The following is a 121,896-nucleotide window of genomic DNA, read 5'->3' on the forward strand; positions in this document are numbered from 1 at the left end:
ACGTGCCCCCTTTCAATGCAGTGACCAGCGTACATGCCCCCTTTCAATGCAGTGACCAGCATACATGCCCCATTTCAATGCAGTGACCAGTATACATGGCCCTATTAATGCAGTGACAAACAGTCCTCCCGCTCCCGCCTCCTCCTCGGCCAATGGCATGGGGTTTGCCTTGCGGCCAATTAGGATGCGTGTATCGGACGCGCTTCCTGATTGGCCAGGAGGAGGATCGGTGTGACAATAGCGCATTTTCATTCGCTATTGTCACACAAAGGGTGGGCTCTGGGCGCACTGCTCTGCTCCCCGGCTCCATGCTTTGCATCACCCTATTTTACACATCGCCCCTTTTACACTTTTGCGACCTCAAAGTCACGCAATTTTTTTTTGTAACTCCCCCAACGCAGTGTTATTTTTCCCTTCACATCACCCCCTCCCCCACTGTAGTGTCCTCTGCCCCCACATCCCTCCACAGTACTGTCCTGTCCTAACACCCCCCCCCCACTATTGTAGTGTCCTCAACCCCCCTCACAGTAGTGTTCTGTAACCACCCCAATGCAGTGTCCTCTGCCCCTTCACATTACCCCCCCTATAGTGTCCTCTGCCCCTCAAAGTAGTGTCCTTTACCCCCAATGCTGTGTCCTTTGCCCCCTTCACATCACCCTCCCCCCACAGTTGTGTCCTCTGTCCCCTTCCTCCCCCCAGTAGTGTCCTGTACCCACCCAAAATAGTGTCACCTGACCCCCTTTACATCAAGCCCCCCCTCCGTAGTGTCCTCTGTCCCCCCTCAAACAGTATACCCCCCCTCCCAACGAACACACAGCACTGTGTAGGTAGCACTTACCTGCCAGAGTGTGTTCATCAGAGCGGAAATCAGGAGACAGCATAGTGCTGGCTGATAACCCCTGATGTAGAGGCTCTAGAGAAGTCCTGGAGAGAAGTATGGGAGGAGACAAGGGAACTAGAGATCAGGAGGTCTTGTGAGGAGTGGGGAGAAAAGTTTGGTTGATATTTTGAGAAAAGATTGGTGATGTAGCTTGGGGCAGAGTTTTAAATCACTTTGTTAGTATTTTGAATCAATGCCATCTTAAGAGCATTAAAGGGCCCTGCAATGCAGTGTACTGAGGCCCTGCCTACACAATCACCCCTGAGAATAAAAATGCAAATTATTGATAAGGCGATATTTATTGGTACAGCAGTGCCAGGCTAATGACAGCTTCCAAGTTGGGCAGCTGGGTCCAGTGAACACACACACATACTGGAGTCAGACTCGACTGTCCTGTGTGTGCCGGTTCCCATGGAGGCGGACAGGCATTGCTGCAGTTGTGGGCTCCCCCTCCACGGCCCAAGTGGCCTGACAGCAGTGCAAGGGCAACAGGCGCTTGCCACCTGCTAAGCTTGGCGGCGGGAGGCACATGAGAATTGGGAGTAATGTTTGGCTGGGTCGCTGGGCAGGTGGGGTCCCCCGGGCAAGTGGGGCCCCCGGGCAACATCTTGCCCATTCGGTAAGATGGCCCTGTTTTGAATTATATTCATTGGGCAAGCCAAAACTAGTAGGGGGATTGGCAGAGAGTGGTGGTGTACACTGAATGACTGGTTAAAAAAGAAGAACGAAGACTATAAAGACTCACACATATTTAACCATTACATAAATTGGCCATCCTTCCCCAGGAAAAATAATAAGCCTATTAAAAAACTAAAATAACAAAACCAGTTTTGGCTGCAAAATTTACTTTAATATTCAGGGAATTCCCCTACAGTACTTGTTTTGTACCCCTAGATGTGCTCAGTGTGATGAACACCATCATAAAACCCACTTCTTCTGTGCCCAGGTCATCCTGGACTGGATAGTAAAAGGAGAAACATCACATTGATGAGATCATCTCTCTGACACTTTGTTCTCTCCTCCTATCATCATGCTTCTTGTCAGTACATTAACTAATTGGCTCTTTTTGCTGCTTCTTCCTCTCAAACTCCAGCTCTGCTGTACAGTGACTGAAAGAGGCTGATACGATACTAGTTCAAATTCATATAATTACATTGCTTTAAAAATGCATTTAATTGTGTATTAAATGCAAGCAGTCTAAGGACCTGTGATGACAGGCTTTTGTTCAAGTCAGACAGGTTTTGCATTTCCATACAAATCTATGGGAAAGCAAACCATGCTTAAAGTAAGTCAAATATAGGTCAGGGGGAGATACCCTACAAGTCAAATGCACCTGGCAATAAATTCTGAATGGTATCAGAAGAATATTAAACTGATGTCATTGACACAAGGCCAAAATTCTGTCGACACGGGCCATAAGAAAACCTTATATGTGTGAAAAGCGTTGTAAGAATTTTCAGGAAGTGAAAATGGGAACTATGCTATTTAAAGGTTTTAAGCTTGCAGCCCCAAAAAAATTTACAGTGAGTAATACAAAATTGCAAAAGAGAAAGTGCAAGCAACAAATGAAATTTTCTAATGATTTCCCTGAAACGCTGCAACTGCGCTGAAAGTTCATAAATCAACTTTCTAAAGAAGTTCTATAGAATCGCCCACAGCCAGTTTGCACATCCCATGTGGGGTGTATGGGTTTAGTTCCCTGCCATCTGCGCAACTTCATCCCTCCCAACTTGGTGTATCATCAATTAGAAGGAGAATTTCAATTCAGATCTGAATTAGACTTGGTGTGGATGAGGAATGCCTTAGTACTGATGCTTCATACATCTGGAATTCTGTATATAAGAGACAAAACATAGCTGACAGTGGGTGTGTTTGGAAATGCCTTTCTTGCATTACAAGTATGTAAATAGGAGTAGTTTCAGGAAAGTCAGTTTAATGACCCGAGGGAGTGAAAGTGCACCAAAAACTCAGCTTGACATGGGTGACCTACTGAAGTCCAGAACAGTTAGATTGTTTTCTGTATGCAGTCCAATAGTTCATTTTTATTTTTGGCAGTAAAATACTTTTAACCTCATGAGTTCTTACAACGTGTCTAGTACATGCAGAGGCTGAAGAGGCTAAAACAAGCTCCAGTAGCTTCAGCACTTTTCAGTAAAAGTGATCTGGGGGTGGCTATAGAGGAGCAACCTGGTCACTTTTAGGGTACTCATGGGTGGTGCCCCCACTGGACCCCCCTTCTCCATGGTTCCCTGGCTCTCCCACTCCTCCTAGAAGCCAAGGACCACAACAATGTCAGGATGGTGAGTAACCGACATCAAGGAAGGATCTTCCCTAAGGATTGTGAACTAGGCACTCAGCTGTCAAAATTGTGGCTGAAAAAACAGGTAAATGATGGAAAAAGAACAGTCCTGTGCCTGCTTCTCTGGAATAGGAGGAAGGGCAAACATTATGGCACATGTGTCAAACACATGGCCCGCGGGCCGAATTTGGCCCTCCAGGCCATTTAATGTGGCCCCTTGCACCTCTCCTAGAGCTGCAGTAGAGCTCCAGCCCTCCTTTGGGCCTCCTCCAGACCCTGCACTTTCTGATTCTTAACTCCTCCCCCAGCTTCTTTCCAGCAGCAACACAAGGTAAGAGGGTGCACTTTGATGTAAGGGAGGGTAGGGGGGGGGACTCTTGACATCTGATGTGGGATACTCTGGACATCTAGTATTATAGATACAACCGGCCCTTTGAGGCCCTTTGAGGGCAATTATAATGCTGATGTGGCCCTCAATAAAGTTCAGTTTGACACCCCTTCATTATGGAATGCCTGACACCTTGTTAGCCCCCTTGGAGTTAAAAGAAAAACAATGTTAAATATGAAAAAATATAACAAAAATAAAAATGTAAAAGCGACCCTTTGCCATACACACTTACCTGCGAGTTCATAGGGCGCATATGTGTATGTAAACAATTGCACAACCCATATTGTGTATTGCCATGCACGCTGGAGTGGGAGAAATGATTCTATGTTCCTCATTCAGCCCTCATACACATTGGAGTGACTTGTCACACGATTTGACAGGCCAAATCGCGTGACAAGTTGCATCCCATTGCTGGCAATGCACTGTTTAAATCCGTTCGAGCAGAACATGCACTACTTTTGGCAATTTTGGGTGTGACATGAATAGGCATCTGTGCATGAAGCCACACAAATGTCTTCAAAGTCTCACCTGAAGTCGCACCGAGATGCTGCTTTTTTTTTCAAATTCTTTATTAGGCAGAACAATGAGATGCGGCTTTGAAATCGTGCAATTTCAGATAAAGCCGCACAATTTCAAAGCAGTCCATGTGAACGGGGGCTTATGGTTGGCCCCAAACAATATATAAACTTTTACAAAGTTGCATCCAAATAGCACTACATATTCACACTGAACGTCAGATCAAAATCATATTGCAGCAGAGTGAACCTGGCCTAAAAGCATCAAATCTAGACATGTGTAATTCAATTCATCCCGAATCGAAATTCAGAGGAAATTTGAATGATTTGGAGATGTACTTAACCAACTCAATACATGATATTTTCATCCCCTTCATTCCCAGGCCAATTTTCAGCCTTCAGCGCTGTCAAACTTTGAATGACAATTAGTCTTGCAACACTCTACCCAAAATAATTATTTATAATTTTTTTGAGACAGAAAGAGCTTTCTTTTGGTGATATTTTATTCAACACTGGGTTATTTGTTTGCTTCATAAACAAAAAATACCACATTTTATGTTTTAAAACTTTGCAAATAAATAATCTTTCTTCATAAATTTAGGCCAAAATGTATTCTGCTACATTTCTTTGGTGAAAATTACCCAAATCAGTGTATAATATTTAGTCTGTAGGAAAGTTATAGAGTTCACAAACTATGCTACATACTGTATATTTGAAAATTTAACAATCCTGATGTACTGATGGCCTATCTCATTTCTTATGGCGACAGTACAAATATCTCTCAAATGACCCCTTTTTGGAAAGTAAACAGCCCAAGGTAAGAGGCATGGCAAGTTTTTTTGTAGTTGTAGTTTTTTTTTTTTTCGCAATTTTTTTAGAAAATAAATAAATAAAAAAAAAAAAAGTCACATTATTTTTTTTAAGTATAGATAGGGACAATGAACCAATGCGCTAACCAGTGAGTGAGTAGATAAAATATAAATGACTGAGACTTTGATTTTTTTTTTTACATACTTTACCCAGAGCAGTACAGTGTTACCACAATGATGCTGACTGTATTACTCTGGGGAGGTAATGAGGATTTTTTTATCTTTACACACTATGATTGCTTATAAGCAATCATTTTTTTATGGATGGCACCAATTCATCCAGTGTGTACTGCTAAGAAGCTGTGATTGGCCACAGCTATTACATGGCACAGATGCACTGTGATTGTCCCTGTCTGTACCATGTGATCACTGTGACCAATCACAGAAATCAACACAATAGTATGCAATGAATGGCTATAAATAAAAGCTATTCATTGTGTGCAACCGTCCGCTGTCAGAACACTGACTTGTCATCTGCTGTGTCTGGTGGACACAGTGGGTGACAGATTGCGCTGACCCTGGTAGGATGTCATAGCCTCCCACCTCCTGATGACACCTTGCTAGGCTCACCCCCTCCATCTTTACTGAATGAAATACTTTGCCTCCTGGGATATGTGATATGCATATCCCAGGAGGCAAAAGGGAGGTTAGTGCATGTAATTCGCCTAAGAGGTGAATGACCTATACAGGGGGGGGGGGGGGCTGAAAATGTATTTAAAAAAACAATAGGTAAATAAAGAAAAAAAAAAAGAGTGCAATCTGTGCAGCAGCGGAGGGGGGTGGAGAGGAGGAATCATGTTTTAGAGGGTGAAGATCTGCTTTGAATTGTGTTTGTGTGCACTGATAATTTATTTTAGTAAAAATATAGATTTGACTAACAGATGCTAAGTTATTGTGGGACATAAAAAATTGCAACTACCATCTTTTTATTCTAAAGTACCTCTACATTCAGAAAGTGATCCAAGTGTTTGAAGTAATTTTATAGCCAAAAAAAATGCTAATTTTAACATGTGTGTAAAAAATGAAAAAAAAAAAAATAGCTCCAGAGGGGAAATGGTTAATTTAATCAGATTTTTATGTGTGCATATACTGCACCATGGTGGCCACTCTGCGCTGGATCACGTAGTACGTGATCCAACACTTCAGTTTCTGTGGCGCGCATGCGCGTCGCTGGCAACCCGCTTTGGCTGTGATTAGACACAGCGGGAGCTGATCTGCTGGTATCACTGGCTCGTTGTCCGCCAGCACCTGCTGATCATTAGGCAGAGAGCCAGAACAAACAAACAACGCAGATTGCTGTTCTGTCAGTAGGGAAAGTGTTGATCCTGTGTTCCTGCAAAGCAGGAATATGGATCAAAGCCTTCCCCTAGTCAAAGCACCTCCCACACAGTGAAAAAGCACAGGCAAGGCACACAGTTAACCCTTGATTGCTTCTGATGTTAACCCCCTCCCAGCCAGTGTCATTAGTACAGTGACAGTACATATTTTTTAACATCGATCACTGTATTAGTGTCACTGGCCCCCAAAAAGTGTCAAAGGTGTCCCATTTGTCCACCGCAATATTGCAGTCCCGCTATAAGTCACCATTACTAGTAAAAAAAAAAAAAAAATATCCCATAGTTTGTGGATACTATAACATTTGTGCAAACCAATAAATATGCGCTTATTAGTATTTTTTTTTACCAAAAATATGTAGCAGAATACATATTGGCCTAAATTGATGAAGAAATTTAATTTTTTCAGTTTTTTTTTATTGGATATGTTTTATAGCAGAAAGTAAAAAATATTGTTTTTTTTTTTTTTTAAATTGTTGTTTTTTCTTTTTTTTGTTCAAAGAGCAAAAATTAAAAACCGCAGTGGTGATTAAATACCACCAATAAGAAAGCTCTATTTGTGGGGAAAAAAAAGGCATAAAGTTTGTTTGGGTACAGCGTCACACAACCGCGTAATTGTCAATTAAAGTTACACAGTGCCTATTGCAAAAAATGGCCTGGTCATGAAGAAAGGGGAGTAAATCTTTCAGAGGGCAAGTGGTTAACAGAGAAGTACCGGTTTCTTTTTTTATTTTTTTTTTATTTATACTTACCTAGGTGGATGCAGCACCTGTCCCTCGGTGCCTCTACACTGAGATCCGAGCAATCGAACACCACCGATTGCTCGGTTCTGACAGCTACACGAGCAGAGAGCTGCTGACTGTCCCCTCCTCGCTCATTGGAGCACTGAGCTGTGGAGGGGTGGGGAGCGGCCGGCTCAGGCTTTCAGCGGCATGCTGAGAGACTGACATTCGGTGCTCCAGCTGCTCTGCAATGCTGGCTGCTAGGGGGCAGTGTGATACACAATTCATCGCACTGCTCTCTTTTTTTTTTTATTTTGTACAAGCTTAACCGCTTGCCGACTGCTCACAGTATATTTACTGCGGCAGTCAGCCCCTCACAGGCAGAGCGACGTAGGTCTACGTCGCTAGCCTGTGAGGCTCTGGGGAGCGAGCGCGCGCCCGCGGAGGCGCGCTCCCGCGAGCGCGCGGTCACGGACCCCCCTGCGCGTGTGACCGGCGGACCCGATGTCCGCCGGTCACTCGGCGATCGGCGGGGGAGAGGGAGAAAGTCAGGCAGCTTGTGTAAACAAGCTGCCTGTCATTATCCTCGGTGTAAAAACACTGATCACACGGTTCTACTATGTAGAACCGTTGATCAGTGTCCCTACAGCTCAACAGACAGCCAATCACAGTAAGAATCACGCCCCTAGGGACACACACAGCCCCTCCCTCTCAAATAAAGTTAACCCCTTCACTACCAGTGTCATTTTTACAGTAACAGTGCATATGTATAGCACTGATTACTGTAGAAATGTCACTGGTAACCCCAAAAGTGTCAAAAATTTCAGTCAAGGGTCCGATCTGTCTGCCGCAATGTCGCAGTACCGCAAAAAAAAATCGCAGATCGCCGCCATTACACGTTAAAAAAAAACAACAAAAAGGACAAAAATCTTTCCCTTTGTCAGTAACTGCGATAACTTTTGCGCAAACCAATAAAAATACGTTTTTTGCGATTTTTTTTACCAACCATAGGTAGCATAAAACAAATTGGCCGAAAATGTTAAAAAATTTTGATTTTTACATTTTTTTGGGGGGAATTTCATATAAAAAAATGTGAAAAATATTGTTATTTTTGCAAAATTGATGCTCTTTTTTTGTTTATAGCGCGTGATTAAAAAATCGCACAGGTGATCAAATACCACCAAAAGAAAGCTCTGTTTGTGGGAAAAAAAGGACGTCAAATTCGTTTAGGTACAGCGTCGCAAGACCGCGCAATTGTCCGTTAAAGTCTCGCAGTGCCGAATCGCAAAATACCCCCTGGTCGTTTAGCAGCCAAATCCTCCGGGGCTTAAGTGGTTAAAGCGGAGTTCCACCCTAAAAACAAACTGAAAACCTGAAAAAGAATTGGATAATTAATTTTTTTTTTTTCCACTTACCTTGTTTTTAATGAACATTAACTTACCTTCCTTCCTCTTCCTTCTTATGCAGCCGCGGCCCCCGACATCACTTCCTCCTTTGCATTCCGTCCTGGGAGATGAGCGTCATCAATCCCAGAATGCAATGGCAATGGCCGGCATGCGCGAGATTGCGATCGGCATTCTGGGTAGCTGAAACCAGGAAGAAGGACACAGCGGGTGACACAGCGGGTGACACAGCGGCTTCAGACGCCCACCTCATTCCTTTAAAACTGAACACATATTAATTACACAAGTTCTGGGGCCAATTTAATGCAGATAAGGCACTAAATTCATTTAATTACCACCTGAATAAGTCACAGAACCTGTGCAACTAATATGTGTTTGGTTTTAAAGGGATGACAATTGTTTCATGTGTGTCCCTGCGACGACAAACATTTTAGAATGCTGTAAAATGTTTGTGACCGCACATAGTGAGAATTGCCCTAGCTAGGACTGAACTAACTATCACTAAACTGAGGGGGAAGACAGAGAAAGAGACCATTTCACGTAAATAAACAAGTTTTAGTGGCCCTAAACCACCGTTAGATGTCAGCATACAAAAGAACAATAACCAGATGCAATTCAAAAACAACACATAAAAAATACATATACAGGTAAGTGGGGCAGAACACATGACTTTGTTTTTAAAAGCACTGCATCTAAAATGCACATAGAACACACAGGTGTGAATAGAGCCTTACAAACTGTGTCTACAGGCTTTTTGTTCTCTTCATTCAGGTTTCCCATTCCTATAGATGTCTATAGGGATGCAGGACCTGCTTGAAGCAGGTTAAATACAGATCAGGTCAAATTCAACCATCAATGAATTCTGAATGATCTCAGAAGCCTCTCATAATGATATCGACAGCGACATAAGCCCAAAGCTTGTAAAACAAAACCCTAACATGGACACAGAAACAAAAAACAAAAGCACATTTTTAGTAGAGTGAGGATGGATTTAAACTTTTCAAAGCTGTCTAAGTTCACAAAAATGTTCCTGCCAGGATAAAGGGCTTTATTCTGAGCCATGAGTCTGTAAATTATAAAATGTCATTGGACTCAGCTGAAAATAACTGTCACTTTTTTTGAAAATAAAGGTACCGTACTCTGTCTGAAGGCAAAGAAAAATGGCTGGGGCTAGGACTGATGAATACTGCAAGGCTCCTTTCACACATATGCAGCCACGGTTCACAGCATGGGGTCTGGTGCATTCCAGTTCACCAATTTAGGTGCAAATCAGGTCAGAGTTTTGCCTGAATTTGCATCTGAATTGGACCAGAAGACGCACAGGACTCTTTCTTAATGCGGACTGCGGCTGCCCTGGAGCTGTGTGAACCGACTGCATTGAGGGCTGGTCACAGTCTACTGTCATGCGAATTGGATGCGGGGAAACCCACATCCAATTCCCCTATGTGTGAAAGGAAATATAAAAAGTAAAAAAATCCTGCGCTTATCCCGTCACCATTCAGTGATAAAATAAACCTGTGATGCAGTTTAAAATAAAGCAATGGAATGTGAACAAATCCTAAAAAGCTGCAACCAATATAGTCCAAACACAAGGACCCTAAAATAATGGATATAAGAAATATGGGAGTGCTAATCATATAAGATTTAATAGCAGTGTATAAAACAAATTGATCATTTCAAACACTCAATAAACAATTATAGTGTCCATTAAAAAATTCAAAAAGTAAAAGTTCTTCAAGTGATTTATCCTCTTCAATAGTGGAAAAACATGAATCCGTGTTCAAAAAGGAATCCATAGGAAACGGTACACAAAACAGATCCCTTCACCACACATACACACCGCTTACCAGAAATGGTGGATCTCGGATTATAGAGATCACATACACCTTAATCACTCCCAACAGACTCAGCAGCCAAGCTGAAGAAGGATAATGATTCCATTGGTATTCATAAGGAAAATCCCAAAGGTTCCAATGGTAAGGCAATCAGCTGGTAATAACTCCCCATGTGTATAGATAAAAGAGAGAAACCTCGTAGTGTAATATGGTAAAACAGCATTTACTAACAAGACATAAGTTACACTTATGAGAACGAAGATACAAATCAGCGATGTCTATACATTAGTATCAAACACAGCGGCAGTCAGCACCAGCCCGCTCCTACGGAATGACATCACAATATGTCTCTGCCATCTGTTTTGAGCTCCGTTTTGTTTGAATTTTGTTTGGATTCCTCTGTGCACATGCATACATGTTTTTCTACTATTGAAGAGGATAAATCACTTCAAGAACTTTTATTTTTTTAATGTTTTAACCACTAGATGACTGCATGCCGCAGATATACTGCGGCAGGCAGCCAATCCTGAGCGAAACCCGTACATGTACGTCGCTCGCTTTGGAGAGTCTAGGGCACAGGTGTCAAACACAAGGCCCGCAGACCGAATGCGGCCCCCCAGGCCATTTCATGTGGCCCTCGCACCTCTCCTGCAGCTGTGTTACCCCCCTTGTCTCTGTAGTCGGCAGCAGAGGACATAACTCCTTTGCCAGATCCTGCACTCCTCTGTGCAGCACCCCCCCCCTTCTCAGCAGTCCACATCAGAGAGGAGGGCAGAACTCCTCCTACAGATCCTGCACCTCTCTGTGCAGCCACACCACCACCTTGCCTTTGCCTCCCCTGGTCTCAGCATTTAGCAGACTCTGGAAGCTGACTCCAGCCCTCTTCTGGTTCTCCTCCAGACCCTGCACTTCTTCCCAGGCCCACCTAAATCTTTTTCCTGGCAGCAGCACAAGGTAAGGGGGTGCATTGTGATGTAAGGAAAGGTGGGTGTCTCTTGACTTCTGATGGTGGGGGGCTCTTGACATCTCATGTAAGGGTGAAAGGGTAAAAGGGGACGTGGGGTGCTCTGAAAATCTAATCTTACAGATATAACCAGCCCTTTGAGGGGAACTATAATGCTGATGCGGCCCTCTATTAAATTGAGTTTGACACCCCTAGTCTAGGGGAAGAGTGCGCGGGGAAGCTGGCTGCACCGGCGATCTCTCCCCGCTGACAGAGAAGGACTGACGGCTGATGTAAACACAGCCGTCCATCCTTCTGCCTGCAATGATCACAGAGACCATGTGATCCTGCTATATAGGATCGCATGTCTCTATGATCATTTCGCAAGCCAAACCCCCCCACAGTTAAAAATCACTCCCCCAGGCTTACACTTAACCCAGTGATCACCAACAGTATTAACCCCTTCCCTGCCAGTGTCATTATTACAGTAACAGTGCATATTTTTAGCACTGATTACTGTAGTAATGTCACTGGTACAGTTAAAAGGGTCAAAAATGTCAGATAGGTATCCGATCTGTCCGCCGCAATGTCGCAGTCCTGCAAAAAATCGTAGATCAAAGCCATTACTAGTAAAAAACAAAAAACAATAAAAATGACATAATTTTTTCCCGTAGTTAGTAAACAAATAACTTTTGCGCAAACCAATCAAAAAATGCTTATTGTGATTTTTTTTACCAAAAATATGTAGCAGAAAACAAATTGGCTTAAAATGTTCAAAAATTTTGATTTTTAATTTTTTTTTTGGGAATGTTATATGGCAGAATGTGAAAAACATTGTTTTTTTTTTTTTTTTTCAAAATTGTCGCTCTTTTTTTTTTCTTTATAGCGCAAAAAATAAAAATCACACAGGTGATCAAATACCCCCAAAAGAAAGCTCTATTTGTGGGAAAAAAAAGGACGTCAATTTATTTTAGGTTCAGCATCGTATAACCGCGCAATTGTCCGTTAAAATAACACAGTGCCGAATCGCAAAATAGGGCCTGGTCATTAAGGGGGAAAATCCTCCGGTCTGAAAGTAGTTAATGCAAACTTGAAAATGGATGTTTGTTTATTTGAGTGTTTGAAAAAATCAATTGGCTTCTACACTGCTATCTTATGATGATTAGCACATGATGAATATATGATTAGCACACCCATTTTTCTTATATCCACTATGTGTGAACGGAGCCTTAGGCCCCTTTCACACACTCCGTCCGTCAGACGGATTCCGTTTTTCTCAGCGGGGGATCGATCCACCGATGCCCCGCTGAGCAGGAGGAGGACAGCTTTGTCTCCACGCTGTGTGCAGAGACACAGCTGTCAGGTCCCCATGCATCTCTATGGGGAAAATCGGATAGGAACGGACCGTCGGTCCGTTCTCATCCGATCCCATCCGATCTGATCCGCTGGACGGATGGAAAATAGGGTTTCCATCCGTCCAGATTTGACGGATCGGATGTCAGCAGACATGTCTCCGCTGACATCCGATGCCCCATGGGGATGCATGGGGGGACCGTTCAGATCCGCCAAAAAAACGGACCGCCTGTGTGAAAGAGCCCTTAAAGAGGAATGGGTTTTACAACAATCAACTTTGAGGCAACATAAGCACTGAACCAGCACAATACATTCCTGGAAGGGTTTTTGGCAAATATAAGGCATCTAGTTAAAGTTATTATTTTGCAGCACTCACAATGACACTTTTAGGCTTGCAAAGGCTGTCCTTAAACATCCATTCAGAATAAAAATTGCTGATTAACTTGCATAACCATAGACACTGAGTGTGTCAGCTATGCCTGTGCACACCCTAATCATCCCATGCGCATTGGCATTATCACTCTGTGTGGCGGTGGGGAGATGGGAAAAATCTCCTTTTTACCAGCTCTACCATAACAGAAGTGCGTATTTCTCCTTTACTGTGCCAGCAGGGAGATCAATGTCCTGGGGACATGTATATGTAGACACACACCCACATGCATGCGTATTTGAGCTTTGGGGTGCGCACCCTAGTGCAATGTGCTGTGCACACCTATGTACATATGTGCACCTTTCTTTGTGAGTTGCAGAATAACCTTCACCTTTTCTCTGCAGAGTTCACATTTCCATTCAAAGCATTTTGTGATTTTATCATACTGCATTGGTGTAATGGCTAGTTTATGTCCATGCCACTGCAGCGCATCTCATGCAGACTGTATGCGGGGCATTACTTTTTCTAAACAAATGATGCATCAGTAAAATTAGGGTAATGCATTTGCCTAGAGCTCAAGGTATAGCCACTCTAGGAATAACTCAGAGAAGAAAATATGAGAAATATCTTCTTTTTTTTTTCAGAATGTTTCCTGGTGCTAAATAACAAGATTGTCTGGTCTGCTCAGCTCTGTATGCCACTGTATGATTGTGCAACTTAAGCCATAAAGATAACATCTACAAATTCCCTTAGAACTAGTGCAGCACCATACAAACTGCTGATGCTTTATAAAGAATGATATTAATTATTATTAATTATAATTGATCTGATCCATTGCAGAAGTCCTGCAGAAAAAAAAGAGGTGAAGAACAGAGATTTAAAATCCCTGGAGAGCTACAATGGCTGGGTGGGTAGTGGCAGCTCATCACCCACAAAATTAAGTACAGCAGGGACCAGAGACCAGGGAGGTTGGGGGGGGGGGGTGTTTAGTGTTAGTCCATCATTTAATTTTCTCATCAAGTGGTTTTAAAGGCTCGAGATTTTTTTTTACCTCTACGCATCATTCTATGCATGCAGGTAAAAAACCTTCTATGTGCAGACAGGGCCCCTGAGCCTCCTCTTGATCCAGCAATGTTCATGACAGCTGAGCTTCTCACGGGTCTCTCATTTCTCATTGGCTTGGACAGCAGGGGGAGCTAACTGCTAGTGTTACTACTGTTATTCACAGCTAGAGAGCCAATGAAGACAGGGCTGGGAGTGTGTCTTATGAACGCATAGAGCAGGGCTCGAGAGCGAGCACGCACCGGTACCCCCTGAGCATGCAGCTTGCTCTTGGGGGCACTGGCTAAAGAGGAGCCAGGAGCGCCGGTGGGGAGCACGAGAAGAGAAGGTTTGTGGCTGTTCTGTGCAAAACCATTACACAGAGCAGGTAAGTATGACAAGTTTTTTTTTTAAATGAATCTTTAATGTCACTTTATTTCCCCAGGTATGCCTTTGGCTGCATTCACACCACTGCAGTAGCGTATGAATGTGTGCAAAATCCTTTGTCACATGTAGGACAGCTCATTCATTGATGCCCTATGCATTAACCAATTGCCGACCCTACACTGTAGCTTTACTACTGCAGCTTAGATATTAATGGCGGTGTGTTGAGTTATTTTGAGGGGACAGTAAATTTACACTGTAATACAAGCTGTACACTCACTAATTTACATTGTAGCAAAGTGTCATTCCTTAAGGCTACGTTCACATTTGATCCGGAAATCATTGCAAATTGCGGGACGCCTGTGCGTTGCCCGTGATTTGCAATAGCACCCCAAAAGCTGCGCGATGTTGCCGCGATTTGCGCCTGCCGAATCGCGGTAACATTGCGCAAAAAAAATCGCGGGATGCATAACGCCCCAAAGAAGCTCTTGTACCTTTTTTGGGCGTCATGCGTCCCGCGATTTTTTATGCGCGATGTTACCGCGATTTGGCAAGCGCAAATCGCGGCAACATCGCACAGCGTTTGGGGTGCTATTGCAAATCACGGGCAACGCACAGGCGTCCCGCGATTTGCAATGATTTCCGGATCGCGGGCAGAATCGCGGTGATTCTACCCGCGATCGCTACGCTGACATGTGAATGAAGCCTCAGTGTTGTCACATGAAAAGATATAATAAAATATTTTCAAAAATGTGAGGGGTGTACTCACTTTTGTGAGATACTGTATGTACATGATTCTGCTCTTCTGGGTAGCGCGCACAAGCGATCAACAGGTGTCGGCAAATTGATGACCACCGGTACCCACTGATCGGCGAACAGGAAGACAGGACAGAGCTCTGCCTATGTTAATAAAGCAGAGCTCCGTCCTGTCAGCAGGGATGTGCTGGATTTTGTTTCCCTGCGAAGCAGGGAATAAAATCCATCACATCCCTTAGTGAAAGCACCTCACAGTACACACATAAATACTGGTTAGGCACACATTTAACCCTTTGATCGCTCTAGATGTTTAACCCCTACCAGTGCCATTAGTATTATTATATTATTATTATTATTATTATTATGCAGGATTTATATAGTGCCAACAGTTTGCGCAGCGCTTAACAAAATGAAGGCAGACATTACAGTTACATTACAATTTGGAACAAGAGAAATCAGAGGGCCCTGCTCGTTAAAGCTTACAATCTAAAAGGGAGAGTCAATTGATACAAAAGGCAATAGCTGTGGGGGATGAGCTGATGGAGAAGGTGAAACGGTGTATTAGTTAGTAGACGGATAGACTTCTTTCAAGAGAAGGGTTTTCAGGGATCGTCTAAAGATGGATAGATTAGGGGACAGTCGGACAGATTGGGGTAGAGAGTTCCAAAGAATGGGAGAAGCTCTGGAGAAATCCTGGAGGCGAGCATGGGAAGAGGTGACAAGGGAGCTAGAGAGCAGGAGGTCTTGGGAGGACCGAAGAGAGCGGCTTGGTTGATATTTTGAGATCAGGTTAGTGATGTAGCTGGGGGCAGAGTTGTGGATGGCATTGTAAACTATTGTTAGCACTTTGAATTAGTACAGTGTATATTTTTAGCACTGATCACTGTATTAGTGTCACTGGTTCCCAAAAAGCTTAAAAAGTGTCAGTTAGTGTGATATTGTCTGCCGTAATATCGCAGTCCCGCTAAAGGTCGCTGATCGCCGCCATTTCTAGTATAAAAAAGAAATAAATAAAAATTCAAATATACAGTGCCTTGCGAAAGTATTCGGCCCCCTTGAACTTTTCGACCTTTTGCCACATTTCAGGCTTCAAACATAAAGATATAAAACTGTAATTTTTTGTGAAGAATCAACAACAAGTGGGACACAATCATGAAGTGGAACGAAATTTATTGGATATTTCAAACTTTTTTAACAAATAAAAAACTGAAAAATTGGGCGTGCAAAATTATTCAGCCCCATTAAGTTAATACTTTGTAACGTCACCTTTTGCTGCGATTACAGCTGTAAGTCGCTTGGGGTATGTCTCTATCAGTTTTGCACATCGAGAGACTGAAGTTATTGCCCATTCCTCCTTGCAAAACAGCTCGAGCTCAGTGAGGTTGGATGGAGAGCGTTTGTGAACAGCAGTTTTCAGTTCTTTCCACAGATTCTCGATTGGATTCAGGTCTGGAATTTGACTTGGCCATTCTAACACCTGGATATGTTTATTTGTGAACCATTCCATTGTAGATTTTGCTTTATGTTTTGGATCATTGTCTTGTTGGAAGACAAATCTCCATCCCAGTCTCAGGTCTTTTGCAGACTCCATCAGGTTTTCTTCCAGAATGGTCCTGTATTTGGCTCCATCCATCTTCCCATCAATTTTAACCATCTTCCCTGTCCCTGCTGAAGAAAAGCAGGCCCAAACCATAATGCTGCCACCACCATGTTTAACAGTGGGGATGGTGTGTTCAGGGTGATGAGCTGTGTTGCATTTACGCCAAACATAACGTTTTGCATTGTTGCAAAAAAGTTTGATTTTGGTTTCATCTGACCAGAGCACCTTCTTCCACATGTTTGGTGTGTCTCCCAGGTGGCTTGTGGCAAACTTTAAACAACACTTTTTATGGATATCTTTAAGAAATGGCTTTCTTCTTGCCACTCTTCCATAAAGGCCAGATTTGTGCAGTATACGACTGATTGTCATCCTATGGACAGAGTCTCCCACCTCAGCTGTAGATCTCTGCAGTTCATCCAGAGTGATCATGGGCCTCTTGGCTGCATCTCTGATCAGTCTTCTCCTTGTATGAGCTGAAAGTTTAGAGGGACGGCCAGGTATTCTTAGATTTGCAGTGGTCTGATACTCCATTTCAATATTTCGCTTGCACAGTGCTCCTTGGGATGTTTAAAGCTTGGGAAATCTTTTTGTATGCAAATCCGGCTTTAAACTTCTCCACAACAGCATCTCGGACCTGCCTGGTGTGTTCCTTGTTCTTCATGATGCTCTCTGCGCTTTAAATGGACCTCTGAGACTATCACAGTGCAGGTGCATTTATACGGAGACTTGATTACACACAGGTGGATTCTATTTATCATCATTAGTCATTTAGGTCAACATTGGATCATTCAGAGCCCATTCACACTAGCACGACTTGTGAGGCGACTTGTGTAGCCACAGGTTGCCCCAGGTGGCTTGACATAACAAAAGCAATGTTAATCAATTAGTGCTGTCTTAATTGGCACTACTGAAGTCGCTCCGACTTCAGAAAAGGGTCCTGTACTACTTTGAGGCGACCTGTGATCCGACTTGTCCCATATACTTCAATGGGAGTCGCCTCCTTATCTTAATAGAAGCGACTTGTTATCAGACTTTCCAGGAAGAAGAAAGAGATTAGCCAGGCATTCCCCACATTGCACTCACACAGACCAAGCAGAGATAATGGAATATATATAATATTATACCAAAATAAAGCTCTATTTGTGGGACAAAATTATATAAATTTAATTTATGTACAGCATTGTATGACTGCGCAATTGTCTGTTAAAATAATGCAGCGCCGTATAGCAAAAAATGGCCTGGTCATGAAGGGGGGTAAATCTTTCGGAGGTCGAGTGGTTAAGTACAACAACACACATAAAAAATGAGCATATGCATAAATGGGGGTCTATTGTCCTTGTGCTAGTCAGGGCTGGCCCAAATAACATGAGTCAACTTGTCTTGAAAATACTGTGAGAAGATGTTTTGAAAACATATACAATGCTCCAGAGTTGTTACACACAACACATTCTTTTGTTCACAAAATAGAAACCACAGAACATGGGAGACAGGAGGGCGTGTTAACATTTTTAAAATGATGCGCAATATAAAAGGTATCCCCCTTAAAGCCTGGGTCTAATGTTTGGTGCTTTTTCTTGTACCATCAAATTGTAAAAAGAAAAGCACTGAATTTCAGTTTAGAACCTTCTTATTAAAGGGAGAACTTGTATTAGGTTTATGATTTAAACTTTTTTACTATGTAAATAAAAATTGTATTTTCAAATAATACATACATAATAAATAAAACTACAGGGTACACCTATCACATTGATGTGCCACAGCGTTATGGGTTTTCTTAGTACAGAAGCTGTTTACCTTCAGGCTCTCTTTTCCAGACTGAAAAGTGTACAGCCCAGTCTGGACAGAACAGACTAGGCCAGGGATAGGGGGGAGGAGTTACTGCTCTGACTCACTCAGTTGTTTGTGTTAATATGTGCTTTGAGCCATAGACCTCTGTAAACAGGAGTTGTTTTTTTTTTTTTTCAAGAGAGACGCTAGGAACAGATAAGAAAACATGTGAAAAGGAAGATAGAGCTCCACCTGCAGGTTGCAGGACAAATTCAACGCCTATGTATTACACGTAGTGGCAATTTCCTTTGTACTACACACCGTGCATTGTGCCTTTTTATCACATGCACTGCCTTATGACTCTCTTCTACATGCTCTGCTTCATGCCTTTCTTATACACACAGTTCCTTATGCCTTTGTATTACAACATTGCGCTACAGTGTATTATTTATCTCTAGTACATGCAGTGCCTCATGCCTCTCTGTTCCACACACTGCCTCTATGTCTTCTTTATTTGCAATGCTAATGCCTTGTTTATATGTATTGCTTTATGCCTCGCTACATAAAGGGTAGTATGTACTGCTTCATGCCTCTCTACATAAAGAGTAGTATGTATTGGTTCATGCCTCTCTACATAAATGGTAGTATGTATTGCTTCATGCCTCTCTACATAAAGAGTAGTATGTATTGCTTCATGCCTCTCTACATAAAGAGTAGTATGTACTGCTTCATGCCTCTCTACATAAAGGGTAGTATGTACTGCTTCATGCCTCTCTACATAAAGGGTAGTATGTACTGCTTCATGCCTCTCTATATAAAGAGTAGTATGTACTGCTTCATGCCTCTCTACATAAAGGGTAGTATGTATTGCTTCATGCCTCTCTATATAAAGAGTAGTATGTACTGCTTCATGCCTCTCTACATAAAGGGTAGTATGTATTGCTTCATGCCTCTCTATATAAAGAGTAGTATGTACTGCTTCATGCCTCTCTACATAAAGGGTAGTATGTACTGATTCATGCCTCTCTACATAAAGGGTAGTATGTACTGCTTCATGCCTCTCTACATAAAGGGTAGTATGTACTGCTTCATGCCTCTCTACATAAAGGGTAGTATGTATTGCTTCATGCCTCTCTACATAAAGAGTAGTATGTACTGCTTCATGCCTCTCTACATAAAGGGTAGTATGTACTGCTTAATGCCTCTCTACATAAAGGGTAGTATGTATTGCTTCATGCCTCTCTACATAAAGGGTAGTATGTATTGCTTCATGCCTCTCTACATAAAGGGTAGTATGTATTGCTTCATGCCTCTCTACATAAAGGGTAGTATGTATTGCTTCATGCCTCTCTACATAAAGAGTAGTATGTACTGCTTAATGCCTCTCTACATAAAGGGTAGTATGTATTGCTTCATGCCTCTCTACATAAAGGGTAGTATGTATTGCTTCATGCCTCTCTACATAAAGGGTAGTATGTATTGCTTCATGCCTCTCTACATAAAGAGTAGTATGTACTGCTTCATGCCTCTCTACATAAAGGGTAGTATGTATTGCTTCATGCCTCTCTACATAAAGGGTAGTATGTATTGCTTCATGCCTCTCTACATAAAGAGTAGTATGTACTGCTTCATGCCTCTCTACATAAAGGGTAGTATGTATTGCTTCATGCCTCTCTACATAAAGGGTAGTATGCATTGCTTCATGCCTCTCTACATAAAGGGTAGTATGTATTGCTTCATGCCTCTCTACATAAAGGGTAGTATGTATTGCTTCATGCCTCTCTACATAAAGAGTAGTATGTACTGCTTCATGCCTCTCTACATAAAGGGTAGTATGTATTGCTTCATGCCTCTCTACATAAAGGGTAGTATGTATTGCTTCATGCCTCTCTACATAAAGGGTAGTATGTATTGCTTCATGCCTCTCTACATAAAGAGTAGTATGTATTGCTTCATGCCTCTCTACATAAAGAGTAGTATGAACTGCTTAATGCCTCTCTACATAAAGGGTAGTATGTACTGCTTCATGCCTCTCTACATAAAGGGTAGTATGTACTGCTTCATGCCTCTCTACATAAAGGGTAGTATGTATTGCTTCATGCCTCTCTATATAAAGAGTAGTATGTACTGCTTCATGCCTCTCTACATAAAGGGTAGTATGTACTGATTCATGCCTCTCTACATAAAGGGTAGTATGTATTGCTTCATGCCTCTCTACATAAAGAGTAGTATGTACTGCTTCATGCCTCTCTACATAAAGGGTAGTATGTATTGCTTCATGCCTCTCTACATAAAGAGTAGTATGTATTGCTTCATGCCTCTCTACATAAAGGGTAGTATGTATTGCTTCATGCCTCTCTACATAAAGAGTAGTATGTACTGCTTCATGCCTCTCTACATAAAGGGTAGTATGTATTGCTTCATGCCTCTCTACATAAAGGGTAGTATGTATTGCTTCATGCCTCTCTACATAAAGAGTAGTATGTACTGCTTCATGCCTCTCTACATAAAGGGTAGTATGTATTGCTTCATGCCTCTCTACATAAAGGGTAGTATGTATTGCTTCATGCCTCTCTACATAAAGGGTAGTATGTATTGCTTCATGCCTCTCTACATAAAGAGTAGTATGTATTGCTTCATGCCTCTCTACATAAAGAGTAGTATGTACTGCTTAATGCCTCTCTACATAAAGGGTAGTATGTACTGCTTCATGCCTCTCTACATAAAGGGTAGTATGTACTGCTTCATGCCTCTCTACATAAAGGGTAGTATGTATTGCTTCATGCCTCTCTATATAAAGAGTAGTATGTACTGCTTCATGCCTCTCTACATAAAGGGTAGTATGTACTGATTCATGCCTCTCTACATAAAGGGTAGTATGTACTGCTTCATGCCTCTCTACATAAAGGGTAGTATGTACTGCTTCATGCCTCTCTACATAAAGGGTAGTATGTATTGCTTCATGCCTCTCTACATAAAGGGTAGTATGTATTGCTTCATGCCTCTCTACATAAAGGGTAGTATGTACTGCTTCATGCCTCTCTACATAAAGGGTAGTATGTACTGCTTCATGCCTCTCTACATAAAGGGTAGTATGTATTGCTTCATGCCTCTCTACATAAAGGGTAGTATGTATTGCTTCATGCCTCTCTACATAAAGTGTAGTATGTATTGCTTCATGCCTCTCTACATAAAGAGTAGTATGTACTGCTTCATGCCTCTCTACATAAAGGGTAGTATGTATTGCTTCATGCCTCTCTACATAAAGGGTAGTATGTATTGCTTCATGCCTCTTTACATAAAGAGTAGTATGTACTGCTTCATGCCTCTCTACATAAAGGGTAGTATGTATTGCTTCATGCCTCTCTACATAAAGAGTAGTATGTACTGCTTCATGCCTCTCTACATAAAGGGTAGTATGTATTGCTTCATGCCTCTCTACATAAAGGGTAGTATGTATTGCTTCATGCCTCTCTACATAAAGGGTAGTATGTATTGTTTCATGCCTCTCTACATAAAGGGTAGTATGTATTGCTTCATGCCTCTCTACATAAAGAGTAGTATGTATTGCTTCATGCCTCTCTACATAAAGAGTAGTATGTACTGCTTAATGCCTCTCTACATAAAGGGTAGTATGTACTGCTTCATGCCTCTCTACATAAAGGGTAGTATGTACTGCTTCATGCCTCTCTACATAAAGGGTAGTATGTATTGCTTCATGCCTCTCTATATAAAGAGTAGTATGTACTGCTTCATGCCTCTCTACATAAAGGGTAGTATGTACTGATTCATGCCTCTCTACATAAAGGGTAGTATGTACTGCTTCATGCCTCTCTACATAAAGGGTAGTATGTACTGCTTCATGCCTCTCTACATAAAGGGTAGTATGTATTGCTTCATGCCTCTCTACATAAAGGGTAGTATGTACTGCTTCATGCCTCTCTACATAAAGGGTAGTATGTATTGCTTCATGCCTCTCTACATAAAGGGTAGTATGTATTGCTTCATGCCTCTCTACATAAAGGGTAGTATGTATTGCTTCATGCCTCTCTACATAAAGGGTAGTATGTATTGCTTCATGCCTCTCTACATAAAGAGTAGTATGTACTGCTTCATGCCTCTCTACATAAAGGGTAGTATGTATTGCTTCATGCCTCTCTACATAAAGGGTAGTATGTATTGCTTCATACCTCTCTTCATACACAGTGGATAAAACTGTTGCATACAACTTTGGTATCAGTCCCTAGTGTAAATGTTGAAATCCACAAAGAGGAAAAAAATGTAAAGATGGGACTTTGTGATACCCTCAAATTATGAACATCTACACAAAATATAAAATCATATCTTTATTGAAATATAATTAAAAACAATCCCATTTTGATAAAGGGATTGATAAAAAGGTATGTCACAACATACCATATCACTTCATCACTTGTGACAGTGGAAACATGTCATGAAGACATGGGGTGTCCTTTACAAGATCCAGAGTGCTGACGCGTTTCGAATGATTAGGTCTTCCTCAGAGGGATGACAGTCTTTAATGATCATTAGGATATACATAAAGATCAGTATATCAGATAGAGGTAAGCCAACATGTCATAAAATTGAAAATGTAATAATTAGAACATATATTGTAAAGGTAATTAACCACTTGCCGACCGCTCCCTGTATATTTACTGCGGCACGCAGCCGCTTACAGGCAAAGTGACGTAGTACTACGTCGCTTGCCAAAGAGCCTGTAGGGGCGAGCACGTGCCGCCGGAGGCGCGCTTCTGCCCCCGCTCGTTCCCTGCCTAGCCAGCGCGTGTGACCGGCGGCTCCGATGGCCGCCGGCCAATCGCGTTCTCCCGCAGGAGAGGGAGAAAGACAGACGACTGATGTAAACACAGCCGTCTGTCATTCTCCCTGATGTAATGACAGAGGCTGTGCGATCCTTCTATATAGGATCGCATGTCTCTGTGGTTACTTTACTAGCCTTGCCCCCTAACAGTTAGAATCACGCCCCTAGGGACACACTTAACCCCTTGATCACCAATAAAGTTAGCCCCTTGCCTGCCAGTGTCATTTTTACAGTAACAGTGCATATGTATAGCACTGATCACTGTAGTAATGTCACTGGTACCCCCAAAAGTGTCAAAAATGTCAGTCAGGGGTCCGATCTGTCCGCCGCAATGTCGTATTCCCGGAAAAAAAATTGCAGATCCCCGCCATTACTAGTTAAAAAAAAAAACAATAAAAATAACATAAATCTTTCCCGTAGTTAGTAAACACAATAACTTTTGCACAAGCCAATCAAAATACGCTTATTGCAATTTTTTTTTACCAAAAATACATAGCAGAAAACAAAGTGGCCTAAAATGTTAAAAAAATCAGATTTTTACATTTTTTTTTTGAGAATTTCATATAAAAAAATTTGAAAAATATTGTTATTATTTCAAAATTGTCGCTCTTTTTTTGTTTATAGCGCAAAAAATAAAAATTGCACAGGTGATCAAATACCACCAAAAGAAAGCTCTATTTGTAGGGAAAATAAAGAAGTCAATTTAATCTGGGTACAGTGTCGCACAACGGCGCAATTGTCCATTAAAATCACACAGTGCCGGATTGGCAAAATAGGCCCTGGTCTTTGAGCAGCCAAATCTTCTGGGGCTGAAGTGGTTAAAAACACTTACATAATACATTTCACTATGTCGGATGAACATGGAGATAAAAAAATATGGATATAAACATATTCTGTGTTTACATTTAAAGGATATTAAAGCTGCTAATAGTTTAAAGTTTTACCCCAGCAGAGGTGGGACTGACAATGTTAAACGTTTATTCTGGTTTTCCTGTGCCTTCCAATTCTGGTTAATTATTAAGAAAGTAAATAAATGAAACTGCTAGACAACTGGCTTTTTTAGAAAGTCTGAAATGGCCAGAATAGGTTTCCTTTAAGTGTATTCTGGAACACTTTCATTTCTGTTTTGCCGTGTAAGCTGCAGCATAGTGACTGACTCAGCCTTGAAACAAACACCATCTGAAAACAATGAACTTGACCTGGGAACTCAACAATCTGGTTTTACTGCTTTACAAAGTACTCTAATGAAAAACATTCAGCTTCAGAAATGGTACAGTACTTGGAAATCCTAGGTTCATTGGTATTAAAGATAGTTTAATATGTAAGATTCACTGTTTCTGAATAACATCTGACTGAACAAATCTATGCATTCATGCTCCCATGAGTTCCTTTTTGAAATATGTAACCCCATGTACACAACACATGTAAAAATCAGGATAAAGGGAAAAGTATATCATGGGCTTAGAACCAGTGCTGTCAATCAATCTAAGGGATCTCAGCAACTGCCCTAACTTTGATTAGTCACTCCATGGAACCTGTGTAGAAATAATCCTGCGGTCACAGCCCTGTTCTATATAATTACCTGTCCCTCAATATCACCAAGCAATATCACGAGTAAAAGCATTGCTGGCAGAAAGGTGTAGGAAGGAGCTTTACCCATTGAGAAGAGAGGTTAGGAAGCAGCTTCACCCCTTGAGCATAAAGGTCTCAAAGGAGCTTCACCCCTTGAACAGAAAGGTCCTGAATGAGCTTCATACTCTGAGCAGAGAGTTCCCAAAGAAGCTTCACCCCTTGGGCAAACAAATCCTGAAGGAGGTTCACCTCTTCAGCTGAGAGTTCCTGAAGGAGCTTTACCCCTTGAGAAGACAGGTCTGAAAGGAGCATTACCCCTTGAGTAGACAGGTCTCAAAGGAGCTTCCCTCCTTAAGCGGACAGGTCCAGAAGGAGCTTCACCTCCTGATCAGACAGGTCCAGAAGAAGCTTCACCCCTTGATCAGACAGATCCTGAAGGAGCTTCACCCCTTAAGCAGGCAGATCCTGAAGGAGCTTCACCCCTTGAGCAGAGACTTCCCGAATTAGCTTCTACCTTTGGGAGACAGGTCCTGAAAGAGATTTACCTCTTGAACAGACAGGTCCCAAGGGAACTTTACCCATTGAGCACACAAGTCCAAAAGCAGCTTCACCCTTTGAACAAACAGGTCCTAAAGAAGCTGCAATTCTTAAAGATACATCAGTTCCACCAATGTCATAACTGTCGGCATGGCAGACTTTGCTACTGCTATATGACCCAGCAAAACAGGGAAACTCAGTGCCTACATAAGCATTTACATTGTCTATGAAAACAGGTAGAGTGCTGCGGTTTTAGAAAAACATAGGTTTCAATTAATTGATGCTTTAGTTCAGGAGGTTGTAGGGCCCTACAATAATTTGTTCTGGGCTGTTATCATCGACAGTTAAGCCTTTTTTACAAAATTAGAATACATCCTAGACCAGGGGCCTCCAAACATTCCGAACAAAGGTCCAGTTTACTATTCTTCAGACTTTTAGGGGACCAGACTGTGGCTATTGGGTAGAACAGGTCCCGATGTCAGTGGGAAAAAAAGAATGCCCCATCGTTTGCTTCAGTGGGAGTAATTGCATCCCATCATTGGTGTCAGTGGGAGGAATTATACCCCATCATGAAAGTCATTGGGCCCCATTATTAATGACATTGAGAGAAACGATGCCCCAACAATGCTGTCATTCGGATGAATTGTGCCTAATCATTGATGTCATTGGGCCCATTCTTGATGTCATTGGGAGGTATTGTGCACCATCATTGGTCTCATTGAGGAATTGCGTATCTTCATTGGTGTCAGTGGGTGGGAATTATGCTCAAATGTTGGTATCAGTGGATGAAATAGTGCCCCAAGATAAAAGCAGCAAAGGGCCGCATCTGGCAGCAGTTTGGAGACCACTGTTCTAGACTATGTATGTAGGCAATTGCAATAAATAACAAATAAACAATAACCAAAACTGCACCAAATGGTAGCAGACGGTGAGCAATCAGAAATATTATCTTTCTTATTTCCCACTGTTTTTCTTTTATTCTCTCCCTTGCTCTATTTTTACATCTCTCTTGCTGTTTCTCTCTTAAAGTCTCTGTCTCTTGCTCTCTTTCTTTCCATCTCTATTTGTTATTTTCCTACCCTCTTTCTTTTATTCTTGTTCCTTCCTCTCTAACTTTTCATCTCTTTTGTCTCTATCTCTCTCCCTCTCTCTCTCTTTCTTTCTTGCTCTTTCTCTTTCCCAGGCACCAAAGGCCATTCAGTCGAGGTGGCCTTGACAAGCAGAAAATGAAAAGCACATTTCTTGTTATGTTGAAAAGTAAGTCAGCTTTTAGGAACAGGGAAGGGCAGTAAAGATGGCTATAAAATGTCTAGCGCATTGTATAATAAGGAACAGGTGAAGGGTCTACTCTGACTTCCTTTGTAACCACCTTTATGTGTATTTTCTTTGGCTTGTACTCCTTGAGATCTGTAATTAGAACCTAACTTCTCAAGCCCAGCAGATCTGGACATTAATCTCTTGGTTTCCTTATTGGGGCATCTGTAAGCTCGGCTCCTTTTTAGCCAGGCTGCGGCCTGAAGGAATTTACTGCGCTGATGTCACTCTGGAGGATGGAGGTCTGCTGATTTACAGCTCTGCGGATGACCTCTTGGAAAAATGAAACCTGGGTGAGATTGGTTGCTGTTCTTTCCAGAGTATAAATGAAGTGGTAAGCCGGGACCAGCATCAGGTGGCAAAGGAAATTAGAACAGAGAAAAAAAGGGGACTTCAAACAGGATTTGGGGGTGAGTAACATCACTCATGTATAAATCTTCAGTAACATAAAAATGGGATAATTTTTTCCTTAGAGTCATTAGACCTCATTGGAGTCTGTACACTAAAGAAGAACTCCACCTTAAACCCAATGTGTCATTATATCCTATCTATAGGTTCTGTTCTTCCTACCTTTTCCAAAAGCAACTCTGTCACATTTTAGATAAGATTGAATAAAGCCATCACTGCAAACAAAGCAAATAAAGTACAACTATAGGCAAAAAAATGTTTTTTTCATTTTGGATAGAGTAATGGGCCATACACACTATAAGATTTACTGAAGACTTTTTCCTTTAGATTTACCAAAACCATATAATATGAGGTCAAACCTAAACACTTTCAATTTGTATGCAATCTGGCAGGCCCTTGTACTACATAGAAAAGGTAAATCTGAAGGAAAAAGTCTTCAGAAAATCGTATAGTGTGTATGGCCCTTTAGGGAGGAGTAGAACCCCTGTCAGATTTTTTTTTTCACCATCTGTGTCCCATTAGGGATATTTGGGGACCCATAGCCAAACAAGAAGTTAGAGGAAATCCCTGCAAATTAGGGGAATTTCTTAGGGACCCCTAGGTCACCAGAACTTGTGTCCCAATTGGAAGATGTCCCCTCTATTACATTTCTGGGGACAACCCAACATTTGGGATCTTCTTTTACTTGCTACTTCAATAATAAAAGTAGACAGGACAAATAGAGAGGGTGAATCTCCCTAACGGGGGTATAGACAGCAATAAAAACTGACAGGTGTTCTAATCCCTCTCCACTCTATCCAAAAATTAAAAAAAGTTTTTCCTTTAGTTATACTTTAATATTAAATTGTCCCACTGCCTACATCACAAAACTTTGTTGCGTTGGAGATCTAAGGTTGCTGAAAAATCTATTTGAAACTTCTGGGGGTGTTAAATGCTGTCATCATCCACTGCACTCTGGGGTATTCTCTGGCAGCTCTTATGTCAATTCAGGACGCAGTAGTCACGTGGAGGTCAGCCAGAGGAACTAAAGAGCATGGGCTGGACTAGGCATCCCACATACCCAATAGCTATCTTTATTGTGGGGATTTACCTGCAGTGTCTGGAAATAGTAAAGTAGGTCTTGCCGGTACTTTCCAAATCTGACTGCTATATGGGGTATGGGAGGGTCTTCCTTTATTCTAATCAGGCTCAGTATTGTAATAAGGAAAGGTGTTGCCTCATTCTTCCTATAGAGTATTAGAGTCATCCATAATAATCGTTTTAAAAAAAGTCTGAGAGCATGTTCCACATGTTTCTGCTCCATACCAGACATCAGACACTGTCCTGTAAAATCTTGATCCAAGGGTATGGGTCTTATGGCCCTGGTGTCTGGTATGCACTGCATCAGTTCTCTCCATTATACCCTGCCATGTGAATTATGAAAAGAGGGATGGGGCATAATGCTGATGACTAGCACTTGCTAGATGGAACCCCTAGATGCCAAATGGAACCCCTAGATGCTAGATGGAAGGAACCTCTGCTCTGAAGAAGAATCAGTGTGAAACTTGGTGTATTATTTGCAAAATTATTTTGGCTCTTCCTGGCATCATGTCAGATGTCTGTATTGTTTATCACAAGCCATAAACATTGACTTGCAGTGTTTCATCATCCTTATACAATTTCTACTCAGGCACAACTTAGGAATGATGTTTGTGGTGTCCCTAAATCCCAAAATATTAGTTTCTACACTCCATGTGCTACAGTGGAGAAAATAATTTGATCCCAGGCAGATTTTGTAAATTTGCCCACTTACAAAGAAATTAAGGGTCTATCATTTTTTTCATAGGTGTATTTTTAAATGATAGAGACAGAATATCAACCAAAAATCCAGAAAAAACACATGATACAAATGTTATAAATTGAGTTGCAGTTCAGTGAGTAAAATAAGTATTCGATCCCCAAGCAAAACATTACTTAGTACTTGGTGGAGAAACCCTTGTTGGCAAGCGCAGAGGTAAGATGTTTCTTGTAGTTAGTGACCAGGTTTGCACACATCTCAGGTGATTTTGGTTCTCTTTTTTTTACAGTTCTTCTCTAAATCCAGCGATGTATAGTAACGAAGTAGAACTACTTCACTACTGTACTTAAGTACTAAAAGGTGGTATCTGTACTTTACTGTAGTATAATTTTTTTTCTCCTACTTCCACTTTTACTTCAGTACATATTTTCGATGAGTTTAATACTTTTACTCCGATATTTTTTTATGTGCTGCACCGTTACTCGTTACAATTATAAAAATGTTACGAATCATTCCATTCCAAACCTGCACCGCCTCTGACTTTTTTTACTCGAGTCTCACTGTCTCTGAGACTCACAAGTCACGACCAATCCCCGGCCCGATGCGATGGCTCAGGGGCAGAGCCTCGCCGCCTCTGCCCTTCCTCGGCTCGGCCCGAGTCCCGCCTCCTGCTCAGCTCTCAAGTGAAGTGGTGGTGGCGAGAGAGGAGAGACACATGCCTGCGGAGTGATCTCTCTGGGCCCTGGCTGGGGGAGGGTCTGTGAGTTACTAGAGTCTAGACTACTAGACTGTTTCTGGGCACTGTGCAGCGCGGCCGCCCAGCGCGGGAGAACTGGATGGAGGTAGGAATATATTCTTCTTTCAGCGGGGGGGGACTGGACTGGGGACTGTGGAGAGAGAGGCTGGAGGACTCGAGACAGCCTAAGGTAGGAGAAGTAAGAACTGTCTTGAAGTCAAGTCACTCACTAAGGGGATCGGATCTGTTCAATGGGGGGAGGGACCTGCCCTACTCTAAGGGGGATCTATAATGGGAGGGGGACCCTGGCCTGCTCTAAGGGAAATCTATAATGGGAGGGGGACACTGGCCTGCTCTAAGGGGAATCTATAATGGGAGGGGGGCACTGGCCTGCTCTAAGGGGAATCTATAATGGGAGGGGGACACTGGTCTGCTCTAAGGGGAATCTATAATGGGAAGGGGACCCTGGCCTGCTTTAAGGGGGCTCTATAATGGGAGGGGTACCCTGGCCTGCTCTAAGGAGAATCTATAAACGGAGGGGGACCCTGGCCTGCTCTAAGGGGAATCTATAATGGGAGGGGGACCCTAGCCTGCTCTAAGAGGGATCTATAATCGGAGAGGGACCTTGGCCTGCTCTAAGGGGGATCTATAATGGAAGAGGGACCCTGGCCTGCTCTAAGCGGGATCTATAATGGGAGGGGGACCCTGGCCTGCTCTAAGTGGGATCTATAATGGGAGGGGGGCCTGGCCTGCTCTAAGGGGGATTTATAATGGGAGGGGGACCCTGGCCTGCTCTAAGGGGATCTATAATGGGAGGGGGACCCTGGCCTACTCTAAGGGGAATCTGTAATGGGAGGGGGACCCTGGCCTGCTCTAAGGGGATCTATAATGGGAGGGGGACCCTGGCCTGCTCTAAGGGGGATCTAAAATGGGAGGGGGGCCCTGGCCTTTTGACTACTTTCTTTAATAACTACATAACACAATACTTGTATTTTTAATTCAGTACTTGTACTTGAATAGTAACAGTAACAGTACTTGAATAGTAAATGTTAAAATAAACTACTTGCAATACTGTAATATGTAATAATGTACAAAACAGTACAAAAAATGTTGAATACTTTGGTACTTCTACTTAAGTGTGGTGCTTAAAGAGCACTTCAACTTCTACTCAAGTCACTTTTTTGATAGAGCACTTGTACTTTTACTCAAGTCTGGGTCTCTAGTACTTTATACATCTCTGTCTAAATCCTTAAAGATTCTTGGCTGTCGCTTGGCAACTCGAAGTTCCAGTTACCTCCATAAATTTTCTATAGGATTAAGGTCTGCAGACTGACTGGGCCACTCCATGACCTTAAAGCATTTGTAAAGTCTCATTTTTTTCCCTATAAAAATAACAAACATGTTATGCTTACCTGCCCTGTTGCAGTGGATTTGCACAGAGCAGCCTGGATCTTCCTCTTCTTGGGTCCCTTATCTGTGCTCCTGGCCCCTGCCTCCTGTTCAGTGCCCCCACAGTAAGCAGCTTGCTATGGGGGCACCCGAGTCGAGTCACAGCTCCCTGTGTCCATTCTGACACGGATCCCTGCCCTGGCCCGCCCCTTCTCTCTCCTGATTGGCTAGCTGTCTTTGATTGACAGCAGCTGCAGCCAATTGCGCCGCTACTGTGCCTTAGCCAATTAGGAGGGAGAATCTTGGATGGCTGAGACACACGTGGACATCGTTGAACAGAGAGGGACCTGAGGTAAATGTTAGGGGGGCTGCTGCACACAGAAGGTTTGCATAAGATAAAAAAACCTTCTGACTTTACAACTCCTTTAATGTGCTTCTTCTTGTGCCACTCCTTTGTTGCCTTGGCGGTATGTTTTTGGTCATTGTCATGCTGAAAGACCCATCCATGACCCATCTTTAGTGTTCTAGGTGAGGGAAGAAGGTTCTCATCCAAAATGATGAACCAAAATTCCCTCCTGAGATGCGTGCAAACCTAGTCACCAACTACAAGAAACGTCTTACCTCTGTGCTTGCCAACAAGGGTTTCTCCACCAAGTACTACGGTAAGTCATGTTTTGCTTAGGGATCAAATACCTATTTTGCTCACTGAACTGCAACTTAATTTATAACATTTGTCAGGGGCGTAACTACAGGGGTTGCAGGGGTTGCGATTGCAACCGGACCCAATGCTCCAGGGGGCCCAGCATTGGATAGGAGGGGAGGCGGGGGCAGCATATAGAGAAATCACTGTCCTCCTTTTTCCTCCTGTAGCTGCAGAAAGAAAATGAAGGAGATTGGTTCCTCTGAATGCTGCCCCCACCACTCCTCCTATCCAGTTCACTTGTGTTCTGCTGTCTCTGGGCCCCTGTGTGCTCCCCTGGTCCCCCCCACCCCCCCCCAATGTGATCCCTCCCCTTTCCTGCCGGCTGCTGCAGGGGATGTGTAACAATAGAGAACCAGGAAGGGGTTAGTAAATATGTAATTTACCAGCTCCTTGCTTCTCTAAATGGACAGAGTCATAGTCAGTGACATTGTAAAAAAAATAAAATAAAATGATAAAAAATAATACAATTAAAATACCAAAAAATAGAAACTACTGACACCAGTGGGTGAACTTCCAGGACCGCAAAGGTCACACTTGCAACCGGGCCCTGGCATTCCACCACCGTGGGGAGGCCCCAAGATGGCAGGAAGGGGGCCCACTGCAAAACTTGTGAAAGGGACCCGCTGTGGGACCGCAATAAAGGACCCCGCAAGCGGAGTAAAGGACCCCAGGATCAGTGAGAAGAGCCCCGGGCTTGAAGGGAAGGGCCCCGGCCAGGGGTCTGGGGGGGCCCTTCATGGTTTCTTGCACCGGGGCCCTGAAGGTTCTAGTTACGCCTCTGTTTTTGTGTTTTTTTTTTCTTTCTGGATTTTTGGTTAATATTCTGTCTCTGTCATTTAAAATACACCTATGATAAAAGTTATAGACTCTTCATTTCTTTGTAAGTGGGCAAACTTACAAAATCTGCAGGCGTTCAAATAATTATTTTGCTTACTGTATAAACAGACCCCACAGGCACATCCAGGAAGCTTGTGTAATAAATGGTCAGCATAGGTAATTGCTCATACTCATGTATAATGTTCTTTAATTGCATCTTGATATCAACGTATCAGGCAATAATTTCAAGCAATATACCCTATATACATACACCGAGATTTAAAATGGGTTGTGTATAGACCTAAGATGCTGTGACAATATATATGTATAATACGTACATATACGTTGCGGATTTGAAGGGGTTTACCGGAATTATGGCTGAAGATATCAGCCATAACCCCGGCATTGTTTTTTACAGCTGGCAACTGGCTTTCTCATGAAAGTATTCCGAGCAGCTCCCGCAAGCCAGTGTTTCTCGGGCCTATTGTGTCCGCTGGTTTGGCCAAGAAACGATTCAAAGGTGCGGTTAGCTGGTCCCAGAGGCAATCAAAGAGTAGATCCTCTTTGATCATCTCTATTGATTTGGAGGACCAGAGCGACAGCATGACTTCACTTCCAGGCCAGGATTTTTTTTAATTTTTTGCTTTTAAAGGTAAAGGAGAGATTTGGCGGTCTTTTTGACCCCAGATCTCTCCATAAAGAGGACATGTCATCCTTTTTCAATTACAAGAGATGTTTACATTCTTTTTCAGAAACCTTTTTTTTTTTCATTCAATACATTTTTATTGAGTTTTACATAAGAAAATATAAACATAACAAATAAAACAGAAAATTTAAATTTTCAACAGGTTCCAATGCATGTACACAGGCACATAAAAAGAACAACAGATGAATGGTGCAGTATTAGACAATCAGAAGTATCATAAATATTAGGAAGTATTCAAAGCATTACAGATTATAAAGCGGTATGGCAAATGGTAGGAATGTGGCACTACGTAGCATTATAATGATATAATATATGTCCGCGCTTGGAAGTAATATGGGAGTGGGAGTCTCATCCACCCCGGACCCAGAACCCTAAGGAGCATTGTCACTAGGTCTGGTTTGAGGGAGCTCCCCCACCACCACTAGGGTCAATAGGAAGGTACTATTATTTCAAGAGAGCCTTAGTGCCTGATTCAGGTAGGGCCAGCATTCCCAGGACTTTTGGAATTTCTTATATGACAGGGAGTTAATTGCGAGAGATTTCTCTAGGAGATAGTTATCATTCACGAGAGCAATTACCTCAGACAGATTGGGAGTAGTAGTAGATCTCCAATTGCGGAGAATAAGGGTCTTGGCTGCTAACAATATGTGGGTTACCATTTGTCTATGATTGTGAGGGTATAGGTCGAAGTTAATACTCAATAAAGCCAATTCTGGGTTTGGGGGTGAAAGTACTCCTGTGCAGGAAGAGATACACCGGAAGATTTTATGCCAAAAGCTCATGAGTGATGCGCATCCCCACAGAATGTGATGTAAGGTACCCGTTTTGCCACATTCCCTCCAATACAGAGAGGATATTGACGGTGCCATCTTGGCCAGCCTGTAGGGAGTGTAATACCATCTATTGACAATTTTAACTATAGTTTCCCAGTGGTTAGGGCATTTAGAAAATTTGTATATAGAACGCAGTGCTGTATGCCACTGTTTAAAAGTGAAATTTATTTTCAGGTCTTTCTCCCATTTAAGCATATTTACCGTCTTCTGTGAGGTTGTATCCCCTGATAGGATATTATAGAAAATAGATATGCCTTTATTAACTGGGGGGTTTGTTATCAGGAAGTTCCATGTGGATAAATTGACATGGGTAGAGGTTAGGGAGTGTTTTCCAAGAAGAAAAAGTATTTTTGATACAGTCCACGATGTGTCAGGCGGTAGGTCAAAATTCTGTCATTATGTCTTCTCTACTCTTGGGACCTAAAGGTGACCGGAGTTGCGAGATGTGAGTTAGTCCTAGGGCTTTCAATTTGGAGATGTTCAGGTTTGTGTAAATAGTCGTGAGGGTGGATAGTGGTAGGTTGTGAATGTCAGAGGTATCACTCTTGGTTCCATTTTAGTGACCATTCTCCAGGCTTGGAGGGAAGCTTTAACCGTAGGTGGGAGCTTAGCTAAGTTCCATGGGATCCAAAGATCTCTCAGGAGCATAAGATTAAGGTTAGAGGTAGGTACTAGATGTTCTTCGATTTGTGACCTGTTCACATTCTTTTTAATAGGAATAAAAGTGCTAAACAATTAAAAAAAAATATAAAGGGACATTGTAAAAATAAAAAGTAAAATAGATAAGAATTTTTTTTTAAAGCACCCCCTTCCCTCTGTGCCATGCGCAGAAGTGAACGCATAAGTCGCGCATTTATATGTAAACAGTATTTGCACCATACATGTGAGGTATCACCACGAACATTAGAGCGAGAGCAATAAGTCTAAAGACCTCCTCTGTAACTCTAAACAGGTAACCTGTAAAGGCATTTAAAGAGTAGCCTAATGAGATATTTAAAGCGGAGTTCTGCCTCCTTCTCCACCCCCTCCAAAAATGAAAAGTCAGCAGCTACACACACCGTAGCTGCTGACTTTTAATATTAGGACACTTACCTGTCCTGAAGTCCAGCGATGTCGGCAGCGCAGCCTATGTTTCCATCGGCTGTGGGGTGCTGCCGCCGCCATTGCCGGTAAGGAAACCTGGCAGTAAAGCCTTGCGGCTTCACGGGCGGGTCCCTACTGCACATGCGCGAAGTTCGCTGCGCATTCCTATTGGCTCGGCGGCGGAGGAGGGGGCCGAACTTCCGAGGGACGGTGCCGCAGCGCCGTATCCCGAAAGTGGAGAAGGGTATCTGTCAAAAACAGGTACCCGTTCGCCCCTCCCCCCCCCCCCCCCGAAAGGTGCCAAATGGGGCACTGGAGGGGAGGAGGAAACAAAAAAGAGGAAGTTCCACTTTTGGGTGGAACTCCGCTTTAAGTACCGTAGTTTGTCGCCATTCTACAAGCATGCGCAATTTTAAAGTGTGATATGTTAGGTATTTATTTACTCTGCATAACATCATCTTTCAAATTTTTAATATGTTGTGGGTTTTTTTTATTTGAACTATATTTAAAAAACAAAAAAAGCTTTGTTTGCAAAACTGCTGTGCAAATACCGTGTGACATAAAAAATTGCAATGATCGCCATTTTATTCCTTCGGGTCCCTGCTAAAAAAATGTATAATGTTTGGGGATTATAAGTAGTTTTCTAGAGGAAAATACTGATTTAAACTTGAAAACAAAAAGTGCCAGGAAAAGCCTGGTCCTAAAGTGGTTAAAATCCTTAGAATATCTCTACAACTGACTGCTGCCATTTTGTTTAAAGTTCCTAACTATTATGTTATTGGATGGTGTTTTTAAGATTAATATGATATGGTGTGCTGAGTGAATGCCATGGACATACTGTAGCTGAAATGAATGCAGAGCGACCAACATGTCATCTGTCTCTGACCTATGTCCAATCCCTCACATGCTATTCAAATATTCAGACATTTGCAATATGCTTGTATGTCTTCCACCTGCTAAAGTTCTTCACAGCTTTCACAGCAGCCCACCCACCTGTCACCTCCAACCACAATGCCTTCCAGGAAGCTGGCCTTTGAATAGGAGGTGGTGTCAATACAGAAATAACTTCAACAAAATTAGAAAATTGCTTAAAAGGAAGTTAAGTTAAAGCGGAACTAAACCCATCGATTGTTTCAAAAAACATGTTCCAGGACTGTAACTGTCACATTGGCTTGTGCCCTAAACCAAACTGTCAAACCATCAAATGGCTGGAGTTATAACTAATCACATTTGCAGCACCATGGCAGTTGAAGATCAAGCAGAGGCCAAAATGGCAGCTTCCTTGGCCGAAAACGATAGAAGGGTTTTGTTCCGCTTTAAACCATGTATACAGTATTTTCCTATAGCCAATGGCTAGATTGGAATTATGGAATCCATGAGAAATCACTATTTATTTAAAACATTGCATAATATAATTATCTGCACATTGACCTCATGGCTAGTGTGCACAACAGTGTATTGCTGAAATAAATATCATGAAAGAGAAATTTTGAGAGTCAACCTTTATGATCAATTCAAAGGAAAGGTCTGTCAAGGAGACTGAAGATTTAATTACCTGTGGCAAACAAATTGCTTAAACCTTGTGTGGTCTCCAAAGTGACAAAGTGACAGATGTGTCTGCCAAAGTCTTATCTGAACTAAGCATTAGAGAGCCAATCCGTATGAAGCCGCTGCCTGATGACAGAACTGGTCGCTGCACTGGAGACTGGGCACCTGTGTTCAGAGGGTTATCTTGTGGATGTGGAAGGCAATCTCTACCACCGCAATCCAGTGGACCTTCGAGTGGCAGAACAACTCACAGCACAAGTCTATGAGCATCCTGCACATGATCCTCCCGGGGTGCTCAATGCCCCTAGTTCTATTGCACCAAGTAAGCAATAGTACTGTCAAGTCTGAAGGATACCATGAGGATGACATAATGAAGCCACATACTGTATACCAGTATGTTCTTCTGTGCCAAACACACCAGCCAAGAAAGAGAGCAGCTCTTCAATACCTTCTGGAGCTGAACAGCATTCCCCAGGCAGAATCACTGTGACCTTGCACAGCGGTCGAGTTTCAAGACCACCAAATTGACTCAGTCTGTAGTATATCTACCAGTAACACAATATGTTATGTTTAAGACTGTTTGGTTTTAGATGGTTTACACATTTTTGGATTCATTATATAAAAAGGGGAGATGTTATGGAGTTATTATGAAAATACAGTGACTCTTTTGTAATATACTCTATGGTAATATTGCATTGCTTGTACTTCCTGTTTCCTGAGTCCTGTTACCTGCTCTGACCTAGATATAGTTATACAGTTCAACAAGGCTCCTCACACTAACAGCTTCTAACAGCTTGCAGTGTCATCATTTCTATACAACAAGGTCCACACTAGTTTCCTTACTTAACCCATTGCCAACCGCCCCACAATCATTTACTGCGGGGCAACTGCTCCTGTGCACAGAATTACGCACAGGCATGTGATTCTGCACCTCTGGTTCTGGGGCGCCCACGCGTGCCACCGGCGACCTGATTCCACTTTGATTTCCTGCACATCTGCATCCCTATAAGAGCCTCCCCACACACCTTTGTTCCCATCACAGCCTTCCCTCACAAACAGTGTCGCCATCAGTCTACCCCACATCTGTGTCCCCATCAGAATCTTCCCCACATCTATGCCCCCATCAGAGCCTTCCCTCACATCTTTTTCCACATCAGTCTCCCCCACATATGTATCCCCATCAGTCTTCCCCACATCTATGCCCCCATCAGAGCCTTCTCTTATATCTGTGTCCCCATCAGAGTCTCCTTGCACATCTGCGTCCCCATCAGAGTTGCCTTCAGAGCCATTCTGCAAATATGAGTCCCCTTTAGAGCATTTCCACACATCTGTGTCCTCATCAGAGCCTTTCCACTTATCTGTGCCCCCCATCACAGTCTCCCCAACATCTGTGTCCCCCATCACAGTCTCCCCCAAATCTGTGTCCCCCCATCACAGTCTCCCTCATATCTGTGTCCGCATAACACATTTATGTCCAGCACATTGCACCCCCATTTGCCTCTTACATACCTGTCACAGTAACAGTACAGTACAGGTCTCCTGCACCTCCCGGCGCCTGCCTGCTACTACACAAGCAGGCTGAAGGCAGAAGGATCCTATAAACAGCGTGCTGGAGCGAAGGAAGGAAGAGCTGCACTGATGATGTCATTGGTTGCTACGACACTGGTGGTCCTAGCAACCAATCCACAGCATGGTGTGACAGACTGTGAGGGCGTCGTGGGGAGCAGCTTTATCTTCAGTTTGCCAGGACTTGCTGCTGAGAACAGCGGGGGTTTAGAAAAGTAAGCAGACTAGCAGTGCTGTGTCTGCAGTGTCAGCAGTATCTGAGTGAGCTGCAGGCCAGAAAAAAACATACAAGCGGGCCAAATGTGGCCCGCGGGCCGGGGTTGGGACACCTCTGGTCTACAGAGTTAGTACACAGTACAAAACCTCACGAAGGATGCTGTGTTGAGTTCCCTTCCCAGAGTAACACTTCTACCCCTTTATGTAGGCAGTATAGGTGATACAACTCTGACTGCCATATATGGAGCCAAAAAAAAATGTTCTCTCTTCTTGTAGAAGACATTTCTATCTACAGTAAAGCCTTTGATTGTGAGCAAAATTCATTCTAGAAGCATGCTTGTAATCCAAAGCACTCTTAAATCAATGCAAATTTCCCCATAATAAAAAATGGAAACTCAGATGTTTAATTCCACAACCATTTATTCATAAATTCTACAGTTTATAGTCCATATAGAAAGATTATAGCAATGTGAGGTTGTGAAACCATAAAATGTCCATCCACAAATGGCGGCCTCCACAAGAGGATTAGAAGCAAAATCCAGCAGGAGCTACAGAGTATGAAAGAGAAGAGAGGTGCCTCTAAGGGTAGCAATATGGTTACATAAAGAAGGTTCGACATTTAGCAACCCACATGGTTGATGTTTAAAAGAGACACATCTAAGAATGCAGGCATCTGGAGTAAAGCTGTCCACATAGACCATCCTCCTCACCGCCGGCTCACACGTCTGCAGTCGTGACCGGAAAGATTACCCTGCAGTAGAGCAATCTAAAACTGATGCTTGAAGCGCTCGTGGAGTGCAGCGTGGAAGGGATTGCATCAATGGTGGTGTGGAGGATGGTCTATGTCAGGGCTCAAAATTTCAAGTCATGAGCTACTAGCCAGGCCTTAAGAGTTACTCGCCACTTGTTGCCCCACCCAAACCCTACCCTGCTCCGCCCCTAAACACGCCCCCGTAAAATATCTCATAAAATTACACTGTTTTGAATGTTTTCGATCACAGTGTGCCCCCTTGAATTGCAGAGCGATCACAGTGTTCCCCCTTACATTGCAGAGCGATCACAGTGTGCTCCCTTACATTGCAGAGCGATCACAGTGTGCCCCCTTACATTGCAGAGCGCTCAAAGCATGTCCCCTTGAATTGCAGAGGGATCACAGTGTGCCCCCTTGAATTGCAGAGCGATCACAGTGTGCCCCTTGAATTGCAGAGCGATCACAGTGTGCCCCCTTGAATTGCAGAGCGATCACAGTGTGCCCCCTTGAATTGCAGATCGATCAGTGTGCCCCTTGAATTGCAGAGCGATCAGTGTGCCCCTTGAATTGCAGAGCGATCAGTGTGCCCCCTTACATTGCAGAGCGATCAGTGTGCCCCCTTACATTGCAGAGCGATCAGTGTGCCCCCTTACATTGCAGAGCGATCAGTGTGCCCCCTTACATTGCAGAGCGATCAGTGTGCCCCCTTACATTGCAACGCGATCAGTGTGCCCCCTTACATTGCAACGCGATCAGTGTGCCCCCTTACATTGCAGAGCGATCAGTGTGCCCCCTTACATTGCAGAGCGATCAGTGTGCCCCCTTACATTGCAGAGCGATCAGTGTGCCCCCTTGAATTGCAGAGCGATCAGTGTGCCCCCTTACATTGCAGAGTGATCAGTGTGCCCCCTTACATTGCAGAGCGATCAGTGTGACCCCTTACATTGCAGAGCGATCAGTGTGACCCCTTACATTGCAACGCGATCAGTGTGCCCCCTTACATTGCAACGCGATCAGTGTGCCCCCTTACATTGCAGAGCGATCAGTGTGCCCCCTTACATTGCAGAGCGATCAGTGTGCCCCCTTGAATTGCAGAGCGATCAGTGTGCCCCCTTACATTGCAGAGTGATCAGTGTGCCCCCTTACATTGCAGAGCGATCAGTGTGACCCCTTACATTGCAGAGCGATCAGTGTGCCCCCTTACATTGCAGAGCGATCAGTGTGCCCCCTTACATTGCAGAGCGATCAGTGTGCCCCCTTGAATTGCAGAGCGATCAGTGTGCCCCCTTACATTGCAGAGTGATCAGTGTGCCCCCTTACATTGCAGAGCGATCAGTGTGACCCCTTACATTGCAGAGCGATCAGTGTGACCCCTTACATTGCAACGCGATCAGTGTGCCCCCTTACATTGCAACGCGATCAGTGTGCCCCCTTACATTGCAGAGCGATCAGTGTGCCCCCTTACATTGCAGAGCGATCAGTGTGCCCCCTTGAATTGCAGAGCGATCAGTGTGCCCCCTTACATTGCAGAGTGATCAGTGTGCCCCCTTACATTGCAGAGCGATCAGTGTGACCCCTTACATTGCAGAGCGATCAGTGTGACCCCTTACATTGCAACGCGATCAGTGTGCCCCCTTACATTGCAACGCGATCAGTGTGCCCCCTTACATTGCAGAGCGATCAGTGTGCCCCCTTACATTGCAGAGCGATCAGTGTGCCCCCTTGAATTGCAGAGCGATCAGTGTGCCCCCTTACATTGCAGAGTGATCAGTGTGCCCCCTTACATTGCAGAGCGATCAGTGTGACCCCTTACATTGCAGAGCGATCAGTGTGACCCCTTACATTGCAGAGCGATCAGTGTGCCCCCTTGAATTGCAGAGCGATCAGTGTGCCCCCTTACATTGCAGAGCGATCAGTGTGACCCCTTACATTGCAGAGCGATCAGTGTGCCCCCTTACATTGCAGAGCGATCAGTGTGCCCCCTTACATTGCAGAGCGATCAGTGTGCCCCCTTACATTGCAACGCGATCAGTGTGCCCCCTTACATTGCAACGCGATCAGTGTGCCCCCTTACATTGCAGAGCGATCAGTGTGCCCCCTTACATTGCAGAGCGATCAGTGTGCCCCCTTACATTGCAGAGCGATCAGTGTGCCCCCTTGAATTGCAGAGCGATCAGTGTGCCCCCTTGAATTGCAGAGCGATCAGTGTGCCCCCTTACATTGCAGAGCGATCAGTGTGCCCCCTTACATTGCAGAGCGATCAGTGTGACCCCTTACATTGCAGAGCGATCAGTGTGACCCCTTACATTGCAGAGCGATTACATTGTGCAGAGAGCAGCGTGCACTTACCTGCAGCGGGCAGCTCCTCATCAATCCTGCGCGTCCTCCGTGTCTCCCGAGTCCTCCTCCTCCTCCTCCTCGGCCAGTTACAATCGTTCGCCTTTTGGCCAATCAGGAAACACTTGCCTCCTGATTGGCCAGTAGGAGGATCAGGAGGAGGATCCCTGTGACAATAGCGAATACTCATTCGCTATTGTCACAGAATGGGTGGGTTCAGGACGCAGTGCTCTGCTCCTAGAGCCCATCCTTTTCTAATGTAATCGTAAGCTGCTGTATGTTAATGGCGGCGGTGGCGGGAACAGCGGGAACAGCTCGCCATCCTCAAATCGCAAGCTGCTGTTAATGTTAATGGCGGCGGCGGCGGGAACAGCTCGCCATCCTCAAAATTCCACTCGCAAAATGCGAGTAGGCGAGTGGAATTTTTGAGGGCTGGTCTATGTGGACAGCTTTACCCCGGATGTCTGCATACTTAGATTTGCATGTTTTATTCATCAACCATGTGAGTTGTTAAATGTTGTACACTAACCATACTGCTACACTCTCTTCTCTTTTATATCAAGATTTCGCTTGTTTATCAAGTCAAAATTGATAAAAAAAATGTTACTTGTCTTGCAAAATGCTCTCAAACCAAGTTACTCTTAGGCCCCGTTCACACTGGGGCGATCCGACTTCCAGGGGAGACCTCCGAGGTCGCGGTGCGAGCAGCGCGCCGCGACCTCGGAGCGGCCGCCACGGACTTCATAACATTGAAGTCTATGACGGTCGCTCCGGGTTGCCCCAAAGAAGCTCCGGACCCTTTTTCTAAGTCGAAGCGACTTGTGTGGCTCCTATTAGAACGGGTCCGCAGCTTCCCTATGGAAGGCGACCTACGGCGACCTGTGAGGCGACCAGGTCGCCTCACAGGTCGCCCCAGTGTGAACGGGGACTTAATCCAAGGTTTTACTGTAAATGTTTTTGTGGGTTTTTTTGTTTTGTCTTCCTCTGGATCTAAGCATCAGTGATTCATAAGACACCTGTGTCTTCTGCTACGCTCAGTGGTTTCTTCTGCCACCGTCTGCACGAGGTCCATGTGTGGAGGCTCTAAGCACAGCAGATTAACATGACAAAAACCTCTGCTGCTCAAAATCAGATCGAAACCCCCCCAAAAATTAAAAAGTGGATCGCGCAGGAGTTTTTAGCCACATTGTGCTAGTATGCACAGCATGTTAGCTCAGCTTTATTAAAGAAGTACAGCAAGTTCATTTGGCTGTACTTCTGTGGATCACAGGAGTGCAGTTCGTTCTGCACTCCTGTGACCCGTTTTCAGCAGAGAGCGGCTGAAGTCCGCTCTCTGCTGACATCACAGTTTCAGTCCAGGCTCAGGCGTCATCATGACCATAGAGTCAGGATTAGCCCCTATGCCTGGACTGGCACCCAGCTCAGCCTCTCAGTGAGCTGCTGAGAGCCTGAGTCGGCCGCTCCCGCCCCTCCACAGGTCAGCGCTCCAGTGAGTCTGGCGGGGGTGGGGGCAGAGCAGAGAGATGCTCAAGGAGCTGTTAGAAATGAATGATCAGCATAGTTTGATCGCTCAGTTCTCAGTGTTAGAGGCACCGAGGGACAGATGCAGCATTGGGCTGATGCTGCATCCACCTAGGTAAGTATGAATCTAAAAAAAAAAACATCTCTTTTAAAGATCCATCTGCTGACAGAAGAATGATTTTTAAAGGTGAGTCTGATCCATAATTGGCTGCCAAGTTTCCCCTCCAAAAGTCTAGGGCCAATCTGAACTGAGAGGAGACTGATAGTTCTACCCAGTGACAGCAGGTAAAGTGGAACTGAACTCTCCTATCCTTTTCAGCCACAGCAACATGTTGCTGCACATGTGATCAGTTATGACTCCAACCATTTGATGGTTTGACAGTTTGGTTGAGAGCACACCCAATGTGACAGTTACATTCCCAGAATGTAACTTTTTTTTTAAAACTTAAAGTGGAACTTTATCCATAACAACTAACAACTAAAAAATAATGTTCTTTAGCAAGGAACATATATTCCATATTAATAATTATGCTACCAAAATTAGTGTGTGCTGTAAATTGCCTCCAGCATTGTTCCTGTTTCTTCTTGCTGGAGGCTGCCATTTTGCTGAAGCCCAGAGCCCCTGAGCAGCAGAGAATTATAAAGCGGAACTAAACCGATCAATTTAACGCTTAAAAAAAAACACTTACAATCCTGGAATGCCGGGATTGCTAACTGTCACATTTGTTTGTGTCATCAGCCTGTGACAGACCCAACTCTACTGACTATGGGCCCTTGCGTCTGAGGGGGGGCTCTATTTTTTGAGTGGTGTGTGCCTAGAGGACCTTTGGAGAAGTTTTACTTCAGATTCAAATCCATTTCTGCCCAAAACACACAGACTCTGTGAACTGGAGGACTCGAATACAGATTTGGGGCCTGTGTGTTTTGTTGGGGTATAAACAGCCCAAACCAGCATTGACTGATTCAGCCTCTCCTACACTCAGAGACTCAAAGCAGATGATTATAATATGCTCAAAACAACCAGATTCTGGGGTCTCCTGCTGTAATCTGTTTATTAAGGTGTTATGTGTTTATGGTAAAGCCTAGTATACACGGGCCCAATGTTGGGCGGCATCGGGTAATTCAATAGAAACCGGCCGACATTTGGCCTGTGTGTACTGCACCCGGTCTGGCAGAAGCCAGCCTTTTGACCGGTTTCTGTCTATGGGCCATGACCAAAAAAGATCTGAGGATCGGCTTCCCATCAGCACTCTCAGCCAATCGCTGACTGGAGTTTTCTCGTGGGTTGGTCGCCCCCCTGTCAGAACACAATAGCACAGCAGGGGGAGATCGCTGTACTAACCTCACATGGTTAGTGCAGCAGCAGCTCCTCCGGAGCTGTCAGATTATTTTTGTTCAGCCCTGCTGAGTTGAATGAAAAAAAAACTACTTGTGTGTAGTAGGCTTTAAGTGTTTCTCCTATTTTGTGCCTCCTAGGTATGAATTCCTATTGTTAATTGAGTCACCTATTGTTTCTGTCTGTTTACTAATCCTTCATGATGTGATGAGTCTTGTGTCAACTTTATCTCATTATCTAACCATTGTAGGATGTTTACCCCAATGTGCAATATTTGTTTTTATTGTTCATATGGTAACTGCCCCTATTTTTGAAGTGTTAAAAAAAAACAGTATTTCTGTTCAATAAACAGTCATTCCTTTGGTTTTTACCTCAACATTTGTCTGTGTAGGATGCTTGGGGTAAAGGGCTGGTATTAACTATCCATCTGCTGGAAGGGTTTGGAGGGCAGGGGGAATTGTTTGGCAGAGGCACCCAGGTGGGGTGCCAGGCGATCCATCACAAAACCAAACTGTCAAACTATCAAATGGCTGGTGTCATAACTGATCAGGAATTACATGTGGAGTGAGGAGTATTACGCTCTAAGAGCCCATTCACACTAGCGCGACCTCTAAGTCGCCTCATAAAGGGGCGACTTCTAGCGTGACTTCTAGCGCGACTTCGGCGCGACTTCAGCGCGACTTAGCGCGACTTCAGCGCGACTTGTGAATTTTTTTACGTGACTTGTATGATAGACGACTTTGAACGACTTTGTATTTGGCCAATCAGAATATGAAAAAAGTGTCCCTGTGAAGTTTCATCTCTGTAGCATGTCCAGAACCAGAAAAAAAAAAGCATTTTTCTTATAATTTTTATTAGAACAGGAATACGGCTCCTCTCCACCTGGCATTTTTTCTTGCAGGCATTTATCGGGCATTTTTGGAGGCAGGCATGACTCTTTTTGGATGCAGTGTCTGGGGGGTCTAAAAAGTGTCCCTGTGAAGTTTCATCTCTGTAGCATGTCCAGAACCAGAAAAAAAAGAGCATTTTTCTTATAATTATTAATACAGCAGTGTGGGTTCAGTGGGTTCAGTGTGGGTACTGAACATGCTACAGAGCTGAAACTTCACAGGTACACTTTTTAGACCCCCCAGACACTAAATCCAAAAAAAGTCATGCCTGCCTCCATAAATGCCCGATAAATGCCTGCAATAAAAAAGGCAAGGTGTAAAAAAGCCGCCACACTGCTGTATTATTAATTATAAGAAAAATGCTATTTTTTGGGGGGTTCTGGACATGCTACAGAGCTGAAACTTCATAGGTACACTTTTTAGACCCCCCCAGACACTAATCCAAAAAAAGTCTTGCCTGCCTCAAAAAATGCCCGATAAATGCCTGCAAGAAAAAACACCGGGTGCAGAGAAGCCGTATTCATGTTTTAATAAAAATTATAAGAAAAATGCTCTTTTTTTCTTGTTCAATACCATTTTTATGGAAAGTCGGATCACAAGTCGGATCACAAGTCGCTTCAATTAAGATAAGGAGGCGACTCCCATTGAAGTATATGGGATAAGTCTGATCACAGGTCGCCTCAAAGTAGTACAGGACCCTTTTCTGAAGTCGGAGCGACTTCAGTAGTGCCAATTAAGACGGCACTCATTCATTAACATTGCTTTTGTTATGTCAAGCGACCTGGGGCGACCTGGGGCCTCATAAGTTGCCCTAGTGTGAATGGGCTCTTAATATACAGAACACATCACCTGAGGGTATCTTTTGATAACGCCTTTGGGAGGGGCAAAATGGGTCAGTTGACTGCGGGTGGAGACGCAGATCATTGTGGACTTCCGGTTCCAGTTTTATGTCTATTTTTTCTATACCATGTGAGTGGATAGGTTTTAAACTATTTGATTTTATAATAAAAACAGAATTACGCTATGTGAATTTTTCTCTGCCATTTATTTACACCATGTACGAGCATCCCATTGCCCAGCAATTAGCGGGTGATGAAGGAGTTCTACAAAGCTCAGCAGACCCAGGATATCTGAAAGAAAAAAAGAAGGCACAAACACCTAGTGCATTGCCCGTGAACACCATTAAAATATTTTAATAAAATGCCAAAGACATACTCACAGACATGAAGAATAAAATCGCATATCGATAATCCACCACATGTGGAATGGAACATGTCCCTGTGAATAGGACCGCTAACGCGTTTCGGGAGTCAAGCTCCCTTCCTCAGAGCTCAGGATACCTGCACAAGCGCATTTGAATCCTGTCATTGGGAGTCCATAGCAACTGGAGTGATGAAGCAGTACTACAATGCTCAGCAGACCTAGGATATTTGCACAAGCACATATGACTCCTGTCATTGGGAGTCCAAAGCAGCTGGTGAGTGAGTGGGCACACAGTAGGGGAGCACGATTTGCACCGCATTTGAGTTTACGGCACCTGACACTTTAGCACGTTGGGACTTTGTTTCACTATTAAAATTTGAGATAATGGACTTTATAAGAATTATGATGCATTGTATTTGATTTATTTGTACTGTATTAATCATTCATGGTTGTTTGATATTTCTTTTATTTCTATTCAAGGTAATAGAAAGAGGTAATAGAAAGAACTCATATAGGGTAGCGGTCTTTATATACACTTTATCACTATTTAAAAGGCACAGCACCTTCTAAAGCAGCAACGTACATTAATATTTTTTTTTTTCACTTACACCATAAGCGTGGGAAAATGTATGAAAGCGGTTTACACACACACACACACACACACACACACACACATATATATATATATATATATTAGAGATCAACCGATTATCTGCAATACCGATATGCACTTTCCCCGAAATATCGCAATCGGCCCCTGAGGTTACCGATATTGCCGATATTTAGGGAAAGTGCTAGTACCGGGGTTATGCCTGCATCTAGAGGCATTACCCCAGTACCGGTGTCCATGACATCACTTCTGGGTACTCGGTTCCAAATGACATAGTTACATAGTTGTTGAGGTTGAATAAAGACAATTGTCCATCCAGTTCAACCTGTGTAGGTGTGTGTGGCCGTAATCATCTCTCATACCCCTGAATGTTCTGATCCTTGAGATGTACGTCCAAGAGTTTTTTGAAAGTAGCCATACTTCCCGCAGAAACCACCTCTTGTGGTAGCGAATTCCACAATCGTGTAGCCCTAACAGTAAAGAACCCCCTGCGTTGCCTGAGGTTAAAATGCTTCTCCTCTAATTGCATTGTATGCCCTCGAGTACTCATGCAATCTTTTCGACTGAATAGCTTTTTTTCTATGCTGAGATCACCCTTGAGGTATTTATAAATTGCTATTATGTCCCCTCTCAGGCATCTCTTCCCCAGGGAGAATAAATCGAGCGATTCCAGACGCTCTTCATAATTAAGGTCCTCCAATGCCCTAATTAGTTTAGTTGCCCTTCTCTAGACTCTCTCCACCTCCAACACATCCCTCCTGAGGACTGGCGACCAGAACTGGACAGAATACTCCAGATGAGGTCGGACCAGAGTTTTATAAAGTGGTATGATTATAGTTTTATCTCTGGAATACATCCCTTTCTTTACGCATGCCAATAGCATGCCAATATTCTGCCTGCTTTGGCAGCTGCCGCTTGACATTGCATGCTATTGCCTAGTCTATCCTCTACTAAGACTCCCAGATCTTTCTCCATTTTTGATTCCCCCAAAGTTTCCTCCCTTAAAGTGTATTGTGCTTTTATGTTTTTTAGTCCCCAAGTGCAAAACTTTACACTTCTCCACATTAATCCTCATTTGCCATGTCGTTGCCCACTCCGTAATTTTGTCCAGGTCATTCTGTAGGATATCTGCTTCATGCTGTGCAGTTATTGCCCTGCCCAATTTTGTGTCATCTGCAAAAACTGATATAGAACTACTGATCCCATCCTCAATGCTGTTTATGAATAAATTGAACAGGATTGGTCCCAGGACTGAGCCTTGGTGGACCCCACTTACCACCCCAGACCAGTCTGAGTATGCGCTATTTTTTACCACCCTTTGGACACGCCCTTTTAGCCAGTTCCGTATCCAAAAGCAAACCTTGCGGTCGATGCCTGCAGACCTTATTTTATAAATTAAGCACTTGTGGGGAACTGTATCAAACGCCTTAGCGAAATCCAAGTACACCACATCCACTGGTCTCCCCCTATCTAGCTCACAGCTCACCTCCTCGTAGAATGTTAAGAGATTGGTTTCACAAGAACGCCCATTTGTAAACCCGTGCTGATTACTGCTGATGATGTTGTTGTCTTTAGCAAACTCTACGATATAGTCCCTTATTATCCCCTCCAGAAGTTTACCTATTATCGATGTCAGACTGACAGGTCTATAATTTCCCGGGATATGCCTCTGGCCTTTTTTGAATATCGGTATCATGTTAGCTTTCCTCCAATCCCCCGGTACATTTTCTGTCCTAATACTGTCAGCAAAGATCAGGAACAGTGGTCTAAATATAACCTTACTAAGTTCTTTGAGTACTCTGGGATGTACGCCATCCGGGCCTGGTGATTTATTTGTGTTAATTTTATCCAGCCTTTTCCTGATTTCACCCTCTGTTAGCCATAGCAGCAAGTCCTGTGTATTACTACTAACCATACAGTCATGGTCAGTGTACCCCTCCTTTCCTGTGTAAAGACTGATGAGAAAATAGCGTTCAGCACGGTTGCTTTTTCAGTGTCCTCTGTAACCATCCTCCCATCATCGTTAATTATGTGTGCAATATGCTCTGCCCTAGTTTTTTTGCTGTTGATATATTTAAAGAATTTTTTGGGGTAATTTTTACTATCCTCCGCTATTTGTCTCTCAAAGTTGATTTTAGCCTTTCGTATTTACTTTTCTTATTTGCCTCCTTGTATTGCTCGAAAGCCAATTAAAATTAAAAAAAATTAAAAAAACTGACAGCATTCAAAACAGCCAAACTTGGCGTTTTGAATGCTTTTTCAGTGCCGAGGAGGGGTTTGGGGGATCCCTCCACAAGGAGTACCTAAAAAATAAATAAATAAATAATAATAAAAACAATTTTAATGTCTGAAAATATCGGTCGATAACGATATCCGATGACCAAAATATCGGCATTAAAAAAACTATATCGGTCGATCACTAATATATATATATATATATACTGTATATATATATATATATATATATATACTTTAAAATAGTTAAATAATGCCCTTGCTATTGGTGTAGCCCATTTACCTACCTGATGAAGCCTGACAGTGAAACTGTTAGGACATTGCTAAGAGACGCCTAGCTGTTACTGTTTACCTCCTCCATCACTGGAGTAAGCTCTCCAACACTGAGCTCAGGGTTACTGCATCAGGGGAGAGATAAAGCATGTGGGGGGAATGGAATCAGAACTCACTCCTGCGATGGGGAATGTGAATGGTAACAGCTAGACATGTCTTAGCAACATCCTGGGAGTTTTCCAATCAGGCTGCATAAGGTACATAAATTGCTTACCCCTATACCCATTATTCAGCTTTGGTCAGAGACGCACAGTTTGTTTTTATCTACAAGCGTCCCTGACTTGCATAGGCCGTTTTTATTTTTATTTTTTAGTATAGGTGGACTAACCCTTTTTTAAAACTATTTTCCATAGACATCAGCAATGGAAGCCTCCATGTCTCTGTGGTGACAAGTCTCCTCTAGCATGCTCCTAACATGTAACACACAGGACAATTTACAAAAATAAAACACCAGGATTTACCCACAGGAATAGAATATATGTGTGAACTTCGGTCATTAACCACTTGCCGTCTGCTCACTAGAGCTCTACTGCGGCAAAGTGGTTCGTTATCGTCTGGCGACGTAGACCTACGTCGCCAGACACTCCCCTTTCTTGGCGGCGCGCGCGCGCCACCGGAGGCTCGCTCCCGCTGTATTCAGTCACAGTGGGAGTCGGGCCAGGGGAGGAGCAGCGGCGATCGCCGCTGCTCTTCCCCGATCTTCGGGGATCTAGTGTGGAGGTCCGCCTGCTTGTGTAAACACAAGCGGGCGGATCTCCTAAGTGACAGGCAGTGACAGATTTCAGGTTTCAGCATAGCTGAACATCCGATCTGTCCCTGTGTCACTCAGTCACCTCCCCCCACACATGTCAGTAAGCACCAGGCATACATTAACCCCTCCCTCTCCAATAAAATTAACCCCTTCCCTGCCAGTGTCATTTTTACAGTAACAGTGCATATATATATATATATATAGCACTGATTACTGCAGTAATGTCACTGGTACCCCCAAATGGGTAAAAAATGTCAGTCAAGGGTCCGATCTATCCGCCGCAATGTCGCAGTCCCGCAAAAAAAATTGCAGATCGCCGCCATTACTCGTTAAAAAAAAAAACACCAAAAATGACAGAAATCGTTCCCTTAGTTAGTAAACGCAATAACTTTTGCGCAAACCAATAAAAATACGCTTATTGTGATTTTTTCACCAAACATGGGTAGCAGAAAACAAATTGGCCAAAAATTTAAAAACATTTTGATTTTTACATTTTTTTGGGGGGGAATTTCATATAAAAAAATTTGAAAAATATTGTTATTTTTTCAAAATTTACGCTCTTTTTTTGTTTATAGCGCAAAAAGTAAAAATCGCATAGGTGATCAAATACCACCAAAAGAAAGCTCTGTTTGTGGTAAAAAAAAGGACGTAAATTTAGTTTGGGTACGGCGTCGCACGACCGCGCAATTGTCAGTTAAAGTCGCACAGTGCCGAATAGCAAAAAGTGGCCTGGACGTAAGACAGCAAAATCCTCCGGTGGTAAAGTGGCTTTATATCACGTTTAATGGTATTCAGCTTCCCACAAAGACAGAATTCAGGAGCAAGTCAGCCCACAGACATGTGCCTCTGTTCATAAAAGAAGCAGGCTGTTTCATACATGCCATGACTGGGACCCTATAGAGATTGGGCTCACAAAACTTCTTATTATTCTTTCATTTACTTATTGCTTCAAAAGATATAAACATTCTGTTGAGAAGACTCATAAACCCAACCTTTCTTTGTTTTATTGCCTTTTGTTTTATGACTTTATAGAAGATTCCTTTTTGTAGGTTAGTAGCATCAACTGTCCATGTTTAGATGGAAACCTCCCTTCTCCAACATGGCCGCCTGCGCTTCCAGGGCCTCTTCCCATGATGACAGAGGATGACATCAAGTTCCGCCCCCTCCCTCAGCTGTGTGGTACGTCTGACGTCAGTGCGCTGGCTAGGGTAGAGAAGCAGAAGAAGTCTAGGAACGGACGGAGAGTGTCGCCATGAACTTGAAGCGGAGCCGTGACAGGCTGTACAGCACTCGGTGCTGCGGTTGCTGCCATGTGCGGACCGGCACCATCATCCTGGGGACCAAATACATGGTGAGCGGGGCGTGTGACATCATCCGAGGGACTACAGGTCCCAGCATGGGGAGGGGATACCTACGTGACATGACTTCTAAAGGGGACCTGTCCTGATATCAATGCTGAGTGTCAGATGTCTCCTGGCTGCTTGTTGTGGGTGATTGGCTGGGTGACAGATGGGGGACATGGAAGGAGTTGGCAGGCCATGCTCGGTTACCTGTATTCATGAGATATAGTCAGGCTATCATGGCTGAGCTCCTCTGAAAGGAGATCCAATATCTGCATAGCTCTGACTCACTCACCTGAAACTACCGTGCAGATCACAAGGACTGACTTCACTTGCTGCTTGCTTCTTCCAGGTTAGTGACTCAGGAAGTATTGCAGAGGGATCAGCCTGGTGTGTAGCATTGTACTGATGTCAGCAAGGATTCCCCTATATGGATGGATGGATCTTCATCACAAACTGGAGGAAGGAGGTCCTGATTCCCCTATATGGATGGATGGATGGATGGATCTTCATCACAAACTGGAGGAAGGAGGTCCTGATTCCCCTATATAGATCTTTACCACCAACATGAGGAAGGAAGTCCTGATTCCCCTATATGGATGGATGGATCTTCATCACAAACATGAAGAAGGAGGTCCTGATTCCCCTATATAGATCTTTAGTTATCACTAGAGGGATCGCCAGCAGATGGAAGAAAGTCCCCATTCCCCTATCTTTATTATCAGTAGAGGGATCACCAGCATAAGGACGGAGGACCTAATTTCCCAGTATAGATCTTTAGTTCTGACTACAGGGGTCACCAGCAGGCTGAAGGAGGTCCTGATTCTACTATATAAATCTTTAGTTATCACTAGAGGGATCACCAGCAGAAGGTCCTGATTCCCCAGTATATATCTTTAGTTTATCACTGGAGGGATCCTTAACAGAGGGAAGGAGGATCTTATGATCCTGTAAACACTTTTAGTTATCACTGGAGGGATCACCAGCAGGTGGAAGAAGGTCCCCATTCCCTGATCTTTATTATCACTAGAGGGATCACCAGCAGAAAGGAGGGAGGTCCTGATTCCTCAGTATAGATGTTTAGTTATTGCTAGAGGGATCACCAGCAGAAGGAAGGAGGTCCTGATTTCCTAGCATAGATCCTTAGTTGTGACTAGAGGGATCACCAGCAGGAGGAAGGAGGCCCTGATGTCCCTATATTGAGGGGGATCAGGACCTTCTTCCTCCTGCTGGTGATCCCTCTAGTGAGAACTAAAGATTTTATATAGGGTCACTACAACCTCTTTCCTTCTGCTGGTGATCCCTCTAGTTATAATAAAAATAGGGGAATGGGGACCTTCTTCCATCTGCTGGGGATCCCTCTGGTGAGAACTAAAAATGTATATAGGATCATCAGATCCTCCTTCCCTCGGTTAAGGATCCCTCCAGTGATAACTAAAAAACTATACCGGGAATCAGGACCTCCTACTGGTGATCACTCTACCGATAACTAAAGATCCATATAGGGACATCAGGACCTCCTGCTGGTGATCCCTCTCTCTCGCTCTATATATATATATATATATATATATATATATATATATATATATATATATATATATATATATATATATATATATATATATATATATATATATATAATCTTTAGTTCTCATTAGAGGGATCACCAGCAAGAGGAGGGAGGGAGGTCCTGATTCCCTGTTAAAGATCTTTAGCTATCACTGGAGGGATCCTAAACACAGGGAATTCCCAGAGGATCTGATCCTGTATACATTTTTAGTTATCTCTAGAGGGATCACCAGCAGACGGAAAGAGGTTGTGATGACCCCATATGGACCTTTAGTTATCACTAGAGGGATCACCAGTAGAAGGAAGGAGGTCCTGATTCCTCTATGTAGATCTTTATTTGTATGCATGCAAAAGTAAGCGGTATGAGCATGTTTAAGAAACACTCAAAAAAAAGTATGCCGTGCTTGTGTTGCTAGTCATTGTTAATGGCACCCCAAATATGGCAAAAAAAAGTGTTTTTGCATTAAAGTGTCAAATGCGCATTTAAAAAAATGTGAAAAGCTGAATTTTCAAAAGGGTACATGAGCTAATTTTTGCATGCGTAGGGCAGCCCATTCAAATGAATGAAGGATGCTTTACTGTCCTGGCCAGCTATGTAACTAGGTTACCTATCAGGTGAATTGTTTTTAGTGTTTTTTTTTGGTCTATAGCCATTTTGCTCCAGACAACTTCTGTGACATGGACCTTTTTGTCAGGGCTTGTTTACTCTTAGGACATCTCTATGGTGGATTGTTTATCAGAGGTCGTCTGACAGACCTGTTTAAATCCCTAAAAATCCACACCGCAAGCATGGGCTATGTTTGACAGGCGGTACTGCCCACCAAACGTGACAGAGGCACAGCTGCCTATCTTTACCAAGTGTAATTGAGGCCTTGGAGAGAGTTAAGCCCCGTACACACGTACCGATCGTCGGCATACAAATGTTCGTCTTTTCTCCCCGGGATGTCGGTGTCTGTTGAAAAGTGCAAAGACAGCACAAGGACAGCACAAGAATTTTGTCTGCAGACTTCAGCTGACTGCAGAAGTGATGTCATGTAATGGTTAACTTTCCCTGTGTTTTTAATTTTCTGAGCATGCCCAGTCTTGCAAATCTGCGGTCTGTCGGCCGAATTCTGTACTGACAGGCGAACAATCGTCCGTTCTGGTGTCCGCAGACAAAAATTTTCATGTTTGCACGAAAGACTTTTGTCCGCGGATTGTGTGCAGACATCTGTCGGAGGCACCATACTAACACGCGTACAATCGGCAGATCTTTCGTCCGCCGACGTTTGTATGCCGACGATCGGTACGTGTGTACGGGCCTTTAGGCTCAGTTAACAAAGTGAAACCAAATAATAGAACTTCACAAGAGTTTGTTTTAAATAAATAAAAAACTTAAACAGTATTTTTGTGTTGCGTTTAGGTAGGCTGTTTATTACTTTTCAATAATAAAGTTTATGAAGCCCCTCAAACTGCCATTTTCCATATCCAATGCTATTGTCTTCATGGCTAATAAATGCATTGTCACTGGACAGGAACATGGCAGGGCTTAGCCCCGAAGTCAGGGAACTGGTAGGTTTGTGGTAGCGCCGGTCCCATGCGGGTCAGAATTGGTTTTGATGTAAATTCCACAGAAAAGGGATGTCCTCCTTTTTGAGGAGGTGGACCCATGGTACCAGTAAGGGGGTTTGTAGATCTGGTTAGGTCCTAGGCTGCTGTCACTCTGATCACGATAGAGAAATGGGATCAAATCCTAGAGAAGTGTTTAGGAGCACCTAAAGAAATGTTGTGCTTTGGGGGAATGGACAAAAATCTATTTCAGAGTTGGGAAGGAATGCTCTAAATTGCCTGGGTTAGGGTTTGATGTCAGCGTGACCTGACTACAATGAGGGCAGCCAACTGGAACTGTCTTCATCAAAGTGAAGTGACGCTGGCTTTAGAGGTACGCCCAGGAGGTAGTGAGTCTTAGCTTACAGAAGTAACAGTATGCGTCTTGTGGATCTTCTGTTTAGGCAAAGCTTTTTAAAAGGTAAATGTGATGACAGATACTCATGCTATCAACTAATAAGAAAGCCATCCCCCCCCCCCCAGATCACTGTGCTTTGTCTGTGCAGTGCTCTCCTGAAAGCTTTTCCTATGTCTAGTTAGTAACACTAATAAAGAAATCCATGATTTGGGTTCACATACAGCATCGCATACTAGCTCATTATGAAATACTTACCTTAAACCGAAGCCCGGACATGGTTGCCCGATCACCGCTGAGGCAGCTGTCATCTTCCCTCTGCGTCTCTTCCGGGTTCGGCGGCTCCAGCACTGTGAGTGGCCGGAGCTGCGATGACGTCACTCCCGCGCATGCGCATGGGAGTCCCTTTCTGGCAAAGAGCCGGCAAAGAGCTCTGAAGGTCCGCTGGACATCCAAATAAAAAAAAAATAAAAAAATCTAATTTCTTTATCAGTTTAGGCCAATTTGTATTCTGCTACATATATTTTTGGTAAAAAAAAAAAAAAACCCAAAAAGTTAATTGGGTTGTGAAAAAGTTATGGCGTATGCAATCTATGGGATAGATTTATGGACTTTTTAATTTTAATTTTTTTTTTTTTTAATTGTATGTATTCGTTATAGCGGTGATCAGTTTTTTTTTTTTTTTCTTCAGGACTGCGACATTGCGGCAGACAAATCTGACATGAAGTCCCGGTTCACATTTGTGCGATGCAGGAATGCTGCGAATATGCAGCGTGATCCCGCATTGCATCCACACCCCTGGCAGTTCACACTGCCATATGCAATATGCAGGGGGTGTCAATTAAAAGTTAACGACACCCCCAGTTGCGATCACATATCACAGTGCGATCTGCAAGTTCGCACAGAATTGGATCACACTAGTGTGATCCACTATGCGATCCGATTCTGCTGCTTATAAAAAAAAAAAGGGTCAGGTGCGTGTTTAGTGCGGATGCGGTGCGAATTCAGCCATACAAACTGTATGGCTGAAATTTGCACCGCACATGAAATCGCATGTAATTTAGGAGCAGTGCGCTCCGAATTACATGCAATCTCTGTGATCGCACTAATGTGAACCGGGGCTAAGTGACACTTTTTGGGGACCACTGACACCAATGCAGTGATCAGTGCTAAATAATATGCACTGTTACTGTATAAATGACACTGGCAGGAAAGGGGTTAATATCAGGGTCAATCAAGGGGTTAAGTGTGCTCCTAGGGAATGCTTTCTAACTGTGTGGGGGGTGCGTACGCCCGCTAGAGCCCTTCAAAAAAATCACGTATAAGTACGTGATTTTGCGCTTAAGGGCCGCCCTGCCGCTGTAAATGTACGTAGGGCGGGCCTTAAAGTGAAACTTAAAGGGGAAGTTCTGCTTTAAGGACTTGTTATCCGCTCCTCTTGCACAATTGGCACTTGTCAGGTTCTTCTTTCTCCCTACCCCCTTCAGTCTTCTGGGACACTGACAGGTCCCAGAAGACTGCATCCACCAATACAGGATGCGCCACGTGACTTGCGTATGCGTAGTGGGTGCCCGGCTGCAAAGTCGCAAGCTATCAAAGCCGGGTGCCCATAGTGAAGATGCTGGCGGGAGGACATGGGAAGGAGACGGCTGCGGTGAGCTCTCCGCTGGATAGTGGGACAGGTGAGTGGCTGTTTTTTTTAAAAGTCAGCAGCTACACTTTTTGCAGCTGCTGAGTTTTATTTTCTTTATAGGTGCCTGGAGTTCCTCTTTAAGTGGTAAATCTGCAGCCGCTGTCATTTTCTGAAAATGCAATATGGCTACCTGAATGTATTCTGAATGCCCCCCAGGAACATAATGTCCTGCTTGTGTGATTGGCTCACCATTTTTCTAGAAGTCTGCACTAAGATACGTCAGATTTCTGGCATCCCCTGCAACAGAAATGTCAGTTTTGGTGAGATACTCCCATTAGGAAATCACATCTAAAGGGATGCAGGACCAGCAACTTTCCTCATTAGAGTCCCGCAGATGATTGATAATTATGAAACCACTCCCAATAGACTCACCCAGCACAGGGGCACAATCACCCAGATTGCAGCAAAATTGGAGTTAGGCTTTAAATGGTGCGGATGGATCTATTACCCCTGCCAGGTTATTGTATTTTCACAGCCACTAGCACAGGCTGTCAGAACACCCAAACAATGCCTGCAGGTGATAGAATGCAGACACAGCCAGCAGGGCCACTCGCTGTTAGAATTTCATTTGATTCCACACTACACATGGACGATGGAATCCCTCCAGCTTTCTATTTTATTCTGACTGTCAGAATTCTCTAACAGTGCCTTATCTGATTGGACGCAGTCACTGTTTAGCTGGCAACTTTCTTATCGGCTGCTTCTTCAAAAATGTATCCAAAAATTGACACTTGTCGAGCCGGGTGGTGCCAACAGGGCCTCACATTTCTGCTGATTCATCATGAATCAGATGGAATGAAACTGCTGTTTATTGGTTCTCAGTGACAGACCATATTTTTTACAATAAATTCATAAAGCCTGGATTAGAAGTTTGCACTGTAACATGTGACTAACGGAAGCCTCCTGCAGAGTGCAACTGGGCCTGGAGTGTATATCTCACTACAGATCACTGAATCATGTTTCTGAATTGCTTGCAGAGCAGTTTTGGATGCTCCTGCCTTGCACATGCCTCTGGGGAAGGATTCTGGAGAAACGATTGGCTGCATCTTACTTGTGCTGTTATTTATTGTTATTTCTTCAAACATTTGCATGCCATCATTAAGATTTAACTTGTTCCCCCAGAGGAAGAGACCTTGTGCTGTGCTAATGAGGACCTTGGGGACAGACCTACTCTGTACATTCTCTGACCGAGTACTTGGTGTTCCAGGCAGTTTTAAGATTTCTGAATGTAAAATCTTGCTTGCACTAGGGGGAAAAGCAACTTTAAAGTGATTCTGTCATGGGGCTGCCATTCCTGACCCCTCCTTTTTGAATCAATCCCTGATTGTCATGCCAATACTTTGGCTTCAGTGTTTTTGAGTGACCTGGAACAAGTGTTGGGTAGTATGGTACAAAGAAACAGGTTCACCTTTAATACCTGGTCTCCCTCTATCAGAGCTCTTTGGTTTAGCTAGACTAGAGCAAGGGTCTCTAAGTATTTTAGGTTGAGAGCTACATTGTATGTTTGTTCCAAATATGCCTGGGCTGGAAAAATATCAGTCTAAGTGCCGGTTCACATTTCTGCGATCACAGAGATCGCATGTAATTCGGAGCGCACTGCTCCTAAAATTACATGCGATGTCTGTGCGGTGCAAATTCAGCCATACAATTTGTATTGCTGAATTCGCACCGCAATCGCACTAAGCACGCACAGGACCCTTTTCTTTTGGTCCGCAGCAGAATCGGATCGCATGGTGATTCACACTAGTGTGATCTGATTCTGTGCGAACTCTCAGATCCCACTGCGATATGCGATCTTATCTGGGGGGTGTCATTAACTTTGAATTGACACCCCCCAGCATATGGCAGTGTGAACTGCCTGTGCTGCGCATGCGATGCGGGAACACGCTGTATATTTGCAACTGCATAAATGTAAACCGGCACTTATACAGAGTGCACATTAGAGTCCCAGTGCACCCCCCCCTTTTCCATCCAGGATTGCCTGTCAGAGTTCCCCCCCCCCCCCCCAACTATAAATCCAGGAGTGCCCTTTTCTGCAAATGCTGGGGTCAAGGCAAATGCTGGGGTCAAGGCAATCTCATCAATGGTTGCTAGGATGCTGGCAGTTCTAGCATCATTCTACCCTATTTTTACATTTTAAATGCCTAAAGATTTACCGTTGAGCAGTGCAGGGTGTACCAAGATGGCCTACACAAGCTTCCTACTGCTGACTTCCAGCTTCTTTCAAGACAGCATCACCAATGTCAATAAACTATATAATACTATTTATATTTATATCTATACTATATTATATCCACTCAGTTTATTAGTAAAATGACTGAAAGTAGCCGGGTGTATTGACATGTCTGCTGCTGCTTTCTGACTGCAGGTGTGCTGTCACATTAGCAAACCTGCTGTGCATGGGCAGTAAGTATTCGGGTGATGGAACTTTCCTTCCGTTACCTAATCTGATGGGTTGCCAATTCTCCCAGAACACCGGCCTAAGGGAAGCTCTTGCAGGCAGGCAGTGAATGTGCTGATCTATGAATTATAATACACAGACTGGTGCATTTGCTACCAGCCAGCAGGAGTATTTTCACAGGCCGGATAAAATGTAGCAGGCCACAGTTTGGAGACCCTTGAGCTAGAAAGATATGGTGCTCTAGGAATGTTTGTGATGGTATGTGGCCACACCCCTGATGTGTTTTGCCCTGCCCGCCGGAGGTTTGGGCCCAGAGGTCATACACTAGATTCTCAAAGCTGCAGTTTGTGACGTTCTGGCTGGAGAAAAGTGCTGTTCTAGGTTTTCACTGGGCTTGGTATTTCTGAGTTGGTGCTTGAAGGTTCCAAAGAGTTTTGGGCAGGATGGAACTTTCAATCTGGTGTCAAGGCTTAGTTGACTCTTGCAGCCTGTGTGAGTGTGCAGGGTCATTAATTATGAAGAGCGTCTGAAATCGCTTGATTTATTCTCCCTGGAGAAGAGACGCCTGAGGGGGGGGACATGATAGCAATTTATAAATATCTCAATGGGGATCTCGGCATAGAAAAACAGCTATTCAGTCGAAGGGATTGCATGAGGACTCGAGGGCATACAATGCGATTAGATGAGAAGCGTTTTAACCTCAGGCAACGGTTAGGGCTACAAGATTGTGGAATTCTCTACCACAAGAGGTGGTTTCTGCGGGAAGTATGGTGGCTTTCAAAAGACTCTTAGACATAAATCTCAAGGATCAGGAGATTAAGGGCTATGTGAGATGATTACAGCCACACACACCTACACAGGTTGAACTGGATGGACTATGTCTTTATTCAACCTCACCTACTATGTAACTATGTATGTAACTATATTATAAGGCAGATCTGAGTATATCTCGGGGCAGGCGAAGTTGGAATTGTTGTAGTTGTTGCGGTTTGGAGACAGACGCCTGTCAGGAGACTTGGTTGTTACTGTCAGAGACTGCATCCCTTATGAGGGGGACTGCTTGCCCGACTAAGATCAGGGGTGCCTATGTAGGCGTGGGAGATCAAGTGAGGGTTCAGTAACCCAAGGAAACTCAGGAGGCTGGAGAAAGTCCAGAAGTTTCAGAGATGGAGAACAGAAGTGGGCCTGTGCAGCAAGGTAGTGCAATTAAAGCTCATTGGGACAGCTCTGCCTTTTCGTTTTGTGGGAAACCGAAACCCCCTGTGTGGGACACCCTGTATTTGTACCAGGCCCATAACTATAGTTCCTGCCTGCCGTGGACTCACTGTACAAATGCATCTACCGCAAGAGCTAACATTCCCCATACCACAGTGGCTATAACGGCTTCCACTCTTCTGGGAAGGCTTGCGACAAAAATGTGGAATGTGCCTATGGGAATTTGTATCCATTTAGCCAAAAGAGCGTTTGAGAGGTCAGGTACTACTGTTGAACAAGAGGACCCAGTTCATGCCCAAGGGGTTCAGTAGGATTCAGGTCTGAGCACTGTTCTGGCCATTTTAGATTCTCCACACCAAATCATAGTGAAACAGAAAGAGACCTTCCCCAAACTGTTCCCAGAAGGTTGGAAAAAAATGTATATTTGAAAATCTACTGGTGTATGGCCCTTTACTGGGAACCCCTGAACTCTGTCATTTGAGGGGTGTTGGCATTCTTTTGACCATAAAGTGTGTTTGTATAATGTAAATCTAAAATTCTCTGACCAGCTGTGTCTTATAAACAAGAAGAGGGGAGGTAATTTCCCACTATATATATATATATATATATATATAATGTGTGTTTCCTCATTGCTTCTTAGATCCCAGGAATTTCTCACCCTTTAAATTTCTCTGTACAGAATCTGTACGCAACAAAAGAGTAGGAAGGTTTGTTATCCCAGTCAGATGAAGGGATCTCTTATACAGTTGTGCTCATAAGTTTACATACCCTGGTAGAATTTATGATTTCTTGCCCATTTTTCAGAGAATGAATGATGACAGAAAAAATTTTCTTTCACTCATGGTTAGTGTTTGGTTGAAGCCATTCATTATCAATCAACTGCGTTTACTCTTTCATAATGACAACAGAAACTACCGAAATAACCCTGATCAAAAGTTTACATACCCCAGTTCTTAATACCGTGTATTGCCCCCTTTAACATCAATGACAGCTTGAAGTCTTTTGTGGTATTTGTGGATGAGGCTCTTTTTCTTCTCAGATGGTAAAGCTGCCCATTCTTCCTGGCAAAAAGCCTCCAGTTCCTGTGTTCTTGGGCTGTCTTGCATGAACTGCAAGTTTGAGATCTCCCTAGAGTGGCTCAATGATATTGAGGTCAGGAGACTGAGATGGCCACTCCAGAACCTTCACTTTATTCTGCTGTAGCCAATGACAGGTTGACTTGGCCTTGTGTTTAGGATCATTGTCATGTTGGAATGTCCAAGTATGTCCCATGTGCGGCTTCCAGGCTGATACATGCAAATTTTCCTCCAGTATTGTTTTGATAACATACTTCATTCTAGGGCTGCAAGATATTGGGAAAAAAAGTACATTGCGATATTTTTTTCCCCAACTATATATATTGCGATATTGAGAGAGCCATCAATCCAGGCTAAATACAGGGTTAATGTTACTGTAGGGATTCAGTGCAGCAGCCTTCTTCTGATTGTACTACAGGGCAAGTCTTGAACCATCAGAAATCAGTGCCTGCCATTGGATGGGCAGATCTGATCTGGATATTCAGGGACAATCTGGAAGTGTGTGTGCTAACCGGATGATGCCGGGGGGATCCGTAGGATGCTGCCCATAGATCATGCCTATAGTCAGTGCTGGGTACAGTGTATGGCAGCATCATGTATGTACAATACATAAAACACACATATACTATACAATGCAGTACTGTGATGATGAGTGTCCCCCCCCCCCCCCCCCCACCTCTACAGACGGGTGATCTGCAATAGGTTTCATTTCTGCACTTGAAGGGCTAGTTCAACTTTACAGAGCTAACACTGCACACAATCCCCACCCTCCCAATTCTCGAATAATTCCGATTCTAAATGGTAAACTGTGCGGCGAGAAGGTAAATCAGAATGACACGGTAAGACAGAAGAAATTGGAGGAGACAAACGGGGAGCCGGAGACAAATCGAAAAATACATAAAAGACTGGCACAGCGGAGAGGAGAACTTGAACCATCAGAAATCAGTGCCATTGGACGGGAAGATCTATAAGCAGAGAAATCGGGACTCACAGTTGTGGTAGAAGGATACAGCCCGACAATGCCGACATCCGTCCCGCATGTTAAGTCCGTCCTGCAGCTCTCCTGACCGAGCGGGGAGCGTGGCACAGCGAACCAATCATGTCGTGAGTAGCGGCAGAGCGAACCAATCAGGTGTGCAGGCACGCGTGATTGGTTCCCTGTGCCGCTGCTCACGGCGCGCTGCTCAGCGCTCAGTCAGGAGAGCTGCAGGACGGACTTAACATGCGGGATGGTCGGGCTGTATTCGTCTACCTTCCTTCACTGAGTCCCCAATATCGGCTGATCCGGCGATGTGACTATCGCCCACTCCTGCAGCACGATATTCGATGTTACATCGAATATCGTTCGGCCCTACTGCATTCATCTTGCCATCATAGGCCTTGTTGACTCCTCTCCAAATGTAGCGTTTATGGTTGTGGCCCAAAAGCTCAATTTTGGTCTCATCACTCCAAATGACTTTGTGCCAGAAGGTTTGAGGCTTGTCTCTGTGCTGTTTGGCGTATTGTAAGTGGGATACTTTGTGGCATTTGCGTAGTAATGGCTTTCTTCTGGTGACTCGACCATGCAGCCCATCTTTCTTCAAGTGCCTCTTGAAACAGCCACACCACATGTTCTCAGAGAGTCCTGTATTTCACCTGAAGGTATTTGTGGGTTTTTCTTTGCATCCCAAACAATTTTCCTGGCAGTTGTGGCTGAAATTTTAGTTGGTCTACCTGACCGTGGTTTGGTTTCAACAGAACCCCTCATTTTCCACTTCTTGATTAGAGTTTGAACACTGCTGATTGGCATTCTTAATTCCTTGGATATCTTTTTATATCCCTTTCCTGTTTTATATACAGTTCAACTACCTTTTCCCGCAGATCCTTTGACAACCTTTTTGCTTTCCCTATCACTCAGAATCCAGAAACGTCAGTGCAGCACTGAATGAAAGATGCAAGGGTCTGTTAGGAGTCCAGAAACACATTGACCTTTTATACACACACACACTAATTACAAGCAAACAGATCACAGGTGAGGATGGTTACCTTTACCAGCCATTCAAACCCCTTTGTGTCAACTTGTGTGCATGTTTTTTTTTTTTTTTTGTATAATTTTATTTTTTTCACACAATTAGAGCTTTCATTTGGTGACATTTGATCACCACAGTTTTTTTTTTATTCTATAAACAAGACCGAAAATGTTGAAAAATATTATGGTTAACACAGGGCTCTGGGCTGTGATTGGACAGGTCCAAGCTATTAATCATTGGCTGTGACCTGCTGACAAACTCCCGCTATTTACTGTCACAGCAGGGCGGTGCGCGTACATGCACCTTTAGGCTCGGTTTACATCGGTGCGATGTTGGAACTCTGAGAATCCACTGCGGGTTCCCGCGTCACACCCCACTTGCATGCAGTTCACACTGCCATATGCGAACCGCTGGAAATGTCAATACAAAATAATGGCACCCCCAGATTGGTTCATAAATCGCAGTGCGAACTGTCAATTTGGACAGGAATCGGATCACATAGGTGTGAACACCCATGCAAACCGATTCTGGTGCGGACCAAAAAAGGGTCCTGCACGAGTTTGGTCTGAATGCGATGCAAATTTAGCCATACAATCTGTGTAGCTGAATTTGCATCGCACAGACATCGCTTGTGAGTTGCACCGCAGTGCGGTGCGAATCAAATGTGATGTCTGACATCGCTACAGTTTAAACCGGCCCTTAATTTGGAAACAGGCAATGACATACCTGTACGTCACGGTGCCTGCACATACCACCCATCCCCAGTGCATTGTGGGCTGGCAGTCTGGAAGTAGTTACATTGTTGTAGAAATCAATCGTAGGTAACAAAAGTTTATACAAAAGTTTCTTGCCTAAAAATGGAACAGACATAAACAGATGGCATCCCTTTTCAGATTCATCTACCTTGTTCTGGTTAAAAAAAAAAAATGTACATGAACAAACACGGATATATGCAGTTTGTAAACAGATGATCATCTGTTTAGATCTGCCTGCCCATAGACATGCATTGTGGTTCAGTCTGGATCTGTCTAAAAAACTGACGGACTGATCCAAACTGAACTGAGGTTGTGTTATGACACGTTACAGTACTGTAAGGCTCGGTTCCCACTGATGCAGTTGCAGGAACTACGATGTTTCCTGTGTGGGTCCCCACACCGCATCAGAATCGCAGGCAGTTCACACCGTGCTCTGCGAACTGCAGTGGATGTCAATATAAAGTTTAATGACACCCCCAAATCGGTTTGCAGAACACAGTGTGAACTGTGGAATTGGATCGCATGGGTCTGAATACCCAGTGCAGATAAAAATGGTCCTGCACCTTTTTTGATGCAAAATGAGCCATACTTAATGTATGGCTCAATTTGCAGCTCACCGAATTCGCATGTCATTTGTATGGAAATCTGGTGCGATTCCTGTACACATGACATGCAGTATACCGCATCAGTGTGAACCCTGCCTGAAGGTTATCGATCGGGTGTCTCTACAGCCACCCAAATCACTTTTACTGAAATGCCAGTCACTGGCTGAAAATCAATAGCACTACAAAGCTCACGGTTGCATTATTTTTTAATCCATTTTGTAGTCTAGGTTTTTTATAAACCATGGGTGGCAGGTGGCTAAATATCAATTTTGGGCAGCCTGGGGGCTGGTTTAGTCTTGAATCGCACAGGAACATAGTCCGTCTTCCTGTGTGATTCAGTGTGGCTTTGATTTTTATTTGAGTGGGCTTGGATCGCACCAAAAGTAGTACATGCACTACTTTTCAAAAAACGCAGCGCACCAAATCGCATGGTAATGGGCTACCATGCGATCTGATGCAGATAAACACACTGCGTTTGGGGTGGTGTAAAGAATATATCGACACCCGCAGCAGATCGCACAGGCAGTGTCTCTTGAGTGCTGCGCGGAAAACACGCACGGAATGCACCGCGTTCTGGTGTGAACTAGCTCTGGTGGTTTGTTTCCTCTGTCACATCCAGTTCAGATATCTTTAAATGTTCACTTATTTTTTTATGTTTAAAGGTATAATGGAAAAACTTTATAAACCAGCTTATTGCTAAATTTGTGATATTCACAAGGAGTCAGCGCCAGGTTTCAGGGCTTTCTGCTAAATGCAGATCAGTGATTGTGGAAGGAAGCATATGATGGGTTTGGTCTGTACACCCCACGTACATCCAGTTTCTGAGCGAAGGCATTTTCTGCCACATAGGGAAGTGAGACCAGCATTGCATGAACCTTTCTCTGCAGCTGGTCCTTATCTAGTTGTTTCCAAGAATTCATGCATTGAAAACCCTGTGTCTTCTATCTATGGAATCTAGAATATATATTATCTAGGAATGTGTTGCGTGTAGTATTTTTTATTTTTAGCATTTGCATATTTTGATGATGGCATTTTATATAGAGTTGTAGACTGTTCCTGTAGTGGCTAACTTTGTCAGGCAGTGCAGCCAGCTTCCTTGCAGAACTACTGCTAAGGTAAAAGTCAGGTACAGGACTAGCTTTAGATTGAATCCTTTATAGGCATATAGGATAAAGGGTAACTCCACTTTCGTGGGGAAATTAGAAAATGGCAAAGAAAAATATGTAGCTTATACAATTGTGACACAGGTCATATTGTAATTGAATGTTATTAAAAATGACATTTCCTTTTCAATCTGGAGCTGCTGTAATATTCTGAAAGTGCAATGCAATATGGCTACCTGGAGTTCTGTGCACAGAATGTCCCCCAGGCAGAAACCTAATTTCCTGCTTTTGTGATTCTCACTGATTTTCCCAGAAGTCTGCTTAAGATGCAAGTCAGATTTCCGGCATCCCCTGCAACAAAAATGTCATTTTTGATGATATAATCCCAATAGTAACATGTTTAAGGGTCCTTTCACATGAGCGGGATGCTTGGTGTACCCTGCTTTGCTCAGTGGGGGATCGATCCGATTATCCCTGCTGAGCAGGCGCATGACAGGTCCATCTGTGCTCACTGTGCTGAGACAGGCCTGTCAGAGTCCCACTCACCTCTATGGGGAGATCGGATGAAAACGGGACTGCCTGTCTGTTTTTCATCCAGACTCCAGATAGAAAATAGGGGCACCGTCCATCTGGATTTGGCGGACCGGATCAGATTGGATAGCAGCAGGTTTCAGCGGGCATGTCACCACTTACATCCGCTGCTCCAAAATAACAGGCGGACCTATTCTGAAAGCCCGTGTGAAAAGTCCCTAAAGGGATGCAGGCCCAGCAGCTTTCCTCATTAGACTCCTGCAGGTGCCACAGCTGATAGATAATTATGAAACCACTCCCATTAGATTCATTTTTCTACAGGGTCAGAGAAACACACAGGGATTTCATCAGAATAACTTAAGGTAGGAATCTGCAGCAAAGGTTGTTAAAAACCTTGCAATGTTCAGAGATAACCCAGAGGGGAATGTTTTTTTTTTTTTTTCTTTTTCTTTTTCTTTTTCTTTTTTCTTTTCTCCACAAAAGTGGAGTTACCCTTTAAAGTGGTTGTAAAGGCAGAAGGTTTTTTTTTTTTTTTTTTTTTTTTTTTTTTTATTTCATTTCAATAGTTTTTATTCAAATTTTTGAATTGTAACAGCAAAACAAGTACAACTGGGTTAGACAGGAAATCTTAGTATATCATAACGTACAACTTGGTGAAATTACCGCAGTAAGACTGCCGCATAACATAAGACAGAATGTATGTGTGAACAGCAACAATTAGGAACACACTTTGTTATTGGACACAATCACTTTTCCGAGGATGGGATAGAAGGCAAGTGTACGGTTATCTCAAAAGTGGAGGCTTCCTCCTCGGTCCAGGCACCTCTAACGGAACCATACTGTGCCAAAGGGCCGATGAGTCGCCACCAAGATACATCAAAATACAGCAAAAATTAGCATATAGTTCAGCAAGTTAAGGTGAAATCCCAACCGATAACGGAGAGCACCTGGAATACCAGTCAAACCATGAGAACCATACTGTTGCATTGAGAAGCTCTACCCTGTGTGGCAGCATACATCTGTTCATAGGATCCATGAGTATGCACCAGTGCAGTCACCTCGTCAATGGAGGGTGGTCCAACAGATTTCCATCTACGTGTGATCAACAATTTGGTGGCCATCAATACGTGGATGGTAACAGTGCGGTGGCATTTGGGAAACCTATGGATCCCTAAATGTAGTAAGGCTAGTGCGGGCGTAAGAGTACAGGAGGTGCCTGTGATTTTCTCAATTAGAGATGCAGCCTCTGTCCAGAGTGCAGCTAAGTGTGGGAATTCCCAGAGGATGTGGAGTAGGGTACCATGTCCTCCGCATTGTCTCCAACAGGGGGGGGGGGTTGTGAAGGGTTGAATTTGTGGGCTAGGTGTGGAGTTATGTACCATCTAAGGGTAATTTTCCAGATCAATTCCCGGGTATTGGCTGAACGAGTAGAGCGGTAACTCATAGAAAGAGACGATTGCCATTGGTAATCAGTAAAGGTGGCACCTAAGTCTCTTTCCCATGTCAACATTTGTGGAGTTTTAATAAATGAAGATTTGTAAGGGCAGAAGGTTTTTTACTTTCATGCATTCTATGCATAAAGGTAAAAAAAAAAACCTGTGTGCTGCTCCTCGCACAGCACCCCCTAATACTTAAAAAAAAAAAAAAAAAAAAAAAAAAAGATTTGCTGTTTATTAGAAACAGATGGTGCATGAACAGTAGGCATTCGAGGTTTACAGAATACAAAAATGAAGGAGCTATCCCAACAATTTAAGATGGAACATGTTAACTAAAGAACATAAGGAACATACAGTGCTTTGCGAAAAGTATTTGGCCCCCTTGAACTTTGCAACCTTTTGCCACATTTCAGGCTTCAAACATAAAGATATAAAACTGTAATTTTTTGTGAAGAATCAACAACAAGTGGGACACAATCATGAAGTGGAACGAAATTTATTGGATATTTCAAACTTTAACAAATAAAACTGAAACATTGGGCGTGCAAAATTATTCAGCCCCTTTACTTTCAGTGCAGCAAACTCTCTCCAGAAGTTCAGTGAGGATCTCTGAATGATCCAATGTTGACCTAAATGACTAATGATGATAAATAGAATCCACCTGTGTGTAATCAAGTCTCCGTATAAATGCACCTGCACTGTGATAGTCTCAGAGGTCCGTTTTTAAAGCGCAGAGAGCATCATGAAGAACAAGGAACACACCAGGCAGGTCTGAGATACTGTTGTGGAGAAGTTTAAAGCCGGATTTGGATACAAAAAGATTTCCCAAGCTTTAAACATCCCAAGGAGCACTGTGCAATCGATAATATCGAAATGGAAGGAGTATCAGACCACTGCAAATCTACGAAGACCTGGCCGTCCCTCTAAACTTTCAGCTCATACAAGGAGAAGACTGATCAGAGATGCAGCCAAGAGGCCCATGATCACTCTGGATGAACTGCAGAGATCTACAGCTGAGGTGGGAGACTCTGTCCATAGGACAACAATCAGTCGTATACTGCACAAATCTGACCTTTATGGAAGAGTGGCAAGAAGAAAGCCATTTCTTAAAGATATCCATAAAAAGTGTTGTTTAAAGTTTGCCACAAGCCACCTGGGAGACACACCAAACATGTGGAAGAAGGTGCTCTGGTCAGATGAAACCAAAATCAAACTTTTTGGCAACAATGCAAAACGTTATGTTTGGCGTAAAAGCAACACAGCTCATCACCCTGAACACACCATCCCCACTGACAAACATGGTGGCAGCATCATGGTTTGGGCCTGCTTTTCTTCAGCAGGGACAGGGAAGATGGTTAAAATTGATGGGAAGATGGATGGAGCCAAATACAGGACCATTCTGGAAGAAAACCTGATGGAGCCTGCAAAAGACCTGAGACTGGGAAGGAGATTTGTCTTCCAACAAGACAATGATCCAAAACATAAAGCAAAATCTACAATGGAATGGTTCACAAATAAACATATCCAGGTGTTAGAATGGCCAAGTCAAAGTCCAGACCTGAATCCAATCGAGAATCTGTGCAAAGAACTGAAAACTGCTGTTCACAAACGCTCTACATCCAACCTCACTGAGCTCGAGCTGTTTTGCAAGGAGGAATGGGCAAAAATTTCAGTCTCTCAATTTGCAAAACTGATAGAGACATACCTCAGCTGTAATCGCAGCAAAAGGTGGCGCTACAAAGTATTAAGGGGGCTTAATAATTTCACGCCCAATTGTTCAGTTTATTTGTTAAAGTTTGAAATATCCAATAAATTTCGTTCCACTTCATGATTGTGTCCCACTTTTTGATTCTTCACAAAAAAATTAGTTTTATATCTTTGTTTGAAGCCTGAAATGTGGCAAAAGGTTGCAAAGTTCAAGGGGGCCGAATACTTTTGCAAGGCACTTTACATTCAATAATCACTAAATAAGAAAGAAGGGGAAAATTCGTCCCCATTGGGAGAAAACAATCCAACCATGGTTACCAGATTTTGTCATATTTTTTAGGGCAGTTCCTATTGGTATATGTCAACTTATACATTGGTAATACCCAGGTTATGATAGATTCCCATGAAGTTAGCATAGTAGGAGAAAAAGATGCCACTTTGGGTTTTTTATTTCCTTTTTAGCATATGCAACAGGTAAGACTTGGTGTATCTAGGTGTATATAGCTTGGTGTATCTAGGTCTTTGCTCATCATCATGCATGCCCAGGAGTGTAAGGAAGACATCTGGAGGCTCGTATTGATGAGATCAAAAACTTCCGTCAAGAATTGTGCCAACTGTGGGCATGTCTAGAACATATGATAATGAGTGCCCTCGACCATAAGACATCAAGTGCAGTCACATGACCTCTGGGGTAGAGCTGCACGGTTCTGGATAAAATGGGAATCACAATTTTTTTTTTTTTTTTTTTTTTTTTATAGATCACGATTCTCGGCATAATGTTTTACATTATACCAAAAAAAATTGGGTTCACTTTAATGAATTAAAAAAAAAAAAAACGAAACCGTAAAGTGTATTTGTTCCCCAAAAAAACGTGTTTTGAAAGACGCAAGTACAATTTGACATAAAAGATTGCAACTTTCGCCATTTTATTCTCTAGCGTCTCTGCTAAAAAAAATGTATATACAGTATCCCACAAAAATGAGTACACCCCTCACATTTTTGTAAATATTGTATTATATCTTCATGTGACAACACTGAAGAAATGACACTTTGCTACAATGTAAAGTAGTGAGTGTACAGCTTGTATAACAGTGTAAATTTGCTGTCCCCTCAAAAAAACTCAACACACAGCCATTAATGTCAAAACCACTGGCAACAAAAGTGAGTACACCCCTAAGTGAAAATCTCCAAATTGGGCCCAAAGTGTTATATATTTTGTGTGGCCACCATTATTTTCCAGCATTGCCTTAAACCTCTTGGGCATGGAGTTCAACAGAGCTTCAAATGTTGCCACTGTAGTCCTCTTCTTCTTCTCCATTACGACATCAGGGAGCTGGTGGATGTTAGAGACCTTGGGCTCCTCTGCCTTCCATTTGAGGATGCCTCACAGATGCTCAATAGGGTTTTGGTCTGGATACATGCTTGGCCAGTCCATCACCTTTACTCCCAGCTACTTTAGCAAGGCAGTGGTCATCTTGGAGGTGTGTTTGGGGTTGTTAATTTGGAATACTGCCCTGCGGCCCAGTCTCCGAAGGGAGGGGATCATGCTCTGCTACAGTATGTCACAGTACATGTTGGCATCCATGGTTCCCTCAATGAACTGTAGCTCCCCAGTGCCGACAGCATTAATGCAGCCCCAGACCATGACACTCCCACCACTATGCCTGACTGTAGGCAAGACACACTTGTCTTTGTACTCCTCACCTGGTTTATGCCACACACGCTTGACACCATCTGAACCCAAAAAAGTTTTATCTTGGTCTCATCAGACCACAATACATGGTTCCAGTAATCCATGTCCTTAGTCTGGTTGTCTTCAGCAAACTGTTTGCAGGCTTTCTTGTGCATCATCTTTAGAAGAGGCTTCCTTCTATGACGACAGCCATGCAGACCAATTTGATGCAGCGTTGGGGCCTATGGTCTGAGCACTGACATGCTGATCCCCCCCCCCCCCCCCCCCACACCCCTTCAACCTCTGCAGCAAACCTGGCAGCACTCATACGTGTATTTCCCAAAGAAACCTCTGGATATGACGTTGAGCACATGCACTCAACTTCTTTGGTCAACCATGGTGAGGCCTGTTTTGAGTGAAATCTGTAGCAATCTCAGCAGCAGCAGCACACTGAGCTTCCCAGTGAATGGCTGTGCAAAAGAGGCATGTCAGGACAAGCCTGTTCATTGGAGGAGAGTATATGGAGTTCCCAGCATAAGTAGAGATCTGACCTTGGTGATCTGACCTTTCCTGCTTAGTGTGGTCAGTTTTTAATAGGCAAGCAGAGGGATTGACAGAAATAACAAGGATTTCACACAAAGGAAGCAATACAAAGAGAACAGGAGATTTTCTCATACAAGTACACGGTACAGCAGGAATATGAAGTGTTGGGTTAACAAACATTTTAAGAGATTTAAATACTAGCTCCTAAGGCCCTGTTCACACCTGAGTGTATTTCTGCTCGTAAAACATTCATCTCTGGAGTCTCAAAACTCCCAACAATCAAAATCCCATTCATTTCAATTGCCCCTAGTCACATATGAGCGTTTTGTCGCCTGTAGCAAAATGCCTGAAGCTCAAAGTACATGAGCTTCTTTTTTGGCAGATTACAAGCGTTCTTGTTAGATGTCAATGCCTGCCTCCAAACACCTGCAAAAAAACGCCTGAAAAAATGCATGAAAACTATATGCTCAGGTGTGCATGGAGCCTGGATGTGGCCGTCAGCAGGTCTGAAATGAGAAATATTCAACTATAGGAAATCCATCCTGTCGGTTATCCTGGTATAGCAGAGGTAGGAAGCCCAAATGCAGCATTTTTCAGGGTTTTGGGTACCGATGGCAATAGCATTGTGATCTGTTGTGAGATCAGGTTGACACGCCAAAATCTTTTTTTTTTTTTTGTTTGTTTTGTGATTTTTAAGCAGGTGCTCATTACGAAACAATCTCTTGTTTGTGATCAGGCCTTAGGTCTTTCATTTAGCCCTTCTTCTCTTTCCTCCTGGCTGCCATGACCTTTTAGTGAAAGTGATAGCTGCAGCTCTGTGTAAAGAAACTGATTTTGGCCCGTTTCCCTGCTGCAGATAAAAACATCTACAAGGACAAAGCTTTCCCTGAGAGGCCTAGGCCAGGCGCTGAGCAATGTCCTCTCCGTGTCTGAATTGCAGTCACGTTTATCTCCTAATTGGCCTGTGTATGGAGTGCATGTGTGGTTGATGGGACTCCCCTTTTCCATTACAGTGACAGGGAATGATTAATAAACTGCAGCAAATATTTTCCAGTATGCCAGTAATGTATTGCACAAGCTGTCACAAGGCGTGAGCCGTGCCACTTGAGATGCTGGGCCAGGTGATGTCACCAAAATTTCCCAGGATATCGGTAAATCTGACCAAGTCAATGCAAGAACTGCTTAACCACTTCCCCTCTCACCAATGTACACCGGCTATGGACCAGAACAGTTTTCATGTCTTTTTGCTATGGATTGGTTTATTTGGCAATAACTTTGTCATTACTTAAAGAGTAACTCCACTTCTGTTGAGAACAAAATTCTCTCTGGGTGATCTATGTACATTGTAGGGATTTTAACAAGCTTTGTTCAGACTCCTACCTGTTCCTGAAAGTATAGTTGCGTTAGACCACATTCTGTGTAGAGTGATTCTGAATGGGAATGACTCATTTATTTTAATCAGCTGATGTACTTTCTGTGTTCTGATAAAAGTTGCACTGTTGGGATCTCTTTAGAAGCGATTCACCCAAAAAATTGCATTTTCTCTTTCGTTCATTAACAGACAGAGCTCCTGATCTTCTTAACCATTGGGTATTACTGTCCCCTACAGGAGTAGGACACTAGGCCGAATAAAAGTCTGGCTACACCTATTAGTCTGCCTAGTCAGGAGGAGGGACCTAGTTGCATGCTGGTATTTCTGGTCCTGGCAATCAACTGCCGGACTGGGCGACAGGCTGGATAATCTAGAGCCAGTGGTCACGCCAGTCTAGCCAGCGAGCGCGGCTGCAACATGGCCCCACCAGATGGGGCTGGCCTGAGAGTTAAATGTCTTGTGAGGTCGCATACAGCCGGGTCTCGGCCCAAGACGCAGCGTTCCTCCTGGCCGACAGCCCCCCATTTCAATGGCGAGGGGCTCTGCCTGGCTCCTGTTATGGTGAGTAGCTGTCCCCCCCTCTCCCCTGCAGAGTTTTTTGGGGTGGGCGTGGGGTGAGCACCCCCTTAGGGATGGTCAGACCCCCGTGTTCCCCCTCCTTCCTGTCAGGCACCCCCCCCCCACTTGTGCTGGGGCTGTATGGGTGGTCTGGTCCACCTCCTGGGGTGGGGGCAGAGCGTTATGCTGGTGATGGAGGTGGGGGGTGTGCTGTCAGCGACCGGACGCTCGGCTGTGGGGGACAGGGTTGTACCTGGCGGGGGCTCCGGCCAGGGCCCCCTGTCCTGCCTGGGCCTGTCCTTGAGGCCTAGGGATCCCTCCTGGTGCCACGCGGGCCACCATTTTTCTCGAAGCCTGTGTGCGCAATGCACAGCGGCCATGTTTGTGTAGTCCGGTGGCCATTTTGCGGTGGTTTGCCATTAAAAATAGCAGCGGCCATGACAGTTGAGCTCTCTGGGCAGCGATTTCGGCGGTGGGAGCCCCTCCTCACCCCTTGGTGCTGACTGCTGGATCCTTTAATTTCCTGATTGCTGCTCGTGCAGTGCACTGAGTGCAGAGTCCCCTGGTGGCTGCGGTGCCTGGTTTCTGCAGGGTGGTGAGTCTGGTGGGGTCTCTCCCTCTCTGCTGAAGATTGATTGGTGCTCTGTGACTGGCAACAAGGTGGTGCTGCCGGAGCAGTGGGGGTTGTCCCTTAGCAGTTTTACACTTTTTTTGTGGGGTCCCTCTTGCGACTCATGGAGTCTTTGGAGCTAAGGTTCCCATCTGATTCCCTCTTTGAGGCTGCGGGGCCCTCTGGGTCCCATCCATCGATGCACTGAGGGTGGTCCTGCAGTCCCTTGTGTCCTGGGTAGAGGTGTCATTTGGGTGAAGGGCTGGCATAAAGTGCCCCCGCCTCCTTTGTCTCCTCAGATCCTAAATTTGATTCAGGCTGTGGACGTGGGTCACCCTGCTGGGTCTGAATCGCGCCCTGAATCCTAAAGGGACTCCTCATATTACCCGAGTGTAATATTTTCATATTTTATTGTAGAAAGCCTTTCTGCACTGTGTAAATTTAAGAATGCGTTTTTTGTTTATGCCGTGCAAGGTCTGCTTTAACCACTTCTGGACCAGAAGGTTTTACCCTCCTTAATGACCAGGCCAGTTTTTTGCGATATGGCACTGCATTTTAACGGACAATTGTGTGGTTGTGCAACGCTGTACCCAAATAAAATTGATTTCCTTTTTTTCCCCCACAAATAGAGCTTTCTTTTGGTGGTATTTGACCTCTGCAATTTTTTTTTTTTTTTTTTGCACAATAAACAAAAAAAGGAGCGAAAATTCTGGGGGAAAAACTTTTTTTTTTACATTCTGCTAAAGAACATTCCCAAAAAAAATTAAAATCAATTTTTTTTTGATTATTTTAGGCCAGTATGTATTCTGCTACATATTTTTGGTAAAAAAAAAAACCCCAATAAGTGTAAATTTTGGTTTGCGCAAAAGTTATCGGGTCTACAAACTAGGGGAAAGATATGTCATTGTTTTGTTTGTTTGTTTTTTTTTTTTTTTTTTTTTTTTTTTTTTTTTACTAGGGATCAGCGATTTTTAGCGGGATTGCGGGGGAAAAATCAGACACCTAACTGACATTTTGGACATTTTTGGAGGGACCAGTGACGTTACTACAGTAATCAGTGTTAAAAATATGCACTGTTACTGTACTAATAACACTGGCAGCTAAGGGTTTAACACCAGGGGTGATTAAAGGGTTAAATGTGTCCCCAGGGGGTGCTTTCTAACTGTGTGGGGGGATTGGCTTGCTGAATAAACACAGAGACCTGTGTTCCTAAATAAGAGGAACACAGGATCCCTGTGTTCATTACTGGCAGAGCAGCTGTTTGCCGTGTTTACAACGGCAGACCGCCGTTCTGTCTCCACGGGGAGCGATTGTGGCCGCCAGACCCGCTCATTGGCTCCCACTTCCCTCCCCAACTAGCGGACCCGCAAAACGACGTACAGGTATGTCGTTTCATGGGATAGAGCTGACCTGCGGCAGTATAAGTATGGCAGCTGGTCGGCAAGCGGTTAAAAGTGGTACGACTCCCAACGTGAATTGCCATCTGTGCCGGTATTTTGGTTTACAAGTGATTGTGGAATGTATAATAAAATTGTCCTATGGTGGTTGTGCTAATGTTTGACCTTGTCTTACATTGTTCAAATGCCAGTGCAGGTTCTCGTCTTTTTTTTTTTTTTTTTTCCCGTCTCCTCCTTCTCTTGTTGCTGTTAAAAAAAAATTGCTGGTAAAAAAATTGTATTACGGATAGTTTGCATAAATCTAATTCCACTTTATTTTCTCTTTTTTATAGAGAGAACACACCTTGTGTGTGCATTACTATCTCCCTACTTAACCGGTTAACGACCGCCCGCCGCAGTTATACTGCGGCAGGCAGCCGCTCCTGCGCAAACAGCTGTAGGTATATGTCGGTCGCGTGCCTGCAGCTAGGGCTGTGCTCCCGCTCCTCTCGTTAGCGGGGACTCAGATGCAGGCGTTTCCGATTGACACCCGCGATCGCTCCCCGCTGAGAGAGGACGACGGGCAGATGTTGTAAACACAGCTGACCGTTCTTCTCCCTGGAATGATCACAGAGCGCCTGTGATCCTTCTATATAGGAACACAGGTCTCTGTGATCATTTCACAAGCCGCGCCCCTAGGTACACATTTAACCCTTGATCATCCAGTGTTAACCCCTTCCCTGACAGTCATTATTACAGTAACAGTGCATATTTTTAGCACTGATTACTGTAGTAATGTCACTGGTCCCCCCCCCCCCAAAAAATGTCAGTCAGGGGTCCGATCTGTCCGCAGATCGCAGCCATTACTAGTAGAAGAAAAAAAAACCTAAAAATGACAAATCTTTCCCGTAGTTACTCTCGATAACTTTTGCGCAAGCCAATCAAAATACGTTTATTGCGATTCTTTTTTTTTTTTTTTGGTTTACAAAAAAAAAAAATGTAGCAGAAAACAAATTGGCCTAAAATGTTAAAAAAAATTAGATTTTACATTTTATTGGGGGGGGGGGGGGGATGTTGTATAGCAGAATGTGAAAAATATATATTTTTTTTTTTCAGAATTGTCACACTTTTTTTTTTTTTGTTTTATAGCGCAAAAAATAAAAATCGCACAGGTGCTCAAATACCACCAAAAAGCTCTATTTGTGGGGAAAAAAGAACATCAATTTTATTTAGGTACATCGTCTCACGACCGAGTAATTGTCAAAGTAACAGTGTCGAATCGCAAAATATGGCCTGGGCATTAAGGGGGCAAATCCTTCCGGTCCAGAAGTGGTTCAGGGAAATTTGTTGTAAGAGAAATACATTGGCTACCTTTTGTTGACATCGTTCTTTTGATGCTGATTCTTTTGGGCTCAGGTTTAAATCCCAACTCTGGAAATGTCATAAATACCCTTAAAATGGGGGCCCCAAATGCGAATGTTAAAGGCTCGTACACAAAATAAGTAAATCAGGCAGACATTTTCGTCTGAGGAACTTTTGCACGATTTAGTGTGAACACAAATTTTTACAGCCGATTCTGACTTTTCGTACAAAATTTCCCAAAGGGACAAACTCCAAAAATTTTCTTGTATGGGAATAGAACGAACAATGTTTTTTTTTTTTTTTTTTTTTTTTTTTTTTTTTGTGTACCATTATCGTACAAGAAAAATCAGAAAAACAGTTCATTTGCAGAGACCATAAAGGCAACAAAAAAGCCTTTGTCGTACGAGAGTTTTCGTTCATCAGTTCCGATTTGCTGTGAAACAACGAGGAAAATCGAACGATCATTCTCCCGATTTCTTTTTAGTGTGTACCCTACGTTAGTCTGTTTTTGGTCGAGGGGAGGAGAAAAAAAAAAAACTTCCCCTGATCTATGTACAGTGTAAGGATCTCAACCAACTTCATTGCAGATTCCTGCTTTTTGTTATTCTGAGGAAATGGCTGTGTGTCTGTGCTATGTGAATCTGTATGGGAGAGGTTTATATTTATCCATCAGCTGCTGCACCTGCTGGGTTCTAATGAAGAAAATTGCAGGACCTGCATCCCTTTAGATGTGATCTCTTGTTGGGAGTATCATACCAAAAATGACATTTGTATTGCAGGGAATGCCCAAAATCTGACTTGTATCTTAGTGCAGACTTTTGGGAAAATAAGGGAGCCAATCACACAAGCAGGAAATTACATTATGGAGGCGGGGGGGGGGGGGGGCGGCATGTTCTGTACACCATCTGTGTCAGTCTATCAGGTAGAAGAATAAGCTGTAATAGTTTATTCCTTGCTCAGGTAAGTGCCTTCCATTTATGTGGCTAGTTCCCCAAAGCTGCATGCTAGCATCAAGTACCATGTAGGACCAATAGCCCTGCAGTATACGTAGGAAAACAGGGGACCACCCATAGACCAGGTCATTAGGGAAAAAGAGAACGATGAAGGCTAAGGTAACGACTACACATTATTCTTCTACCCCTAGGCATAGCAAACCTAAAGCCTTGCCCTACTGCAAGGGGAATTTATGTAGATTTCCCAGAGTTTGGCTTTATTGGTGAATGATCAGCTTTGCAGTGTGGTGATGCTCCGTTTTTGTGCAATCAGTAGGTTTTCCTAATAGCAGTGGAGAAATGTGAGGTTACAACCTTTGCCCACCTGGCAGGGGTTCCACACTGACTAAACAGAACAACAGATCTTCTGGTAGATAAGATACCAAGAGACTTTCAGTCCTGCTTCTTTGGTAACATACACTGAGCTGTCCAGTAGATTGCTCTATTGGTAACAGGAAATAAAGGAAAACTTACTATGAAGGAAATGCCTTGTAAGTGCTCCGCTGTGTAGGCAGTGCTGTTACCATGATGTATTGGAGGGAACAGACAGTTCTTTAGGGTACCAGACTGCTGAACTTTTACCTTTTTTCATTGCAAAAAAATTGATAAAAGTCTAAACTGGTCAGATTAAAGCCTAGTACATATGAGCCGAATATTGGGCAGCATCGGCCAGTTCAATAGAAACCGGCCGATATTCGGCCCATGTGTACGGCAGCCGCCTCCTGTTAAGGGGCATGACCAAAAAAGGTCTGCTGATGTGCATCCAATCAGTGCTCTCAACCATTGACCGGTGCGTTCTTGCAGGTGGCTCGTCCCCCTGTCAGAACACAATTGCTCAGCAGGGGAGATCGCTGTACCAACATCACATAGTTAATACAGCAGCTTCTCTTCAAGCTCTTCAGGTTTTTTTCGTTCAGCAGCTGGGTTGAATGAAAAAACAACTAATAGTGTGCACTAAGTATAAGTGATCCCTGAACAATTGAGAATTGTGTCTTCCCTTGCGGTTTATTCTGTATTTGTAGAGCTTCTAAGGCTACGTTCACATCTTGGAGTTGCTATTTAAGTGTTTTTTTTTTTCAGGCGTTTTTATGGGCGTTTTTATAGGAATTTTGGTGCAGACGTTTTTAGGTTGACAAGTGACCAATAGAAAAAAAAAAATGCCTGTAATCTGGCCAAAAAGAAGCTCATGTACTTTTGTGAGCGTTGGGCGTTTTCCTTGAACGTCAAAACGCTCAGATGTGAACAGGGGCCATTGAAATGAATAGGATTTGTATTGTTGGGCGTTTTTGGAGCTGATCCTAGAGCAGAAATACGCCCCAAAACGCTTACAAGTGAACTTAGCCTAAGGCTACGTTCACATGTGGGCGTAGCGAATCACGGGCAGAATCACCGCAATCCGGAATCATTGCAAATTACGGGACGCCTGTGCGATACCCGTGTTTTGCTATGGCACCCCAAACGCTGTGGGATGTTGCCGCGATTTCCGCCTGCCGAATCGCGGTAACATCGCGCAAACAGAATCGCGGGATGCATGACGCACAAAATAAGCTCTTGTACCTTTTTGGGCATCATGCGTCCTGCGATTCTGTTTGCGCGATGTTACGCGATTCGGCAGGCGGACATTGCGGCAACATCGCACAGCGTTTGGGGTGCCATTGCAAATCACGGGCATCACACAGGCGTCCCACGATTTGCAATGATTCCGGATCGCGGGCAGAATCGCTGGGTTTCTGCCCGTGATCCGCTACGCCCACATGTGAACATAGCCTTAATCTCCAAACTTTAGTCGTATTGAATAAGCGTGTTCTTCATATTGACCGCTCCAAGTTTTATCATTGGTTTCAAAATCTGTCCACATAATTTACGTAAAGCTAGGGTACACATGGATAGAAGTATGGCTGGTTCCGCGGGGACCAGCCACATTTCGATCTGCGTGTTAGCTCTCCTTGTTAGATCAGCTTCTGTCAAACAGGACTGTTGGAAAACCTGCTTCAGTCAGCGGCTTCTAGTCAAATCAGCTGAACAGTGTATTCTGACAGCGGGGAGTCCCTGTTTGTAGAAAACAATGTCCAGGCGGGTATTTTATTTTTTTCTTATTCAACCCTCTGGCTGAAAAAAAGTGTTTACCCAGCTTTAAATTACCAATTTATCATTTGAACAGGTGTCATTTTTTTGTAATGTTCTTTTTATAGTAAGAGTGCAGCAATGAAGAACATTATCAATTTTTGACAAATCATTCCAAAATCTAAGAACCAGCTCCAAAATTCTAGGAGCTTGCAACAATGGACTGGCCTGACTAGTGTAGGATTTAATTCCCGTCGGGAGAGACGTGGTGTGAAATCTCTCCCAACAAGGACATTGTTTTAGCGATATGGGATACTTTTAGAACTTTAGATACTTTTTTTTTCATTGTAGTATGTGGCTTCTTTTCCCAGTGACGAGTGCTACCGCCATTTCTTATCCTAATGTTATAAGTTCAGGAAGTGATGGAAAACCTCCCCAGTTGGGTCGCAGACACAAAATAACCTCACAAACTTTTGACCACCTACCCACTGTATCACAAATTTAAAAAAAATGTTGCTTTTATTGTTTGGATTCTAGCTGTGTTACATATCTAACTGCTTTTGATTTGCATTTGTATCCTCAGGTGGTAAACTTGCTGATGGGCATTCTCCTGACAGTGAAAGTGACTCATCCTGACACAGTGCCAGCAGTTGACATCCAGTATGAAGTTATCGGGAATTATTATTCCTCGGAGCGGGTGGCCGGTGAGTCCATGATTGTCTTGTCCATTCTGGTGTAAGGTGTTTGCTTTAGCCAGCTGACCAGTTTATTTACCCCATGTTTCTCGACCTTCTTTCTACTCGACCTACTTTCTATTAAGTGCGTTGGAAGGCTATGAGTGCACAGCTTGCCACTTTAGCTTTGTTGCTAGTTTGGTATTTCCTTTTTCCAGTAAAGAATTCTAGGCCTTCAAGCCCATCTTCTAATTCTCCATCCCATTTGTTGCAGTAGCCCCTTTACTCCCTGTGCTCTAAAAAAAAAAGTCATGCTTTCCTATTTCTTTCGTTCATTGACGGACACAGCTCCTTTTTGTCTTAGCCATTGGATTATACTGCCCCCTACAGGAGTTGGACACTAGGCAGGAAAAAGTCTAGCTACGCCTTTGGGCAGTCCCAGGGGGTATACTCCCTCTCTCTGCTATAGGTTTTTTCCTGCCTAGTCAGGAGTAAGGACCCAGTTCCTTGCTAGGATCTCTGGTACTGGCAATTTTTTCTTTTTAGATAGATTTTTTTTTTTTTTTTTCTCCTGTGAGATCTACAATTAACTGACAGACTGGGCGATGGCCTGGAAAATCTAGATACAATGGTCACCCCAGTCTTGCCAGCGTGCGCAGGCCTCAGCTCCATGCTAGGTTGGCTGTGACATAGCCCCACCTAACGGGGACTGGCCTGCGAGTGAAACGTCTTGCGAGGTCGCATATGACCGGGCTCTCAGCCCGAGTTGCAGCATTCCTCCTGGCCGACAGCCCCCCATTTCGATGGAGAGGAGGTTCTGTCTGGAGCGGTGCCCGCCTGGTTCCTGGTATGCAAGTAACTGTCCTCCCCCTGGAGGTTTTTGGGGTGGATGTGGGCCTCTCCATGGGACGGTAAGACCCCCGGGTTCCCCTCCTTCCCGTTAGGCACTCCCCCCTCATCAGTCTGGTGGCCCCTGTGGGCCATTTCGCCCCCCCCCTCTTCCTTCGCTGTACTGGGGCTGCTGTGGGGTGGTTTGGTCCACCTTCTGGTGTGGGGTCATTGTGCTGTGCTAGCGATGGGGGCGAGGGGGTGTGCCGCCGGAAACTAGGCGAATGGTGGGGGCTGTACCTGGTGGGGGCTCCTGTCAGGGCCCCCTCTTTCTGCTTGTACCCTTTTATGAATCCTAAGGATCCCTCCTGGGAGCCTCGTGGTGCCGCACGGGGCCCTCATTTTCTTGTAGCTTGTGTGCTCAATGCACTGCGGCCATGTTTGTGTAGTCCAGCAGACATTTTGCGGTGGTTGTCAAGACAGTGGAGCCCTCTGGGTGGGGTTTTCAGCGGTGGTAGCCACTCCTCATCCCCTGGTAACTCCCTAGAACTTTTCAATTCCTGATCACCACACGTGGAGTGCAGATTATCCTGGTGCCTGCAGGTGTCTGTTTCTGCTGGGTGGCGAGCCTGGTGGGGTCCTCTCCTTCTCTGCTGAGGAGGGATTTGTGCTCTGTTACTGGCGACTGGGTGATGCTGCTGGAGCGGTGGGAGTGTCCCTTAGTTAGCAGTGTTTTTACACCTTACTTTGTGCAGTCCACCTATAACCTTGGAGAACATTTTCCCACCTGATACCATCCGGGCCCCCAACCAACCATTGATGCACTGACGGCAGTCCCTGGAGTCCTTTGTGTCCCAGGTGGAGGTGGTTTTTGGGCAACGGGCTAGAAAAAAAATCCCCCTGCCTCATCTGTCTCCTTAGATCCCGAATCTGATTCAGCTGCGGCGGACATGGGTCACTCTGCTGGGTCTGCGACCACCCACCTTGAGTTCCCAGATAGTGAGGATGATTCCTCCACTCCTGTAGTCACGCACGGAAAGGCGCTGGTGGATGCACGGATTGTATCTGTGCATGGAACTTAAAAGATTGAGGGCGCAGCTGAAGCTGCGATGGAAGCGTTGGTTCTCTTTGGCACTCACAAGCCATCAAGAGTGGCTAAGGTGTTTCCTTTCCCCTTCTATTTTGACAGAATTGTCGCTAAAGAGTGGGAACCACCAAAATGTCCCCTTGTGGTCCCTAAGCGATTTGCTATGTGATACCCCTATGAGGAGTCCCTTCTTAAAAAGTGGACTGTTCCATCGGCGGTGAACCCTCCAATTTCCAGATTAAATAAGGCAACCACGATTTCAGTTGAAGAGTCTCCGGCCTTTTAAGGACCCGGCTGACAGGAAGGTGGAGGCTGTGGCCCGCAATATGTACACTATAGCTGGTTCGGCACTGAGGTTGGTATTCACCATTGCCCTGGTGTCGCAAGCTGTGACCGAATGGGCTAAGCTTTTACGCCATGACCTGGGGGGGGGAGCAGCTCCCCCCTGCCTTTGCTGAGCTGGCGGACCAGTTGGTCCAGGGGCTGCAGTTTATCTGTGATGCCTCTTTGGATGCGGCTCCCCTAGTTGCTAGCCTCTCTGTTTCGGCAGTGGTCCTTAAGCGTATTTTTTGGCTCAAATGCTGGTCTGTTCACCAGTATAGTTCATATTCCTATCGCACACCTTCCTGGTTTGTAGGCACGTGTGTACTGGGTGCTGAAGCGATCACCAGCTGGCAACTGGATCGGTTACAAGTAGATACATATTTGCTAGCACACCAAGGGTCTTGCAAAAGCAGTCCAAAAACTTTATTCCAAAGAAGATCACATCAGAAAAATAAAGTGCAACGTTTCGGAGCCGCACAGGACCCCTTCGTCAGGCATGTGATACAGTGCAAATTGTGAGCAGAGAATATATAAGCACATACCACCAATAGAAAGCAGTGCAATAAGGTGACACCCACCTCAGATGACATCATCCTCCCGCCTAATATACACATAATGAACGTTAATATCCTTAAAAGCCAGCACTAATATGATAAATGTTGGGGTTACAATACCTTGGGGACTTATTGATGGGGATAGAGTCTAGTGTGTGCAGGCTGATCGGGCACATCGCTACAATGTGTCCCGATCCCTCCTTTAACAAGCGGGGCAGAGCGTCTCAATTGCAGAGCAGTGCGCAGCGGGAGCCAATCGTAGCGCGCCACGTAGGCCGCCTGTATGAGGAACAGTACGCCTCTGGATGCATAGCGTCCGCTGCTGTCATGGGAACCATGACGCAGGGACGCGCATGGGCCGTTAGAGAGGCTCGGCTCTGGAGGGGGAGGCGCGGGCTGTTATCTGGGCTGAAGATGAAGAGAAAGAAGGGAGAAATAGAATATTTTACCTGGTTGGCTAGGTTTAGCCTTTGGGAATTTTTTCTGCTGTGTTTTTCCCACTCCTCGTGTTTTTGACATTGCTTTGGGACTTTCCAATGGTCAAGAAGATTCTGGAGCTGTGTCTTACCGTAAAATAATTTTCTCTAGCGCTCATCGACAGACGTAGTCCTCGGTGATACACCACCTTCGGGTTATGTTACCTCCGCAGGAGCAGGACTAGACAGGAAATTAAAAAGCTCTGGCCACACCCTAGGGGCAGTCCCAGAGGGTATATCCTCTCTCTCTCTGCCTCAGCAAATCAGTTATTTTCTGTCTAGTTAGGAGTAAGGACCTAGACACCTTGCTGGGATCTTAGGTCCTGGCAAGAATTTTTTCTTAAAGGATTTTTTAGACAGCTTTTTTCTCCAGTGTTCCTGTGAGATCTTCAAGCAAGAAAGCTGAACTGGGCGACGGGCTGGATGTTGAGATCCGGTGGTCACCCCAGTTCAGCCTACGAGCGCGTGCAGGCCATAGCTCTGCGCTGGGTCGGCCGCGACAAAGTCCCATTAAAGGACTGTCCACGCGAGTTAAACGTCTCGCTGAAACGCCAAAGACCATGAGTCACGGCGTCCGTATCGGTCGACAGCCCTCCCGCCCCGGTGGAGAGGGGTACTGTCAGGAGTTGGTGCCCGCCTGGTTCCGGTATGGTGAGTAGTATGTTCCCCCTTTTTCCCTGACGGGTTTTGTGGTGAACGCGGGCCCCTCTCTGTATGGTAAGAAAGAGTCCTTTCTATCCTATAACATGTCACAAATCCTCCTACTTTGAGTGTGATTTATGTGTGCAAAAGCCAGGAGGCTTGGCTTGGGAGCTAACAATCTATTGTATACATGTTTTAAAGATGTAATCTGTGGCATTCTGGGAATCTTATGGGTTAAGTATAAGCTACCTACCAGTCAGAAGCCACGGACATGTAGACTGCCTTCCAAATCAGATCTCCAGCTATTAGCAGGCCTCCCGAACGGCCACGCGGTCCGCCAGGGCCGGTACCGCCAACCACGCCATATCCCCATGCAGAGAGAGTGTTGTGTGCCCTGCAGCACACCGCTATTCAGTTTAGGCCGCCGCCATTTTTTTTGCTGGATCGCACGAGCCGCCATTTTGGCGTAGCCTCGTGTCTCCAGCATGGGGGCGGCCATGTTTGAGGTGATCCTACACCTCGTGGAGCTTGGGGGAGGGCGCCGGAAGGCGTGCAGAGGGGCGGAGCCGCCTCCTTTCTTCCTGGGCAGCCAGCCAAAAGACTTCCTGTTTGTCAAGACAGCGCTGTAAGCTGTTGCAGTTTGACTCTGAGCATCAAGTGGTGAGCCTGGGGGTCTATCTCTCTCTCTCTCGATCGATAGGGATCCCTAAGCAGGTAACACTAAGGGGCTTTTTTTGTGGCGCTGGGGGTCAGAAAAAAAAAAAAAAAAGTTTTTTCTTTACTTTTGAATTATATTATCCAGGAAGTAACTGGAGTTATTATGGACCCTGCCACACATATTCCCCCACCTGTTTCCCTCGAGGGGGCCTCGGGACCCGCCGGTGCACAGAGTATAGAGTCATTTACAGCAATTTTGGAGTCTATGGTGGCTCGGGTGGAGGCGGCCTGTCAGGGACGGTGGTCAAGGAAGCGACCCCCGCCTACCCCTATACCATCTGACACCTCTGACTCAGATTCAGAGATGGTCACGGCAGTTGCAGGTTCCTCTGCAAGGGCTGTTATCCCAGGTAAAGCCCCCTCAGACAGTGAGGAGGACGCTTCTTCTCTTGCTATAATTCAGGAAGAAGCATTGGTGGACGCACTAGTTGTGGCAGTGCAAGAAACCTTAAAACTTGAGGCTTTACCGGCAGAGGCAACTGAAACAGAGAGGCCTTTTGGGACTAATAAGCCCATCAAAACGGCGAAGGCTTTTCCTGTACCTAAATGTTTTGGTAATCAGATTAAAGGAGAATGGGAGCATTCTAAACGTACCTTTACTATTTCCAAGCGTATTGCTAGACGCTATCCGTTTGAGGAATCCATCATTAAGAAATGGACGGTACCACCAGTCGTGGATCCGCCTATTTCCAGGCTGAATAAAGCCACGGTTATTCCAGTGGAGGACACTTCGTCCTTTAAGGATCCGGTGGATCGAAAGATAGAAGCAGAGTCCCGCACTATCTTTTCTCTGATAGGGTCAGCATTTAGACCAGTAATCGTTATTGGTCTAGTTTCCCAGACACTTACGGAATGGGCGAAAATGGTACGCCAAGATCTTAGGGGAAAAGATATTCCCCAGGAGACATCTGATTTGATGGAACAGATCATACAAGGGCTACGGTTTATCTGTGACGCAGCCTTGGACACTACTCCCCTATTAGGGCATGCATCTAAGTTAGCAGTGATCCTCAGACGTGTGCTGTGGTTAAAATGCTGGTCAGCTGACCTAGGTTCCAAAAAGACCTTGACAAATCTCCCCTTTCAGGGGAATCGTCTATTTGGAGCCAACCTAGATGAAATCATTAAGGATGCCACTGGGGGCAAGAGCACTTTTTTGCCACAGGCTGCAAAAGCTAAGGGACCTCGCAACAAGCGAGGACCTTTCTTTACCGCCCATAAAGGGCGCCCGGCTGGTACTAGCGGGAAAGGCAAGACTCCTCCAGGAGGGTTCAAGAAGGGGACCAACCCAGCCAAACCCGAAGCAAAGGAGTACACAGCCTGAAGGTGCGCCCCCACCCGGTTTCAGGGTGGGGGGACGTTTTCACCGGTATTCAGGACATTAGATCGAGCATCAACCACTACTACCGGTGCGATTCTTCCCTTCCAACATTTAAGTACCACAGGTAGCGGTAGTCACCGTTCCCTGAAAAGATCTTTTCCTTTACCTTTTCCTAAGATTAGTCCCGATACCTCACAGGAATCGGATCTGGTTGACCAGATAGGCCAAGTAGCCTCTAGTCGGGTGACTTCGGTCCCTGAGGTTCAACCAGAAAAGATCACCTTTCCTGATAACTATCAGGTATCTGATAAATGTGTGGGAACAGAAAACGACCAGACTTTCTCGGATGGTCGGGGCCAGATAGCTCTAGGGACGCCTGGTTCAGATCCTATCAGCGCCAGTGGTCCTAGAAATTCTAGGCTGGCCTCCTCAAGCCGGCCTGGCCGACTTGGACAGGTTAGTCGCAGACGTTCCGTGGGAACTTCGTCTCAGGGAGTGTCTGTGGTCTCAAGGACCAATTTACCTTCGTGCTTTACAGTCGCTGGTTTTAATGGCCTGGCCATTGAGACCCAAGTAATGAAGGACAGAGGTTTGTCTACTTCAGTCATTCCTACCCTTATTAAAGCAAGGAAAGCGACTTCCAGCAAAGTCTATTATCACACATGGAAGACTTATATTGCGTGGTGCGAATCTTTAGGATTTCCTCCACGTACCTATTCGGTGACTCGTATATTGGCCTTTTTGCAACAAGGGGTTGAGCAGAAGCTAGCCTTGAGCACCATCAAGGGTCAAGTTTCAGCATTAGCAATCTTCTTTCAGAAGCCTTTAGCTACCAAATCCTTGGTGCGGAATTTCATCCAGGGGGTGCGGCACCTGGCTCCTCCAGTCCGCGCGCCCTTACCGCCCTGGGATCTTAATTTGGTTTTGTCGGTTCTACAGAAACCTCCCTTTGAAAACATCAGGGAGATTCCCTTGCTTACTTTATCCCAGAAGGTGGCCTTCTTGGTGGCTATTACTTCTGCTCGCAGGGTGTCAGAACTGGCTGCATTATCATGCCAGTCACCATACCTAGTGATTCATAGGGATAAGGTAGTACTTCATCCTAAGCCATCTTTTCTTCCCAAGGTGGTTTCAGATTTTCATCTGAATGAAGATATTGTACTACCTTCCTTGTGTCCTCAGCCCAAGCATCATCGGGAACATGCGTTGCATTCCTTAGATGTGGTTCGGGCAATCAGGGTATACCTGAAAGCTACGGAATCATTCCGTAAGACGGATTCACTTTTTGTGATCACGGATGGCCCCAGAAAGGGTTTGCCTGCATCTGCCGCGACCATTGCCAAATGGATTAGACAAACGGTGGTACAGGCTTATTCTATTAAGGGTCAGAGTCCTCCGTTCCCTGTTAGGGCGCACTCCACTCGAGCGCTCAGTACTTCCTGGGCCTTTCGCCATCAGGCGTCAGTGGTCCAGGTATGTAAGGCGGCCACCTGGTCGTCGGTACATACCTTTACAAAATTCTATAAAATTGATGTGACGGCATCGGCGGATGCCTCATTTGGCCGCAAGGTTTTGCAGGCCGCAATTTGAGGAGACCGGTGGTCTACCTCGAGGGTTTTTTTCTGTTTGAAAAAAAAAAAAAAAAAATTGTTTTCTCTTTTTTTGGTTGAGTCTCCTCATTAAGGATGAGCATTGTAAACTTCTAGTTGGCATCGGTTGGGCCTTCTAGATTGGGATTTGATTTCCATTTTCCCACCCCTCAGTTGTGATACTGCTCTGGGACGTCCCGAAGGTGGTGTATCACCGAGGACTACGTCTGTCGATGAGCGCTAGAGAAAAATGGATTTTTGTAAAATCTTACCGTAAAATCCTTTTCTCTTAGCTCATCGACAGACGTAGTCCCCGCCCCTCTGTTTTGGAGTTGGGTTGGGTTAAATTCTCTAAGCACTGCTTTTTCACATAACTGATTTGCTGAGGCAGAGAGAGAGAGGATATACCCTCTGGGACTGCCCCTAGGGTGTGGCCAGAGCTTTTTAATTTCCTGTCTAGTCCTGCTCCTGCGGAGGTAACATAACCCGAAGGTGGTGTATCACCGAGGACTACGTCTGTCGATGAGCTAAGAGAAAAGGATTTTACGGTAAGATTTTACAAAAATCCATTTTTCTCTGCTGTTCATTGATGGACACAGCTCCCACCCTTCTAATGAGTTGGGTTATTTTTCTTCTGACACTGCTTGCAACAAAACTGAATGCATATAGCGAAGAATGGGAGTATACGCTCTGGGACGGCCCCATAGGAGTCGTAAATCTTTTTCCTGCCTAGTGTACTCCTGTAGGGAGCTGTGTCCGTTAATGAACATCACAGAAAAGGATTTTACGGTAAAGCAAAAATCCAATTTTTTGTTAATATACTTACCACCTCTGTAAAGTGGTTTTGCATAGGGCAGCCCAGATCCTCCTCTTCTCGGGTCCCTCTTGGCTGCTCCTAGCCCATCCCTCCTGTCGAGTGCTCCTCACAGCAAGCAGCTTGCTATGGGGACACCTGAGCGGAGCTGCAGCTCCATGTGTCTATTCAAACACGGAGCTGTGGTTCGACCCGTCCCCTCTCTCTCCTGATTGGCTAACTGACTTTGACAGCTGCGGGAGCTAATGGCGCTGCTGCATCTCAGCCAATCAGGAGGGAGAGTCCAAGATGGCCGAGGGACCATGGACATCGCTGGACAGAGATGGGGCTCAGGTAAGTATTAGGGGTGCTGGGGAGGCTGCTTCACACAGAAGGCTTTTTATCTTAACGCATAGAATGTGTTAAGATAAAAAAAAAAAAAAAAAAAAAAAACCTTCTGCCTTTACAACTCCTTTTACTAAAGTCTTTGCAACTAAGGGAGATTGTTTGTTTGTTTTTTTTTTTTTTTTTTTTCTTTTTCTTTTTTTATATTTCTTTCTAGTGTTGGTCCATTCAGCATGATTTATTCGTCAGTTTTGATTGACATTGCTGAGATATCTCTGGTAAGCTTCTTGGCTGTATATGATCTACTTTTAAGGTTTTGGCTATTTCCATCTACCTCTTCTGTTGTGTTCCCAAAAGGCAAGAAGTAAAACATCCAGTAAGGAGAGTGCAATCTACTTTTTACTGTTTCTTTTAAAGTTGTCAGATGTTAGTTTGATGCTGCTGCTGATTAATTGGAAGAAACTTAAGTGCCGGTTCACACTATAGCGTGTGCGGCGATCGCATGTAATATCGGAGCGCACTGCTCCTTCATTACATGCGATTGGATGTGCAGTGCGAATTCAGCCATACACTTTGTATGGCTAAATTAGCACTGCACCCGCACAAAAGTCGCACATGACCCTTTTTTTCAGCCGCATCAGGATCGGATCGCACAGTGGTTCACACTTGTGCGATCCGATCCTGTGCGAACTGTCAGATCGCACTACGATATGCGATCAAACTGGGGGTGTCGTTAACATTTAATTGACACCCCCTTCGTATCGCATATGGCAGTGTGAACTGCTAGATGTGCATTTGCGATGCGGGAACAGGCTGCGAATTTGCAGCCTTCCCGCATCGCACAAGTGTGACCCGGCACAAAGTCTCTTCTGCCAAAAAAACCCCAAAAACTCTGCCAGCAGTTTTTTTGTTATCTGTACATATACATACATAGTGTAGTGTACAGTCCCAGCTGATTCCTTTTATGTGTAAGATGTTGAGATTAGTGGCAGGTTAATATAACTTCATTGCACATGGGCAGGAGTAACATATTCAGTAATCTGTTTAGTGACCAAAACAAGAAGATGCCAGTGGTTGCAGGAATCGTTGCTGGATGAGAGTACACCCAAAGATAAGTTTGTCATAATGTGCAACTAGGTTGGTGTGTACTTGAATTATATGAAAGACTCTGCCTGGCCACCCTACTTTCAAAATAAACTCTGCTTTAAAGGCTAACTCCACCTCTTATACCATGTAACACCCATATTTAGGGTGTAACGTGGGTGTAAGTGGATTCCCCACCCCCAAACCGGTCCCACCCCTTGACAGTGTGCAGGGGTCCTTCAATCTCTTTGTAGCACCTTTTTATTTTTTATTTTTTTCCTGCATAGATACATTTTTTATTCAGAGATCTGTGAGCGAATGAACTAAAAGTCTCACCTGCCAATGTGGCAGATGAACTTTTAGGTTCTCAGTTGAGTTACTTTGACCATACTCACCGTCCATTGACACTTCTTCCAGCACTCGAACTGAAAATCCATACCTCAAAATGGAAATAGAGCTAGGAGAAGAGTCTGCAGGGGCCTGTGCATTGGACCAGTGATACAGTGATTGCAGATGCATTGCTTTGCAGTCTGGTTTGCAAAAAATAAATGCTTTAACATTTTTTTTACAGCAAATATGGATGATGATTTTTTATTTTTTTTTGGGGAGAAGGTGGATTGTTAGCCTTTAACCACCTCCCACCCGGGCCATAGTACATATACGGCCGGGTGGGAGTCTCCTGCTTCTGATCGGACGTTCCGGAACGTCCTTCAGAAGGAGAGAGATCGCGCCGCCACGGGCACACGCAGCGGCGCGATCTCGATGTGCCTGTGTCCCTAGGACACAGAGCAACAAGACTCGGCAGGAGGGCCCTGTGATTGGCCCTCCTGATCACATGACGGCTGTGACCAATCACAGCCGTCATGTAATGTCAATACAGCCGTTGTAACGGCTTTGATCTCTTCTCCTGACAGATCCTGTCAGTGTAAGGAGAAGGAGAGGATCGATTCTGCAGCCGAGGTGATCAGTGAGTATTTCTAATTACACACTGATCACAGAGGGGGTCTGTGCTTGTAATCAGATGATTGATTACCAGTGCAGCCCTGGGGGGAGGGGATGCCACTAGAGCCACCAGGGATGCCCATCCATGACCACCAGGGATGGCCACCAGGGATGGCAAACAGGGCTCAGAGAGCCTGCCAGTGGTGCTGCCCACCAATGCCATCTATCAGTGCCGCCCACCAGTGCCCGTTATTGCCATCTATCAGTGCCGCCCACCAGTGCCCATTATTGCCCACCAGTGCTGCCTATCAGTGCTGCCTATCAGTGCCCATCAGCACTGCCTATCAGTGCCCACCAATGCTGCATATCAGTGCTATCGATCAGTGCCACATATCAGTGCCCATCAGTGCTGCATATCAGTGCTGCCTATCAGTGCCCATCAGTGCCACCCCATCAGTGTCTCCTCATCAGTGCCTGTCAGTGCAGCGTCATCAGTGCTCATCAGTGCAGGAAAAAACGTATCTATTTACAAAATTTTATAACCTTATAAAACTTTTTTTTTTTTTTTTTCAAACTTTTCGGTCTTTTTTTATTTGTGCACCAAAAAAGAAAAAACCTGGCAGTGATCAAATACCACCAAAAGAAAGCTCTATTTGTGGGGGGAAAATGACATAAATTTGGTGTAGGTACAGTGTTGCATGACCGTGCAATTGTCATTCAAAATGCAACAGCGCTAAAAGCTGAAAATTGGTCTTGGAAGGAAGGGGGTTTAAGTGCCCAGTATTGAGGTAGTTAAGCACTTTTAAGTTGCATAGTGAGGCTGAAAGAAGACACTAGTCCACCCAGTTCAACCTATGATGTGTGTTTGTGTAATAAGTGTTTATGTCAATAGTACATTGTATACCCCTGTATGTTGTGGTTGTTAAGGTGCCTATCTAAGGCTGCATTCACATGTCAGCGTATGGATCGCGGGCAGAATCGCCGCGATTCCGCCCGCGATCCAGAGATCATTGCAAATCGCGGGATGCCTGTGCGTTGCCCGTGATTTGCAATAGCACCCCAAATGCTGAGTGATGTTGCCGTGATTTCCGCCTGCCGAATCGCGGTAACATCGCGCAAAAAAAATCGCGGGACGCATTATGCCCAAAAAAGTACAAGAGCTTCTTTGGAGCGTATTGCCTCCCACGATTTTTTTTGCACGATGTTACCGCGATTCGGCAGGCGGAGATCGCGGCAACCTCGTTTAACGTTTGGGGTGCTATTGCAAATCACGGGCAACGCACAGGCGTCCCGCGATTTGCAATGATCTCCGGATCGCGGGCGGAATCGTGGCGATTCTGCCCACGATCCATACGCTGACATGTGAATGCAGCCTAATAGTTTTTTTGAAACTATCCATGCTCCTCACTAATATCACTGCTTGTGGAAGAGAGTTCTACATCCTTACTGCTCTGACGGCATAGAACCCTTTACGCTGTTTAAGGTTAAACTTCTTCTAATTTTAGCGAATGGCCGCGAGTCCTTTTTGTATTCCCTTTCACTGAATAGTTTGTTCCCTATACTAGGGTCACCAGTACGGTATTTGTATATTGATATCATATCCCCTCTCAAGCGTGTCTTCAGTTTGAAAATGTGAAATATGTCAAGGGCATCAGCTGATACTTGTTGATTTAGTGCCTTTGCCTATAAAAACCTTCCAGTTTCTGCCAGCAGTTTTGTGGACGTACCTTTTCTTTTTTTTTCAAAACGCATTAAATTTAATGTAGCATCAGCTAAAACTGAAATCTCTATATTTTTTTTTTTTTTTTTTGTGTGTGGACTGATCCTTTAATGCATACCTATAGCTTTGGTTTTGGTTTCATGTAAGAAAATAATGTGACTTGAAGTAATTGAAAGTGATGATCAAATTGACAGGTGTTGCCATGTTTATTCACTTTTCTGCGGTAGTAATAAGTAATATCCTATTGATTTTGTTTTGCAGAGAATGCCTGCGTGCTCTTTGCCATCTCCCTGTTAATGTTCACCATGAGTGCTATGATGGTGTATGGAGCAATAACAGTGAGTATTTTACAGAACAATCAAACTGGGGAATGCTTGTTTTACTACAAATCTTTGTTTGCAGTAATGTTAACCATTAGTATTACAGGTACATGTGCACTATGCTCTGCCATGCAGAGTTTTCAACACTGTAACCATTTATGTAATTTTCAAACTGCATTACATTTTTTTTAAATAGGTAAGGAAATAGTCTGAATGTGTAAGCTCCAACTAGAGCAGTGGTGGTCAACTTTCTCGATTTAGAGGGCTTTGCATGCAACCGCTGACATGGCCAAGGGGCTGCACATAATCCGTCAATGCAATTTTACAAAAAGCTGTGAGAGACTGCAGAAATCCAACATGGCATAGTCAAAGACCGCATTCATGCTACACGAGATGTTTGGATTGCAAGCAACATGAGCTGGTCAAAGACTATGTGCCTGCCACAAGAGTTTGTCAAAGACTGCAGACCTGCAACAGGAGATGGTCAGAAGCCAAAGAGCTGAAAGTTGGGCACCAGGGTCTGTGTGCTTACAAAGGGCTTTTTCACTTCTGGCAGTTGAAATGAGCAGAAGGCACCTAAGGAAATTGTGAACCTATAATCCTGCCAAAAAAGCCCATAATCAATGCATATGTATATTAAGACCCATCTCCTTGCTCTCATTAAGTTGGCTTGGAACAGCCAACTTACTGATATTGTATTTAAACTTTTATTAAGTTGGCTTGCAAAAGCCAACTTCCTAATATTGTATTTAAACTTATTATTAAGTTGGCTTGGAACAGCCAACTTACTGATATTGTATTTAAACTTATTATTATTCTTCTTCTTCTTATTATTATTTTTCTGGCCGGTAAATTTTTGGACACTATCTCCTCCTAGACCGTTCAAGCTACATACTCCAAACTCGGCACAGACCTTCATACTGTTCTGACTCGGTGTGCTATATCTTTTCAGACTGGTTTGAGTTACGGTTTTCCTAAAAATTAAAATTAAAAACCCAAAAAATGCCCATAGACTTTCATTGACAGGATGTTCAGATGACCCAAGCTACAAATCCCATTAGACTCAATCAAGCTTTGATGCTAATCAATGTAAACTCATTCAAACTCATCTAATCTATCTATCTATCTATCAATCGATCTTCAAACCTTTTTGATCGATCGATTTTCAAACCTTTTCAATCGATCGATCTTCAAACCTTTTTGATCGATCGATCTTCAAACCTTTTTGATCGATCGATCGATCTTCAAACCTTTTCGATCGATCGATCTTCAAACCTTTTCGATCGATCGATCTTCAAACCTTTTAGATCGATCGATCTTCAAACCTTTTCGATCGATCGATCTTCAAACCTTTTCGATCGATCGATCTTCAAACCTTTTAGATCGCAAACCTTTTCGAACGATCGATCGATCTTCAAACCTTTTCGATCGAACGATCGATCTTCAAACCTTTTCTATCTATCGATCGATCTTCAAACCTTTTCTATCTATCGATCGATCTTCAAACCTTTTCTATCTATCGATCGATCTTCAAACCTTTTCTTTCTATCGATCGATCTTCAAACCTTTTCGATTGATCGATCTAAACTTTTCAAACTTTCTGGTCAGGCTTTTTCAGGCCAACTTAAAGTTTGTCTCAAACTTTTTTTTTCTAGTTCTTCTTCTTATTATTATTTTTCTGGCCGGTAAATTTTTGGACACTATCTCCTCCTAGACCGTTCAAGCTACATACTCCAAACTCGGCACAGACCTTCATACTGTTCTGACTCGGTGTGCTATATCTTTTCAGACTGGTTTGAGTTACGGTTTTCCTAAAAATTAAAATTAAAAACCCAAAAAATGCCCATAGACTTTCATTGACAGGATGTTCAGATGACCCAAGCTCCAAATCCCATTAGACTCAATCAACATGCTAGTAACTTTGATAATCATGCTTGTCTTTAAAAAAACAAAAACAAATCCGATTACTTCTATTGCTGTCGCAAGGCAGCCAGACAGACAGACAGACAGACCGCGGGTGGGGGGCGGTAAAATTTTTTATTTATTTTTTTTCTATTTAGCTTGTCTTTAAAAAAACAAAAACAAATTCGATGACTTATATTGCTGTCGCAAGGCAGCCAGACAGAGAGACAGACAGACCACGGGTGGGGGTCGGTAAAATTTTTTATTTTTTTTATTTTTTTTTTATTTTTTTTTATTTTTTTTATTTTTTTTCTATTTAGCTTGTATTTAAAAAAAACAAAAACAAATCAGATGACTTATATTGCTGTCGCAAGGCAGCCAGACAGACAGACCGCGGGTGGGGGGGCGGTAAAATTTTTTTTTTTTTCTATTTAGCTTGTCTTTAAATAAAAAAAAAAACAAATCCGATGACTTATATTGCTGTCGCAAGGCAGACAGACAGACAGACCCCGCGGGTGGGGGGGCGGTAAAAAAATTTTTTGTTTGTTTTTTTTGTTTTTTCTATTTAGCTTGTCTTTAAAAAAACAAAAACAAATTCGATGACTTGTATTGCTGTCGCAAGGCAGACAGACAGGCAGACAGACAGACCCCGCGGGTGGGGGGCGGTAAAATTTTTTAGTTTTTTTGTTTTTTCTATTTAGCTTGTCTTTAAAAAAACAAAAACAAATTTGATGACTTATATTGCTGTCGCAAGGCAGACAGACAGACAGACAGACCGCGGGTGGGGGCGGTAAATTTTTTTTTTTTTTTTTTTTTTCTATTTAGCTTGTCTTTAAAAAAAACAAAAACAAATCCGATGACTTATATTGCTGTCGCAAGGCAGCCAGCCAGACAGGCAGGCAGACAGACCGCGGGTGGGGGGCGGTAAAAAAAATTTCAAACCTTTTCTATCTATCTATCTATCTATCTATCTATCTATCTATCTATCGATCTATCGATCTATCTATCTATCGATCTTCAAACCTTATCTATCTATCGATCTTCAAACCTTATCTATCTATCGATCTTCAAACCTTATCTATCTATCGATCTTCAAACCTTTTCTATCTATCGATCGATCGATCTAAACTTTTCAAACTTTCTGGTCAGGCTTTCTCAAGCCAACTTAAAGTTTGTCTCGACGAACTTTTTTTTCTAGTTATTCTTATTTTTCTGAGCGGAAAATTTTTGGACACTATCTCCTCCTAGACCGTTCAAGCTACATACTCCAAACTCGGCACAGACCTTCATACTGTTCTGACTCGGTGTGCTATATCTTTTCAGACTGGTTTGAGTTACGGTTTTCCTAAAAATCCAAATTAAAAACCCAAAAAATGCCCATAGACTTTCATTGACAGGATGTTCAGATGACCCAAGCTCCAAATCCCATTAGACTCAATCAAGCTTTGATGCTAATCAATGTAAACTCATTCAAACTCATCTAATCTATCTATCTATCGATCGATCTTCAAACCTTTTCGATCGATCGATCTTCAAACCTTTTCGATCGCAAACCTTTTCGATCGATCCATCGATCTTCAAACCTTTTCGATCGATCGATCTTCAAACCTTTTCGATCGATCGGTCTTCAAACCTTTTCGATCAACCGATCGATCTTCAAACCTTTTCGATCGATCGATCTTCAAACCTTTTCGATCGATCGATCTTCAAACCTTTTCGATCGATCGATCGATCTTCAAACCTTTTCGATCGATCGATCTTCAAACCTTTTCGATCGATCGATCTTCAAACCTTTTCGATCGATCGATCTTCAAACCTTTTCGATCGATCGATCTTCAAACCTTTTCGATCGATCGATCTTCAAACCTTTTCGATCGATCGATCTTGAAACCTTTTCGATCGATCGATCTTGAAACCTTTTCGATCGATCGATCTTGAAACCTTTTCGATCGATCGATCTTCAAACCTTTTCTATCGATCTTCAAACCTTTTCTATCGATCTTCAAACCTTTTCGATCGATCTTCAAACCTTTTCGATCGATCGGTCTTCAAACCTTTTCGATCAACCGATCGATCTTCAAACCTTTTCGATCGATCGATCTTCAAACCTTTTCGATCGATCTTCAAACCTTTTCAAACGATCGATTGATCTTCAAACCTTTTCTTTCTATCGATTGATCTTCAAACCTTTTCTATCTATCGATCGATCTAAACTTTTCAAACTTTCTGGTCAGGATTTTTCAAGCCAACTTAAAGTTTGTCTCGACGAACTTTTTTTTCTAGTTATTCTTCTTCTCTTTTATTTTTATGGCCAGAAAATTTTTGGACACTAACTCCTCCTAGACCGTTCAAGCTACATACTCCAAACTCGGCACAGACCTTCATACTGTTCTGACTCGATGTGCTATATCTTTTCAGACTGGTTTGAGTTACGGTTTTCCTAAAAATTTAAATTAAAAACCCAAAAAATGCCCATAGACTTTCATTGACAGGATGTTCAGATGACCCAAGCTCCAAATCCCATTAGACTCAAGCAAGCTTTGATGCTAATCAATGTAAACTCATTCAAACTCATCTAATCTATCTATCTATCGATCGATCTTCAAACCTTTTCGATCGATCGATCTTCAAACCTTTTCGATCGATCTTCAAACCTTTTCGATCGATCGATCTTCAAACCTTTTCGATCGCAAACCTTTTCTATCGATCGATCTTCAAACCTTTTCTATCGATCGATCTTCAAACCTTTTCTATCGATCGATCTTCAAACCTTTTCTATCGATCGATCTTCAAACCTTTTCTATCGATCGATCGTCAAACCTTCAAACCTTTTCTATCTATCGATCCATCTTCAAACCTTTTCTATCTATCGATCGATCGATCTAAACTTTTCAAAACTTTCTGGTCAGGCTTTCTCAAGCCAACTTAAAGTTTGTCTCGACGAACTTTTTTTTCTAGTTAAGTTGGCTTGCAAAAGCCAACTTCCTAATATTGTATTTAAACTTATTATTATTCTTCTTCTTATTATTATTATTTTTCTGGCCGCTAAATTTTTGGACACTATCTCCTCCTAGACCGTTCAAGCTACATACTCCAAACTTGGCACAGACCTTCATACTGTTCTGACTCGGTGTGCTATATCTTTTCAGACTGGTTTGAGTTACGGTTTTCCTAAAAATTAAAATTAAAAACCCAAAAAATGCCCATAGACTTTCATTGACAGGATGTTCAGATGACCCAAGCTCCAAATCCCATTAGACTCAATCAACATGCTAGTAACTTTGATAATCATGCTAGCGACGTGGCTAGTTATATTATGAGATGTTGTTATCTCTCAGTATATTATGGGATGTTACATTGTTATCTCAGTATATTATGGGATGTTACATTGTTATCTATCATTATATTATGGGATGTTACATCCGATAATATACTGAGAGATAACAATGTAACATCCGATAATATAATGAGAGATAACAATGTAACATCCCATAATATACTGAGAGATAACAATGTAACATCCTATAATATACTGAGAGACAACAATGTAACATCCCATAATATACTGAGAGATAACAATGTAACATCTGATAATATAATGTGAGATAACAATGTAACATCCGATAATATACTGAGAGATAACAATGTAACATCCGATAATATAATGAGAGAGAACAATGTAACACCCCATAATATACTGAGATAACAATGTAGCATCTAATAATATACTGAGAGATAACAATGTAACATCTGATAATATACTGAGAAATAACAATGTAACATCCGATAATATAATGAGAGATAACAATGTAACATCCTATAATATACTGAGAGATAACAATGTAACATCCCATAATATACTGAGAGATAACAATGTAACATCCTATAATACAATGAGAGATAACAATGTAACATCCTATAATATACTGAGAGATAACAATGTAACATCCCATAATATACTGAGAGATAACAATGTAACATCCTATAATACAATGAGAGATAACAATGTAACATCCGATAATATAATGAGAGATAACAATGTAACATCCCATAATATACTGAGAGATAACAATGTAACATCCGATAATATACTGAGAGATAATAATGTAACATCCCATAATATAATGAGAGATAACAATGTAACATCCCATAATATAATGAGAGACAACAATGTAACATCCCATAATATACTGAGAGAACTATGTAACATCCCATAATATACTGAGAGATAACAATGTAACATCCTATAATATACTGAGAGATAACAATGTAACATCTGATAATATGAGAGATAACAATGTAACATCCGATAATATACTGAGAGATAACAATGTAACATCTGATAATATACTGAGAGATAACAATGTAACATCCGATAATATACTGAGAGATAACAATGTAACATCCGATAATATAATTTGAGATAACAATGTAACATCCCATAATATAATGAGAGATAACAATGTAACATCTGATAATATACTGAGAGATAACAATGTAACATCCTATAATATAATGAGAGATCACAATGTAACATCCCATAATATACTGATAACAATGTAACATCCCATAATATACTGAGATATAACAATGTAACATCCCATAATATGAGAGATTATCTATCTATCTATCTATCGATCTATCGATCTTCAAACCTTTTCTATCTATCGATCGATCTTCAAACCTTTTCTATCTATCGATCGATCTAAACTTTTCAAACTTTCTGGTCAGGCATTCTCAAGCCAACTTAAAGTTTGTCTCGACAAACTTTTTTTCTAGTTTATACTTGGTCTACAACCTCACTGACAACAACCTACTTCAATTCAATCACTTCACAGCTCCTGGGGAGGAATTCTGAGCCTGACTGGAGGGAAAGGGCACACCCCTTCCTCTTACTACATGGAGAACAAGCATAGCTGTGGCTGTCAATCCCAGGCTGTGTGCTGGAGACACACACACCCACAGTTGTGCTCATAAGTTTACATACCCTGGCAGAATTTATGATTTCTTGGCCATTTTTCAGAGAATATGAATGATAACACAAACATTTCTTTCACTCATGGTTAGTGTTTGGCTGAAGCCATTTATTATCAATCAACTGTGTTTACTCTTTTTAAATCATAATGACAACAGAAACTTCCCAAATGACCCTGATCAAAAGTTTTCATACCCTAGTTCTTAATACCATGTATTGCCCCCTTTAACATCAATGACAGCTTGAAGTCTTTTGTGATATTTGTGGATGAGGCTCTTTATCTTCTCAGATGGTAAAGCTGCCCATTCTCCCTGGCAAAAAGCCTCCAGTTCCTGTACATTCTTGGGCTGTCTTGCATGAACTGCAAGTTTGAGATCTCCCCAGAGTGGCTCAGTGATATTGAGGTCAGGAGACTGAGATGGCCACTCCAGAACCTTCACTTTATTCTGCTGTAGCCAATCGACTTGGCCTTGTGTTTAGGATCATTGTCATGTTGGAATGTCCAAGTACGTCCCATGTGCACCTTCCGGGCTGATGCTTGCAAATTTTCCTCCAGTATTTTTGATAACATACTGCATTCATCTTGCCATCATAGGCCTTGTTGACTCCTCTCCAAATGTAGCGTTTATGGTTGTGGCCCAAAAGCTCAATTTTGGTCTCATCACTCCAAATGACTTTGTGCTAGAAGGTTTGAGGCTGGTCTCTGTGCTGTTTGGCGTAATTTAAGCGGAATACTTTGTGGCATTTGCGTAGTAATGGCTTTCTTCTGGTGACTCGACCATGCAGCCCATCTTTCTTCAAGTGCCTCTTGAAACAGCCACACCACATGTTTTCAGAGAGTCCTGTATTTCACCTGAAGTTATTTGTGGGTTTTTCTTTGCATCCCGAACAATTTTCCTGGCAGTTGTGGCTGAAATTTTAGTTGGTCTACCTGACCGTGGTTTGGTTTCAACTAGGGCTGGGCGATATGGCTGAAAACTGTATCACGATATCAGTGTTTCATATCGGTCGATATCGATAATTATTGATATTTTTTATTACCCATTTAAAATAAGGACCCTAGGGTGAGAATGCAGGGCGGCGGGCATGGTACAGGAGAATGCAGGGCGGCGGGCATGGTACAGGAGAATGCAGGGTGACTGGCATGGTGCAGGAGAATGCAGGGTACTGGCATGGTGCAGGAGAATGCAGGGCACTGGCATGGTGCAGGAGAATGCAGGGTACTGGCATGGTGCAGGAGAATGCAGGGCACTGGCATGGTGCAGGAGAATGCAGGGCACTGGCATGGTGCAGGAGAATGCAGGGCACTGGCATGGTGCAGGAGAATGCAGGGCACTGGCATGGTGCAGGAGAATGCAGGGCACTGGCATGGTGCAGGAGAATGCAGGGCACTGGCATGGTGCAGGAGAATGCAGGGCACTGGCATGGTGCAGGAGAATGCAGGGCACTGGCATGGTGCAGGAGAATGCAGGGTACTGGCATGGTACAGGTAGACCATGCCCGCAGCACTGCATCCCTTGTAGTGTGCCCGCAGCCCTGCATAATGGCAGGTAGTGAAGCTGTTTCACTTACCTGTTCCAGAGGCGCCTTCATTTTAAAAATGGCGCCGCCACGTCATTGCGCATGCGCCGCCACCGCTCGTGTAATTTCGGCTATTCCCGGCCTCTCCCGAGTGGCGGCGGCGCGTGCGCGGTGACATGTATGCGACGGGCGGCGCCATTTTTAAAGCTTAAACCCGTCGGAGCGGACTTTTCGTTTTATCGTTCAAAGTCTTTTATTGCTATCGAAAATGTCACTATCGCGATACATATCGGTATAGTTTTATCGCCCAGCCCTAGTTTCAACAGAACCCCTCATTTTCCACTTCTTGATTAGAGTTTGAACACTGCTGATTGGCATTCTCAATTCCTTGGATATCTTTTTTATATCCCTTTCCTGTCTTATACAGTTCAACTACCTTTTGCCGCAGATCCTTTGACAATTCTTTTGCTTTCCCCATGACTCAGAATCCAGAAACATCAGTGCAGCACTGGAAGAAAGATGCAAGGGTCTGTCAGGAGTGCAGAAACTCATTGACCTTTTATATACACACACTAATTACAAGCAAACAGATCACAGGTGAGGATGGTTACCTTTTAACCGGTTGCCGACCGCCGCACGACTATATACTGCGGCGGTCAGCCCCGGCCAGGCAGAGTGACGTATCGGTACATCACTCGCCTGTCACTGACTTGCGAGCCTATTGCGGGCGCGCGCGCGCCCGCCGAGGCTCGTTCACAGACAAGTCAGTGCGTGTGACCGGCGGACTCTATGTCCGCCAGTCACACTACGATCGCTCCTGTGAAGGGAGAAAGACAGAGCGGCTTGTGTAAACAAGCTGCCTGTCAGTTCTCCCTGTGTAAAAGTGAAGATCTGTCCGTTCTACTATGTAGAACGGTTGATCTTTGCTTTTACACCAATAGGAATGTCCCTGCACAGTTAGAATCACGCCCCTAGGACACACTTAACCCCTCCCTGTCCAATAAAGTTAACCCCTTCCCTGCCAGTGTCATTTTTGCAGTAACAGTGCATATGTATAGCACTGATTACTGCAGTAATGTCACTGGTACCCCCAAAAGTGTCAGAAATGTCAGTCAAGGGTCCGATCTGTCCGCCGCAATGTCGCAGTACCGAAAAAAAATCACAGATCGCCGCCATTACGCGTTAAAAAAAAAAAACACCAAAAATGACAAAAATCTTTCCCTTTGTTAGTAAACGCGATAACTTTTGCGCAAACCAATCAAAATACACTTTTTGCGTTTTTTTTTTTTTTTACCAAACATAGGTAGCATAAAACAAATTGGCCGAAAAATGTTAAAAAAATTTTGATTTTTACATTTTTTTTGGGGAATTTCATATAAAAAAATGTGAAAAATATTGCTATTTTTGCAAAATTTACGCTCTTTTTTTGTTTATAGCGCGTGATCAAAAAATCGCACAGGTGATCAAATACCACCAAAAGAAAGCTCTGTTTGTGGGAAAAAAAGGACGTCAAATTCGTTTAGGTACTGCGTTGCATGACCGCGCAATTGTCCGTTAAAGTCACGCAGTAAAAAATCGCAAAAAAACCCCTGGTCCTTTAGCAGCCAAATCCTCCGGGGCTTAAGTGGTTAATAGCCATTCAACCCCCTTTGTGTCAACTTGTGTGCATGTTATCAGGCCAAAATCACCAGGGTATGTAAACTTTTGATGAGGATAATTTGGGTAGTTTCTGTTGTCATTATGATTTCAAAAGAGTAAACACAGTTGATTGATAATAAATGGCTTCAGCCAAACACTAACCATGAGTGAAAGAAAAGTTTTTTTTGTTATTCATATTCTCTGAAAAATGCCCAAGAAATCATAAATTCTGCCAGGGTATGTAAATTTATGAGCACAAGTGTGTGTGTGTGTGTGTTTATACACACCACACACACACACACACATCTTTTGTTATCTTGGTGTCTGGAAAGGCTGTCAGAAGTGACACAATCTGTGTCAGCAGATAACAGAAGAACCAGGCAGAAGACTCAGTGCATTGGATAGAGACAAGTACACAATATAAATCAAACCTAAAAACAATCAGTGCAATCTCTGCAAATAAATTAAGATAACAAATGTTACGTGTGGCCAGCTAAAACACTCAGTAGTAATTCCACCCCGCTAATTCATATAACATAACTCAGTAGTGTAGTGCAACACATTTTGCAAATGATTGCTCTCAATGTATCAATAGCCCCATTACAAAAGTGACCATATCATATATAAAAAAACCAAAAGTTCCAATAATAGAATTTTATAAAGAAGTCCAGTGTTAATAAAAATGATGAGAAAAACACCCAAGTGTCTTCGCTATTTCTTCACACTTCTGTGCATATCCATCACCAGGTGAAAAACCTGCTCACCTTAAAGGGACACACATTTGCTCAGTGCAGTAAATCCTCAGAACACCTCCTCCACTCCTCGGTTTGTTCGGGATGGCTACCTCCTCTGCTCTCCAGTATGATCATGCCTCTCCCATGTACGGTTCATATAAAACCTAAAGACAATACATTTACACACAAGTAATGAGTTATCGGAGCAATAAACGATACTGTCCTCAGCCGACTCCCCACCTAACCACGACAGGAGAGCGGTGTGATGCCACAGCTTTGCTCCTTCCTCTTAGACATGTTGCGCCCTTTAATTGGGATTCCTCATTAGGTGGGGAGCCAGTTCACACAAGCCCTTAAAATGATTGTAAATTCTTGTGTGTTTTTTTTTTTTTTAATAAACATAACAAAAAACATGTCAAACTTACCTCCTCTGTGCAGTTGGTTTTGCACAGGGCTGCCTGGATCATCCTCTTCTCGGGCCCCTCCCCCCCTCTCCTGTTGAATTTCCCTACAGCAAGCACCCAAGCCGAGCTGCTGCTCAATGTGTCATTGACACTATTAGGATCACTTTTAGAACACGTCCAGGAAGCAGCGCCGAGGTAGAAGGGGGCGGGCGGGGCAGAGGAGAAGGACCCACGTGCTGTCATTGGAAGTCCCGGTGCCTATGATGGACGTCGGCATAGGAGGCTGGATTTCCGATGACAGCGCGTCCTTCCTTCTCCTTGGCCCCGCCCGCCCCCTTCTACCTCGGCGCTGCTTCCTGGACTTTTTTTTTTTTTTTCATATCGGCGAATAACAGAGGGCAGAGGAGAAGGACCCACGTGCTGTCATCGGAAGTCCCGGTGCCTATGATGGACGTCGGCATAGGAGGCGGGACTTCCGATGACAGCGCGTCCTTCCTTCTCCTTGGCCCCGCCCGCCCCCTTCTACCTCGGCGCTGCTTCCTGGACTTTTTTTTTTTTTTTTTTCATATCGGCGTATAACACGCACAGCTGCTTTTTCCTCCATATTTAGGAGGAAAAGGTGCGTGTTATACGCCGATAAATAAGGTATTAGGGGGTGGCTGAGGGGGGCTGCTAAACACGGAAGACTTTTTTCTTAGTGCATAGAATGCATTAAGATAAAATAAAAAAAACCTTCTGACTTTAGAACTCCTTTAAATGCTACTCTCCCTTATTGCTATAGCAATAGGCCATACTGGAGAGCAGAGGAGAGGTGTTCTCTGAGGATAGACTTCTTTACTTTATATATTTCTATTATTTGAACTTTTGACTTTTTATATATAATTATATGGTCACTGTTTCTAATGGAGTTATTGATACATTGTGAGCAATGATTTGGAAAATGTGTTGCTCTACATTATTGAATAGAACTTTAAATAAACATAATTTGCCAAAGTCTTTCTTATAGTATACAGCAAAGACTTCCTCCTCCTAAAGTCTATTATTAAACACAAGTGGGACCTGCTGAACACTTGATATGGAATATTGTGTATGTCCGTAATATAAATGTTTGGAACCTGTTTGCCTGTTGCTGTGCCAGAACAGCTCATGTCCCAGAAAGGTGGCAGCTGTTGGCCCTTCAGGTTACCCCTCAGGGCAAACGCAGCATAAGGTATGCCTGCATATTAAAATTAAATTTTCATTATCACCTGATAAGACACAACAAGCAGTTGATGTTTATATTAGAGCTTTGTTTAAAAAAAAAAAAATTCACTTACCCGCTCTGTGCAGTGGTTTTACAGAGAGCAGCTCTGATCCTCTTCTTTTCAAGTCCCCCGCCGGCGCTCCTGGCTCCTCCTTCCTTGAGCAGTGCCCCAGAGAAAGCTGCTTGTCCATAAGACACAGAGCCACAGCTCGGCCCCATAGAATGCATGAAGGTAAAAAAAACTTTCAGCCTTTAGAACCACTTTAACTACCACTGAACCATCAGTCACAGTATAATTGATTCACGTTTTTCCTATCAGCTTGCAAGGGAAAAAAAAAATCACACCAAAGGAACCGTTCATGGAGGCTGGCTTTGTTGAACGCTTTTGAGAATGTGGTTACTGCTGAATTAGCCGAAAATTCGAGCCATGGGTCAACAACCATTGTTCGATTATTCAGGCAGCCATGGATGCTGTGGCTGAATATTATAGCTGGCAGGAGATGTTCAGCCATCCATGTTTAGTGTGGATGTGGGAATCGACTGATTTCAGCACAGGTCTCACTAAGCCAATGGCTCTCAACTCCTGTCCTCAGGACCCATTAACAGGCCAGATTTTAAGTATTACCTTGGAGAGATGCATGCTAGAATACTGCAATCACTGAGCAGCAAATGAGACGACATGTGATGTATTTAGGTTATCTTGCAAACCTGGCCTGTTAGTGTGTCCTGAGGACAGGATTTGAGAACCACTGCGATAGATGTTTTAGCTATTCTGTACTTTATCCAAAATGGGGAAAACTTTTGGGCTTTAGACCTATTTTAAAGTGAATGTAACAGTTTTTTTTTTTTTTTTTTTTTTTTAAATGTATTTACTTTGTGCAATTCCATTGCACAGAGCGGCCCTGAACCTCCTCTTCTTGGGTCACCCGCTGGTGCTTCTGGCTCCTGCCCTCTAGTGAGTGCCCCCATAGCCACTTTCTGCAGGGATATTCATGCCGGCTTTCTCCTGAGCCTTGCTCTCTACTCATTCCTGACTTTTATTAACCGCATCGGAAGCCAATGACTCCTGTAAGCTCAGGTAGGTAAAAGGGGGGTGGGGGGCACTTTATGCCCAGCAACTTGTCCATTGATAACCCAGAATTGTGGGAGGTCAGACTACAGGACCAAAAAAAAGGTAGCTTGAAAGAGATGCAGAGGAGGGCATTCTGGCTAATGTAGTAATAGCAGGCACCTTGTGGTGTTTTTTTAGGTAAAACTTGTAATTCTAAAAGTTTAAAATGGAGTACAGATTTACTTTAAAAAAAAAAATTCTCTTGAGATAAAGGAGCAAAATCTAAACCCCTTCTTGAACATTTCGATATTTTTATATAAAAATAAAGTTGTATGCTTATTCAGGATTAGATATTCTCCTTACCTAATTGCAATTTGCGTTGTACAGCTGTTTTTCACACTCATCTGATAATAATAGGCAGTATTAGCTGATGGATTTTCCTTTTCTCTGCAGCATCGTGGTGGCTGGCTGATCCCCTTTTTCTGTTACCAGCTGTTTGATTTTGCCTTGACATGCCTGCTTGCAATCAGTTCCCTTACATACCTGCCTGGCATTAAAGATTACTTGGAGCAGCTGGTAAGTTTGTGAAGTGTGGCATTTTTACTGAAGTATTGTGTGCACTCATTTTAAATATTTTGCCGGGTCACATATATGCGATGCGGGAACCCTGCGAATCCACTGTGGGTTCTCGCATCGCATTCAAATCTCAGGAAGTTCACACTGCCATATGCGAATTGCTGGGGGATGTCAATACAAAGTTAATGACACCCCCAGATCAGTTCACATAGTGTGAACTGTCAGTTTGGACATGAATCGGATCGCATAGGTGTGAACACCCATGAGATCTGATTCTGCTGCGGACTCAATAAAGGGTCCTGTGCGAGTTGTGTCTGAATCCGATGCAAATTCAGCCATACAATCTGCATGGCTGAATTCGCATCGTACAGACATCGCATGTGATTTTCAGAGCAATGCGCTCCAAATCACATGCGATGTCTGTCAGCGCTATAGTTTGAACCGGGACTAAAGCAAAAAAAGTTAAAAGCAAAGCCCGAATTAATTTTTTAAATATATCAAGGTATTGGTTTGCAAAGGGGGAGCTGCTCTAGTTTTGCTCTCATTTTTATAGGACCGATCCAGGGCACCTCACGGCTACCTGGGTACCACCAGCTTAATCGAAAATGAGACACATTTGGGAAATAAGTCCCCTACTGAATGATTCTGCTTATTTGAATGTGAAATGCTTGTCCCGAGGGATAGTTGATGCTGCACACAGGTGGGAAATGGTTAAAGCAGAACTCCGGTGTTCCGTGAGAATTACCTACCCTGTGAGAATTACCTACCCCTCGTCACTTCCGGCCAGAAGCATCTGAGCAGCGCAGCAGTGCGCATGCTCAGAGCGCCGGATACCTAATGGCAGAACAGAGGAGCTTACTAGTGCGCATGTGCACTAGTATAAAACGATCACGGTGTACCGTGAAAAAAACCTACCGACGCGGCACTTACCTAAAACAGCTGTGCTGACATACGAGTCATCCCCGCACCTGTCCCGGTCACTTCCCTGCTCTCGGCAAGTAAATATAAAAGCGGCTTTCGGCTCAGTGATTTATGTTTTCATACAGCCGCCGCCGCTTTTATATTTACTATCCGAGAGCAGGGAAGTGACCGGGACAGGAGCGGAGATCACTCGTATTTCAGCACAGCTGTTTTAATGTACCCGCTGCATTACATACAGTGCGGAGTACCGGAAGTGACGAGGGGTAGGTTTTTCTCACGGGTAGGTAATTCTCACGGAACACCGGCTCAATGCAAAAACAGGTTATTACTTTAAAATTGAAATTGCTAACGACAGCTCATTAAGGACTCATGTACACGGCTTGCTATGTTTAGATCTGTAATTTATGTGGATCTGAATGCAGTAGTAATCTATGCTATGGCCCTACGCACACTAGTCTGTTTTGGTCTGCATTTAGTTTAGCTGCGTAAACCAAAGTAAGAAATATCTGTGTTTGGACTGTATTTTATACTGTACACGTGTAAATGATTATGCTAATGTTTACATGAGTACAGTGAAACTGGACCCTATTCACTGCTGATGTTCAAGGCCAGCATGCGTGAGCTGCAGACACCACCACTTATTCTATTACTTTCCCCTAGTAAATGATTCTTTCATGCAGCGGCATATGTGCTAAATAATCTCAGACATTCAGAATTACTGAAAGCTGAGGCCACTTAATGCATGTGCCACCACCACATGAATGAGTCATTCAGGGGGAGATGTAAACCTCCATAGTGTAATAAGTGGCAGTGGCTCCTGCTGCTTACACACGTTGTTGAAATTTAGATGTCAACCTAAAGCAGTGGTGGCGGCCTTACAACATATACACGCAAGATCTTGTTAGCGGAATTACACTTATGTGCATGAGCTCCAGTATTTACCTTGATCTATCTTTCCTAGTGAAAGAGCAGCTGCTAATAGTCATTCCAAGGCCTTATACCTTGAAGAATTGTTTTTGTCTCCACCACCTCTTCCGTATTGATAGCACTGCATAAATAGAGCAAACAAAATCCTGATTTAGAATGGGAGCAGGCTGTCTTTTCCACATAGTTATGACATATGAGGGAGCGTAATCACACACAATTCTCCTGCATGTGTATGACCCATGAAAGCTTTGGTGCCCCAATAAGGAGTCAGTCCACTAAAAGCTGATACTTCATTGTTTGGTAGATGTTGGTTTGTTAAAGTGGATCTTTACTGCATCTGAGCTCCAAAAACACAAATTATTTCATTTTTAATATTCAACGCAAACCCCCCCCATTTATCCATGTCGCTATGCTTTTATTTTGTTGAGAAATCACTTTGAAAAACACTCTCCTAGCTTTTCTGGAGGTGGCCATCTTAAGTAAGGGCAAATGATTCATGTAGCATTTACTATACAAAAAGTCTTTATTTCCCCCACCTATAACTGGTCTTAATAGTAAGGAGCATTGGAAGGGCAAACGCATATCAAAAAAGCCAAGGAATTTCCAGTCACAACTTACCAACCAGCCTGCGACCAACTGAATTAACCTGTCTAACAGTATGCATTAGTCACCTGTGCTCCCACTGTGGAGACTCTTTAAAGGTAGAGTTCGGGACTGCAGATATCAGGGTGCCTTGCCGGCGCCTGCAGCTTACGCATGTATTTGCAAATGTGTGCCACTAAACCCCTGTTTTTATCGTATACTGTTAGACAGGTTAATTCGGTTGGTTGCAGTCTGGTTGGTAAGTTGTGACTGGAAATTCCTTGGCTTTTTTGACATGTAGCATTTACTGCCTAGAATCCCTCTTAGCTAAGAAAACCCCTCCTCCTCCCCTTCATTCCTGAAGACTCCTGGGACCTTTGACTTAATTTGCCTAGGCAAGAAACCAGGAAGTAACTGAAGAAATGTTAAAAAAAAAAAAAAAAAATGAAAAGTGAATATGACATACTTTCCTCTCTATTTACTAATGCTAGCAGCATGAGGATTAAAAATATAGTCAAGGTTGATTGGGGTTGATCCACTTTAAGCTGGCCATACATTTATGCAATTTTCTTAATTTAAAAAAAAAAAGTTATTTTCTTATGCAATTTTCCTATTCAATTGCCTTTTGATTTACCATCAACAATGTAGTGCAAGAGCCTGCCTGATTGCATACAAATTGAAAGTGTTTGTGTCCTATTATATGGAGCAAATCTCAAGGAAAGTTGTATGTTTTGGCCATCCTTGCATTTCTTGTTTCTCTATAGCAGGGATCCTCAAACTACAGCCCTTCAGCTGTTGCAGAACTACACATCCCATGAGGCATTGTAAAACTCTGACATTCTCAGACATGACAAGGCGTGATGGGAATTGTAGTTCCTGAACAACTGGAGGGCCATGGTCTGAAGACCCCTGCTATAGAGGAATCCATTGGTGAGGTCTCTGGACATGTGTACCTGGGTCTTCATACCTAGTACTGTACCATTTTATAAGGGGCTCCCAATTTTTCATTCATAATATGGAAATGTAGGATTTTGTAATGTTGCGTTTTCCTGAGGTTGTGTGGTCATTACAAGATCAAATTCTTAGTAGAATTATTACAATTTTTTACTAATGAAGTACAAATGTTTTGGTACCAATAATGTTTTTGCTCTGATCTGTTGTTTTTGTAGCCTGAATTCCCATATAAAGATGACATGCTTGCTATGGATTCCAGTTGTCTTCTCTTCATTGTACTGGTTGTGGGAGCCTTGGTCATCACCCTGAAGGTAAAGTAAAAACTGTCCCCATTCCAGAATCCATGTAGCCAGAACATCTTAAAAACTGATACTTGCCAACCAATTTTTACATAGGTTGAGGAGAGGATAGAAATTTTGTTAGGCTTTTACTTTCTCCTTGGGTTCCAGCTTTGGTTCAACTTTATTTGTTCGTCCATCCATGCTTTCTAAATACATAAAATATCCAGAGTACAGGGGATGAACCAGATCTGCGTGTTCACCCCTGAACTGTGTGGGTCTTTTTTATCAGAGTCTGAAGAACAGTTATATTCAATAACTAGTAAGGCTGTTTTTGTTCATATCACCATATCCACAACAGGAAATTGTCACCAAAAATAATGTCCTCATTGGTAGATTTGGACGAATTTCCTTCTATTTCTGTTGACAATTTTTTATTTTTTTTTGTTAACATTCACTTTTGGTGAAAGTGGTCACCAGCACAAATAGAGAGGGTGAATCTTTGACAGGCGTTCTAATCCCCCTCCACTCTATCCAAAACTAAAGAAAAGTTTCAGCTGCAGTTGCACATCGGTGCTCCCTGTTGGCGGCCTTCAGTGTCTATCACCGGGTGCTTACAGGGTCCTGAAGTATTGTGCGATGTTACAGTGAGAGATGAAAAATAGCGAGCTAGATGAGCAGGGGAGAAGGAGAGGAGCTTTTGAAAACAGATCACTGCTACTGGAAGAGGCACAGTGGGATCATGTGATCGCAGACTGAGGGATTTCCTGGGTTTTATTTTATTTTCATTAAATGGGCTTTAAAGAGGAGGCAGATTAGCGATACTTTTCCAAGAAGGTCCGCTTTAAGAATAATTAAGTCCGAAGTACATTTTAGTGAAAATAAACCACAGGCAGGGTTCTTTAGACTCCATTCACACTACCGCAACTTGTCAGGTGACTGGTCAGCCTGACAAGTCGCGGTCCATTGTGTGCTACGGGAACCATTCTAATAGGAGCGACTCAAGTCGCTCCGACTTAGAAAAAGGTTCCTGTACTACTTCGGAGCGACTTGCATAGACATTCATTATATGAAGTCTGTGCAAGTCATGCCAAAGTCTTCACAGGTCGCCCCCGAAGTCGTGCTGCGTTAGTGTAAACCGGCACTTAAGCATAGATTTGTTTTTTGTTTTTTCGTTTTTATGTGTGTATGTTTGTCATGCAAACTTCTCTTGACCGATTTTTTTTTTTTTTTCCTTCTATCTATAATTTGTCTGTGAACTGTCGCCGAGCGTCTATACATTTGACCTTTGCTTTGCCATATAATTTAGAAGAAGACAGAAAGGCGGGAAGGTGCCAGAAAATATAATACAATCAATAATTATAAAAAATTATTTTTGATACAAAAGGTACAAAAAATAAAACCATTATAAGATCAAGAATGGCCCTCAGTACAATTTGATGCTCAACATGTTTCACCAACATTGTTGGCTTCTTAAAGAGACTTATAACATTGTACAGGATCAATTTCTTGAACAATTATGGAGCAGTAAGTAACTGGTCAAAACAGGCAGCAAATGGGTTAACCAAATATCAGTGTGTCACAGAGGGGATAAGTCATCACCTACAGAGGCCTATTTCCAAACAAGACAAACCACGTCCGCCTATGATCCAAAAAGGGCCCACCATTAGATACAACCAATCCTGAATACGGAAATATAGACAGGTTGAACCTCATTCCAGTATCAACAGCCAGTCCGCTTGGAATTACCTTCTTACTGTGGATCAGTTAAATTATCAAGGAATCAGTCTTCCATTGCATAACTATATCCACTGGGCCTAAAAACCCCTCAGATTAGTGGTTTCTCTGCCTTGGTGGACGGTCATGGTAAATATTTGCTTTGCCATATTTTATTCGTCTTAACAGTTTTTCTCAATAGAAAGTAATCTTTTTGTGTGAAACCTTTACCTTCTCAGTATTGTAAAACTGATTGGGTGGCTCTACAGCCGCCTGGATCACTTTTACTAAACAGCCGGTTGCTGCAGTTGCAGTCGAAAACCTGTCTTACCCACATGAAGTCTAGGCCATTTGTATACAGCCTATAGACATCAAGTGGTTAAAGTAGCTCTAAACCCAGTTGCCTAAATCTCCTATAATTTCTTTTTATTTATTTTTTTCAATTTTAATCAGGTTTCAAGTCCTCTTTAATAATTTTCTGAACATGCAGTTATTACATGGTAATCCTGTAATGAAGGGATTTGTTCAGGCACTCCCTGTTATGTGTTGACAATGTGTTCTTGTCTACCAATTGCTCTCCAGTCAAGCAATGGCACGTAGCTGCCACTGAAGTGCAGGCATAGATAGAAGTAGCTGCAGAGAGATGGGAGGAGATCAGCAGTACTGTGGTGTATTAACTAATAAGAAAAGAAAGAAAAAGAGAAAAACATGAGATGTTAAAGCCCAAAAAGAATGCAGGGATTGCAACACAGCTTCAGAAAATTAAAATACATCTCCAGCTGCTATACTCACCCTATCTTCAGCACTGTCACCCTGCAGACCCACTGTGCCAAAGCCAGGCCGCCACTTTTTTTTTCTGGAGGCGATAATGCCCATTTTCATTTCACCCACTTCCTGTGAGCACATTATGTATTGCTGCTCCCTCCAACATTTAGGGTCAGCTTACTGTTGGAGGATGGGGGGGGGGGGGGCTAAAGACACCTGAAAAAAACTGCAGTTGTGCATGCTGCACTGGAGGAGGTGGTAAGTTTTGAACTGATGGGGTAGGGTTAGATGCTCTGTTGGGTTTTTAGGTATTTCCAGCAAGAATATTTGCTGTCACTTGGAGGGGATGCTTTAGAACATGACCCATTCTAAACTTTATTAATGGTTTTAAAACTGTCTTTGCCTCTGTTTAGGAGAGATTTCCTCACCTTCTGTCCCAGTAATATAAAAGGGAAAGCTCCTTGATCGGGACGGAGGCATCAGTAAAACATTGACAGATATTACAGCTTTTCCTTGCTCTATACAAAATATTAAGCTGGAGTATTTATGTTCACTCAAATATCTAAGTAGTGTTGTGGTAGATCAATTAATATAAGTCGGATGTTTGTAACCCGGGGACTGCCTGTAGAGTGAAACTGACATTTACTAATTTTTTTATTTAAATCTAAACTGCTTCGAGCTCCGTACGTTGAGAATCATGTGACAAAACACCTAAGCATTCCAAAAGAATGTCTGTAAAGTTTTAATAGTATGCTATACTTTATTTCAAGGGCAAAGGTTGTCTGCCATGTCAGGTTTTGTAGGTTTGTTCTTGAGTTGAATTCCTATGTAAGTTGGAACAGGTACATTTTTTAAGTGGAACTCCAGCCAAAAAAAGAATTGTTTTTTTTTTTTTTGGATAGCATAGAGAAGGGTTAACACCCCTGGAACGTTTGTTGTGCCCCTGTTCAGAAGATTTCACCTCACTTTCTGTCCCTGTGACTATTGGATTTTAAAAATGTTGGATTGTTGTGGAAACAAGGTGATAAAGGATAGGTATATTGCGCTCAACATGTGCCGTACATCAAAGTGCTTGTGCAAATATAAATTAATATAAATATTAACGTGGATGTATGAGGTTAAAAAGTCTCTAAAATAGCTTATTATCAATAAAAAATCCATAAAACCCTCGCTGAAGAAGTCCCGCCTACTTTTACGGACGCAACGCGTACGGGGGACGTCACGTGACCCGCGGCCGCCTCTCACTCTTCCGGGTTGGTGGACCTGATGCACGCCTGCTTGCAAACTCTGAAGATATTCGCTGTTATTTTCTTCAAAAATATCCTGCTTTTGGTCTGAGAGTTTGCCCTAGGACTATGGGAATTTGGAGCTGAGGATCGTGTATATATATATATATATTGGATCAAAATGTCTATGTGACCCCCTATAATCAAGGGGTCATATACTTCTGGTAAGAAGTACCTTGCTTGAACACTGGGTGGAAGTGTGGAGGTGGAGGCTTTTAACACTTTGCTTTTATCATATTTATTGTCGCTGCTTCATGGACTTATATTGATTCATTGTTGCTGTTTAAGGATTTTTTTATTGATGATAAGCTATTTTAGAGACTTTTTAACCTCATGCATCCACGTTAATATTTATATTATTTATTTATATTTGCACAAGCACTTTGATGTACGGCACATGTTGAGCGCAATATACCTATCCTTTTAAATTTGTCACAGCACTTTAGCTTTTTGTTTGCAGCTCACACTGGGGAAGAAATTCCTCAAAGAATTTAAACTTCACTTGTGTTTTTCACGTGGCTAATTAGCCCTATTATTATTTATTCCTTTGCGCAGTTTCTTTTGGTTTTCACCATCCTTTTACATATATCACAAGGTGATAAAGCTTCAGTGGAGACACCTTTTTCCCATAATTACTCTTACAGGAGTGAATTTCCCTTCCTAGGGGTAGATTTCCCCTCACTTCTTGTTGTCTCCCTCCGTTTGTAAGTAGGAGTTGTATGCTAGTCAGATGTTTGTAACTTGGGGAATGCCTGTACTTCTATGTACCAGATCTGCACCATTTTATTGAAAGAATTTGTGTTGCTTTTGAACAGAAAATTAGCGTTTATGTAAAAATATAATAAATTCTGTTATGAATTACACCCCTTATGCACTTGTCTAATACATATGTATGCTTCCTGTCTACAGGCCTACCTGATTAATGTTGTGTGGAACTGCTACAAGTACATCAACAATAGAAACCTCCCTGAGATCGCAGTATATCCTGCATTCGAAACCCCTCCACAGGTATTAAAACAGGTCAACCATGACTACCTTTCATGAAACATGCACCTTTATATTGATAATGTGAATTATTATGAACTTTGCACTATAGTAGCCATTACTTGGTCTTAACTGGTATCAGTGAATCCCTACTAGATAGACCAAGTACGGGTACCAATACTTTTTCTAATGTATTCGCCCATACCAATTACCGATACTTTGTTTGACATTGGTGGTCTGGTTTTGAAAAGGGGGTTTTCAGCCCCCTCCGGTGCAACTTTGTTCAGCAATTCAGGTTCGAATTTTCAAAGTGTGTGACAATGGAAATCGCACCATAACCGTGCTCAAAATCGTACCAGACAATTTTTTTGTAAAACGCAGTGTGGCCGGCCTGCACATATGTGAACCGGCTTCATTGAAAAGGCTTTAGGTTCACATGTCGTGTGAATCAGATGCGGGTCGCATATATGTTAAAGCGGAGTTCCACCCTGGGAAAGTTTTTTTTTTTTTTTTTTTTTTTTTTTTTTTTTTAAATAAAAATACCCCCGGGACAGTCAGGGCTAGTACATTCCACAATGGCTAGCCTCTGATCTGTCCCGGGTTGCACTTACCTTTTTAGATGAAATACTTACCTTGAAAATGTATTGTCCAGTGCTGCCATCTCAGGTGTGGGCAGCTTGAAGCCAGCGCGATCCTCTTCTGTGTCCTCTTCCGTCTTCTTCGGTCCCACAATGCACTGCACCGGCCCCGCCGTCACTTCCGGTGCCGCAGCGTCATCCCTGCACAGCTTCTGGGCATGCCCAGAAGCTGTTTAGCAAGGTATGACGGCACTTGCAAAGGAAATGACGTTGGGGCCTGTGCAGGCGCATTGATTCCTGGGAGCGATGACGTTCAGCTCCCAGGAATCATTGCAAACCAGGAAGTGACGAATCGCCGTGGCCGCCGAGGGGAGAAAGAGGAAGTAAGGTAAGTATTTTCTTCTAAACAAGGTAAGTAAAAAAAAAAAAAAATTGCGATTATCCATTTGTTTTTCAGGTGACCCAGAGCAAGAAGATGGAGGCAAGTATAATTTTAGGGTGGAACTCCGCTTTAAGGTATCGGGTTTTAGTATCTGAGCATTTTCACAAGTGCAAGTACTTTTAGAAATGGCTCCACGCTACTGTCTAGTACCATCTGCTCAACGGATGGTGGCTCCTTAGGATAGTTCCCCCTTTGCTCTTTTGGGCTGAGCTGGGTAGGGTTATACTATTGGCTCATCAACCAGGAACTTGACTGCCAAGCACTCTCAAGGACTTGTTTTTGATGGTGTCCCTGCAGTTCCATTAATGGTGTGTTATGAACTTTTTCAAGGTGCACATCTTTAAGACTTGTTTTGTCTGCTCCCTGAAAGAATTGTTTTGTCTGCTCCCTCAACCAGTTCAACAGGAAACCCTGTCAGAGAACAGCACCCTAGATGGCAAAGCTTTGTCATGGATAAGTGAAAGTTAATGGGGTTTTGGCAACCTAGCAGTATAAGGGCCTGTTTCAATGGACTTTTGTGTGCTTCAGTTGGGTTTTCCATTCCCATACAAAAGATAAAGAAATGCAAAACTTGTTTGAAACAGGTTAAATGCAGATCAGAAGGAGGTCAGATGGCAACCTTCACATTTTCTTGTCAATGAAATTCGAACAATCTGAGATCTCAAACTGATGCCATCAACATAAGCCCAAAGCTTGTTAACACAGAGCTTCTAGGCATCAAGAAAGAAGAAGACAGGATTTTTGTGGGCAATCTGTATCCATTTAGATATTTAAAGGATATGTATTTTTGTCCCCTTGAGCCATCTAGAAAACGGAACATCAGATTTATGTGTATGATGAAATATTGTGGTGCCTTTTTTTTATTTTTTATTTGCAGTGAGTTTAAAAAGCACAAAAAATATTTAGTGTGTTTTTAAGGTGCTCTGCCAAGTGCCAACCACTCAAAATTAATGGCGGCTTTAACACCGAACACCTTAACGCTCAGTAAATAGTAAATATTCTGCTGTCCAAGCTAGGTCAAGGACACTTTCATATTTGTTCATAGCCTGTATGGCATATTAAGTGTTTTATCCTACAGATGAGTCCATCACAATGATGTGTTGCATAACATTTTCTTTCATGTTGTCACTCTGCACTGCTCTGTATGGCAGCCAAGGTCTGCTGTAGAGGATTTATTCTGCTGTGCCCCTCCTAAAGGGTACCTGTCATGTTGGCAATATTAGGCTGCTACTGGTGATTTTATTTTTGGAGAACAGCCTGTTGGGCTTTCTCCTCAATCATCTCTACTTAGAGCTGACCTGAAACAAGTATGCAGGACAGGAGTCCCTGGCTGCATCCTTGTCCAGGATCCATAACTAGGTAAGGAGGCAAAAGTATGGAGCTAGTACCTTCAAAAATAGGGCAGCAATTTTAGGCAACACTTTAATATCCTGACTGTCCTGAGCTGCAAAAGCCAGGCATTTTTCTTTTTTTTTTTTTTCCTCAACAAGTAACTGCAAGGGGATAAAGCTATCTGTTACGATGTACATGAAGGGCAGGTATAGCAACTAGCATTTTACTGTGCCTTGTAGCCTGTTTTATGAACAACCTTGTAATAATTGTGGTACTGACTACTCCAATATCTTGCAGTATATCCTGCCTACATACGAGATGGCTATAAAGATGCCAGAGAAGGAAAAGGACCCTCCACCACCATACATCCAGACCAGCGAAGCCTCCTAACCTCGTCTGATGTGTCTTTTCATACTGCTTAACAAAGAACCCAAGTTATCCCATCGTCCTGCTCATCCCGCACAATAACATACCTTAAACTAAGCCCTTATTTTTATATAACACAATGCTTCTATTGCCTTACACTTAAAATAAGAAAGGTTGACTATTACTTATGACAATCTCTTATTTGATAGTTTACATGAGTAGTAGTTTGTGGGGGGAGGGGGTTATAAAAGAATTAGGGGTACTACTTTTTATTATATTTCATTTGTGTGTTGCGAATTTGCTATGTGGTTTTTTCCATGCCTTAACCCTATCACTTCTGGACTGCCATGCTACATATTGCTGGCAATGCATTGGTGTTCCACCCAGCAGTGAGGGCATAAATGAAGAAAAGCAGAAATATTTTCTTGAGTAAAATTTAAATAAAACAGAAAAAAATGTTTTAGATGGAGTGTTTTTTGTTTTACAGCATGCTGTTGTGCTTGTGGAACTCATCTCACTTGTCTGTTATCTGAGATATTTTGATTAATAAATCTGTCCCAAAATCTGGAGTGTTGCCTTCCTGGTCAATCCATTATTGGCCTATCATTATGGTAATTTTAGGGTAAAGTTTAATTTAAGGTGACCAGATTTTTAAAATGAAATCTGGGCACATATTTTCTTTTGTTTTTGGCAAGTGGTTAACTATTTTATAAGCATATTTTCCTCAAATTATATATGCAGTGTATGTGGTATGTGTTCATGGAATGTTTGTATGAAGTATACATTTTTTCTCTTACGTCCTCCGACAGTCGCCGCCTCTGCATATTCGTCACATATGGGGTATTAGACTTTGCTCCGAAGGAGTAGCTAGGCAACAGAATATGTCAACATTAAAGCTTTTAACACATCCCACCCTCAAGGGGTGGTCCCCTCAGTCAATACCCTCCTACTTCCTGCAACCATATCTCAGTTTTAATGTCTAGCTTGTCAGGAGTGGCTGGCTCTCTCTGTGCTGGGGCTTTGTGCCCCAGACTCTTTCTTCTTTTTTGATTTTTTGTTTGAGTTTTCTCTCTACCTTTACTTAGCTGTTCTTTTTGTCAGCTTTAGTTAGTTCTTCGGATGAAGAGGATCATGCGGGCTGGGTCTCGGGCTGATCCCCCTGGTCGCAGGTCGTGGGTCAGTGGCTTCCCAGCCTGCCATCGAGCGTTCAGCCAGGTAACGCTCCTGGCACAGTGAACGACCCATCCCTGTTCGGTGCAGGGATGATTGGTGAGGTGGCTACCTCACTGGACGCTGTGCGGTTTCTTAACCCCCATTCTGTGCGTCTTGTATGCGACTCTCCCTGCCTCATGTGCAGCGGCTTGTTCGCCTGTGCGGGTCCCCCACGCCACTGTGAGGTAAGTGTATTTATGTGGGGACCTGTCTGTCTGGGGGGGTGTCAGTCTGGGACTGTGTAACCTGCCTCTATTCACACTGTTTGTCTCCCTTTCTCTCGGCTGCATGCTGTGGGCTGCAAGGGGGGGGGGGGGGGAGCTGTGACACTGTGTGTGTCAGCCTTGTCAGTGTGAGAAGCTGTGTGCTGTGGGGCATGTTTTGTGGCATGTTTGGGCATTATACAGCGATCGCTGCGGCGATCTGACATGTTTTTTTATACAGACATGTGTGCATTACTGTACTGTGGAGCGGCGGTTTCGGTGCCAAACGGCGCCATTTTGCATACACTCGCTCCGGCCGCATGTTCTACATGCATGGCGGCCATTTTCTTGTAGCCTCCCATAGGCTTTCATAGAGCGCCCTGGCAGCATCACTTCCTCTTCTCTAGGAACACCGATCGAGGCAGCAGCAGCGGCGAGGGTCTCCTCAGGTTATATCCTTCCTATCCATTGCCTGTGTCAGTTTTATTGTCCCTGTGGGGGTCTCATTGTGCTTGTGTGTGGTGCGGTGGGCTGCGCGTGTTAAAGGGGCAGTTAACCCTTTATTATCCGGCATTTGTTATAGGGGCAATGGATTCTCAGGAGGGCAAATTTCCTACCGCCTTGGTGGAAAGCCAGGGGACCGCTGTTTCCCCCCCAGGGGGGGATTTAGCCACTATTGTGGCTGGCCTTGCTGCTCAGGTGCAGATGCTGGTGGCTGCTCAATCTACTAAAAGACCCAGAGTTGCTCTTTCCTCTGATTCTGAGGGTGAAGGTGATGGGGCTGTTATGGCGGGGGCCTCCTTATCGGGGTCCCGCTCCTCCCTGGATCTAGTGGGGTCCGAGGTGGAGGCTGAAGTTGAAGGGGTTGATAATTCTCCCCCTGGCTCGCCTGAAGAGCTTGCAATCATGGATGAATTGATTGCTTCCATAAAGCAAACGCTGCGTTTGCAGGATGAAGTGTGTCCCCCCGCTGCCTTGCGGCTTATGGGACGCAGAGAACGCAGGACGCCGCAGGTTTTTCCCTGCAATGATGATTTTCAGCGCGCTGTTAAGTAACAATGGCGCAATCTGCGCAAATCTTTTGCTGTACAAAGTAGGTTCAAGCTGCGTTATCCTTTCTCGCCTTCCACTGATGAAAGGTGGTGTGTGCCTCCCCCAGTGGATCACGCAATTGCGGTTTTAAACAAATCCACTGCGATTCCGGCAGAGGATTCCCCTGTGTTCCGTGATGCCACGGATAGGAGATTGGAGTCTCTTGCCCGTCCTACTTATTCTGTTACGGGTTCTATGCTTGAGGCTCTGTTTGCTTCTCTCATGGCGGCCCAGGCGATCGCAAGTTGGACGCAGATGCTTAGGCGCGTCCTAGTGGCCGATTCGGCCTCGCCGGCGACCCTGGATATGGTGGATCAAATCCACCAGGGTGTCATGTATCTGTGTGATGCGGACTTGGACCTAGTTCCGTTGGCTGCACGTGTGCACAGCGTGGCGGT

The 121,896-nt window shown here is 43.6% G+C and overlaps 1 protein-coding gene across 1 annotated transcript; it reads left to right on the plus strand.

Annotated features, from left to right (window-relative positions):
- Positions 1–51,659: 51,659 nt before the first annotated feature.
- LAPTM4A (lysosomal protein transmembrane 4 alpha) lies at positions 51,660–119,231 on the plus strand. The gene is made up of 7 exons (XM_082251294.1): positions 51,660–51,821; positions 80,985–81,105; positions 93,758–93,834; positions 107,738–107,860; positions 111,460–111,555; positions 116,199–116,297; positions 118,923–119,231. Exons 1-7 carry the CDS (start codon positions 51,723–51,725, stop codon positions 119,013–119,015), a joined length of 708 nt encoding a protein of 235 aa, XP_082107420.1. The 5' UTR covers positions 51,660–51,722; the 3' UTR covers positions 119,016–119,231.
- Positions 119,232–121,896: the final 2,665 nt, after the last annotated feature.

The sequence above is a fragment of the Pelophylax lessonae genome (assembly GCF_965119305.1).
Source record: "Pelophylax lessonae genome assembly, chromosome: 3".
Lineage (NCBI taxonomy): Eukaryota > Metazoa > Chordata > Amphibia > Anura > Ranidae > Pelophylax > Pelophylax lessonae.

Excerpts from the sequence above, each read along its gene's own strand:
- LAPTM4A (XM_082251294.1), top strand. The coding sequence starts at position 51,723 with ATGAACTTGAAGCGGAGCCGTGACAGGCTGTACAGCACTCGGTGCTGC. Across the intron at positions 81,106-93,757 it reads TTCCTCGGAGCGGGTGGCCG|AGAATGCCTGCGTGCTCTTT; the intron begins GTGAGTCCATGA and ends TTTGTTTTGCAG. Across the intron at positions 93,835-107,737 it reads TGGTGTATGGAGCAATAACA|CATCGTGGTGGCTGGCTGAT; the intron begins GTGAGTATTTTA and ends TTTTCTCTGCAG.